We start from the raw sequence: 144,179 nt of genomic DNA, 5'->3' as shown, positions 1-144,179 counted from the left end.
CTTTCCGGGATTTATTGAACATTTATCTCAAGATTGGATGAAGTTTGAACTCCAACTAATATTCAAGAAGCCGTTGGTCATCCAGATTGGAAACAAGCACTTCAAGAGGAGATTAGTGATTTGGAAAGAAATGGCATGTGGTCTATTACAGATCTTCCACCAAGGAAGAAAATAATAAGCTGTAAATGGGTATTCACTGTGAAGCACAAGGCAAATGGAAGCATTAAGGGGTTTCAGGTGCGGTTGGTTGCCAAGGGTTTCACCCAATCCCATGGAATTGATTATTAAGAGACATTTGCTCCAGTTGCGAAACTTAATACTATATGGATACTTCTGTCATTGGCTGTAAACTTAGACTGGTCACTTTATCAATTAGATATCAATAATACATTTCTAAATTGGAATCTTAAAGAAGAGGTCTACATGGAGATTCTATCTGGGATAAAAAAGAATTATGGCAGTAAGAAAATGTGTAAATTGTTGAAATCTTTATATGGGCTGAAGTAATCTCCACAAGCATGGTTTGGTTGATTCTCAAAGTTAGTAAAAGGATATGACTTTATCCAATGCCAAGTTGATCACATATTATTTGTGAAACATTCCTTTATTGGCAATCATCCATACTTTGAAAAGTTAAAGATATTGGTATAAAAAATGTTGGCACTAGAAATTTGAGATTTAAGGCACCAAAAGTGGGATTGAGGTTTGGCATAAGATAATTGTAATTTTTGGTCCTTAATTGTATAGTGACTTTGCAAGTTGATCCCTAAACCTCAACTATAAATAGATCTAACAATTTCTTATTTCATTAACCCACATTTGCCATTCTCTACTTAAGGCATTGTTCTCTCTCTTTGTAAATCTTCAATTGTATTTTGGAGTGAAATATATATTTGGTAGTGCCCGAGGACGTAGGTAAAATTTGCTGAACTTCGTTAAAATTCTAGTGTTCTTTATTGTATTATTTTGCATATTTTGTGATTGTAATTGTGATTGTAGTGATTTATTGTGCTATTAAATTACGATAGAGGGATATTCTAGCTAGGAAAGACTTGGTACTTAAGTGATCCTTGTGATCCACCTTTCTTTCCTGGGAATTGAACTCAGTGTGATTTTTCAATACAATAATTTTACTCTTTTACATGCTTCCGCACAAAAATTGGTATCAGAGCTAGATTCGTACTTGGGGAATACGATCATTTATAATACTATTTACATATACGGTATTGTTCATCCACGATACTATTCACGTTGACTGTACTGTTCATATATACAGTAGTTGGGATTGAGGAGAAAAATAGCAAAGCCATCGTCATCAGCAAAGACTACTATGACTAATGCAAAATTTGAAGTAGAGAAATTTGATGGTACCAATAATTTTATTGTGTGGCAATGTGAGATCCTGGATGTCTTATGTCAGCAAGAGCTGGATATAGCCCTTGAAGAAAAACCTAACAAGATAGATGACAAGGAGTGGGCCAAGATCAATACAGGCATGTGGTACAATCCACCTATGTTTGGCCAAAAAGCAGAAGTACTCTGTCATGAGGGAGACATCAGCGAAGAAGTTGTGGGATATACTGGAAGAAAATTTTCTAACGAAAAGTCTTAAAAATAAGCCTTATATAAAAAAGAAACTTTATAGATTCACGTATGCACCCGGTATGTCGATAAATGATCATTTGAACTCATTTAATAAAATTTTAGCAGACTTGCTAAATTTGGATAAGAAATTTGAAGATAAAGACAAGGCATTGTTGTTGTTGAATTCTCTTCCTGATGAATATGATCATCTTACCACCACATTGCTTCATAGGAAGGACACGATCACATTTGATGCTGTCTGTAGTGCGTTGTATAGATCTGAGACTCAAAAGAAAAATAAAAGAGATCATAGAGATATAACTATTGAAGTCTTAACAGTAAAAGGCTGTTCGCACATCAACAAATCTAGTAGAAGGAGTAAGTCTAAAGGGAGACCTGCCAAAGATGAATGTGCTTTTTGTCGTGAGAAAAGGTATTAGAAAAAAATTTGTCCTAAGTTACAAAAGGGCAAGGCTATTTCTGATGTATGTGTAGTAGAGCATGATGAGGAGTCAGACTTTAGCTTGGTTAGCATGGCAATGACATGTCATACAGATGAGTGGATTTTGGATTCGGGATGTACTTATGTGTCCTAATAAGGACTGGTTTTCTAGTCTTAAAGAACTAGAAGGTGGAGTTATTTTTATGGGCAATGACAGCGCTTGTAAGACAATGGGAGTAGATACAATTCACTTGAAGAATCACGACGGCTCAATCCAAGTCTTGACAGATGTTCGCTACGTACCTAGCCTGAAGAAAAATCTCATCTCATTAGGGGTCCTAGAATCTAAAGGGCTCACAATTACTTTGAGAGATGGATTACTAAAGGTAGTAGCTGGGGTATTGACGGTAATGAAAGGCACAAGAAGAAATAACCTGTACTATTCAAATGGAAGTACAATTATTGGATCAACATCAACAGCTTCTGCGAAAGATGTAGATTCAGAGGCTACCAGGTTATGGCATATGCGATTAGGACATGCTGGTGAAAAAGCTTTGCAGAATTTGGCGAAGTAAGGCTTGTTGAAAGGTGCGAATTCTTACAAATTGGAATTCTATAAACATTATGTTCTGGACAAGCAGACGTGGGTAAAATTTGGTTTAGCAATTCACAATACAAAAGGAATTCTGGACTACGTTCACAGTGATGTGTGGGGACCTACCAAAGTGGCTTCTTTGGGAGGTATGTACTATTTTTTTTACTTTTGTTGATGATTATTCAAGAAAAGTATGGGTGTATCAAATGAAAAGAAAAAGTGAAGTTTTGGATGCATTTCTAAAATGGAAGAAGATGGTGGAGACTCAGACTGGTCAAAAGGTCAAACGACTTCGATCAGACAATGGTACTAAGTACAAGAATGATCCATCTCTACAAGTATGTCAAGATGAGGGCATTGTGCGACACTTCACTGTTCAGGATACACCACAGCAGAATGGGGTGGAAGAACATATAAATCAGACTATACTGGAAAAAGTTCGATGTATGTTGTCCAATGCTGGATTAGGCAAGGAATTTTGGGCTGAGGTAGTTACATATGCATACTGTAACACCTCTAACCTGTATCCATCGCTAGATTAAAGTTATAAGGTATTACTGATTATACTATTATTCATACAAACATTTATTATAAATTTCAATTCAAGATTCAGATCACATATAAGCTAATAACTCAATTCATTATCAAATCTTAAAAGAAATTTAAGATGCACAATACAACATAAATAATGTATAACCTAAAATGTATGTACAAATTAAATATTTTATACGTATACAAAATATGGAATACATCTATAGCTTCATTATTGATCATTAGACTTGTTATATATATGTACGTGTATGCACAAGTTTTGCACTAAATAAAACAAATGTCATTGCCTTCCTTTTATCTATTTATGTGGCATTACTATTTTAATTATTATGTTGTTCATAGGTAATATATTAAGGTTACCTAATTCACTCTTTAAATATATATAAACATGTAAGTAGGTGTAACTAAGCATAACCGAATAAAACTATAAGGCAAGTTATAATTTCAAATTAATAAATCATCATCACATAAGAAACGCAACATATATTACAAAGCTCAAACACATTTTACCATTTAGCATAAATCCTTTAAAGAATCCTAATGATAATTTAATATTAAATCATGCAAAATTCATTACATTATCAAGCTGCCAATAAATCACAAATAACAACCCTTGCACATACTATATTATAAACTAGAATAATTCATAGTACATAATTTAAATAGAAAAAAAAATCACATATGCATCATTGGTGCTATTTAACATGGTCGTACCTACTATCAATACATATTCATATACATATAACTAAGGCTCATTTATCCAAAATTTTAATGCCACACTTAACTTATGCGCAAAATTCAAATAATTAACCAAAACAATTTTAAAATGTATTTAATACTTGTTACCTTTCATCACCGAATGGTAATACTTAAGTCTAGGCTCATTAAGCATTATATCTAGGCACATACGAGCCTAAGCCAAAGCATAAAAAAACAAATTCGCATATGTATATTTCATCTTACTCAATCACATCCAATCTAATCTAACATGCTTATGATCGAATCTACCCTGTCACTTACTAAATCATAAACCAACCTTGATATACAATCACGTAGCACCACTTATAAATGTTCATAGCATACCGCATCATGACCCAAAATAGATTTAAACCATAACTAAACCGAATCCAAAACCAAGCAAGGTAGTTAAGCCATTTTCGCATGGCTAATATACAAACATCTTCAAAATAATTAATCCAAAAGCAGTCTATACATGCCATAATTTAAGTTTAGCATATAAGGTACCAAAATAGTAGATAGTGTGATGATCTTGGCTGACAATCCCTGAGCTCGTAGCTTGATTCCAAGATCTATAAAACAGAATAACATAAAACACAGAATAAGCTATCGTAGCTTAGTAAGCTATAAGCAAATAAACAGTTCAATAGTACATTCAACCTATCTTATTAACTCAAATTATGTTATCATGACCAAAGCTTATTTTTAACCTATAAATAAGGTACAATGATACACTTTAATATAACATTTCTTTTTACCATGGTGAATACTTACACAAGCAATTTACCATCATCAATCAACCTTTCGGATCCCATAATGTCACCAAATGATCAAGCATGCTTACCATTAAAACAAGTTCAAGAATCACAATTTGACATTATGCACACATAATCATCATTTGGCCAAATACTCATATAGGCATTTATCATGTTAATAAACAACTTCCAAAGGTAAATAGTCATATTAAAATTTAATACATGTTCACCTAAATGCAAAATTTCGAGTATCGAAATAATATTGAATATATTCATACATTAATATATATCCAAAATACCTCATCATTTATATATATATATATATATATATAAGTTATTCATGACATATTTGCAATTCATTTAGCAAGCCAAATACACATAGCATACACATTTTCTACTTTATTTGCACCATACAAGATTCATAACATAAAGTCATGATGTTTACATAACTTACCTCAAATAAGTAACATATTAATTATTACCTGGCACATGGCTCAATTATCTCATTCGAACTCAATTTGCCTTTGCCCGATAACCATTCAGAATTGGATAGGAAATTCAGATAATCACATAAATCGTACAATGCCAACGTCCTAGACGTGGTCTTACATGTAGCCACATATCGATGCCACTGTCCCAGACAGGATCTTACTCGTAAACACATATCGGAATCACAAATCTATGCCATGGACTTACTCGCACACATATATCAGAATCTTATGTCATAACATATGTATCTTAACTATTCCTAAGGTTTATACGGGGCTTTCAAATGTCGTAACTCAATCGAATCGAACTCGGAAGTGTCATAGCCAAATTTAAACATGTTCGGCCATAACATATATTAATTCTAACATTTCATAACAGCATGTAAATATAACATTGAATTACCAATAAACACGTCTATTTGCTTATAAACTTACCTCGGACGGTACAAAATGGAATCAGGCAGCTAGTCGACAACTTTCGTTTTTCCTTGATCCAAATCCGATTTCATTGGTTCTTGATCTAAACATATTCAAATTAAGCTCATTCAAACATATTTTCATTCAATTTAGTCCAAAAACACATAAATGGGCAAATTACCATTTTACCCTGACATTTACAATTTTTACAATCTAGTCCTTATTACACAAAACACAAAATACACAAAATTTTCCTATACTTATGTTGGGCCAAATTTTACCCACTCTCAAACAAGCCCATATGTTCAGTTTATTTCACATTTTAGTCCCTCAAGTTATTATTTTTGCAATTAAGTCCTAATTACTCAAAATCATCAAAAGTTCCAATACAAAACATGTTAATCTAAAACATATCTTCCATTTTTCAACATCAAACAAAAAAAATCACAAACTATCAAAATAGGAGGTAGAAACAATAAAGATTTCTTTTTCGATTCATCCCTGGAGTTGAATACCTCATTCAAGAATTGTTTTTGATCCAATCCATAGGAATTTTCAACATTAAACAAAAAAAATCACAAACTATCAACAATGGCACAACTCAAAATATTCATCAAAATAAAAAATTCAAGCATGGGTTTGTAGTACTCGAAGCAATGATCTAAAAAACGTAGAAATTATCAAAAACTGACAAAGAATGAACCTTGATTTTAGCTTGGAAGATGGCCGAACTAGGTTTCTTCTCTTTTCTTTGTTTTTAGTTTTTGCTATGGTGGAAAGCAAGTATGAGCACTATAGTTTTATGATATAGTTTATGATATATATTAACTTTTATTATTTGTTTGCTAATTTACCCTTAATGATCTTATGTTAAAACCATATTTTGCATGCCTATTACCGTCCATACAATAGACCTATGGGTTATTTTCCATAGCCAATAACAAATAAGCCCTTTATGAATTAAACTACCAAATTTTTAATTTACGCGATTAAGTCTTTTTTTATTAAATCGGACACCTAAACGATAAAATTAAATTACAAAAATTTCACAGATATAAATTTTCAGAAAATAAACATAGAAAATAATTTAAAAATATTTTTCTGACTTAAATTTGTGGTCCCGAAACCACCGTTCTGATTAGGGTCTAAATCGGGCTGTTACACATACCATCTAATTAACAGGTTGCCATCAGTTACAATAAATGGAAAAACTCCTATAGAGATGTGGATTGGTAAACCTGCTACTGATTATGATTCTTTACATTTTTTTGGTTCCACTACATATTATCATGTAAAAGAATCTAAGTTAGACCCAAGAGCAAAGAAAGCATTATTCGTAGGTATAACTGGTGGAGTAAAAGGATATCGTCTCTGGTGTCCTAATACAAGGAAGATTGTTTTCAGTAGAGATGTGACTTTTGATGAATCAACCATGATGAAGAACAAAGATTCACAAAAGGATGACAAAACCAATAGTACTATGCAGCAGGTAGAGCTTGAAAAGGTTAATAATGATCCAGCTAATATTGAAAGAACAAATGATGAAGAAGTTTCGACCCAAGAACTTCTACAGCAACAAGATTCAATTGCATAGAGGAGGCCAAGAAGAGAGATCCGTATGCCTGCTCGCTTTGATGATATGGTGGCTTATGCACTTCCAATTGCAGATTATGATGTTCCTTCTACTTACACAGAAGCAAGAAGTAACCCTGATGGTGTAAAGTGGAAGCAAGCTATGAATGAAGAAATGCAGTCTCTTCATAAAAATAGGACTTGAGAGTTGGTGACACTGCTCAAAGGAAAGAAGGTAATTGGATGCAAATGGGTATATGCAAAGAAAGAAGGATTTCCTGGTAAAAATGAAATTTGATACAAGGTTGGATTGGTAGTAAAGTGTTACGCTCACAAAAAAGGAATAGACTACAATGAAGTATTTTCTCCAGTTGTGAAGCATTCGTCTATTCAGATTTTGCTAGCCTTGGTTGCGCAATATGATCTTGAACTAGTTCAGCTTGATGTGAAGACCGCATTTTTACATGGTAATTTGGAAGAGAAAATTTATATGACTCAGCCAGATAGATTCAAGGTTGCTGATAAAGAAAATTGGGTTTGCAAACTGACAAATTCACTTTATGGATTGAAACAATCTCCGAGGCAGTAGTACAAGCGATTTGATCAGTTCATGAAAGGGCAAAGGTACACAAGAAGTAAATTTGATCATTGCGTGTATTTTTAGAAGCTACAAGAAGGAATTTTCATATACTTGCTCTTATATGTTGATGATATGTTGATAGCATCTAAGAGTAAAGTTGAAATTGACAGATTGAAGACTCAACTCAACCTTAAGTTTGAGATGAAAGATCTAGGTGAAGCTAAGAAGATTCTTGGCATGGAAATATGTAGAGATAGAGATCATGGTAGAGTTAGCTTGTCTCAGAAGTAATATTTGAAGAAGGTACTACTGCAGTTTGGCATGAACGAGCAGACAAAACCTATAAATACCCTGTTGGCTTCTCATTTCAAGCTTTCTGCACAACTATCTCCTTCGACGAATATGGAACAAGAATACATGTTACATGTTCCGTATTCTAATGCAGTAGGTAGCTTGATGTATGCAATGGTGTGTACAAGACTCGACATTTCACAGGCAAATAGTATAGTAAGCAGGTATATTCATAATCCTAGAAAAGGACATTGGCAAGCTGTGAAATAGATTCTACGGTAAATTCAGAAGACATGGATGTTGGGTTACTGTTCAAGTAGGATACTACACTTGGTAAATGTGTTATTGGGTACGTTGATTCTGACTATGCTGATGATTTGGACAAATGAAGATCAACCACCGGTTATGTGTTTACACTTACTGGAGGACCAATAAGTTGGAAGTCTACACTGCAGTCTATAGTTGCGTTATCAACCACAGAAGCCGAATACATGGATGTAACAGAGAATGTAAAGGAAGTTATTTGGTTACAAGGTATGGTTAAAACCTTGGGATTGTTCAAGATCATATTAATGTGTATTGTGATAGTCAAAGTGCTATTCATTTAGTAAAGAATCAAGTCTATCATGCACGTACAAAGCATATCGACGTACGATTCTATTTTGTGCGGGAAATTATTAATGAGGGGAAAATTCATCTTCAGAAGATTAAGACTGCAGATAATCCCGCAGATATGATGAGCAAGGTAGTAACAACAACTAAGTTCGAACATTGTTTGAACTTGATCAATATCCTGCAAGTTTAACAGTTGAAGAAGGCACTATCAAGTATTGTTGACAAAGGCAGAAAGAATTGTTTGAAGATAATATTATCTTAATCAAATCTTCAATGTGAAGATTATTGGCAATCATCCATACTTTGGAATGTCAAAGATATGGGTATCAAAATGTTGGCACTAGAAATCTAAGATTTAAGGCACTAAAAGTGGGATTGAGATTTGGCATGAGATAATTGCAATTTTTGGTCCCTAATTGTATAGTGACTTTGCAAATTGATCCCTGAACTTCAACTATAAATAGGCCTAACCATTTCTCATTTCATTAACCCATATTTGCCATTTTCTACTGAAGGCATTGTTCTTTCTCTTTGTAAATCTTCACTATTATTTTAAAGTGAAATATATATTTGGCAGTGCCCGAGGACGTAAGTAAAATTTGCTGAACCTCGTTAAATTATAGTGTTCTTTATTATATTATTTTGTATATTTTTTTAGTGTGATTGTAGTGATTTATTGTGCTATTAAATTACGATAGAGGGATATTCCGACTAGGAAAGACCTGGTACTTAAGCGATCCTTATGATCCACCTCTCTTTCCTGGGAATTGAACTTACTGTGATTTTTCAGTACAATAATTTTACTCTTTTACACACTTTCGCACAACATTATTTGTGAAACATTCCTTAACAGATAAGTTGGTTGTACTTATTGTCTATGTGGATGATATTATTCTAACTGAAAATTATATAGAAGAGATAACAAGGATCAAATAGGCATTAGCTAAAAAATTTGAAGTCAAATATCTTGGTCTTCTTCGGTACTTTCTAGGAATGAAAGTGGCTCAATCAAGAAAAGTTATATTAGTTTCACAATTCAAATACAATTTAGACTTACTAAAGGAAACTAGTATGCTTGGTTATAGACCAGCAAACACTTCAATGGACTCCAAGAAAAAAATTCGGGCATGAAGAAGAAGGAGTTCTTGTGGATAAAGGGAGATACCAATATCTGATAGGGAAACTTATCTATCTTTCTCATACTCAGCCATACATTGGTTTTGCAATGAGCACAGTAAGTCAGTTCATGAACAATTCGATGGAGGAACACATGGATGTAGTATACCAAATTATTAAGTATCTAAAGAGGACTCTTGGAAATGGGTTACTATTTAGAAAGACTGACTACTAAGATATAATGTTGCACCTTAATGCAAACTGGGCAGGGAATCAGATAGATAGCTAATCAACTACAAGTTATTGTTCTTTTGTATGAGGAAATCTTGTAACTTGGAGAAGTAAAAAATAGTTTTTTATTTCCAAGAGCAGTGCTAAATTAGAGCTAAGAGCACTTGTAGTTATGATTTAGGAAGGGGTATGGATTAGGCGAGTAATGGCAAAATTGGGTATGGAATTTGAAAAGACTGTGAAGCTCAAATGTGATAACCAAACAACCATCAATATTGTAAAGGGTCCAGTTCATCATGATTTAACCAAGAATGTTACGATTGATAGACACTTTATTGTAGATAAGAAAGAGAATTTTCAAGTAAAAGTAATATGCACTCCATCTCAGGAGCAATGTGCAGATATTTTAACGAAGGCTCTTCAAGGTCCTAAACTTGAGAGATTGTATAATAAGCTGGGTATGTACAACCCAACTTGAAGGGGAGTGTCGAATATTTAGTCCTCAAAGTTAGGAGTTAATTTTCTTTTTTGTAGGTATTAAGAAATCAAGAAACTAATTAGTTTTTATTCTATTTTAGTATTACTATTTATAGAAGGTAGTTTACTTATTTATTTGTACAGAAGTGTATATATAACATATACCTATTTTGATTTAATATAGAAGATTAATTCATTCAAAATCTTCACTCGTAGTGAAGAAACATGGTTTTTTTTTGGAAAGTATCTATGTTATGGAAAATACTAACTTGTGCCATAAGTTATGTATTGAGTGTCTGTATATAAAACTCAATAATATCATTTTCACTATTTTGTTTTATTGTTTCAAGACTTGTTGTATCTTAGAGGCAATATTAAAAGCTTTAAGGATTGTAAATGATGCTTCAAGTTCATTTTTTCCCTTAATTTTTTTTTTGCTCCACAAGTTTATAACATAAATAGGTCGTGTTCAGTATGGCATAGCTTAAGGCTCTAAGAATAGATGGCTTTTATGCGAAGTTCTATTAACCGTAGTAGAGGCATTGTGGGTCATAGTGTTTGTGATATGGTGCAACGTGTCTCCTTAGGTAAAGAGATGGAGCCTTGCCTTAATAAACCACAATTGGCTCTACTTGTAAAAGTGATTGGGGTTGAATTTCTATATTAGTTCTGTCTAATCAATTTATGTACTGTCCTATATAATATCATCACTAAAACTATGGTTAATCAGTTGGATTGATTATGTGGAAAATAATTCATTGGTATCAAAGCGAGTTTTGTTGCTAGTGTAATATTTTAGATAATATAGTTATTTCTTTGGAAATAACCTACACAATACGAATCATGAAAAGTAAGAATTATTGGATGGTGGTCAAAGTTGACCTTGAGAAAGCGTATGATAGGATCTGTTGAGACATTTTAGAATACTTTTTATCCAACGTTTGATTTCCAATATTCGTCTTTAAAGAAATCATGCATTGTGTGCCCTCTTCGTCTATGAAGTTCTATGGAATGAGGCTGTAATAGACACATTCTTTTCATCAAGGGGGTACGACAAGAGGACCCTCTATCCTCCGTACCTTTTTATTTTAGAGATGGTTTGTTTTGGGCATTTGATTGGTTTGATTGTCAAAAGGTAAGAGTGGGTGCCATTAATGTTATTTAGAAAGGATGTTTTGTCCCATATTGTCTTTTGTACGATGAATAAATAAATAAAGTTAATTTCATATTTTACTATTATGTCTTTTGTATTTCTATCTTTCATATTTTGCATGAATTGTGAAATTGTGACAAACAAATATTAATTAATTGATTGCCTAAGTTAAAACTGATGATAAATGACATTTTAAGAACATTTACATTGCAAGAAAGACAACTTACTTCAGTAGATAATTTAAATGAGTCTTTCTCAATATTAATTTATTGAAAGTGAGCATTTGATTCAAATATGAGAATTAATTCACTTGTGGCATTCATGGTGTGATTTACCTAAATCTTGAATTAGTCACTGACCATACGTATTTAACTCGTGTCTTTGATATAAGTGGAGGTTTATGCTCTAAAGATGATTGAGCTAATAGCCGATATGTTGGGTAAATGACTTTTGCATGGCATGACTTTACTAACAACAGTGGAATTCATAGTTTAATTAAAAAGTTAATAATATCTTCTCATCAACGTTGTGTGGATTGATAAATATAGAACGTGGCCATGGATTGCTTGTTCTCAAACGAGCAATTTACCATAGTCATTTATTAACTGTGATCATATTAATTATTAAGAAGACACAATAGTGACAATAAGATAAAATAGGATTGTATTGAGTGAATGGATTTAACTCAAAGGAATCAAGGATATCATATGAGGATAACATGGACATAACGAGGTCATTGGACAAAATAGTTGGATAAATTACTTTCGTAAATAGTATACAATAAGGAGTTTTCAATTATGGTATTTCTTGTGGACTGACATCATGATTAAGTAATTGTAAATTATCGGAACCATGTTTCTGGACATAATTGCAATTACTAAAGCCTAATTGTATATGTCCGATTGATCCCTCCGCTAGCTCAACAAAAGCTCGATCAAACTGTATTTGAATCAAAAGAAAATTCAACGACTTTGGAAATAATTTAATTGAGTCAATTTATTTGATGTGGAATTAAATTGGGCGATCATAAAAATTGTTCAACTAAAGAATTTGATTAGATAATTTTCTTAAAAAATAATTTAGAAAATCTAAGTGATTTTTGGAAAATTAATTTTGATCAAGAAAAATTAAATTAATCAAATTAATTAAAATTAATATGATATTTTTGGAAATTAATTTTCAAGTTAGATAATTGACCCAATAAGTAATTGAACTTAAAAATTGGACCTAAGATCATAAATTGGGGTCAGGAGCCCAAAATATAGACCAAGACTCAAAAATTAGTCGAACTAGGTCTGGTATGTGAAATTGAGTCGACGATCCAATTAGTGGCTGGATCAAACTGGTCGGGCCCTCACTGGTCCAGATCGAATCGACAACATTCGAACTAGCTTTGGGTGCTGACGGTAGCATTTCGATGGTTGAAAGATTGTTGGCGACGGTGGGTCTTCAGTGGTTGAGCAATGGAAGAATTACACTCATACTAGGGCTTTACTAGAGAATTTGATTTCAGATTAACTATTCCAAAAATAATATTATTTTAATAGATTTAATATTAAATTAAATTTAATGGTTATCTTGTAGATAAATATTCCATTAATTTAATAAGATTTAATATTAAATTTTATATGATTTTTATCTTGATAAATATTATATTAATTTAATATTAAAGTGATTAAGTTTAATTATAGTTGAACTCTCTAAACACTCTCTATATAAAGAGAGCCTTAAGTCATTATTTACACGCACTTGAATTCAAGAGAAAGTTGTAGAGAGAAAATTCTCTGAAGAAAATATTTAAGAAATTTTCTAAAGATATTTTTCTTATTTATAACTTGGCCCAAAAGTTTAGAGAAGTTGTGAAATTACTCCACTGGTAATTTTTGTGAAAGATTTTCTAATTCAAAGCGAGCCCACACTTGGTAGACATAAGCTTAAGGATAGTGGAGAAGGCTACTCGGTCAAAGCATTCATCTTAGATGAATTGAAATGGTACAATTTTGATTAAGTATTTATTATTTTAGATATCACAACCAAGTTCTTGTTTTGGATTTTTTTTTTAAAAACTCTGATTTTTCCCTAAATTTTTTTCCGCTGCGTTTTCCAAACCTGCTTTTCCAACATGCTGATGACTTAATTTTTTTCTGCAAGGATGAGTTGCGGTATATACATTTGACTAAAGTCTTCTTTTATTACAATACACCAAAAGGAGTAGCCTTTGAATTGAGTAGGGTGCTAGGCTTCTCTCGAGTAGACTATTTGGGAAAATATCTTTGAATGCCTATTTTTCTTGAGTGAGTGACTAGTTGAACTTTCTAGTTTGTGGTTGATAAGGTGTGCACCAAGCTAAATGGTTGGGATGCGTATTACCTTTTATTAGCAAGACATATAATGAACCGGTGCTTTTTGTCTTTTTGAATTACTTTATGTGTACGAATCAAGTGTTGGTTATGGTTTGTAAAGAGATTGAAAAGCTCGCTAGGAACTTTATATGGCGTTTTAGTCACTCCTCGAAAAAGGCAGCCTTGGTTAGCTGGCAACTGTCAAACGATAAAGCATTGTGGTTTGGCTTGCGAAACGCCAAAGATCAGAATATAAATTTCCTTCTTAAGTTGAGCTACAACATTGTTTCCAACACTACGCTTTAAAGGTTTGATTACTTTGCAATAATTATAAAGTGCATTGTGTCTTACTTGAGTTGAGTGAATGTAGTAATTGTTCCTACATATGGAAATCCTTGTAAGGGTATGACCTACTATTCTTAAAGGTCTTTATTGGGTAGGCAATGGCCGATTAGTGAATTTTTGGAATAATAGAGGATGATGAGCTTAGGATCCCTTTAAGAGTATGATGTGGGCTTGATTCCTTTGAAGGATCATGCCCGATGTGTGATGTGCTTGATGCATGAAGAAAGTGGGATTGGGAGTGTTTGAAGTGGTTGTTTCCCCAAGAAATTTTACAATGTATTGCATTTGTTTTGACGCTTAAGCTAGTGTCTGGTGATGATCGAATATCTTGGAGAAGGACAGAGTGTGGGTATTTTTTGATAACAACAAGTTTTGAAGGCATATGTAACTCCAATACACAAAGTATCAGGATGACTAGTTACAAGTCTGATGGAGTAAGGCCTCTCAACGAGTCCGTACATTCTCCTGGTTGGTGCAGCATAATCGACTCCTCACGAATGTAGACTAAGTTCGTAGGGGAATAGCCTCTAAAGGTCATTATGCTAATTATGGTGAGCCCACAAAGATTGTTTTGCATGTGCTACGAGGGTGCCACTTTGCGCAACTGGTGTGGCACAACATTGTTCCCTGCAGGTTTCTAGGTAGGTTCTTTTGTGGTTTTGTGGACGAGTGGTCTAGGTAGAACCTATGAAGTACAGTTGTCTTATAGGTGCACAATGGTAAATGGGAATTAGGTAGCCATTACTGTCTCATATCTCGACAATAGTGATTTGAGAATTTGTTGGTAGCCATCACTTATGAATTAGGTAAAGGTTAATGTTGATGGTTCATTGCCGGCTCGAATGAACATCATTACTATTGGTGGTGTGATTCAAAATATAAGTGGAGGCTAAGTTATAGGATTCTCAATGCATGTTGGTGTGTCCTCGATTTTTCATGTGGATGCAAGAGCTTTGTACGAGGGACTGAAACTAGCTTGGGATAATGGCTTCTGTAATGTTGAAGTGGAAAGTGATAATGTAACATTCCAAAATAGGGCCTAAACGGAACAGTGGTTGCGAAACCACAAATTAGGTAAAAAAAATAAAATAAAAATATTTTATTATTATTTTGAGGTTCATGGTATGATTACATGATTGTGTGAAAATTTCGTGATAAAATTCTATGCATAAAGTGCTTAAATTGAGGTTAGGGACTAAATCGAATAATTTGCAAAACTTGCATTCTAGAAGTTTTAGTATGAAATTATTTTGGAATATTAATTAGGAGATCTTAAATGGTAATTTGACCAATTTTAAGTTCATGGACAAAATTAGGACATGGAAGGAATTTTTGAAAGTTTAGTAAGGAGGGCATTTTGGTCATTTGGTTATTAACATTAATAAAAGGTAAAAAGATGATAAAATTGTATCATCTTCTTCAAGTTACCAGCAGAACCTTACCTCTCTCCATAGCTGGGGTTTCTTCAACTTTCAAGCTTCATAGTAAGTGATTCCAAGCCCGCTTTTAATGATCTTTACGTTTTTGAAGTCCGTAGCTCGATAAAGCTTATGCTAGCAATAATTTAAGTTAGGAATCAAATTTGGAAAAATACCCATAGGTGAAATTTGTGTATTTTGATGTTTTATGATGGAATATGAGGTTTTAAATTATGTTAGACAACTTGTGCTACTTGGTTTTAAGTGAAAACGAGTAAAAGGCTTAATCGGTAAAAATACCTAATAGTCATAAGTACATGTTAGTGTGTGAATTTGATGTTGCCATAGAAGGAAAAATGATCAGCATGTCATAAAACATAAGAAAATAGGATGAAGTTTAATTTACGAGCCTTGGGGCAAAAGTGCAAATATGTGAAAGTTTAGGGCAAAATGTAATTTTTCCAAAGTTTGAGTAAAGGGTTGTTTTGATAAATGTTGATATTAAATAAGCTAAATTTGCTATTATAGATCAAGAAGAGCGAAATTCGAGAGTAGATCGGGGAAAAGAAAAAGTAAAGGACTAAATTGTAAAGTTTAGTCACATTTTGTATCGAGGTAAGTTTACAGTAAATAAATGCAATATTCTTTTATTTTACATTATTATTGTCAATTTTCAGCATTTATATATTTATGTTATGAAAATATTTAAAGTCGAATTTAAGGTGAAGTGACAGAGGAAAAGTGTTAGAAAGCCCCGGTTGAACCCTAGAAATGTTAGGATATTAGGGTTGACAGGACAGAACGAAATGAGCCATGTAAGTCCATATTAGAAATATGGCTTTGGAGACAGGATTGAGCCATGTAAGTCCATATTATATATGGCATTGGAGACAGAATAATTCATGTAAGTCCATGTCAAAGACATGGCATTGGCGAGATATTGATAGACAGAACGACCCTAGTATCCTTAGTATTCCGAGTGGTTCAACGGGTCAGGATACGAGTTAAATTACAGTGAATTAACAGCAAAGGAAAAGTCGATTATACTTATGAAAAGGAAAGGTCGTAAGAAAGAAGGTAAGGAATAAAGAAGAAGATAGAAATTGAGAAGTAAAGAAATTTATGATGTTAGATGATATTATGCATAATTATCCATTATGTTGAATGTTGTGATTTATTTGCTTGTAAGCTTACTAAGCCTAGTGCTTAATCTCTTTATTTTCTTCTTCTTATAGTACTTATCTAGTCACTCGGGATCGAAGGAAATGTCGGAGGCCGATCACACTATCAAAGAAATAACTCGGTATAATTAGACGTTTTGTTTTGTGTATGGCATGTATAGAAACTTAGCCACTTTTGGTATAATATGAACAATGAATGATGTGTAAATACTTGCTAGTGATTAGCTAATAAAAATGGCCGATGATATGCATGTTTATTAATATGTATGATTGAATGGTGATTATCACATGAAGATTATGAAAAATGTGAAAGTAACCTAAAAACAGATTCAAGTAACAGCAATGACGTAACTTTGAAAAATCACTAAAAATTGTATAAACATAGTTTGAAGATGAATAATATATGAAATTAAATCTTATTATGTCTATTTTCTTATGGAATAAGAAAAATAGGTAAAGGTATTATATTTCATGATATATCTGAGTTTTAGTGAAACAAGGTCAGAGCGATTTTAGAACCCTGTTTCAACTTTGGAAATTCACCATAAATTGTACAAAACTAATTAGAAGGTATAATTTATATGGTTATAATCCTTGTTGAGTCTAGTTTTAAGAGAAACAAACGGATTAGTGATATGAATTTTGTACAGGAAGAAACATGGTTCGTAGTAACAAGAGGTTAGTGTAGTCGAGTTTTGAAACAGGGGAAACTTTAACTAATAAACTGTACTAATTGGCTAAGTCAAAAATTCTAGAAAAAAATTAGTAGATATATATATGAGTCTAGTTTCATGAAAAATTTACGGATCTTAATTTCGAGTTTTGAAACTCGAGAAATGAATTTTTAAGTAACCATGACGCAGAAAAACAGTTTATTCTGAAAATTAAAATAAGTGATTTAGAGTTGTTTAAAAGGTAAGATAAGTTTAGTAACACCTCAAGCTTGACTCCGGTGATGGTTTCGGGCGTGGGGGCGTTACAGATAATGTTGTTCTTATCGAACTAGTTTAAAGCAGTGGTGTTGCCATAAATCTCTTGTTTGTGTTGCGATTGTTTCACCAGTTGTGTTGTCGTAGTTGGCATTTTCATTTGAGGTGCATTGGGCGGGAACATAATAAGGTGGTGAATCTTTTGTTTAAGGGCAATTTGTTAGAGCTTAATAAGCTTTATACATTTAATAGACCTCCATCCTCTGTTGTGTCTTTGTTGGTTGTTGATATTAATTGTTATCTCAATTCCATTTGTACGAAGCAGGAGTGCTGAATGTAGCCCCATTTCGGGGATTCCTTTTTTATTGAAAAATATTAATATATACAATATTTTAGATATATATGATATAGATATTGGATCAGTTTAAAATTTTACATGTATGACAACTACAATTATATAGATAAATTTAATGGTTGGATCACTAAAATATTAATCGTACAAAAATATATAAAATAAAGCATAATTTTACACTGGTCTAAGTGAATCTATCAAAATTATATTCATAAATAAATTATGAATATATATTCTTAGGGTAAACTACAGAAATAGTTACTTTTGTTTGCCTTAAATTACATTTTAGTCACTTATGTTTGATATGTTACGCTTTAGTCACTTACGTTTGATATGTTACGCTTTAGTCACTTACGTTATCGTTTTGTTACGAAGTAGTCCAAATGGGTTTTAAATGCCAATTTAGATGTCCAACTAGGATGAAAATAGTTTTTTTGTCAAAATGGAAAGATAATTAAAAGAAAAGAGAGGCGAACGGTTTTTCTTTTCCAGTTCAAGGTGTAATTAATTTAAAATTTTCAATTAAATAAATTTATTTAATTAAAAAACTATTATCGTCCCAGTTGGACATCCGAGTTAGCATTTAAAACCTATTTAGACTGCCATGTAGGATTGTTATTAAAGAAGTAATGGAGCTTAACGACAGAGTGACAACTTCGTAACAAAATAATAATGTAAATGATTAAAACATAATATTTCAAACATAAGTAACTAAAATATAATCTGAGATAAACAAAATTGACTATTTTTATAGTTTACCCATATTCTTATGGTAATAAAATTGAAATTTATTAGTAAGAAAAGTAGAAAAAAGCGAGTTGGAATAGTGATAATAGAGAGATGACCAAGATGCATGCAAATGTAAGATGAATTCCTGTCCCCAACTTCCTAGCCACCAATACTATTTCAAAGGAGTTTTAAGGGAAGAGGTCAGAAAAAATTCCTAGCGTTTGCTTGGATTGCATGCACTGTGTTGCCGAATCGGTGAGTCTAAGACTTATCTTAGTTCACATGCCTTGCCTTCTTCAAACTCCGACTCCAATTTGACTTTAATAATTCTTCACGGATGGCATACAAACAACAATATGGATGTTGATTGATTGCTTCACCAAACTCCCCTAAAATTTCTTCCTTTTATTATTATTATTATAATTGATTGCTTATAATTGATAATTTCATCCAGTCTCTAACTCAACCAGTTTCGTACATCTTTGTTAGGTCGTTTTTAAGCCTTAAAAAAGGAATATGCCTTCATTTCTTTTTTGCACGAACAATACCTTCATTTCAACTATATATATATATATATATATATATATATATATATACGCCTAAACATAGGGGTAAACACGCCACAATTGGACCATAATCGACTCTTATCTTTCTGCTCAAATAATACAACTTGGATTTTGCAGCCAAAAACTCTTACGCAAACTCATTTTATGATAAAATTTTAACATTCAATTAATCTTGAATAAACTTTGTTCAACTGGGTTCAATTTTCATATTCAATTTCTTACTTAACGATCTATGCTCCAATAAGATTTGTAAGTTAGTAAAGTCAAATATTAAAATACACGACGTCTAATCACTTAATTAGGTTGAGCTCACCTCAAAAGGATCAAATCAATTTTATTTTTTATTTTTTTTAGAACTAAATGTAAATAACCGGAGAGCATAGATGCCTATTAACACACCCCCAAGGCCCAGTATATCAGTAGGCACAAGATTCCAGCAGAATATATTCTGATTCAAGGCGTGTTACAGACAAAGAGATAGATGCAACCCCACAACCCCCCGGCCCCGTCGTTAGGTCATAAGTCGTAAATAAGTCCAAATTAGTACCCAAGACCGATGGCAACACCTTAAGCACTACTCATGGCCTTTGATTCAATTCAACCACTTCATCAACCACTGATTTCCCTTGAATCATCAAACCCTTTTTCTTTCAATTTAAACCCCAATTTTTTTCTACAATTTTCTTTTGGTCCAGAACTAGGCAAACAAAACAGGAAAGAAAAATGAAAAAGAAATTGCTCCCATATGTATATCCATGCAAATTATGTAAAAGAACAAGCAAAGGGCAACTAGCCAACCAATCTTAGGCAGAGTGAGTTTTCCTATGTTGTAGACTGTGATGGTAATCTTGGGTGGTTATGCTCACCTTCATAGGTAACAATAAGCATGGATGGTTCTTCTAAGCACCTCTCCACATGCTTCCTTGCAGGGCAACCTCTTATACTGCTACATTTATAATATCCCCTACACCAGTTATAAACAAATTAGACCAGATTCCACTTACATGCACACATAAAATTAATACATAAAGTCCCAGTCTAATCATGTATACCTAGGGTGAGGAGAACCCTTGATCGGCTTCTGCCCGTATTTCCTCCATGAATAATCATCTGGAGGAATGTCAGCAAGCTTGTTACTGATAGCAGGCACCTTGATTGACCTCTTCACTCTATGTTTCCTGCCAACAAAGTGAAAAAAAAAATCAAATCAGAGGGAAAAGAAGGCATTATGAGAAGTAATATAAAAAAAGAGAGAATCTAACCTCTTTTTTGAACAGTGGCATCTACCACTAGTGCCACATTTGACACTCCCATCTTCTGCCTTACCATAACACTTCTTCTGTTGGGAACTTTGATCTGAGGAACGATGTGTACCAATTAAATGGAAGGCGGCACTCCCACCGCCGCTCAAGTTAGTTACACTTCCATCCATACTCAACGAAGAAAGGAAAGACCTGGTTGATGACATGGTTGGTGTGCAGCTAGAGCTATCGAAATTCAAGTTCATCCCACTACTATTGCTCTTCCTAAACATCATTTCAGCCTGTTGTTTCATTTGGTGTTGTTTCTGGAGGAAATGATAGTGGCCCAACGACGCCTTTTGAGAGAGTTGAAGAGGGTGTTTCCCATTAGAACTCAATTCCAAAGATGGGTTCCCTAAATATAGAGATTTCCTAGCGTGTGAAGTCAGTTCTTGAACCGAGCTTTCATGGCAACCAAGGTGCAGATTCTTGGATGGATAATCTGAGGCTGAGGGATTACAGTGTGGAGTATCCAAAAGGGTGCTCTGAGGAAAAGGGGCTTGCAGTTTCCTTAACTTCCTCACCCTTGCATGTCCCAAACCAGAGTTCAAAAGGGAAACTACTCTTTTGAACCTAAAAACAGCTTCCCCAGTTTCAGCCATTAAATGTCTACAGCTAACCTCATCTTGAGGCTGAGACAAGATACTCAAAACTCTATGAGAGCTCTCTATTGCTGCTTTGTTAGCTTCTTCAACCTCCTCCATAGTACCCCGAAAACAATAGATCTTTAAACAATAAAAAGAAACATCCACAGGATCAACCCAACAGGAATTTCTTCAAAAGAAAAAAAGAAGAACAAAACTTAGCTCAAAACACCAATTTTTTTTTTTTTGCTTTTCCAAAACAGAGAAGGCCAATAAGATCAGAGACAATAAGACCTGTAAAATCTGACCATGATAAAGAAAGAAAGAAAAGAGAAAGCAGACAAGGATCAAAGCTGAAACAGCTCCTATCACTAAGAGAAAAACAAAAAACATAGAGAAAATTACCAAAGAACACAGAAAAAAAAAAAAACAGACCTTGTTGGAGTTGATGTTGGTTGTTAAACCCTAGATTATTCTTTCATGTTTGTTTTTATGAGATTGAAAATTGAAAGGTGTGAAAGAGAATACTTTTGTTTTTGCTTAGAAGAGAATTCACAAACGGCCATGACAAAACAAAGCTGCCATCTTTTTTCCCTTTCTACATTTATATGACTACAACTACTTATAAAATAAAATAACTTCTAGTGAGAGAAACTCAACTCAACCAAGAAATTATTGAATAGAGAAAGAGAAATAAATAAAAGAATGGGGCTGATATGAAAGAGCAGCACAAGAGAACAAAAGAGGAGCTGAGGAAATGAAACTACCATCTCTGTCACAGATTTGAAGGTGGGTCCCAAGCAAAGACCTTGGGCTTATTCTTTTTTCTTTTGCCATTTCTGGCTTTTTATTTTTTATATGCTTTCTTACCCCTTTTCTTTCATTAAAATATTGAAGTACTTGAGTACTGTTCCTTTTTTTTCTTGAGACTTACCATTTTCATTTCCATTTCCAGCTCCAGTTTTTACTTCTTCCGTAACCAGATGTGATACTGCTTTAACGTTTCTCACTTTGTCTTTTCGCTGTGAATTGCACAGTTCAAGAGTTAGGGACTTTTTCACTTTGCAATTTCTTTTTTCAATCTATAGTTCATATGCTAATAGTTTTCAAAGTTTTTCTTTTAATCTGCCAAATCCAATGGGTCAAGTAGTAAAGACATAATTCTTCTTTTTTTAACTGTATTCTAAATCTCATAAATAAATAAATAAAAATAACATAAAAAAATTTGTCAATACAAGCTATCAACAAAAAAGAGAAAAATGGTGGATGAGAGAGTCCATTCACCTAGATTAAGAGGAGACGTGATGAAAGGAGAAAGAGAACAAGATGAGGGAAAGCTAGCCGATGGAGTTGATTGTGGAGAGAAAGGGAAGCCCTTGTACCCTTGTGCACCTAAGTTTATACAGTGGGTCATTGTTTGTTCCGTAGTGTCATGTAGTCAACGGTATGATAACCTGTATGGTTGTACGAGTTAACTTAGTGCCGATGTCATCCTACCATTGGCTTGGGCTCTTCTATTATTTTTATCTTTAACGTCACATGTAACGGTTATATTATTGTGACTCAAATAAAAGGTGAACTATAAATTGTGTGCAAGTAGAGTCATTGAAAATTCACAAAAAGTTACTCTTTTAAGGTTGTATAAAGTGTCGCGTGTCTGAGCCTATTAAAAATAGAACAAAGTTATTTCTCAAAATAAAATTAGATGTTTAGGTTAGTCGAAACTCTTACATTTTTTAAATAATGAGAAAAACAAAAGGAAAATGTAAGTTAAGTGCATGAGGGAAGGAATTGCATTGTTATTCCAATCATTGGAAGAGAGAAATGAGTGAAAATGATTTCCCCTTCCCATCTTCTCATACTAATTTTACTAAAACTTCAAATTTAAATGTGAATATAGTGCAAGTAAGTTGACATTAGTCTTCAACTATCACACTGGAAAATGAAAAAGGAATTAAACACATGTAATTAGTAGCAATAAAGTTGATAAAAGCATTAAAGCATGAGTAATTCACAAAGGAATAAATGCATCCATCCCTATGCTATTTCCACTTTTCTAACCAACTTTTTACTTTTTTTTTATCATACTAAATCTAAACCATAAAAGTAAAAGCATAGTTATGGATGTAGGAAACCCTTTTAAGTTTATATTTAATGATTTTTTCATATATTTTAAAGGAATAAATACGAGAATTTTAAAATGCAAATTAAAACTATTTATTTTAATCTAATAGCTAAAATTATTTTTATTTTTATTTTAAAAGTTTTACTATAATTACCACCAATAAATATAAAAATGATAAATTTGGTAATCCAACAATATTTATTATAATAGGCTCATTTGCTAAACTTTGCAACATTTAATAAAATTTTTAAACATATGATAATTTAATTCTTATATAAAATATAATTAAAATATTGAATTATTTGAGAAATTATATAAATTATGAAAAATAATCAAATAATTAAAATTTTATGTGACAAAAATATTACGTCAACAAATATATGAACACATCAAAATTACGTAAAATGAATTATTAACGTGTAAAAATTATATAAATTAAAAATAAATATACAACTCAAATACCTGTTTTTTTTTTTCATTATATTGAATCACTATGCCAAATTATATAAAACTATGTTATGACTCACAACATGATATAAACAACAAATTACTCTCTAAATAATAAAAATAAGGCTTATCCAAAAAAATTCTTCCAAAAGAACTTAAACTTCCTCAACGAAGGGAAATTAGGCTATCCCAAGATTGTTTTCGTGGACCAAAAATCAAAATTAACATATTAATAGTTAATGTCATAATTGCCCTTCACATATAGTTATGATTATAATTCTGTTAGTTGTCTCCAAATGAAAGCGTCTTAATTCCAAATTCTGGAATTCTATAACTTTAGGAACAACTTTGAATTAGGGGTATGGATAGTAAACACCTTGAGAATCAGAATTTTCATCATCATCGTAGCATCTTTTTCTTTTTGACGGCTATTGCATGGTGAAATCCTTACTTTTTCTTTAATCCACATTTGGCTATCTTTCATTGCAAAATATTCTTCATAAAAGTCTGTTTCTTGTACAACTAACCCAATCTTCATCCAATTCGTGGTCCATTTCTCATTTATTTATGCAGATAAAAGATATTGAAGCACCCAAATATATATATATATATATATATATATTAGTTTTACTAAGTGGAGGTTGAATTTGTTGAGGAAAAAGTCCGCGAACTATTTTTAGTTAAGTATCAATAGATTTATTCATAAATTTGATTTTGGGTCAAGATATTTATGTTAAATTTTATTTTTCAAGTTTTGTTTTTCAACTTTGTCGAGAGCATAAGAAGATATTGGATTCACCGAACTTCCTCTTCACCTATTGAGAAAAATGTTAACATTCTCTTAGCAAGAATTTGAACCAACATGGCATTTATAGTAAGATAGATGCCACTTGTCCTAGAAAATATTGAGGGATTTGTTAACCTTTATCACGAGACAATTTGTATGCTCCTCCCCAGATGAGTCAGGCCTCCCCCTCAATAAGTTTTATCCCAAACTTTAAAATATTAGCCTTGTTTTGGGATGACAAAAAAAAAAAAAATCCACATTTGGTGGCTTTCGATTTGGCCTGACTTAATAAGATATTTAAAATAAATCAAGTGAGACGAGTTTAGGAAAAACCCGCTCTGCTAGCTTCGAAATAATTATCAAAATACCTTTTTTGAAATGAAATTTTGAAATAAACCAAGGCAGTGTGAATTTAGAAAAAAAAAAAAAAACCCATCCTACCCCAATATAATTACCAAAATACCTTTTATATATAAACTCAACAGTATAAAAGAGCACAAGCCTCGTATTGACACCCAATGATCAGCTCAAACTCTATTGATATAATTTCACTTTCTTTTAATTTGTAATTTAACTTTGTACTAAATGTATATATAATAATAAAATTTTATCAACATTTGCTTTTAACATAATTATATCTAAAAAATATTAATATTATCATGAAAAAAATTAAAAATATCATTCTATTTTGATTAAAAATATAAAAAAATTTGTTGTTTATCAAGTCAGATATAGTTTTACTGATTGAGTCTAAATTCGATTGGTATGAATATTATTTTAATGTAGGAGGATTTGGGTTCAAGTGCGCTGATTTATGGGTTGGGAAAGGGTTATGGATAATTCCAGGTATTATATCAAAAATAGTAGATATGATTAGAACCTATAATGAGATTGTTAAAAAAATCATATATATTTTAATTTATGCTTTTGGCTTTTATAAAAGCATAGTTTGAGATGAAATTTTAAAATTGTCCCTCATTTATAAAAGCATATAATTTGATTGATTTATTTTAAATTGTAAATATTAAATATATATATATATATATATTGAGTGTATGATTATCTTATTTCTTGAAATGTATTATATATTTGAATTTATAAAGATTATGCTTGTATAAACTATAATCTATATCAATGGAGTGTTAATTATCGTTGCAATTATAGTAATGAGGAAAATACTTTGGGCATGGTTATGCACATTTTTTATTTGATTTAAGGATGGAAGAGATACTATTAATAGATATAGTATTAAAAAATATATAATTTATATATTTAAATTAAAATTTATAAGTAATTTATATTAATTAGTGAATTGCGTATAGTCGAGTCTGATTTGGCGGTATGTAATCACCATTTTAGGCGTAACATAATGGTTTATTGATTATTATAATTTAGGAGTTCCAAAACCAGAAGTTCTCCTCCCAAACATACCATCTTCCTATAAAGAAATAAAGCGGCATTTTGTCTCAGCTTATACCCACCAAAAACATCCCCTCCATCTTTCCCTCTTATTGGAGGAATATTTTCTCCAACTTTTTTTTCCCTACTCTGCTCCTTGGCTTTTTCAAATAGTTAGCGAGGAAAAGTAAAGAGAGTGTTGTTGGGATTTCACATGCCTTTTTTTAATCGTCACATGGATTTTTTTTTCTAAAGCGAAATAAAGCAAACAAGTGTATTGGGATCTGAGGAGAGCCGAGTAAGAGCTTTTAAGGTGGAGCATGATTAGAGTTTGCCTTAGGTTTTCTTTTGCTTTTCTTTTGCATGGGTTTGTCTTTTGGCCTCTTGGCATTTAAGTTGCTCTTTTTGAATGAACTTCAGCAGTGAAAAGAGACGAGAAACCTTGGGAGAAAAAAGTCTTGTCTGTCCCCCACCCCACCCATTAATTTTTTTTTTTTTAAAAAAAGGGCCGACTGTTCCTCCTTTAAAATGTAGTACTAGTAGAGACCAAGATTTGATGGGTCATCCAAATATTGTCTGCTTGTTACTAAAAACGTTTGCATGAAAGGTATGGTATGTTTAGGGATGAATTTCATTATACTGTTCTCATTCCATCAACCTCATGCATGCTTTATTCGAATTGTGATTATTAAACAACAAACAGCCCCAACGTACGAGTCTCTGAGATATGCTTGCAAAGGCCGAGAGAAGAGAGAAGAGACCCACTTCACAACTTAGTGAACGCTGAGTAACTTCATGAACGTCACTTGTGCCTCGTGGCTTATGAGTATGAACTGAGTTCGGCAGAGAAGGATAAAACACAAGTGGCATAGATATTGACTACACATTCACACTCGTGTGCAGTGAGTACACAGTTATGTGCCAAGGCTGGATAGCGAAAAAGAGAAAAAGGGATTTTGGATCTGGCCCCCTTTTGCAGTGCGTAAACATTTGGAGGAGGTTTTTGTTAGGGGTTCGCAATTACTCCATACCACGCTTCAATTAATGAGATGATATCATATGATTCAGATGGAGAATCGTGTAGTATTCAACTTCAAGTGTCTACACTCTACACCCTGGCGAGATGGTCCACCGCCCACTCTGCTTTTCCACACATGTTTAGCTATGGATTGAGAGTTTAACTCCCACCCACCATAGTTATAATTGTACACTTGTAGCTTACTCTACAAAAGGTGAATCAGAAAATAAGGAATGTTCTTTAAATTTCTTTCAGGAAAATTTTGACAATCCCAGCATTTTCAAATCGTAAGTCACAAAATTCCTCTAAAATTCATCGAGTCCAATCACGTTTGCTCAAAACCATTTATATGTCTACCAGCAAATCAAGCTATTGTTTTCTTCCCCTTCCTTTCTTCACCAGCTGTGCTTCCTGTTCTTTCCCTGTAATTTCTGACATGTCCACTGCATCAGAAGGAAGAACGGTACCAGTTAGTCCACATACAAAACTATGCACTGATAAATGATTAAAGGATATGTAGGGAAGTTTTGTTCATAACAGTAATCCATAGGACCACCACGGGATTTCCAGTATCTTATCCAAATTTCTTGATTATGGATTCTCTGTATGTCAAAGATACTCCAAGCCATTTTCTGTACACTTTAAATTTAAGATATTTAAGAGACAACTACTAGCAGGAATATGGACATCCTAGCAAAAAGCAATTGGCTACATAAATTATCATCCCCAAACCTTTCTTTTCTCTTCCCCTTTTCTTTATTGGGCTCTTAGAGAGGATTAAGTTTGAATAGCATGCTGCCACTTGATCTTCATCCAAAAATTGATGATTTGTGCGTGCTATATATTCAACATAGAAAAGCTATTCTTATTACAAAGATAAGAAAAAACAATACCATCTGGTCCCCGAGCCATCAAAGTGAAGAATATATTGTTCAGTTTCTCCATCTTCCTTGCGTCCTGTGCTTGATCTGTCTTGAACTTGAGGCACTGATAACATGTCAAATAGTTCATCATGAGCAAACCACGGGGCATATAGCATAAACAAATCAAGATGCCATGCACCTCATTCAAAAGTCTGAAGGTTACAACCTATTAATACTTTACCTAAAAAATTCCAAGACAAAAGAGACAGTAGAAGATTAAAACAAAAAACGTTAACTAAATACAGGTACACTAGTTATGAATATCATATTTACTGAGATGATAGACGACCGGGAAGGCACGAAGAGGGAGACAGAAGCAGAATCGAGATCTAATTGTCATTGTCTGATATTTGCCTACCAAGCTGATTATAGTTATGCTACTTTTACAAGTGATCCCTCAATTAACTTGAGCCTTTAAAATAATCCAAAAGCTAATAGCGGCAGCCTGCAGGTTCCAATTAGGCTCTTAAACATTCAACTTGAGTTATTTGAGCAACCTGGGGTTCTTATCTACTGCATCCTTCACCACATGTCCATATCTAACCATAGCCATCACAGCACATTGGACCTTAGGATTAAGTTCTAAACCTAAAAACTGAAGACGATTGAGCAGACTTCAATTATGCTCTTGCATCATTTAACCTGGAGATATTCAGATCAGAATGAACAATTGACCCTTTTCTGCCATCAAATCCTCAATCCTCAAAATGTAACTAACCTTTAAAACATACGAAGTTATAAGGATGTATGTTCAGATAACTGATCACCCAATGACACATAGGTCAGATACAACTGGCAGAGTTAAATTTTTATACCTTTATCACCTTTCAATTCATGATTTCAAGTATAGACTAATACATGCAGGTTAAAGAAATCAATTTAACACTCAAACTTATCTGAAGAAAACTGAGCAATTCAGATTTCATAGAAAGAAAGTATAACATTAAGGATTTTGCAAGATCTCAAAACAAGGAAAGACTCGAGTCACATGGAATAATTCACTCATATAATACAAAATTTCATCAGTAGCGCCAAACTGCATCACTTCAACAGTTAATGCTAATCTCATAGAAACAAATTCCTAAAGAGCTTTGAAAGGAATCCTAACCTTGCTCTTCCAGCCAAGAGTTTTGAGGAAAACTGACAAACATAGAATATGAGCACTCCCAAAATTCACTCATGCATCATCATTCCTTATGAAATAGTCAAATGTGCAACAATATTTCTCTAATTTGGAGCCAGAAATGGAAGAAAGAATACAGTATCAGTGTTATTTCTTCTGTATAGCCTAGATAGCTTGGCTCAAAAAAATATAGGAAAGTAGGAACCTAAGAAGCTATGTTACTCCAGCTCTTCGTTTTTTCTTAAAGTATCTGTCTCTCACACTGTGTCTAATCGCATATTCTCCAAATACATTGAAAAGATTTTAAAAAATTAAACATACCCACATAAGACACATTCCTGAATCCTGGCACATCCAAGTCCAAGTAACATAACTAAGAAGAAACTTTACCAGGGGGCCGTACGGACAATGTTCATAAGGCTATTTCAAGAAACCTAGGTCTTCCACTATCTTTGATCAACAGTTTTGCTTTGCCGATTTCTTTTTCCCTCAACAACGTGATCATGCCATCAAATTCCTTACTAAGAAACAATAAAGAAACAGAAAAAAAAAAAAAGAAGAAAGAAAAGAAAAGAAAGAAAGAATAGGAAATCATTGCTGCAATTTCAGCAAGAAAGCTAAAAGAGATATAATGTGAAGTACGTTATCCGCATAAAGCATATGAGCAAATTCATTCAAGGAAAACAGATGTTCAGATTCTGACACATTTCCTTAATTAATCCCAAATCTAACCTAATTCTGTGGGAATAAACATCGATTTAACACTTCACCATAACAATGGAATCAATCAAAGCCAACCACATAAACAATTAAGGAAACTCAATTCATACCTCTTTGTTATCAGTAACCTTCAAAACCAATTTGCCATCACAATGTCGGTACTTCATGCAATACCGCGTCTAGATTCCCCCGATCCAAATCCAGAAAAATGAACCCCAAAAAGAAAATAGGTAAAAATCATATCTGAAACTTAGAAATCAAGAAATATAAACCAGCCCGAAACTTTCCTTATTATATAACAACAATGATGATTCATAGAGTAGGGCATAGAGCAAAGGAGGGAGAGTAAAGTTAACATACAGATTCAGGATCGGCACGGAACAACTGTACAGTTCTCTCGACAAATTCGTCCCACGATGTTATATAAACCATAGCGACGTCAATCCGAGAACAAGCGAATTTCAGTGTGCAGATCGTCGTCAGACTCAGAGTTTTTCCTTTAAATGATATTTTCCCGTTTTAGCGGGGGGATCTTGAAATGCCGGATTTTGGGTACTACAAATATTGCGGTCAAAGGTCAGTGTTTAACCAATAGAGCTCGCCTCGAGTACACAGAAAACATACAACAGTGTGTGTGGGACCGACTAATATCAGCAAAACGCTGCGTTTTGAATTTATTAAAAATCCGATGCGTTGTCCGAGAAAAGATTAGCCAGAAGGAATATTTTTTGAGGTAGCGAACGAGCAGGTTTGATTTCGAAATTTCTCTGAGCTTTAGTTTTGATAAATTTTTTAAGTTGATTTATTGTATACATTAATATTGATTTTCACTGATAATTAAAGAAGAAGAAATGTGTCATTTTACTGTTTATCCGCGTGTCATATTTGTACTCAAAATAGTTAATGTGAAAACCATAATAATGGTGGGTAATATCATCTCTTTTACTATTTAGGTAATTTTTAAAGTTAATTTGATGTATACATCAATATTCACATAGTTAAAACACTTTTTATGTCAACCGAATATATAAATATTATTTTCTTTGTGGAGAGATTTAATCTCATTTTTAAAATTTATAATTATTATTCTTCTACAAATGTTTTCAATCTTTCACTCAATCTATTAAAATAAAACATAAAAATAAGAGTGTATTGTTGTTTTTTAAAAAAGCTATCTGTTAAAATTGATCTCCACATGACTAATTGGCAGTAAATATATGATCTTCACTCACAAGCGCTCCTCAAGTTTTGCTTCCAACTATCCTAATTCATTGTTTTCCATTACCATTTTTAAGATTCACAGAGTAATTGCTTTTGAGCGGCTTTCTATCTCACATATATTTAGTACTTAGAATATGGCATCTAGCCATTTTAATTTCAATCAATCTCCTTTTCACTTAATCAACATCTTACTTTTATAGAATTTACATAAAAAATTAAATATTTAAAAATCGAGTGAAAAGGGGGGATTGATGTATAAAATTATTGACTATGTGACTCAATATCATATCCTACCAACTTAATAATTTTTATATGTTGTTGGAAATGTGCCTTGAAACGATCATGATTTTTCTAACAAATACAACATTTCATTTCATTGCAAAATAGAGAAAGTTGGTGAGAGGATCATATCGGCAAATAACAAAGCACCCTAGAAAGGGATGGATCATATATGACTGATATAACAATGTATTGAATTAGCTTACATATTTACTATTTCCACCTGTCTAGGTATTGAGAGAGTAGCATGGTTGTTGGCAGATACAATGAAGTTGAAGAGGGTTAGCTATCGCACCTGTTTTCATTGAATCAACCGGGTGTTGATAACTATAAAAGTAGAACTATTGGAATCATTGTCCTTAATTTTTATGTTTTATGTTTTGGGTGCTAAAACTAAAATTAAATGAATGGGAATACAACCCTTTATTTTATTTTATTTTTTATAGAAAATGATAGATTAAAAGATATTTAATTCTATCATTTGAGTGTTTAACATATTAAAATTATGACGTTTATGACGTGCAGATAAAATAAAAAATTTAAAAATTGCTTAAATTAAAATTAAGGATTTTAATGGGTAAAGAGGTTATTTAATTATAAAACAAGTATAAAAATTTAAAGAGAAATAATGATAAATTTAACTCTTAATGTTTATATTTTTTTTATCAATATGACCCTTATTCTTTTTATTTTAGTTAAATTTAACTATCAATTTTTAAAAAGAGTTGAAATGATCTTTTAACGAGAATATATATTAGTTAAAATGTTAAATTTTTAAACATGATAGTTCACGTGTACTCCATACTAATTTTTATATTTTTAATTTTAACTTTTTATAATTTCTAAATTATTTATTAACGTGACAAATAAAATAAATAGTCTCACTTTAACTAATATGCTTAAAAGTTAAAGTTTTAACTATCATTTTCTTTTAAAGAAAAGTAATTTGGTTCTCTTCTGAAAGTTCAATGACCAACTCAGAAAAAGATAAAAGGTTAAATTGACAAATATATAAATATTGAGGATTAGTTTATCATTACGCCATTTAAAAAGAACATACTGGTTTGAGGGATTTTTCTGTGATATATTAGTCAAAAGTAAACTTCCTAAATAAAACTACCATGATCTTAAAAAAATAAAAATAAAAGCTCAAAGGTTCTCTCTATCTCTTCACGAGGCCTCTTTTACTGCAATCAGATATTTGGTTAACGTCAGCAATGACCTCGCAATCCCCACCCACAATGGCGCTCTTCGCACGCGCCACCCACTCTGCCTTCACCCGTCGCCCGTGGCGCGAGTTCCTTTCCTTCACATCATTCGCTACCCCATTATCATCCGGCGACTCTGCCGCTCGCATGAAGCGAAACCTGAACTACTTCCGCGTTAACTACTCCATGCTAATCCTGGCGGTCCTCTTCCTCGGCCTCCTATGGCACCCAATCTCCATGATTGTCTTCTTGGTCGTATTCGTGGCTTGGTTCTTCCTCTATTTTTTCCGAGGAGATCCCTTGTACATTCTCAACCGTCCGATAGACGACCGCCTCGTGCTGGCGATCCTCGGCGTAATTACGATCGTAGCTCTGGTTCTCACCGACGTTTGGTTGAACGTGTTGGTTTCGATTTTGGTGGGAGCTTTGACCGTGGGACTACACGCTGCGTTGAGGGGAACGGAGGATTTGTACTCGGGTGGAGCGGAGGGTAGCGATGAGGGGCTGGTTTCGGTTGTGGGCAGCCCTTGCTAATTAGTCATTTAAAGGTGAACTGGTTCTTTGCTATTGTATCAAGCTGCTTTCATTTGATAATTACACCTTTCATTTTCCCTTTGTTAATAAAATTAATATGGGTTTAGTTAGGATTTGGCATTTGGCCTTTTTGTCTTTTAAGTAATAAGTTTGGATTTGGTGTCTCTACTATTGCACGCAACTTTATCCATCTGGATTCCTAAACTGTAAGTATGATAAGATACTATGAATCCCTCCCATTTCTCTATATTTTAAAATTATAAATTCTTAATATTCTAAATTTTAAATTTTAAATAATAAAAATATAGTTACCTGATCACCAATGGAGTAGTAAAGCTAATTGCATCTTTAAAAAAACATAAATTAAATTTTGGAGACAATATAATTAAAAACAGTTATAAATCTCGGATGGACATTTTAAACATGATGAGAGGAATTTTTTATTTTAGTGCAGTTAGCTAATTCCCAATTATACCTTTTTTTTCCTTTTGATAAATATATATTTTCATATCTATTGAGATATTTTATTTTTTTCCTCAAGAAAAGAAATAACAAAAGTTTATTGAGTTTTAGTTGAGAAGAGTTATGTTGACTTATTTTACCGATATGTTACAGTTTCAAGTTAATAAATATACTTTATTTTTAAATTTATTATAAAAAAAACGACAGATAAAATGTTTTAAAATTGGATTAAAAAACAAATAAGTGAATATTAGAGAGAAATGAAAAGAAAAGTGAAACAATTTGTAAATACGAGCACTAATCAAATATTAATTTATACTAGTTGGTATGATAGTTGCAAACTGAAGCAAAAATAAAAACTGGAGGATATTACCATCAATCTTATTTTATTTTAATTTGGGCAATACAATGGGTAATGACATAATTCCAACTATAAAACACCTTAATAATAATAATTTATTAAAATCATTATAAAACATAAAACTTTTAATTGATCAACCCATTTTATAATTTTCTTTAAGACATTGAAAAAGAAGACCTACCAGTTGTAACCGAGTAGAAAGTGAAATGAAGCATTGGTATAAAGAACAACAACTCACTCAACATATGCCATCATAGAATACATGCCGCATCAAAATGTCCTACTCTATTTGCCCCATCAAGATTCCAATAATGACTGATACATATCATCTATGTTTGCATTTAAGATTATTGACGTGGTGGGAAAAGAATGAAACAACGCTTTATTGTTGCCCTGACACTTTTCGAGCATATGCCAACACCATTACAAAATCCTTTGCACAAGAACCTACAGATGCAGCTACACGTTGTGATGTCGATGTTGTTTGTAGCCACAAATCCACTAAATTATACAACTGCAGTGTGGGAAGCACAGGTTGTCCCATGCATTTGATTTCAACCTGCCAATATAAGTATACACATTATACATACCAAAATGTAAATAAAGATGATACAACCACTTTCTTCTCACATTTAGTTGGAAACTTGAGAAACTCGCACATCTCAACTTTAACATTATTCCTAGTTTCTGAGATAAGGAACCTTAACCACAACAAATGACTAAAGTAATTCTGGTGGCTGAATGAGGAAATTTGTTCAGGTAGTGAGAGGAATGTTGGACTAGTTTGACGCGCATATATGGGTATGCCATATGCATGCTCTCAACAAAGTGAAGATTAAGGCTTGCAATTATTCTTTTCTAACCATGTTTCGAAATACTCATGCATAAGACAAAAAAAAAGAAGCAGTTTATCATATTCTAGAAAGTGCCTCGTTGATGAAAGTAGACATTGAAAAACCAAAAGAAGAAGCTAAAATCATTTTGGCCAAATTTCTTCTTAGTGAATCATCAGAGAACATTCAAGGATAGATTGACTTACCTCAGCTTCATCGGTAAGGTCCAATTTCTTGATCAGGTATTTTTGAATAAAAGAAACAGGCATATTTCCATCCCTGACACAGTAACAAATAAACGAATATGAACCATTCTACCGTTTCAAAAAATCAGAAAGTTAAAAACTTTCAGGGTTTTGTAGCAAAACTTATATTGAAAAACAGTTTAACCAAAATGGTTACAGAAGATGCGGCCGTATCTAAAGTGACACTGACAGGTAGCTATCATTCAGTTCAAAACTCTAAGTGAAAAACGCAGGCATCATCCCACATACCACATGACCTAAATTAAATATGTATGAAAACAACATAATTCATTTCACAAAACACACAGGTCGTTCAGGGCCTAACTGTTCATCATGTCACTTTTTTCAGTTTTCAAATTTATATTGAGTAGTTTCCAAGCATGTCCACAAAAGATGTACTCAGCTTGCAGTCTTGTCGTAATTGCTTTAGGATTCCAATAAGGAATCTAATGTAAAGTTAGTCGACGATAAGTCCTCACTCCTTACAAAATAAGGAACTTATATAAGTAAATGAAAACCAGGATCAAAGTGCCCCTTTTAATCACATGATCTGCTTGACACTAATTTGACCATTACAATGTCTGGAACGCAAGCCTAAATGATTTAAGTTAAAGTAGAAAATGAGCGAAAATAACCAAGTCATAAAATGATTTCACCAAGTAAAAGAAGAACCTTTAAAGAGAGCTTAAAATAGGGGGAGAAAATTACCCATAATCCGTGGATAGAAGCCGGATTAACAATAGAACTAGAGAGACCATTTTCATATAAAACAATCTAAAACGAAAGTAATTTTTATCCAACTATTACTTGTCTTACCACACTTTTATGTGCATTTTGTGTTTTTGTCATAGGCTTACCAGATCTTTATATAACCACCCACACCCTGGCCAAATGCTTTCTAGAACAAGTTGATGAAAATTAACATTACCAAAGGTTGATAAGAAAATGCTGTCTAGAAGGTGACACTCGACTACTAATAATGGTTGTTGCTCTCACCAGTGCTTTATTTCTATCTATACTCTAATGTCTAGCCTTCTTATTCATGACTCTTGGTTATAAGCATCAGTTGTCGTAAATACTTGGAGATACTCAGCATATGAGGTCCATTAGTTAAATCCAAGTTGTAAACAAGGCAGGACAGTTATAAGTCATCCAGTAAGCATTTCCATGCATAATTGGTGGAAGTAATTCAAACCCATGATCTACTCGGTTGCCCATGAGTTCAGTACCTACCATGGCCCTAGTTCTACAAGTGAAACTTCGTCTGTATAAGTTATGCAGAAAGACTACCAAGATATGTATCGTTGCCTTCACCAGTATCTTTCTGGTCTCACAGTCCATTATAACTCATAACTCTAAATTGACTATCACTTTATAGACTTCAGCATATAATATTTATTGAATCCCATTAGCAGTCTAGATTGGTAACAACCCAAATGTCTGTTCTCTTTTCCATCACCAAGCCAAAATAACATGAGATTATGGTACAAAAAACAGGACAGTTGACTGGTAAGAATCATGGTGCTAATAAGCAACAGATCAAATTTACTATCTTCAGACAAAAGGAAGAAGAATATATGTAGCAAGCTATTGCAAGACTCATGAAGGAATTAGCTAAAGGAACTTACTTTATCCTTAGGTAAATTGCAGGAATCCGAGCGAGGGGAGCACCTCCTTCCCTGAAAGCATTGAAATTTTAATCAGTTTATGACCAAGAAAAATAATCTTAAGACAACTCCCTTTTCACTACATTACAGTTTGAAGGTCAAAATAAATTCTTACTGGTCTTCAGAGGCCACCAATGAGAACCAAACAGGACCAATTCTTCTTCCATGCTTTGGGCCATATGCATCTAGCACAGCTTGTGGAGAAAGGACAGAATCCCCAAATCCAGAAGCCCTTTTTCGCCGGATCCTGCGTAACTTTTTTGGAGTTACAGTTTCTGAAGTTGCAGGACCAGTAATATTCTTTTCATCCTCAATTTTTGTTTTGCATTTGTCTTCCTTATTTTTGCTTTTGCACATCTGAGCTTCAATGTTGGGGACATGGGTAGGTTCTAATTTAGGATCAGAACCTTGTGAACTAGACTTGAAGGACTTGGTTCTATTTGCAACCTCCACCAAACAATTCAAAGGTTTCCAAAGATCCAATTTCCCATCCCATGATTCATCACCATTCTTGGCATCTTTATTCAAGTTTTGGCTAGGTTCAGCAGAAGAAATACACTGTTTTTCAATTTTATAAAGACAACAGATATTATCAGTAAATCCAAAACATTAATTCATTTCGGGTAAATAAGTGTTTGAGAAAAAGAGAACTACTAAACAATATTGGACCTTGTGAGAGAAAAAGTCATCACATACTAAAAATATGCAGGCTTCAATTTACCTGTCTTTTATTTTGAGTGAATTTATTTAGCGTTTCAGGTGAGCTTGCACTCTCCTGGTGTTCCTCCATAGAGTCATCCTCTCTTTTAAGAGGCCTCTCCACTGAAAAACTGGAACCTCGCAAAGCATTGGCCTTTCTGGCAATAGCTTTTGTTCTCCTTCCAGTTAAAGCAGCTTGTGTTGATACTTTTGGGGCATTAACCACCAATGAAGAGAGTGACCTCTCTTTTCTTCTGGTAGGCATTGTAACTGGGGGCAGAACTTCAGGTGCCTTCACTTTTCTTCTTTTAAGAGGGAAAATTTTGGACCTCACATCTTGCAAATTATGGTCTGGTCTGATTTCCAAAAGCATAGAAGAATCTCAGTACACATTGATTTCTCCCAAATTTTGATTAAACAACATAAAGCATGTGCAGATAATCAACAAAGAAATACACAAAATAATTATTAAGGAAAGCCGGAAGGTGTGTGCAATTTTTCCCAATTGAACAGATTTCTCCATGATTTCCGCATGGAGATTCACAATCCCATTAAAGCAATGAGTTCTGACAATTGCATAACACTGATAGGTTCTGCTTAGACATTTCACTTGAAATTGGCTAAGTTACATACACTCAACTCTATTAGATAAGGGAAGACAAATAAACCTCAGGAGATGGAAGAGAGACTAAGCAATATTTGTTGCTAGTAAAGATATTCATGTTTTTCTATCTTCTTTGAAAAATTGGTAAGCATGGACTCCAATAAGATGCATTGTAATTTCCGCTCTTTCCACTTCAAAGTTTTCATTCAATGCCTTACATTTGAAATTTATGGAATCAATTAAAAGATGAACGGCATGTAGGAGAAGCCACTTTCAAACCTCTAAAGGATGGAATAAGCTCCTAATTAATACAGATTAATGATCCTAAGGAATACATAGGATATCAGTAAAAGCCACCAATAACCACTTGAAACAAGTAGAGATCTTTTGGAGCATTGACAAGACTAAAACTAGAATGACTACTTTATATGTAAAAAAAAAAGTTGTCACGAAGAAAGCAATTAAAATATAACTTATTAGTTATGACTATATGAGGCAGAGAGAAGGTGGTAGAGAAGAATATATAATGAAGGATACCTTAATTTCTCCAGAGGAACACAACCCAAATCAATGTTGCATATCGGACAACACTCTAGTTCTTCGTCTTCTATCTTACCGTATATGCACTTTCTGCAAACTACATAAATTGAAAAGAGTAATCTATCGTAAGTTTATAATTATTAATTCAACAGACTTACAAGGCACTGAAATAAAGATCACATACATCAATCGTAGGGAAGATCTTAGCGGAAACAAGTTGAGAAAGTGAAGGCAACTAAAACAATTGAAACTCTGATGTAACTCGTAAAAGAGTTTTGGTCCTATTATAATTCATAACAGAAAATTCATATTACAGTTTGAATCGTGTTATGGACTTGAAAATCAAATAAGGAAAGCTCTAAACTTTGGAGAACACTGTTAAATTTGAAGTACAGTATATGATAGTAAGAAGCCGCGGAAAATGAAAACTGGGAGCAATTAATTTTAAACAAACGGATTAACATTGGAATAAACAGAAGTCACGAATGAATACATTGAAAATCCAGTTTCCCAATGACTAAACTGTATCACCAACAAATATGTACGCATTAGTTTAATACCAAGGTATTCTCACAAAATGCCTTAGCACCAACTGGTAAGAAGCAGAGAGATAGGAAACAAAGCAGCAATGGAACTGAGCATTCAGCGAACAAGTCAAGAGAGAGAGAAAGAAACGAAATCAAGAAAAAAAAACCCAGATAAGAAAGTGGGAAAAACAAGAGCAACCAGATCAGAAGAGGAGCAAAACTGGAAATTTCCAAGAATTGAGAACAAATGACCTAACAATGAAGGAAATTTAGAAAGGGAAACAAGAAAAGGAGAGAGAAATCTTACACGTGTGAAGGCATTCAGATATGGTGGTGGCATCTCTAAGAAGCTTATTGCAAAGAGGACAAGTCATGCATGCCGCAATTGTTTCTCTCCTCACTTTGACGACCTGATTCGCCATCTGCCCTTCTCCTTCTCAGTTTGAATCTGAATAAACCCCTCGTGTCACTGCATGTCAAGGAAAAGCAAAAAGCAAAGGAAACTTTACGTGCATATCTTCATGAAAAGCGGCATCAGAACCCATGATAGAAATACTGAGGGATTATAAACAGAGAGGTGGATGGGAAAGGTAAGAGATACGGGGAATGTTTTTGATCTGAAACGATGGAAATGAAGAAGGATGATATTGAGATTGAAGAAAAAGGGAAAGATTAAGGGATGAGAGAAGGGTGATTTTTTGACGTGGAAGAATAAGGGAGGAGTCGGATTGCTGGAAGGCAAGGCCAAAGCCTGATCTGAATCTAGCAACACAACAAATAGAAATACAAAGAAAAGACCAAGGAGGGTGTCGTACGAAGGAGGACGAACCTAGAGTCTCTCGCTCTCTCTCTTTTGTTTATTTATTTATAGATTTATATTCTTCCTTTTGGTTTTTTGTTTTTTTTTTTTCAGATTTATAAATTTTATTACTGATAATAATATAGTTTGAGTTGATACCTTGTAATTTCTGGATGAATTATAATATTCTTAAATTTAAGGGTTTAAAAAATTATAACTTTAAGACGGATTTAAAAATTTGGGTGCGAAAGAAAAATAATATCAATCTCTAAAACATTAATATTTATACAAAGTAAAATAAAAATAGATGATATATTGATTTGAAAAAATCAAAACAATTATATAAATTTTTTATTGTAGTCCTAGTTGATAGTGTAATAGTATCATCGAATTTTTCTTGTATTATAATTTATTTATATCATTCAGTAATTTAAAATTTTAAAACAAGTGCTCGGCTCCAACAATTAGGATTTGGAATTTTGAGTGGGGGGGCGGTGACTGCCTAGCCCTTAAGAAATCGGGAAAAGGAGCAGGTGCCACGAAGGAAGGGGAATTGAGATAAGAGGGCTGCGCCTTCCCTAACCCTATCTTTAGGCAGGCTCTTACACTACTACGTCGTTTCAATTTGGCCGGCTATTATAACTGCTAACCCGTTTTTCTTTTTAAGAGCTGGATCCAACTTATTCCCACATAATCATAAAATATATTTCACAAATATTTTTAAAGGATGTTTTATTTTTTATTTTTAATATCATTTATGTCCATTTGAAATTTGTTATTATTCCTTTTATTCATATTATCATCAAAATTTGAATTTGGAATGCGATAATCAAATATTTATTATATCAAATGCGAGAAAGCAAACAAAGGGAAGAAAGCATCTAAACTATAATGAACAAGAAAAAAAAAAGAGATGGTCGGTAGGCATGCTACATTGGCTGGGTGTTGGGTGGTCAACTTAGCAAACAAGCACGCACATAATGGGTACGGTACGAGGCAAAGCTACCTGGGAATTGACGGAAATAAAACAGAGAGGGCTGGAAGTGTTTATTCTGTTCACACTTAAAACAACACATGGATAAGGCAAAGACTGATCTTTCTCGGTGTTGCAATGCACTCTCATATAGATGTTGTTAGAATTTCGTTGGAGTTAAAGAAAGGCGTTGCCAAGTAATTTTACTGAAATTTCGAAAATTCACCCAAATTTAATACATGCAATTTCCTATTCGAAATTTTATTCAAAGGGTGATTCAAATTTTAATAATAAAAAAACAAATAAGTATATATGTTTTCATTTAAAAAATTCAAGTTCAACAACAATCCCCTTAGAAGCAGAAGACGAAATGGTAAAACAAGATTTTGGGCAGGATAAATGAATGGTTAATTATTTAATAAGCAGGCTACCGTGTTTGATGATCAGAAATAGTAATTATAGTATATGTCATGGAAGTTGGGAAAGAAAAAGAAATGATAAATGATGATAGAGGGCGGAGCAGTAATTGATGGATGGCGTGCTCCTCACCTAATTACACAAACATTAGGCCTTGACCTTCCTAATTCCTCTACAACAGTTTTGAAGTGGCCTACCAGATGATGAGCATGAAACAAAACACATGATGAACGCAAAGGAAAACAAACAAACATATTAATAATATGCATGTGTTAATAGTTCTCACCTACTTTGCCACCTAGCCACTATATATATGACGGCATAATGATGTATATTTTGCCAGAGCAAAAATCTCATCCATTCAAATATATGGCTTAAACTTAAATTAAGAAACAAACAATGGACAGAGAAATCCTGCCAAAATCTCGACGGTATCAAATATAAGCACCCAAAAACGTTCCAATCAAAAATTAGTGGTACCATTTTCTTCCCCAGTGTTCATATCACTTGGGACCCGACGGGTGTTCTCCTTGGCCTTAACATGATAGATTATTTGAGGCAGTCACCTTTTAAGTTATGCAACATTAATTGGGATTATCATCAAATAGTTCATAAAATAAGACACAACTCACTTCCGAAGCCAAAACCTGCCTCAATCCAAATAAATAATACAATACTAATTAGCCAAATTAGGATGGAGTTATACCATCTCCAAGTTCATTAAAAAATACAAATCCTATGGATTACCTCGTCTGCAATTATTATAGCTTTACTGTGTAGCAATCAACTCATTAGAGTCTATATAATGAGATCTGCTTGAGGAAACATCTAACTCGAAACCATGGAAAATGGAAAAGATCTAAAATCAAAGTTACCTCCAGTGACTTTTTTCTCTGCCTAAAATGGTGGAAGGATAGGACAACACTGGATCGAGAATATAAAGATATCTAGCATTGCATTGACACATAATATAGCCACCCTTTTTGACTATTGTAATCCTGCTTGTTGCCACCGTCGTTTTCTTCTTCAGCCAAGGAAATTGCATTTCCACAACCGGAACCAAATACAGCTCTCGAGGCTCGAGCCATTAGGAAAAAAAAAGAGAGAGAGAATTAAAGCTCCGAGTATAGCAAAAATGGAAATTTTATTGAGTTTGGAAGAGAGAAGAGGGAGTGTTAGGGTTTGTGAAGGAGAGAGGTGGAGCAGAGGGTAGGAAAATTAGGGACATAATTTGGTGCATGGATCGGAGTTGGGGTTGGCTGATTTGATAGTGGAAACGTAAATGTTTCAGTATTGAAGAGAGAATAAATAGAAATCCATAGGGGGTAAGCAGAAAATGTAACGGAACTTATTTTTGCTCTCAACATTTGGCGCCTGCTCTAACGGTCTTTTGAGATTATTGTAAATTTAACATTTATTTGTAACTACTATAGATTGAAATCATTCTGGTGCTCAGTCGTCGAAGCTAAATTATGGGTGCTGTTTGATGGCATCTTGATAGCGTGGAATAAGTGAGCTCAAAAAATCATAGTAGAAAGTGATAATTTGAAAGTGATCTGAGAGTCAAATCGATGACTTTGGGCTCACACTGTTGAGACACCACAATGAAAAGTCCAATTTCAATACAGATACAGAAATGCAAGCCTCACGACCGATTTTATACCCAAATATGGTTTCAGCATTAACCATGAATTGAAGCAACTCAACCAACCGCAGGATGAAATTGAGAGAGGTGATCGACTTAGAAATTGTTTTATTGTAATCATCCTACCTGCCTAATTTGTTCTAAAAAATCATCCCAAGATTCTTGATACATTGAAACTTTTATAAGATTTGGTTAGAATTTCAGTATGGATCGGGATGGTCAAAATGCCATACCTTTAACATTCACTATAAATTTGTTATCTTGCTTGCCTGTCCACTAAAATGACAGAATTGATCCAACTCTGCTAAAAAAAGAAAAGAAAAGCATTTAAATATACATGTGGGCAAAAGCTGGGGTGATAGTGGATTCCATTCTATGGTATAGTTAAGGTTAACAATGGTTTTTTCTTTTCTTGATTGAATATAATTTCAATTGCAATTAGCCTTCCATTAAGTTGTTGTCTTTGGATTCGTTTTGTGTTCTTGGGATGAATCTTCAAGACGTCCTTTGTTCTAATTTTCGGCGTATCATTACCCGTTTGTTTAATATATGATTACCTTTGCTTTCCCCGTAAATGTTAGAATTGTGTGATCTGAATATTATTAAACAAATATAATAGTAAAATAAGAGGATTTGTGTAAAACTTAAGGCCAAAGGTTATGCGGCACTATAAAACTACATTTCTTCTACTTGACATTGATTAGAATAAGGTTTTTCAACCTTTAAATAGATATAGTTGAAACTTGTAACACCCTTAACCCTTATCCGTCGCTAAAACAAAGTTACAGAGCATTACTAGACTTTTTAGATCAAATACGAACATTTTATATCATTTAACATACATATCAGAAACTAATCATAAATCACTCATATTGTCCCTTGTATGAGCATTCGATGCCCAAAATATACATTAGAAACAATTCGGGACTAAACCGAAAACTCAGAGAATTTTTCACAAAACTTTAAAATTTTTCCTAGGTGCAGGGAACACACACCCATGTGGCCAGGCCATGTGGGCATTCAAAATAGGGGCACACTGCCGTGTCCCAGCCCGTGTCCAAATTAGGGTGCTTACTGACTTAGGCTACACGGCCAAGCCACACGCCTGTGTGCTAAGCCGTGTGAAAATACCTGTGCATTATGTTTCTCAATTTTAAGGATGCAGGGGACACACAGCCAGACCACATGCCCATATGTTAGGCCGTGTGTCACACACGGCTGAGACACATACCCGTATGAACGAAAATAAGCCATTTCATGGCCACTTTTCTCACCTTTTTAGGTAGCACCCTAAACACAACATTTTCACACATCAATTTACCCCCAACCAAGCATTCAAAACAAGGCAAAATCATGTTTTCAACAAAACATATCATCACATATACTCAAATACCCAACTTACCTATTTAGTCCATCTAACTAAACTACTAAAGTTCCCTACCAATTAAATACATAAAAACATACATTATTTAAACCAACATCACAAATTTACTTCATATCCAAAATAATATATATGTATATATTTAAGATGATTATATAAACAAAACATCATCCCTAACATTTACACAAGCCAAACTTTGGTCAAAACCATACCATCCCTAAACATGCCATATAAACCGTATTAAACGTACAAAAACTACCGGAATAAGCTGGATAGAGTGACTTGATGTGTTGATCCGATTTTCCGACCTCACGAAAGTCTGCAAGGACATTAAACAACAAAAGTAAGCTTAATGAAGCTTAGTAAGTTTGATGGGTTAAACATAAATCTTACCAAACCTACTATAACACATTAATTAAATATATTCATTCAATGTAAACTTCCTGCCAATCACAATTTCAATCGACGAATACACTTATTTCAGATCAATATCAATAACAAATAATATGTCTTTCAAATTTCAATTACATATTTACTTACCAAATCTTCCCAAATCAGAGAACGGCTTACGGATAAAAGTACATCGTTTTCAAAAGCCCGAAGGTTGAATAGAAGCTCATGAGAGCTAAAAAAATACCCATAAGGGTTGAACAGAAGCTTGTAAGAGCTGAACGAAAACCCATAAGGGTTATACAGAAGCTTAATAGAGCTGAACGGAAACTCATATGAGTTAAACAGAAGCTCTTGAGAGCTAAACAGAAAGTAAACATGAAAGTTCGCAACAAATATTGAACTTTAATTTACTTGGGTAATTTTCCATATTTTCCTCCAATGCTGTTAATTCGTCAAATGCCGAATATACTCAAATTTCGCGTTCCATTTGTTTCGAATATTCAATTCAATTTATAACTTTAACAATATTTCATTTTCAACCATAGAATAAATAGATAATACCATTCATCAAATGAATATAAATATTTAAATTTAGTCGTAAGAACTTACCTGCATTGAATTGTAATATTTGTAGAAGTTCAGGGACTATTCCACTAATTTTCTTTTTCACGAGTATCTAAGGGATCTTGATCTAGATTATAAAATTACTCATTCATTAGCATATATTTCAGTTCCAAATCACTTCACAATTAATACCCTCAATTTTTTAAATTTACACAATTACCCCAAATTTTACAACTTTTACAATTTAGTCCCTTAACTAATTAGTCTATCAAATGAACTAAATTTTCTCAATTGATAATTTATCTAAATATTCTAGGCTATCTTACAGCCCTTAATAAACAAAAATTTAAAATCAAACCCTAATTCTTAATCTTTTCACAATTTGATCCTAAAATCAATATTTAACATAATCACTTCATAAAATCATCATACAACAGAATTAAAACTCTAAATTCATGTTTATTCATCTAATACATCCTATATTATTCAATGGTAATTTCTAAAATTTTCAATAAAATAAAAAACTAAGGTAATAGTTAGTTGGACCTAATTGTAAAAGTCTCAAAAAACATAAAAATTACAAGAAAAGGGCAAGAATTAAACTCGCTTGAAGTAAAAATATAAAAACCAGCTTTAAGAGCTCTTCAATGGTGTTTTTGGACAGAAAATTGATGAATAAAATGTCTAGAAACTTTTAGGTTTTTCAATTTGATATTTTAATTTCATTTATTTTCAATTTTTCCCTTTAATCACCTCATTTTATCCTTTTTTTGTGTGCTTATGCTACCTCAGCCATTTCATTTAGGCTCAATTACACTTTAAGTCCTCCCTTATTTACCATTTAAGCCATTTAATCACTATTTCTTTTAATTAGCAAGTTTTGCACCTTTTTCAATTTTGTTCTTTTTAATTAATTAACTATCAAAACGTTAAAATTTTCTAACGGAACTTTAATGCTACCTTAATAAAACTCTGTAAATATTTATAAAAGTATTGACGGCTCGGTTTATGGAATCGAGGTCTCGATACCTCATTTTCTAGACCAATTGACCTAATAAATCCTTATAAAACACAAATTACTAATTCAAAAATCTTTCTAAAACCACATTTAACTCGTAAATACTAAATAATAAAATTTATGAGCTTATTTGTCGAATTTGGTGGCCCCGAACCATTGTTTCTGACACCACTGAAAATCGGGTTGTTACAAAACTCCTATTGTATCATTCAATTTTCAACATTGTGGTTTTTTTTAAAGAATTTCACCGTAAAATTTGTGTGTTTTGTTTTGTGATCATTCTATATTACCATTATTGATGTTTATTGTAACAATAAATTCATTTAAAGTTTTAAAATGAAAAAAAAATACTTTTTATTGGCCTGCTTTGTAAAAAATAAAAAATAAATAAAGTAATTTGATTCCGTTTATTTAGAATAGTTGAAAATAAATTGTATAATTTAAATTATTGATTCCTCTATTAATATGTTTTTTTTTATACCAGATTCAAATATAACCAAAAATACACACAATTACCTTATGAACTGCTATTATCAATTTGTTTGAGCAAATGAAACTTGCTTTCCTAGTTACCCAATAAAGTGCTTCACGATTCTCATTAGACCAAAACAAGTTTTGCATCATCTCCTTTAAAGTGTGTATGTGCTTGATTTAAGCTTTTAGTTAATAGGAATCTGATTCTCTTTGATTATTTTTCCTATTAATTTGTCTTTTGCCCAATTGACACACAATGAGACTCAAATATGGGTAGCCATCTCTAGAGTGAAGCGAGTTAGTAACAATTTATGAGCCATTCCGTTATCATGGTGGAAATTCCCTTTGATGATGCACCATGATTTAAACTACGATATTTTGACCAGGAGGACTCAAGAGGTGAATGTGTTTCTCATGCTCCAACCAAGAAAAATATTATATGAGTTAGTTGCAATTTCTCTTGGTGGTACAAGCACTTCATTATATTCTCGTAGCCTGGGTTACTCCCATATCAAGTGTGTCATTTTGGTATTACTTATTAGCTTTGAAGTTGCTATAATCATTGCTACAGGATTCTAATTGACACCCTTGAATAAGAGTTTGTGTAACACCATTTACCTGACCCGATCATCGAACCTGAGCTATAGGATGTTACATTCGTTGCCAGAGCAACTACAATAAATTCTAATACACTTCAATCATTGCAACATGCTTTCTTGTATAAAACACATTTCAATATGACAAAATCATTTCCGGGTCTTATATGAGCTTACCAAAGCTCTTTTACTAACTTAAGGTAAGGTTGGTTAAGGGCATAATTGAAAAGTTTTCAAATTTACGAGATGGCGTCGTGACATTACCAATCAGTGAGTTACGTCGTGACTTCAAAAATCTCTACATTGCGAAGCCACTCACTGTCGATCTATGTTGCGACAATGCCCTTGTTTTGGCAAAAATCACGTTAATACTTATTTAATGCTTCATACCGAACATGTTTTTACATCCATATCAACCTTTCAAATTCAATCAACATCAACCTAAACCAATTTATCTATGCACAACATCATGCCAAATTAAATTTATAATACTTTTACACTCATGACACAAGCACATATTCAAACTTAATCATTCCAAGTCTGACATATAAAGCTTAAATAAGCTTGAAATCATAAGTTCAAATGCATTTAGCAAGATCAAGACTAAGCATCAATTCCAATGCCTTAGCTCTATGCCCAATTTGCCTTTATCTATTGTAGTCTTAACTTATAAGATACCCTTGAACTTCCTTTTGAATTTTGGATGACAAATTCTACTCAACATAAACTCAAATTTGTTGAAATTGATGTAAAGCTAAGAGAAGAAGCATAATTGGTCAAGAATTGGAAAGATTTTCTATTAACTTTGAAGAACTAGTTGTCATTAGTCCAAGGTAAATGTGAAATCGAGATGCTTTTTTGATTCAATTTAAGTTTATGTACTTTTCCTTTCTATTTACCTTTATTATTAAGTCAACGTAGGCAACCTCCATGCTACACAGTTATAAAATTGCACGCAAGAAATTCAACTCAATTTATTATAGGCTTTGTTCATATCGGATGTAGAGCCTCTAAATTGCCTTTACCCATTGTCTTCCTTTTAATTTGCTGACCAACTATGATCCTAAGTTGATATTATGATTGCTTTGTTTCCCTTTATTTTAATTGTTTCATTTTAGTATTTCACAATAATTTAACCCTTTTATTTATTATTTATCTTTTAGTAATTTAATTAATTGGATATAATAATCAACTTAGTTTAAGATAAAGAATAAATAACAAAAAATTAAATCTTTATATAATACTCAAATAAAGTAGTTAAATTCTACTAAAATTAGTTTTAAAAAAAGAATTCTACTAAAATTAATCAAGTCGTTGGCCAATATCTGGGCAATAAATTTATACACAGCGTTCGCTGGTGGACGATAATTACTCGCCTCTTCAGAACTTTTTTCTCTTGCGGATAAGGACTAAAAAAGTCTTATCCAACATCTTACCCATATAGAGGAAATTTAGCCATGAATCTATCAGCTGTGTTCTAACTGCATCTCAATTGTGTTTAAACATAAATACAATTATAGAACAACATATCTTTATACTTTTACTTTTTATTTATTATTAGTAACTGTAAATTCCTAGTGGTCTAGTAATGGAGTAAGAAACTTACAGACTTTCCCGCAGACATGAGTCCACAAAATCGCGAGGGATAGCTGGACCTAACAAATAAAACATCATCCTACGCATAGGATTGGAATACATACTTACTTTCCACCAAAATCAACGGCCAACACCCTATTCCTTCAATCAATCACAGTCTCAGTCCCGAAAACGTGAACTAAGCTCCAAAGCTACATACACTCCTCCCTCTGAAACAGCCGCAAACCACCCAAAAAATGAACCAAAAATCCTAATTTTTATTTCTTCTTTAATTCCTGTTTCTTGCTACGAAGCACCGAATCCTTGCCGATTTGAATCTATGTATTGTGTTTTTCTCGAGAACGATTAAGAGTGGACAAGCAAATACCACTTTCTTTTTCTTTTGCGAGTTTCGTCCTTTTTTTTTTGTCGGTTGATGAAGAAGTGTCACCGATGGCAGAGGATTCTCATCCTCTCTTTGCTATCTTTCTCTGTATTCGCTCCAATCGTGTTGGTCTCTCAGAGACTTAAAACCCTCACTTCCTTTGGTAATTTTTTTTCCAACTCTCTAGATTATCATGCTCAACTGTTTGTAGTGAAAATTCGAATTATTTTACCGTCAATGGAGTAGTTGATCAGACAAGAAAGCCAAATGAGCATTACTTAGCAATTTTTTTTTTTTTTTGTATTTTAGGTTACAGAAAGATTTGTATAAATATCAAGCTATGTTGAATTGCCGAATCGAATGTACTTCATTAAAAAAAAAAGGACAACTTTTATATTTTTTAGTTTTGGCCTTTCGTGATTTGATTTCTTTTTCTTTAAAAAAATCAGATGTTGATTGATCTTGTTTTGTTTGCATTTGTGATACTGTAACGGCAGGCGGGAAGGAATTTGCGGAGGACTTGCCTAGTGTTGTATAGATCTCTCTTCCTTGGATCTGTTGTATTTTATTTTTGGGGGATAAATTTCTAATGGGCTTCTGCTTTATTTGATGCAGAATTATATGCGAGATGTTTTAAGACTTAATTCCATTGAACAGGTAGCTTTAAGGTTTATGGATTTATTTTATTTTTCTTTGACCATTTTATCTTCAAGTGTTTTTGACAGTTTATCGGATGTTTGTTTGTTTGTTAATAGGAAGCTGCTGAAGGACTAAAAGGTCCAAAACTAGTTGTTTTCAACGACAAAGATATTAGTTCTGTAGTTAGACGCAGTTCTTATGAAGATCGTGATTCAGATCAATTCAGGAATGCACAAGATGATTCTAAATTATTAGAAGCAAACGGTTAGTATTACGTGGGAGCATGTAGTGTCTTTTGTCATTGAATTTTAGTTTATTGAGTTGATTGCGACTCTGAGTTGCTACACTTTCTAATTTTAGAAACCAATGGGAATGGAAAAGACAAGCATCAAATTCAGCAGACTATCATACAGATGAACTCTAGAGAAAAGGTGTGTATGAATCTGAAATATTTTGAGATGCTACATATTTGAATGTAAGTTTAGACTATTGATGGTTACAGTGATGGGGTATGGAATCGTTGTTTTCCAGAATGGTCAGAGCAATAGCGAGTCAAGTTAGTTTGTTATTTTTGTAACATATGGTTGCCACTAACTTATTTGCTGCAGGAGCAATTCAATCAAGAAATAGGTAGAGATGATCAGCATTTGCAGTCTCCACCATTCAAGGTTGTGGACGAGAAGGTAAAGCAAATGAGAGATCAGCTCATTACAGCAAAAGCGTACCTAAGTTTTGAACCACCAGGTAGTAACTCTCGCTTGATGAAAGAGTTACGAGCACGAATCAGAGAGTTGGAACGAGTTGTTGGTGAAGTCAGCAGGGATTCAGATTTGCCCATGAGGTAAAGAACCGGACACTACATATATATATTTCTGCTTTTGATAATAATTTTACCAAAGTATTTTTTATTCAATAATGAACTTGAATTCTTGACTACTCTTAAGTAAATAAGTTAGATTTGGGTTGAATTGCTTCCACGAAATATAATTGAAGGGCAGTTAAATTTTCAGTGCTTCACAGAAAATGAGATCTATGGAGCTTTCTTTGGCCAAAGCAAGTCGTGTATTCCCTGACTGCTCTGCGATGGCTACAAAACTTCGTGCCATGGCTTATAATGCTGAAGAACAGGTTCAGCTAATGAGGAATCAAGAGTCACATCTCCTCCAACTTGCTGGAAGGACTACCCCTAAAGGCTTTCACTGCCTCTCTATGCGGTTAACAGCTGAATATTTTTTGCTTCGACCTGAGGAAAGGCAGTTCCCTAACCAACAAAATCTGAATGATCCTGACCTTTATCACTATGCAGTATTGTCAGACAATGTTCTGGCTGCTTCTGTCGTTGTTAACTCCACAATTTCCTCTGCTAAGGTAAACTGCTTTCTGTTATGCACCTTGGCGTAGGATCTAGTCACAGGTCTAGACGAGAAAGAATTCTTGCTTCGATCTATGGTTACTCAAAAGGCAGATTCGTCCTTGACTGAACCCCCTCTCAAAATAACGTTTCTTTTGATAGAATAATTACTTTTCCTCTTTATTTCATATTGACAGCCTTTTATAGACTGTTAATGACAAAGGAAAGAGTCCTAATTGACATAAAATAGAATTCCTAACTTAGAGTTTATGAAGGAAATAAAAACCTAATATAATAGATAAGTAAAACTAAAACTCTTAGTAAAACCTGATATATAATAAATAAATAAAATTAAAAACTCCTATTGCAATTAAAGTGTCCATATCACTTTCATCCATTTTACATTCTTTGTTATTAAATTTCAATCTCTGCTTATGTTATGATGTTAAACATTCTTTTGCTTATTGAAAGTGTTTGTCATTACAAAGAATCACATAACAAAATTGTGTATTAGTTCTTGTATGGGTTCTCTATGGTTTTACATTCCTGGACAATAATTGATGCATTTGTTATTCATAATGATAACAATGGCTCGAATTTTTGTGGCTTAAGCTTTCCAAAGTTGCCATGGTGTTCATTTACCTTTGCTTCTTTACCATAAGCTTATCCCTATACTGCCATCAGATAAACTCCTCTTCAATAAGATAATACTCCTGCTATTTTTCTTTATTTATTTTGATGAGTTACATGCAGTCAGTTCAGGATTGAACCTACGATTTTACCTGTTAGTGGATATAATATCCCTGATAATTAATATTGGTTATGCAGGAGCCTGAGAAAATTGTTTTTCATGTGGTGACCGATTCTCTCAATCTCCCAGCAATTTCAATGTGGTTTTTATTAAATCCTCCTGGCAAAGCTACAATTCATGTTCAGAGCATAGAAAATTTTGATTGGTTATCCACTAAGTATAATTCGACATTGAATGAACAGAAGTCCTATGATCCAAGATATTCTTCTGCCCTTAACCATCTTCGGTTCTATCTGCCTGACATCTTTCCAGCACTGAATAAGATTGTGCTTTTTGATCATGATGTGGTAGTACAAAGAGATTTAACTGAAATTTGGAGCATTGACATGAAAGGGAAAGTAAATGGTGCAGTGGAGACCTGTCTGGAAAGTGAAGCCTCATTTCGTTCAATGCGTATGTTTATGAACTTTTCAGACCCATTTTTGGCAAGGAGGTTTAATGCAAATGTTTGCACATGGGCATTTGGTATGAATTTGTTTGATCTACATGAATGGAGAAGGAAAAACTTAACCATGCTCTATCGAAATTACTTGCAACTGGTATGGGATTATAATTTCTTTGTATTTGCTTTTTGCTTTTTGCTTTTTGCCAATATTCTAAGCTTGTGAATTTGTTTTGATTCTATTGATCTTTGAAGCCTGCACATCAATTCCTTGAAAAGCTGGTTAATGCTATCAGGTGCTTTAGGTTATCTTTGTCAAGCGGAAGTGCTTTAAATTTTCCCTAAAGTCAATCCGTCTAAATTTCAATATAGATTTTCCTGCCCTTTGTCCTTTATTCCCCGCACCTTTGGGGGGGGGGGGGGAGGGGGGTTTCTCTGTCTAAAGCACTAGCTCGGTGTTAGTGTGACCTGTGAATGATATATGCAAACCAACATCTGTACCGGTATATTAGACTTTTCCAACCCTAAAAAGCCATAGCAGCGTTTAGGTATATTCATACTAGGTAGTGATTTCTATTTGAAGTGTTTTGCAGACTATATATCTCCTCCTAAAATGATCTATGGTACATTAATTTCTTCCTGTTCTTTTTTGTCAATTCAAAGCTCTGGAAATAATTTTTTATGAATGTGAAACTTGTACCCTTTAAATCATGAGTTTTATACCAATTGTTTGCTTCCAGAGATGTCCATATAAATTAATTAATTGACATCATCGCATTTTCTTTCAAATGCTGTTTTGTTCTGGTCCGAGGAATCTATCAAAATTCTGATTCAAAAAGCTTACCATCTTGTGTTCTAGACTGAGGTTTATGAACTATTGCATGCTGTTCATCTCGTGTTTTTGACAGGGACTTAAGAGGTCATTGTGGAAGGGAGGAAGCTTGCCCATAGGTTGGATTACCTTCTACAACCAGACTGTGGCTTTAGAAAAGAGATGGCATACCCTTGGGCTAGGTTATAACTCAGATGTTCCACGGGGTGATATTGAGGACGCAGCAGTTATACACTATGATGGAGTCATGAAACCCTGGTTGGAAACAGGAATCGCTAAATATAAGTGCTATTGGAGCAAACATTTGCTGTATGACCACCCTTACTTACAACAGTGCAATATCCACGAGTAATTGAAGTTGACATTATATAAGTGGAATTCTTTGATTCATACCATTACCAGTTGCATCTCTCGGAAACTGCCCCTATTGATCTGATTCTTTAACACTTACGTGTGATTTTCCAAATCGAGATTTCCCTTTAGGTCCCGGCTATAATCTCTCTTTTAAGGGATAAAGTCTATTTATGGGCAATGTAACTAAAAGGAAACAAGTTTCTGCAGAGATGGTTGCTGCATTGCATGTATTCATTTGTACATTACTGATATCACATTTCCACTAGGTTGAATTTCTTAGATTCTTGGAATGTTAGAGGAGCATATATGAACTTTTATTATGGGATGTCATTGTTGCTAGAATTTTCAATTTCAGCTACGGGATTTCTGTGGGTTGCGGCATTTGTTCTTATTTCCGAGGATGTATCTTTTATACGAATTCATTATTTTATCAACAGATCAAAAGATTATGTCTCTTTTTTTTTTTTTTTAATGTTGTTTCTCTCATGTCTATAATTGTTTTTTCATTTTCTTTTCAGATAATGATACTCTTTAGAAAACCAAGTGAATAATTTTTAGTTAGCAACACGAAAATAACAGGTCAAAAATATCTTGGTAAATAAAAAGAAGGGGAACATTGACTCTGTATGCGGGCGTATGGTTGACACGTGGATGAAAATGGTTGGGTTTATGTGGATAGGGGGATATCTCTAAATCTCTTAAAAACTTTTTACGTTGTTAATGAAATAAAAGTGATAGCCATTGGAAATCCAACTGCCCCAGAGTATTAAGATCTTATTTGTTCTCTCTTTCTCCCAATTGAAAGGAAAATGGCAACCATATCTACTACCACCTTCACATCATCAATCACCCCTGCACTCAAGCCATCAGCAACGGTTGCATCCCCAGTCGCCATTGGTAAGTATATATAAAATTAAAAGATTATTTGCATTTTCAGTTTTTCATCTTAGCTGCAAATTTTTGTTTACAGGGTTTCCTGCAATTGCAAAGAAGGGGAAAGTGAAGTGCTCCATGGAGAAGAAGGGTTCAGGAGAGGAGAATGGGTTAACCATGGGCATGAGAGCATCACTATTGGCAGCAGCAGCAGCCTGTGCAGCAACGGTGTCAAGCCCCTCAGCCATGGGTCTGGTGGACGAGAGAATGTCCACAGAAGGGACCGGGCTTCCCTTTGGTTTGAGCAACAACCTTCTTGGGTGGATACTGTTTGGTGTATTCGGCTTGATTTGGGCACTTTATTTTGTTTACACTTCCTCCCTTGACGAGGATGATGATTCTGGATTGTCGCTTTAAGCCAACCCTTTATTATTATTATTATTTTTTACTTTATCATTTTGGTGTATGTTGTTCATTGCAATTTGAAAATATCATGTTCAAAGGGAATAGGTAGAAAAATCAAAAGAGTTTGGCTTTCCTAATTTCTGACTTGCATTGCCACTGTGTATTATATACATTCTTTTTATTTCATTTGGTCAATATAGGAGAGAATAAGAGGCTCAATCAATGGCATGTTTCATCAATTGGTGCTTTTGCTTTTTGGAAAGAAGATTTGGATTCTCTTCCTATAAATTAATAGAATGGAATGGAATCTCCGTCTCTTCGAATGGTGCCTCAATTTTAGACGTGTAAATACTAAAAACCACTATTTTAGTTCCACTGTTGCACCACATTTTGGTTTTTCATTTTCCTTCCCCACCGAATATTAATCTTTAATTTATGTCTTAAAATCAGCAATTGGTTCACAATATACTCACTTTGATTTTTTTCACGTAAAAGGTTGAGTTCCCATCCCATGCATGTACAAATTGGTTCATTTTGATTAAAAGTATCGGAGGTTGCTGAAAATCAACATTATTGTTGATATGACCGAGAGCAGCTATTAATTCATCGAATCCAACAAGTGAAGCTTTTTATATAGGTTGGATATGTTTATAGTTTCCTAAAATCGCACCACAAAGTATCATCTCATTTTACTATTTAATCTCTAATATTTTTATTTTTAGAAATTTATTCTGGATTTAAAATTTTAAATCTAGTTATTAATATTATTAAATTTTTCCATTAACTTTGTTAGTGTGACATCCAAACTAAAAAATGTTACTCAATGGGTAGTTATGTAACCAAAAATTGACATTTGTATTTGACTTGGATAACTTTAATCAATATTTCAATTAATTTAGACCAACTAATGCCATTAAACAAGTTGAAATACTAAATTATGTCAACATTTAAAGTATAGAGATTAAATTTCAAATTTGAGCATAGTATAAGGACTAAAATTAAAATTGATCATTGTTGTATAATTTCAAAAAAGTAAAAAGATTATGTATCTGGCCATCTATACATCAACATTTTGATCATAATAAAGCATTTAGACTAAAAATGTCATTAGTAACAAATTATGTAAAAACATTTCAAATTTGAATTAAAATTAAAATTTGACCATATGTTCTAAAAAAGATGTGTATTTAAACACATGTATGTGAACATGAAATATGTAAATAAAACTATAAAGGATGAGTATTATATTATATAAAATAAATAAATTTAAAATTTGAGGAGTAAAACTGAAATTAGACCATATTGATAAAATGTAAAATGAACTGTGGAGCTAGAAATATGAGAGAGGTTGCAATAACGGCAGCAGAGGTGGTGGCAATGCCTGCCAATTGCTGGAAATATGAGAAAGCTTTGGTGTTTGTTTATTAATTATTTGTTATAGAAAAAAAGAGCCCACAAATTAAGAAAATAATATTATTAGTAATAGTGAGGGAATATAAAGAATGAAAAAATCAAAGGCCGCACGCCACACATGCAAATGCAAAGAGACCATCTCCACCAGTAGATATTTGATAGGCACTGACCTCACCCGCCCACCCACCATCATATCCGCCATACCAATATTTACTCTCAAACCCCTACACACCTTTCACCAAAGGAAACATAAAACATATGGCTACCACGTCTTTTACTGCTCCTAAACTCTCTTCCCCAACTTTCCAAACCCTTTGCAGAAATTTTCCTCTTTCCCTCCCTATCCCCAAGACCCTTTCTTCTTTTTCTTTCCACCTTTCTCCCTTCCTCTCTCGCTTCCACCTCCACCACCATCACTACCACCCCCCTCGGTTCCACCCCCGCCGCCTCTTTGCCGTTCGTGCCGAATCCGAGAATGGCGCTGAGCCGATTCGCCACTATGATTTCGACCTCTTTACTATAGGCGCCGGTAGTGGTGGTGTTCGTGCTTCCCGTTTCGCTGCCAATTTTGGTGCTTCTGTTGCTGTTTGTGAGCTTCCGTTTTCGACTATTTCTTCTGAGACCACCGGCGGCGTTGGCGGGACGTAAGTCTCCAGATATAAATATATATTTTTTATTGAAATATGTATATCTGTAATTTATCAATTTGTGTGTAAAGATGTTTTTTTTTCAAGTTAGAATTTTTGTAGTTTATTGCACACTGAATTGTATAAACCGGGATTGCGTTTCTTCAATTTTGTCTTTTGGGTTCTGAGGCTTTTTCTTTTCCTTGGTTTTTTACTTGAAATTCTAAGTTATGGTTAACTTGCTTGACCAAAGCTTTTGCGAACCCAAAGGCTAAAGTGAATTCAACAAAGCCTACATAAATTGATTTTCACCAGTATAGCAAGTACTGTTTTTTGTCTGTGTTTACTTCAAGTTGTAACAAAAACAATGCGAGTATGATTGCAGATGCGTTCTTAGAGGATGTGTACCAAAGAAACTAATGGTTTACGCATCAAAATATTCTCATGAATTTGATGAGAGTAATGGTTTTGGATGGAAATATGACACGGAACCAAAGCATGATTGGAGCACCCTGATGGCTAATAAAAATGCCGAGTTACAGCGTCTTACGGGTATTTACAAGAACATTCTCAACAAAGCAGGTGTCACATTAATCGAAGGCCGTGGAAAGGTAGATGATCGATCCTCTCTCCACATAGTCTCTTTATGATATGTTTAAACGCGTTTTTGTTTTTAATGGTTGTTGATTGTGAATCCAATTTGATGAAATATCATGCAGATTGTGGATCCACACACTGTTGATGTAGATGGAAAGCTTTACACTGCAAGTAATATACTGATTTCAGTTGGTGGACGTCCATTTATTCCTGATATTCCAGGAAGGGAGTATGCGATAGATTCTGATGCGGCCCTTGATTTGCCCTCAAAACCAGAGAAAGTTGCTATAGTTGGTGGGGGATATATAGCTTTGGAATTTGCTGGCATTTTCAATGGACTGACAAGTGAGGTTCATGTATTTATACGTCAGAAGAGAGTTTTACGAGGGTTTGATGAAGAGGTGAAGAATTCTGCAGCTGATGACTGCTTTACTTTTTATTGTCTTGTTATAGTAATTTGCATGATACTTGTTTCAGAAATTATGTTATTGTTGGTAAAAGAATGTGCTCTGCTTTATAGATCAGGGATTTTGTTGGAGAACAAATGGCTCTACGGGGAATTCAATTTCATACAGAGGAGTCACCTCAGGCAATTGTTAAGTCAGCTGATGGTTCACTGTCCCTGAAGACCAACAAAGGAACAATTGAAGGCTTTTCACATATAATGTTTGCAACTGGTCGAAGGCCTAATACAAAGGTTTGGAATAAATTGTGACTCAATTCTCTTTAGTAAATAGCTTTTTGGTAACAAAATGCCATCAAAAGGCTACCAAACCAAACATGATTGAATTTACTAATATTCCACCACAGAAACAGGATATAAAAAAGAAAAAGAGAAAGGAGAAACTTTGAAAGTTCTGTATTGTAACTGCCATCTTCAAATGTAATCAAACCTCCTGCTTTTTGTGATTCCCTTCTCATTGTGACTTAAGGAACTAGGACGCTTTTTTATGTAGAGGATGTTTGATTCTCTCCTTTGTAGTTGCAACTTCAGTTTTTTTATGTAAATTAAAATATGGTAGGTGACATTTGTATTGCTTTAACATTAACTCATACTACATTGCAGAACTTAGGATTGGAGTCTGTAGGAGTGAAAATTAACAAGAACGGAGCAATAGAGGTAATGCACTTCTCACCTCGGAGTTTATTGTGCTTCATTTCTCTATTTTCTTTTCTGATACTATCTCGTTTAATTTGTATATGGTCATGCCTTATTGTTTCTTTAGGTTGATGAATACTCGCGTACTACAGTACCTTCCATTTGGGCTGTAGGGGATGTCACAGATAGAATAAATTTGACACCTGTTGCTTTGATGGAAGGAGCAGCATTAGCAAAAACACTGTTTCAGAATGAACCAACGAAACCTGATTATAGGTAATCTACTTACTAGAGCTTCATTGATTGAACAAGTTTAAAGGATTAGGTGAAATTGGAAAGGGCTTATGGCTCTTTTTTTTGCCTCCAGTACATATTGGTTGAGGCAGTTTATCCACATTCCTGCTGGAAAACAATTTCTAGTTCCAAATTACCATCTAGCTATTTCCACTGTACTCTTGGATGGATGCTATGTGCCATATTATGGTTTAAAATATGTCTCAAGTTTTATTATTTTACTTTTCATTATTTTATTTTCAACGAACTTCTTCCAGGACTCTGTCTTCCTTATCTCACTTGTTGTTCATGCACACATTCTAGGCTTCTTTTTCTATTTTTTTGATGTTTCTTTTCCAAAGCTTTTAAATTCCACCCAATTATATGATAACTCTGTCTCCCCACTCCACATGTTCTATCCTCTTTTGTACTGCTGGTTTATTTGGTTACTTGTTGATGATTGGGGGGGGGGGGGGGTTAGACTGGGAATGCTTTAAAGGATTGAATATTGGGTTTGAGAAATCTTCCAAAAATGTCACGAGAAATAAGAATGGAAATAAAAAATAGTATAACCTTAACTCCGTGCCATGTGGTATTCATTTATTGGTGCCTCGGAAATGCCCAAGTAAAGATATAGTGAAGGAAGCCCATATTCCACATTTGCTTGTTGTCGAGTGACACTTATTAGTGATTAATATTTGATCCATGGATGTATAGTTGCAAGTAATATGGTGAGTCATATTCAAATAAAATAATGCATTTTGACTTACTGACCATCCTGCGGACAAGTTATACAGTGTCTTCTTCGTCATTGATTTGTTGTTTTGGTGATTTTGGGTACAAAGTGGATTTCATTTTGTATTCAATTGCTTTTTGACTTTTCTTCCCATGCATTTTGGTATAGGGCTGTACCCTCGGCCGTCTTTTCCCAGCCACCTATTGGACAAGTTGGTCTTACTGAAGAACAGGTTAGGAAACTGTTTGGCTTATATGCAACAGCCGAAAGTGATATTTGCTCAAATATTTTAGAATTTTACAGGCTATAAAAGAATATGGTGATATCGATGTCTACACAGCAAACTTCAGGCCGTTGAAGGCCACTCTTTCGGGGCTTCCTGATCGGGTATTCATGAAACTTATAGTCTGTGCAAAGACAAACAAAGTTATTGGTTTGCACATGTGTGGAGAAGATTCAGCTGAAATTGCGCAGGTTCAAGCCTTTACCTAAGTTGGTGCTTTCCATCTCCAGGCTTGTGGTTTCTTTTTCTGATGTGTGCGGTTGTTTTCCAGGGATTTGCAGTTGCTGTCAAAGCTGGCTTGACTAAAGCAGACTTTGATGCTACTGTGGGTATTCATCCAACATCAGCTGAGGAGTTTGTCACAATGCGGTCTCCTACTAGGAAAATACGACAGAGCTCTGAGTCTCAGGTTTATCATAGTTTTTCAGTGTTATGCATTGATACTTGCAGTCTAATATGTTTAATTTTCTCTAATCTTATAACTGAAAATCACTGGAGTTAATAATGATTACTGGGTACTTGGCAATGCCTTTACAAGAGATTATTTTCCAACGATGGTTGCCTAATTTCCTTGCAGATACTGACCAAGTTAAAAATATCCTGATAATTGATTGATTTCCACGCTGCTGTCTTCCCTATTTTGCTTTTGAGTTTATATTTTTGCAATTGCATTTTGATTGCTTTCTAATAATCTATTTTCATTAATGCTATGAGTAATGTTATTCCTAATTGTCATTACTCCTTTTAATGTCACACAGGGAAACATGGGTCATGAGGCAAAAACTGCAGCAGGGGTTTAGCTAGAGTAATTGAATAGGTTGCGTTTTGTTGGAGTTCCTTTTAAGGTGCAAACAATTGATCTGCTGTAATTATGAATTGTGCAAAATGATTGATTGCTTTGAATTCTAATTATTCCTCTCTAACTTGAGGCAAATATGAAAAGGACTAAGAATATTAACAACCGTAGATGATTACTGAGGTCTTTGCTGGATATGTTGACTCTTTCTTGGGGATTCATAGGAGAAATTGTTTTATAAGCTTCTTAGAGACAATGTTTGATTGTGATGCTAAATATTTTCTGCGTATGCAAAAGAGGCTTGACCATTTAAATTAGTTGGCAAACGTAAAATCAAGTTACTGTCCTGTTATTGCTTTAAGCACAGTTCTTGCCCTATTCCCTCTCTGGGTTTTTACCTCTTAAGTCAACCCTTCATGTTGTTAAATCATCTTGAGCAATTTGGCTGATTGGGCTACTGGTGGTTGTCTATTTTGTGTATATAGTCCATGGATCTTTGATTTTAGCTCATGATGAATGATATTATCACATGGATCAAAGATGTCCTTTGGGTGAAACTGATGAACTGCAAGCTTCAAAATGTGACTTTTGATAGCAGTGATTTTGCTGTGAATTTGTTGTGTGACATAGTAGTACTCTTTGGTTTTCTTTGATATTATTTAGATTCTTTATATGCAAATTGAGAACCATGTTGAACAACCCTCAATTATTTACATTTGTACATAGGTTGGATGGAGAACAATACTAATATACAAGAATGAAAGAGAGATTCTGTTTTGTTTCATGAAAGATGGCATTGGCATTTAAGCCCTCTCCCTTGTTTGAGTTTGACCCATGCTTTTTGCTAGATTTTAAAAGTACGGTAAACAGCATTTGATCTCTGATCTTGGTACTAATACAAAAGATATTTTTTGGCAATGACAGGTTGATGCTGATTGTAACCTCTATTACGATGCAAACAAGCTGGTTGGTGGAAAAAATGGTTCTGACACGAAGTTTCCCCTTTGCATCCGAGTCAAAACATGCATGCCATGCCATACATCATAATTCCAACTTCTTACACATCATGGTAGTAAGAAAGTAAAATTATTTGCATCTTCTTCGATCAGTTCACATTTTACTGTAAAAAATGCTGTTAGATCACATGTAAACTATAGCCGTTGCCTATATTTGGTCTAAAATGTTTTTGGATCATTGATGTTAAAATAAACAGTGTTAATTTGTTGCTTAACTGACAAAATCTTTAGTTTCCAATAAGAATGAATGCTCCGGAGTTAATTAACTCCCACACTTATTCTATTTACAGGGACATGATTAAACAGATGATTTAATAGCATTGCTCACTAATTTTCTATTTGTTTCCTATTCCTGACCTGTGTATGGGTGTGAACACAAAAGACAACAACACTGTCCAATTTCCAAAACCAGATCTCTGTTTGTTCCTACATAAATTATGTCGGTACAAAAGTGGTGAGCCAAATAGCAAACCTACCAATTCTATCGGCAAAATGTTGCCCTTTTATTGTTCTTTTTAATTAGAAGAAGATTTTATTTTTCTAATGATGAGATGCCAAGCCTAATTGCTTGAGATATCGGTGTGTATGTTCAGGGTGGTCGTCGAGTTTCGGCCGTTCAGGCTGCATCCAACGGCCATCCTCGTTCCTTACCATCCCCTTGTTCTCATATTGCCTCCAATATGGTGGAACCAAATAATGATCTTTCAAAAAGTCAGTTGCCTTGTTCACCAAAGCAGGGTCCCTTCCACTTGCCAGCACAAATCTATGGCCTTTTCCATGGTACCTGCAAACCAATTAAGCATTAAATTGAAGCAGCTAATATTTAATAAAAAATAATGGTCTTAATTAATTTTAGTCCTTTCTGCTTATATTTTATTACGAGTGAAGAAAACCTGTTAAAATCATTCACATTGGTAATTTATCTTTCAGGTCAGATATATTAGTCAAATCTGAAACAAATTAATTATATTGGGTCAAAGAGATGGCTTAAGAACTAAAAAGGCATCTGAATTCTTGAAGTATAAAAAAAAAAAAAAAAAGGGTTGGTTCTGTAGACTATCGTCCAAGCTTATATAATAATACTACCACCACTGATAGATATTTGTGTGATTATTGATTGCAAAATTGGTCCCAGTCAATTTAAGGTTGGGATTATAAGATAATAGTCTAGTGCTTAGAATACTGAGCATGCGATGCTTGCAGCACAATTATTCATTATGAGCTGTCCCTGATAGAAATGGCAACTCAATTCAATCATAGTTTAGGGGAAAACGGCTCCTGCAGGTCATAAAAACTTAAAACGGAATTCATTTCAATTATAGTTACTGTGAAAACGAGGGGTGCACTCAATTTCTAGATGTGTTTGTTGTTTTGTTTTCAAATCCTGGAAAATGACCAATAACTTGTTAGGTGACGACGAGGTTAAAAGAAAACCTAAAAGCGTAAAACCTGCAGTGCAGGACCACTAAGTAACACGTTCATATTCAACTATGGTTTAAGCATAAGAAACTAACCCGTCAAGTAAATGCAAAAGAGCTTCCAAATTATGTGCGCAACTAAGGTCGCCCGTCTCTTTTAGAAATGGCGAGTTTTTATGATCCAAAGACAGTTCAACTCCGACATGAGAGTAACTCCAGGGCAACCTCTCAGCCATCTTCATCAACAATAGTGGCACGTTTTCGTTGAAGAACAATCCTGGGGATTTAGGGACTATGTCATGCACATTCACCACCCTCAACACTTTAACTCCCAGCACTTCCATCCGTTCCTTGAACCTCACGTTACCTACCCTAGGACCCGAAAAGGAAAACACGCTCACTGGGACAGCTCTGCTATCTTGCAGCACATTTAGACCCGTTTCCACGATATCATATGCGCTGAGAATTGCCAAGGCACTGCCTAAACTGTGACCAGTTATTGTTAAGCTTAGCTCTTCAAGCTGGTAGATTTCGAGTAACCTTTTCACTTCGGTTAAAATTTGTTCCCTCGCTGAGAACTTGCAGAAGCGGCAATTCACATCTTTGTCGATGTAGAGATCGAGGAAGCCTGATTCTACTTTTACTGTTGAATCGGGGCATGGGATTTTGTTCGAAGAAATGGGTTTGAGGAAATCCATTAAATCCGCAATCCACTCCAGGCGGGTCACGGTTCCCCTCCAAGCGACGACGATGTCGCGACGGCCTAAGCGTTTGGATATTTCGTCGTTGGAAACAGCGACGTAGCCTATCCAATTCGCACTCTTGCTCCACACTTTGGGCCACCGAGATTTCTTGAAAAAATTGGGAAGGTTAATGTTGGATGTTGCGAAGATGTACCTGGAGACCACGTAACCATGGTCCGCCATGGCTAGGGAGTCAAAGAACTGACGGGGCGTGAACCTGCAACTTCCACAGTATTTGGAAAATGGGTCGAAATCGAAAGCATCGTAACAGGCTTGTGCCATCTCGCCATATCGAATCAGCTCCGACCGTAGAAGAGGGTCCATTGGATCTAACATCCCAACCCAGTCATCCACGCCATGGATTTCTCTCCATACATCCGCCACTCGTCTTTCTTCTCGTGTTTCCTTGTCGAGTTCGTCGATGGAAGAGAACAAGGAGCCGCTTGTTTTAGACGAAACCCTAGGCATCCTAAGCGACCTTGTGGCAAATCCCATACTTGTAGTACGTTGAAGCTGAGGTTCCCGGCCTGAAAACGACACCGGACGGCATTTTTCAGACGGAAAAACCTGATGAGCAATGGAAAGAAAGGTTTTGGATAGAGAAATGGCCATTGAAGTTAGCAAGCTTTGGATGAAACGGGGGAGGTTTTAATATGTAGGATAGAGGTGAACTTTAACTATTTTGGTCAATGGTGTTGGTGAACTTTAACTAGTTTTAGGTTTCAAGAAAGTTCTCGGCATCATCAAGTTTCATGCAAATAAATATATCATGTGATAGCTTCAACCATTTCTGTATTTGTATTTTCTTTGAGAAAGGACGGAACTCCCTTTCAGGAAAATTTTTCATTTAGTCTAGCACGGAACACCCTTCCAGGGACCGCCCTCCCAACGCGTAAATCTTTCGTCCGTGAATTGGCCTCATCCATGACAAGTAAACTTCAAATTTTGTTTCAGGTATAAAGCACTTAATGAACATCAGTTTTTTAAATAAAAAAATTAAAATATTCTCAAATAATTTAATTTAATTACAGAATAATATTTTTATAAATTTTTAATTGAATTAAAATATTAACTACAAACCTCATAGTTGTACCTAAATCTAAACATATTCATAGTTTAAGTTATTCACTCAAGTTCAAAGACTTACTCTAAAAATGAGAAAATTTGAATAAAAATATATAAGTCTAAAAAGTGAACTTGAAAAAGAAAATAAGACCCGTTTTTTAAATGGGTCGAGCCTCAAGTGAAATTTTTAGTCTTCCCCGAATCAACAATGTAATTATAATGTGTACTACCAAACATGACATAAGAAATTACAATATAATTACACTTTGTCATTAAAACACATCTAAAGAATTATAATTCTTTATAACTAAAAAAAGTATAATTATTACTCTAATAATTAAATTTTTATTCAATTACTCCCTACAGTACAAATATACTCTAAATTTTGTATACAAATTCTACCTACCATTGAGGATGGGCTAATTCAAATCGATATTGAGTAGTGCTTTTTATTTCTGGGTGCTTCTAGCCCGTACTTATAAAATAGATTATGTATAAGTTAAAGATAGATATATGTAAACAAGTATATAAAGAGTAAGAAATTGAACACATAATCTTGCAAGTTGCAGTGTAAACATATATAATTCAATACAATGCTATGTATATACATTATTAAATTTAACGCAACTATATATCACTATAAAATTTATAATCACTTTTTAAATATAGATTTGAGTTTTCACCAACACCTTTTTCTTTTCCTTGTTTAAAATTTAAAGTCAGTTTAATAAAAAAATATAATATTAAGTATTAAACCAAAAAAAAAAAGAGTAAATCTCATTGCTGGAAAGAAAATCTAAAACAGACTTTTACCCATTTTATTCAATTTTTTTTTACCAATTAACTATATTTTTTCAATTTTCAACTATTCTAACCAATCTAATTTTCTTTCGACTTGAACAATATACTAAATAACTAAGCGTACATAATGACTTGGACTTATTTATCAAAGATCGATAATGACAGGACGATTGAGGAAAAATAAGATTCAAAGTGGTTGATGCATATAATAATTGAACTGTAATTTATATTTTTATTAAAATTTTAAATTATTTTAATGACAAAAACATAATCTCAAGCCTCAAGCCCTAATAAAACAAAGAATAAATCCTAATTAAAAAATATTGACGTAAGGTTGTGGAAAAGAGGCAATTGGAGGGGTTTCACATGTTTACATGCATGCAGAGAGCTTTGGCCAAAAGAAACAAGTGTCGACATGAGTCCTGTGGTTTATTTGCAACAGCCCGATTGGAACAGTGATTTCGGGACCACTATTTCGAGGCCAGAGAAAATTATTTTAGTATTATTTTATGTGTTATAATATAATTTTATAAGTGCATGTAAATTTTGGTAAGTTAATTTTAGCAATTTCTAGTCCAATTTCGAAAAAGGACTAAATCGCGTAAAAGGTAAAAGTTGTGTTTTAATACCTAAAGGTGTTAAATTGCCTTGTATCTTAAATTGGGGGTATTTAAAGTGAAATTAGGCCATTGAAAGTGTGATGGCCGGCCATGGGAGACAAAATTATTGAAAAGTCAAAATTAGGTGAAATTTGGTCCAATTTTGACTAGTTTTATTATTAACAAATCAAAAAGAAAAAGCTATCATTTTTCTCTTCTCCTTCACCGAAATATGCAGCAAAGAAAGGGCTTTGAAGTTGGAAAATTTCAGCAACATATTTCCCTTGCTTGTAAGTGATTTTAATGTCTTTGCTTGATGATTTTTATATTTTTGGAACCCCTAAAGCATGAGCTTTCATATGAGGGGTCTATTTTGCAAAATGATGAAGAGTCTAGGGTTTTGCCATGAGAGTAAATGTGTTGTTTTCTGTGTTTTTATGGAAGATTATGAGTCCTAGTTGTCTAATAAACAACTTTTGTGAAAGAAATTGCATGAAAACACCTTAAAAAGGGCTAGATTGCTAAGTTGTAAAATGAGTTGTAAATGTGTGAAATAGTTGAAGTTATGAGTTGCTATAGTTATGAAAATGGTTCATCTAGACTCAAGGAGTAAAGAAATGTGATAAAAAATATTTTACGAGCCTAGGAGTAATTTGGTAATTTTGGCAAAATATAGGGGCAAAATTGTAAAAATTGCCCAAGTGTGTCAATGGACTAATTTGATCAGTACATTGTTTTAATAAGTTGAATGTGATATTTTAGATGATGAAAATCGAGATTTGGACCTAGAACGGAAAGAAATCGATTAAGGGATAATTACGTCTTTTTTTTTCACCTTTGTGGTATCGAGGTAAGTTCATGTGTAAATAATGTAGCATAATTGTTATTTTTAAGTTATTGATGCTAAATATATGATATGCTGATTTCTATCATGAAATATATGCTTTGTAGTTATTTTCGAATAAAATGCAAGTTATGTGTATTATCTGTTAAATATAAAGTGCTACCGAGTATTGGTTTCGGTATTTTACGGAAGATGGCAAGGAGATGTGTTTGAAGAAAATCTCGTTTGAACCTTAGGAATAGATTAGGATACAAGTGACACGTCACTAGGATGGTTGAGCATCCGAACTCGTTGAGTTGAGTCCGAGTTCACTTATGGATGCGAATGTTCGAACTCGTTGAGTTGAGTTCGAGTTCTTGAGATGTAACTAGGTATCCGAGCTTGTTGAGTTGAGTCCGAGTTCACTTATGGATGCGAACGCCCGAGCTCGTTGAGTTGAGTCCGAGTTCACTTATGGGCGGGTTACATGGTAGCTTGGCTACATATGTGGCACTTTTGTGCAAACTTTCCATGTATCCGAATTATATTCCGATTTATTCAACGAGTAAAATTCTACTCAAATGGAGGAATACTCGAGATGAAAGGGACGTATTGGTAAATGTTGTGAAATGGATACTTTGAACAAGTATGTACTTAACCCTCGGGTTGAAAACTCGACATAACAACAATATGGTAAGATGATAAATAAAAATGTGATATGAATGTCTCGGTGATGATTACACAAACGATGTTGTATTAATTTTGTGAACAATGATCATGAATGAGTAATTTAGCCTTGACAGATTTGAGTTACTGCAGTAGTGTAAATTTGAAAATACACTAAAAATAGTGGAAAATGAGTTAGAGGCAGAATAAAATATGGGATTAAAGCTTAATGAGTCTATTTTCACATGAAAGAAACAGAGGAAGAAAAAGAATTCCATATTGTGTGATATTTGAATTCTTGTGAAACAGGGTCTGAATGAATTTGAGATCCCCTGTTCTGACTTTATAAATTCACCAAAAATTTTAAAAAAATTATTAAGAGTCATATCTTACATGCATGGATTCCTTATTGAGTCTAATTTTAGGGGAAATAAACACCATGTCGTTGGAATTTTGTACAGGGAGAAATTTGGTTTGTAGTGCACAGGGGTCAGAGTGGTCATACCCTGAAACAGGGGAGACTTTAACTAATAAACTGTACTAATTGGCCCAACCAAAAATTCTAGAAAAAAAATTAGTAAGTAGACATATCAGTCTAGTTTCAAGAGAAATAGACGAGAACATTATTCGAGTCTTGTACTATGAGATAATTGAACTTTAGTACAGAAGGGTCGGAACTGTCATATAGTGAATCAGGGGTAAATTTGAGGAATAAAATGTACTATTTGGCTTAACCAAAAATTCTGAAAATTTTATGGAAGAAAGGAAAATAAGTCTAGTTTTAGGGAAAATTAACGGAACTTAATTCGGAGTTTCGTAGCTCCATATATAAACAATTTAGTGACCGTTGCTCAGAAAGACAGCTTGTAGTGAACTTGAGAATATGTTGTAAACATTGATAAAACAAGTTAATGGGTGCTTATTGTTTTCATAAGAACTTACTAAGCGAAAGCTTACCCCCCTCTTCTTTCCCATGTTTTCTTTCCCATGTTTTCTAGAGTTTCCAGGTTAGTTCGGGTTGGAGGCCGTCAGAGATATTATCACACTGTCAAGCTAACGCTATTGGTGTAGTGATTTCAAGTACTTTGAGCCTATGGCATGTATAGGAGTTTAAATATTAGAGTATGTGATATGGCTTTAACCATATGTGTTGGCCTATTTTGATTATGGGGTTGTAAATCTATTTTAATTATGCATGCATGTGCTATGGTATTATGTGATGAGTTTATAATGATTATAGTATGAATGTGGTAAAATCTATGATATTTATTGCATGTGAAATTGCCATAATCATGACATGTTAGGAATGTTTAAGTACTTAATTTTGCCATGTTGTATGTTATTGTATAAGTATGCGTGTATCTATTGTGAGTGTGACAAAATGGCTTGGAAAATAGCCTTGTATTTGTCTAGGTTTTTGGACACGGGTTTGGGACACGGGCGTGTCCCTAGCACACGGGCGTGTGCTCTATACCCACATGGGCGTATGAAGCCTTGATGCAAGAGATTTTCTAAGTTTTTCATGAGTTTTCGGTTGGGTCCCGAACCACTCCAGATGTATGTTTTGGGCCTCGTAAGCCCGTATATGGGACAGATTGTATGTGAAAATAAAAGTTTTTAATTATTTGAGATTTCATGGCCCTGTTTAGTATGGAAGTATTAGTAAAAGTCAGGTAACACCTCGAACACTGTCCCGGCGTTGGATGCGGGCGAGGAGTATTATATTATCCAACAAGGTTTTCAAATCTATTTAGTTTATATGATGATGAGTTACGATGCTTTAGTTATACGGTAATATTGTTGTCAAGCCAAGTGGAACGAGGTAAAGCCTATAACAATCCCTATCCCTCCAAAATGAGGCGTGATCTTTTCTGAAATTTCTCTTATTCGGTTTTTTTCTTTGCAGGGTTTAATACAAGACAGAGATTTGAAATGTCACGCGCATGTACTACGAAAGGAGTGTGCCACATTTAGACTTTTAATACCAACATTAATTTTATTGCAATGGACACATGTGACTACTTAATTCGCTGAATCTTTAGGAAACATTGTAAAAAAGTTTATGAAAACGATAATAGTGCCTGGAAAAATTTTTCTTGCTTTTTGAAAGCTTTTGTGGTTTTGAATTTTTGATTTATTCTGATAATATAGTTTTATTTTATGATTTTTACACAGGTATGATAATTTTTTAGCTTTTTAACTTTATAAAAGAATTTGTTTTAACTTTCCATTTAAATCTTTTCATCTTTTAATCATTGAATTTATATTAATTATTAAATTATTTTTAAATGAATGAAAAATGGGCTCATAAAGCTAACTACCTTTAGTTAAAAGAAAAAAATATCATGTCTCAATCACTTAATGAACTAATGTGTTATATTAGTAATTCATTAATAAATTAACGAAAATTTTAACTGCAATAACTAATTCTAATAATTATCTAAAACTGTGTAATTAAATTGACAAAATTAATCAAAATAAGAATGCTTTATTTTAGAGTAACTTAAATTGTAATTTATTTTAAATATTTCTAAAAGTAATATTTTATATAATATTTTATATAGAAATTTATTTTATTTTACTATTTTAAATATGAAATATTTATTTATATATATAAAATAAAGAAAAGATTTTGATTCCATTAGTTTTTTTAATTTAAGCCGTCCAAACATATTGGTTGGGATCGGTTTTTCTTGCAAGCAAACCAACTCGGTCTGACAACTGAAGTGAGCAAAAGACAACGCAGGCAACAGCAGAACTTCCTCCGAAATACCACGTGTTTTGTTCTCCTCAACTGTTTCCATTGGGGTCACCCCCATTCAAATTAAGTTTTAATTTGCATTTGATTTCAGATTCCTTTCCCATCGATCTTTTCTAGGCTTTGAATTCTAAACCCTAACGTCTCTCACTCTCCATCTTTGCTTTGGGGTCCCGTCTATGGAGATTTCTTCAATTTCCACTACTACAATACACTACTTCTGTCCCTCAACAGGTTTTCCTATCCTTTTCTCTTTGTTTTATACTTTTTACAATTTCCACGATCCTTTTACATCTTAGAATTTGCTCCGATTATTTTGCCCTTTTATTGTTTTAAATTATTCTCCATATTTATCGAGTACGTTTATTATTATGCAGAGTCTTTGCTGTTCAAGGGAGTTAAGCTTCCTTCACGGGATCAACATCTGGTGTCTATTTCTTTGAATTCAAGAACTGAACAGCGTTTATTAGCTCGGCCATGTTCTCTTGCTCACAAGGGGAACTCGGTGAAGGTTAAATTCTTACTGAAAGCTTCATTTTTTTAAAAAAAAAATTCCCATTCCTTCTTCCAATGTAATGTATTATGGTTTCAATTTGAGCTTAATGTTCTCTTTTGCAGGTTAAATGTAGTCAAAAGAGAGAAATTCCGGTTTTAGAGGCCAGGTATTGTATCTTTAGACGTTTGAAAAAATATTTGAACATGCGGGAATCATTACGTAATATTCTCATTCCATTTGTTTATGGCATCCGTCGGTGCTACACAACGAAGCTATAGCACTCTGCTGTATCGTTAATATATGTTATTGTTTGGGATTAAAATGTCTTTCTTCAATATTTGGTTATATTAAACTTGGCTAGCATAACCCGCAGTCTATTGCTCTTCCTTTGGTGCTTTTGTCAAAGTAGAAGCATGTTCAGACATAGTTGCCAAATCAAATTTTCTATAGCTGCTCTAGCCACATGTTATTCTTCATTGCTTATTTTACGTCGGTTTTGGTGGAATCTCTCTAACAAGAATTTTATTTTATTAAGTTTTGTGTGCTACACTCGGGGTATCTGAACCATTATGATGAATTTAGAAATTATTTAGTTCTTTTCATCTCATCCAAATGTGTATAGGTGTGAAAATTTTGTTACTTTAACTTGGAAGTGAGGGTATGTGCTGGGAACAAATATATATTTTTTCAATTTTTTCATATATTTTGAGGGTGAGATGTCAAGACCCATGTTTGCCGTGTATGTGTTGTACATGGTACTTTAAGGAAATGAAGAGCTGGAGAACCTCAGTGAAAGTGTTTTGCTAATATGTTACTGAATTTACATGTCCTCTTATTGTTGGTTATAGAGCAAAATATGGTCGTATGCTATCTGGTCTTTGAACAGTTTTACTTTTTTGCTTGTTCTTTTTATCCTTTATTTCTTTTCATATTTATGATAAATTTGCTTCTTTCCTTTGAAGTTCTATGGATGAGGTTTTTGATATTTTGGCTGAACGTATTCTTCCTACATCATCAGTAGCATCAAATCCTAATACAAAGTAAGTTCTACTTTCTTGAATCTAGGGATATTTATGCTTTCTTATCATAAATTACTGGTCATTGCTGTTTGTTGATTTGGCCTATATTAAAGTAGAAGGATCTTGCATTCATATTATAATATGTGTTTAAAAATCTATTACTTATCAAAATGAAGTAACAATAATACCAATTACAGTATGGACTCCTAGTCTATTCTTTTTGTGGCAAAAATTGCATATATATTTTACCATTTAGAAAAATTTAGGCAGAGAGGTAGTTTCTCAAAGTAGTTTAGATACTATAGATTACTCTTTTTCACTTGTAAAATTTCTTTCGGGGCTGTACATGCACACATTTCATGCTTTTATGACCCTCCCATATGATACTCCTACCTTGCAAGACAGAGTTTCCACAAATGGTTCGTAACCCTAATTTAAAAGTGTTTAACCGACTGTTGGGTTGGCATTCCTGTGACAAGTGCTGTTTCTTTTCGCCTTATCTCAGTTCTCTACAACCTTTTCTGTATCTCTTCTTATAAAATCTAAAACTTGGAGGTCATGCAGGCATATTGTCGGTTTAGCTGGGCCTCCTGGTTCTGGGAAAAGCACTCTAGCTTCTGAAGTTACACAGCGCATAAACAAGTTTTGGTTGCAAAGTGCTTGTTCGTCTGATCCTCAAGTTAAGCCTCCAGATGTGGCTATAGTTGTTCCGATGGATGGATTCCATCTATATCGTTCCCAACTAGATGCAATGGAGGTTAAGCTTCCGCTGTTTATAACTTTCAAGTGTAATAGTTGAAATTTTCTTGGAAGTTTGTGATTCTAACTATAGTAACTTCATTTTAGAATCCAGAAGAAGCACATGCAAGAAGGGGAGGTTAGCTTTTCTGTTTAATATTTCTCCATACTCCTGTTTGTTAGAAAGTAAGTTGATGATCCTTCCATTGATGAATCAGCTCCTTGGACTTTTGACCCTGTGCTACTGCTTAATTGCCTCAAGAGTCTAAGGAAACAGGTTGGTAGCTATTGTCCTTTTAACGAAAACAAAACATTTGATTTGGCTTGAAATGGAGGCATATATATAGTTATTTTTTAGGCTTTTTTTTTTTCTTTCAAATCCAGATGTATGAATTGTTGGAGATTTAGATAATTAGAGATACATGTAGATGGAGATTTTCTTTTAAGCTTGCAACAATTGTGAATTTATTCTAATAAGAATATATGTCTCAGGGTTCTGTTTATGCACCATCATTTGCCCATGGTATTGGAGATCCTATTGAAGATGATATCTTTGTGAGCCTTCAGTAAGTTACCCACGCCATTTATTCTATTCAAATCAGCAACTCCTTAATGTTGGATAAAGTGATACAGGGTTAAATTATGATTTTAGAGTTGAACGTAGCTGGCTGTGAACTTTTATGTAAAATTGTATGCTTTCTATCGACTTCTGCAAATGTTATATCCTACCTTGTAATTTTTTCTTCTTTGTTTGGAAATGTGTATAAGAACACATGTTTGTTTTTATGATAGTTATTTCTTTTCTTGTTTGCTTGTTTAGTGAGAATTTTTGGGATACTAAATTGTATAATTAGATGAAAAGTGAGATTAATCATCTGACTAGACCTGTTGCCTTTTTAGGATAAAAACAGTAATTGGAGATTGGAGAAAAGACGGAAATATAATGCTAAACAAAATGACTATTGCAGGCTGAGTTGACACAAAATGGCATACTCGGATAATATATGTGGAGAATGGAGTATATCCTGAGATCTCTTTTCTCAATGAAAGTTAATCTTTGTATTTGGCTGTTTTGCTCACTTCGATTATCTTTCATGTAGGAACAGGGAATGGCTTAATTTCCAAATGTAGTAACAGGCATGTAGATAGTCAATAGGTTGAGTTTAGTTGGTGGTTGGTAAATAATTAGAACATTTTTTTCCTTTTTGCAGGCATAAAGTGGTCATAGTAGAAGGAAATTATCTATTGTCTAATGAAGGGGTTTGGAAGGAGGTATCATCTATATTTGATGAGAAGTGGTAAGCATTATCCTCTACCTACTTTATAGTTTATTCTTTTTGATGGATAGGCCATGAATGACTGAGAAATCAAGAAGTGAGGATGAAGGTGACGGTTACAGATGAGAGAAAACTAGGAAAAGAGGTCTACTTGTTTTTATTTCAAAACCTCTAATATCTCTATAAATGGATGAGCCAACACTAACAATTAGAATTGAGAAAGTGTCTAGCCAACACTAGCAATTATCCTAGTCAGCAGCTCTCTCACCAACCCAATGGCAATTACATCAACATGAACAGAAAGAAGCTAATGCATTAACTAACACCTAACAGATTAAACACATGCCTATTACCTTAGTACTTTTTAATGTTGACTGTCTTCAATTTGATTTTCATATATATGTTAAATTTTCTTACATTTTTTGGTTCCCTTGTCTATATACCTCAAATACGGTTCAGGTCTCAAAGATGGCTTGGGAACTAGTTTAACAATTTTTGTTCTATTTTTTCCGTTTTCTGATAAAAACCAAAGAGAAGTAGCTTCATGCTTAACATGCATGCTTGCTATTTTCATAAAACATAATATACTACATTTCTGTGGTTGGGACAAGCATATGAAAAGAATTCTGTTGCATATGAAAATTCTGTTGATCTTCTTCTGTGCAAGGTTCATTGATGTTGACCTTGACACGGCAATGCAACGAGTTCTAAAAAGGCATATATCAACAGGTAAAAGGTCCTTTTGCTTAAAATTTAAGCAGGCATATGTGATATGTAGTTATATAAGAAGAATTAAAGATTATGAGTTTAAGGGTTCTGATTTTGTTTCCCTGTTCTATAACAGGAAAGCCCCCTGATGTTGCTCAATGGCGGGTAAGTGAGGTGAAAAAGTTGTAAATGAGATTAGAATTGTAGGTAATGTTTATTATAGTTTTGTTTCTAATCCTTTTACCCATTTTCTGTATTATGCAGATAGACTACAATGATCGACCCAATGCGGAATTTATAATGAAATCAAAGAAAAATGCTGACTTGGTGATCAAGTCTATTGACTTCTCCCAAAGATAATTAAACCTGATGAAATATTACATTTTGAGTAATGGGAGATGAAGGGAAAATGTATGATTTGAGGTTGGAAAGATGGCTTCAGTAATAAAGTGTCTTGGGACAGTGTTGGAAATTAACATTTTATGTACTTTCACTGTTGTTTCGGTTTAATGAAAACGACTTGACTGACTATATGACAATTGCCGACCAGGGATCGTGGTTAACCATTTTGCTTTATTTATTTTTTCTAATTTCTGGCATTAATGTATGACAAAACGAAGCCTCGTTATGGAGGTTTTCTCATGTTGATACTAATTTTTGTAGAAAATAAATCGTCATATGTCAGTATGTCTTATTATATCCAATTCCAGAACTATCTAAAAGGAATAATTATATATAAATTTGTTAATTAAAAGAAATATTATGCGGCTCTTTCCAAGGATTCCAGATGGAGTTGGAATTTTGTTAATAAGATTTCCCCTCACTACCAAATAGTGATAACTTTTACATCAATGGAAATGCATGGAATTCAGCAGATGTGTCAGATCCAAGATACTAAAAGAGAGAGAAAGGGTAGTTGATCCAACTTGTCAATTACATAAGCTCATATATATAATATTAGAGAGAGAGAAAAGGGCATGCAGCATCAGCCGAGACAATGGCCAAATTGAGACCTCATGCATGCATTGAACGAACATAAGGGACCACCACTTCACTTCCTCCCAAGACTTGAGCCCTAACTCATACACCGTCAAATGCTTTACAAAGTCCCTCTCCAATTTACCCATAGCTTCGTTTTCGCGTCAAACACTCCCCCCTCCCCCACCCCCCCTTCCCTGTGCTACTAACTTGACTTTCCCACTTGTGTTGTTAAATCCAGCTAAACAATAAACGTCAAAAACTACTTCTTGCATTGGATGGGACAGACAGCAATCTTTTTCATCTTCGTCATATCCATATATAATGGCACAAATATATATATTAGCTGAGCTGACCTTAAGAAATGGACATGAATAAAGTAAGTAAATGGCCATATGGTGTTGTCCCCTTCCCACTACCAAATTAGACCCTATTGGATACCCTTCCTTTTTAGTGAGTTCCTCCCAATTTTAATTTCTCAACCCTACCCTCAACCAACAGTAGGAAAGTAAATAATAAAAAAAATCACCAGATTTTTTTTCAATAACTACAAGCAGATACATTATTTATAACAACTGTTCTAATATTCATTTATTTTCTAACAAGCAAGTCATGATTAATAGTAACAACTAAACATAACAAAGTGTTTTCCGGATCCACCACATACAATAACATCCATTATTGTTTTTGTCCATAACAAATACTTCTTTTAAGTTTAACACCAAATCACTCTCATATAACAATAATAATATAATAGTAACAAAGTCAACCTGCTCAATATCCATCTGCTGCTGGCTTTGCTTTCATCATAGTAATTTTGGCGGCCTTATTACCAGCTATCACCTTCAGCTTCTATTCTTGCATTTCTCCATAGCTCTTGGTGCTGAAATCAATATACATATCCATTTGGTTATAACTCAATTAACTGGGGAAGGTTCTTTATTATATAACAAATACACCAAACTAGGAGAAGGGTGTTTATTTTAACTACAATAGTTTCTTCTATCTCTATGAAGTGCTCAAGAAAATACTAACCTAGCCCAATTGCTTCGGTTCCTTTCATGATGCGCAGCCTTTTACATGATTCAATAAACATCCTGATTCAAAGGGAAAAAAGTAATGTTAAATAGATTTTAAAAGGCAATGATGAAAGATTGTCTGTAACATCTATTTTTTGTGAATTACATACGGTCATTAAAAGAGTTTTTTTGATTGGGGAAAAGTGATTGAAAATTAAGTAAAAGCAAAGCAGTAAGAGTGGTTGAAGAGATGATTAGGTAAAAAGAAGCATACTCCCAAGGGACATCACCAACAAGCATCAAATCACCATCTTTGTCTTCATAGGTTGGAACATAATCAGAGCCATTAAGCAGATCCATTAGCTTACTCTCATTCATGAAATCCTTCAATAACCCTTGACTTCCACAATTTCCTTCATATTTACGTAAACCAACAACAATTAATTAATACAAAGCATATATACATGAAAAAAACAAGGTTAATCTTGATAGAAAATGATATAAGTACCAATAGTGAAAGAACTGAACATTTTAGCAAGAGCATCGGAGAGTTGTTGGTAAGTTTTGTACATCCTCAGGTCCACTTTCCGGAGATAGGGTGCGCCGTCCATGCTAACCTTCACAAAGGCGGCCTTCTCACCACTGTCCTCGCTGCCGCTGCTCTTTTGGGTCGCTAACATGTTCTTTCGGAATGACCGGACTGGTGGCCATCCCACAACTTGAGCCCTATATATAATAATATATATTAAATATACATGATTTTTAATTAATTAAACTGTTTATATTCACTATTCAGTTTCAAAATTGGGGCTAGGAAAATAGTGAGGGTAAATTTTATTTCTGTGATGAGTAATTAATGAAAAATTAAGATAAACCTTAATACATTGGTCACCTTCTCTACGTGTATATTTTGAATGAAATTAAACTTTGGTTTTGAGTTTATATATGTATATATCATCAATAATATTAGATGGAGGTGTAATCCTCAGTGTTTGTTATATATATATCATTTGTATATAAATTATAAGATTGGAGGTTTAATATGGATCTGCATGCTTTCAGCATTCAACTCTAAATAGTTTGCAAGAAATAGAAGCTAGCTAGAAATGAAGAGTTGTTTTGCTGAGCAAAAGTTGAATGTACTGTTAGTGTAATTCCATATTTCTATTAAATACATAATATTCCATGAGAACTCAATAGATAATAATAACTTTAATGCGGTCCTCCTTGTTTTTATCCTTTTATGTACTCCACCACACCTCATCATTTCAAAATGAAAATTTAAAATGTCTAACTTCACAATGAAACTATACACATAACTAATTAAAAAAGTTAGTGTGGGGGAAAATACTCTTTTGTTTCTCTCTATGTAATCATGTAATAACCCTAATCATCCTATAACTATATTTCCCAGCAAATACAAACTACAAAGCAAAAGCCAAACAATACTATTTCATTTGCAGAAAAAGGAAGAACATACTTGGCAGGTGGAGGCTTAGCAGGATCAAGGTGAGAAGGGACAATATTTTTGTCCTTGTCATCAGTTGGAGAGGTGGAAATTAGGTTAAGCTTCAAATCAACAGTGTGGGAGAAGTCTCTCTTCCTTACAACCTCACCATCACCAGGCAACCCTAGCCTCAGCTCTGTCTCTTCATACCCCATTTTCTCCTTCTCCTTACCTCCCACTTCATCTCCTTCTCCTTTCATCCCCATCTTCACCCCTACTTCCATACCTTCTTTCTCAATTTCTTTTTGTAGTTTGTGTGTACCTAGGCTTTGGCTTTTGTGGGTTTTGAGTTGGCTTTGTGGCTTTGAATTAAAGAAAAAAAAAGGTTGGGGGGGGGGTTATGTTGTAGAGATCGAGTATTACAAGGAGTAAAGTAAAAGAGTAAGAGGCTAAGAGCGACGATGGCGGAAGAGGAGAGTGTCGGGCCTTTCCAGTGTGTATTAATATACGGAGCGGTGGATTGTCGGTTTCTACTTTTTCCTAAACCCAACTCCCATATCACACGTGTCAATGCCTCTCACCTGGATTCTCCTCACTTGCTGTTCCGTTAGCTCATAGCATACAAAATTTCACTAAGTAAAATCAAATGGTTGTTTCATACCCTTATATATATATATATTCTCTTAAACTAACTAATTAGTTCCCTAATTTGTAGTATTTATGAGAAAAAAGGAATCATATTGAAATGGAGTCTTGCATATAGAAATAGCAACACGAATATGAGATCCTACAGATACAGAGAACACTGCCGTAGCAATCAAAACTTAAAAAAATGTGTTGAATAGAAACATGGGCATGAAAGGTTTTGTTAGGCAGACTCGTGCGTGCTTTAATTTAGACTGCCTTGGAAAAGGCAAAAACAAACACCCGCAATTAATAATTTGACAGCCTACTATCAACTGGATTCTTACTATATATGGCAATGGCATGCACGTCAACTATTTTATGCCCGTTTCATTTCCATCTCTATTCTTAATGTATCTCAATTTTTATTAAGAAATTTTAATCAGTAATTTGAACTAAAGTAGCATTCTTTTTCAAACAATAACTAGTGTTTGAATTCAATGTAAAAACACAAACATCAAAACAGATATTAATTTTTTTAAGTTTAGATTGATTTTTCCAGTGTGTTGAAAATTGAATGTCATAGGAAAATTTTCAAATAAAAATAAGTAACACACCCAAATTTTTTAAATTTCACACAAGTTTTACATATATATACACTAGGAGTAAACTTTCAAATAAATATTATCCTCAGTGATTGGTTGGAAAAGTGGGACCCGAGTGCGAGAAAAAGCATGTGATTAGATTCAGTGGAGAGGGAAATGTAAAAGGGACCCACAAAGTGGCCATGTGAAGTTGTTTGCTTATGCTTGTGTTATGTGTCGCCTATGTCTCTAACCCGATCCCATGTGCGCCGGTGCAGGGTATCCCCACTTCCCTGTTTTCCTCTATAACTTATTCTAATTATTTTTCCCACTCAACCCTTGTTGAGTTGAGAACGTACGAGAACTCTTATGAAATCCCTAAACATTTTAACCTTATTAGTTGGAGTCCAAATTAAAAAGAATGTTGAAGGACGGTAATTAAGAATTAATGTGTGAAATTTTGGCATTTCTCATTCTTTTTTAAACTATAATATAACCCAATGATAGTCTCCATTTCATCATGATTCAATCTTTTATTCCATATTGGGCGGTGGTTATATTATATGCTCACTGAGATTTATAAAAATGAAAAATTTTATAGGTCAAATGAAATGAATATAGAGGGTGGAGTTAGAAACAAACCCAAAACAGCTGAAAATGGTAACAATATCAATACATGCAAGATTCTTGTTGCATGTTATCATATTCCTTTCATTCCCTTATTTTCTACACATTCAAATCTATTTACTTTTTAACTCTTTTATTTCTTAAAGTAATAAGAGGCATGAAATAAATATTTTATTTTGTACGTACGAACGTAAGCATAAAAAATTGACTGCACGCGGTCGGGTCCTTGGAGCAAGCCCTAAACTCATGTTTAAGATTAAGTTATAAAATTGATTCACTAATATTATTCATGAATGGTCGTTTTCGTTCTTGTTTATAAATCCAAGTTATGGGGAGCAGCACAATTAAGGTCCCCATAAAGATTGAATGCTGAAATTTGTGGCAATGCTTCTGTCCAACCACTCCAATCCCTATTGGTGAAAAGATCTGCAACATTTTATCTACCTTTTTTTCTTTAAACCTTACCACAATCCTACAATTATTTAATATCCTTGATGGGTTCTATATCCATCTATAATGTTTTTTTATTAAATTAAATATTACTTTTCTTTGAAATGAATATTATTATAAGAATATTTATGTATTTTAATAATTTATATAAAATCTTAAAATAATCTACTTACAAATAAATTATTAAAGTTTAAACTATACCTCAACCATTACTCCAAGACTATTCTTTCAATTTTAAACATAAAATGGTAAATATATTTGTTTTCAAAAAAAAAAAAATTCACTCACATACTGGATATGATATGATCTACTTTTACTATAAAATTCTTGACCAAACGAATGCTACGAGTTAACTAAACACCAACACCAATAATAATTATATAAAATTTTTTGTCCATATTTTAGGTTAGACTCAAGCTTGAAAAATTGGTTTACATACCTTGCATGACATGACCTAACTTAGCCTACAAACCAGTCTAATTATAATGGTAAGTTTATCTTTTCATATGATATCATATCATATTAAATCATATATATATATATATATATATATATATATATATATATATATATAAAACAAGGAACATCAACATTTTAACAAACTTTAAATTCTAGGTTAATTCTTTGTGCTCCAAAATACTTTTTAATTATCATCTTATAAATTTTTTATCTTTAATTAATAATCAATAATTTATCCTAATTTTTATCATTAATAAGTAACTTAATATATATTTTAATCATATATACCTTAATCAATAATTTTATCCTCAATTTTTATACTTCTTTAATATACCTTAATAAATATATCTATTTTTATCTTTAATTAATGATTTTATATATTTTAATGATATATATGTGTATAGTTTAATACATCATATATATATATATAATATAACAAGGTACATAGGCTATATGTGCTATAAGTGTTTTTATTTGATTTTTATTGTTTTTAATGATAATTTTAATAGTTAGATCTAATCTTTATTTTTAAAAATTATGTTTTTAATTTAAAATTAAAAAATCTTTCTTTTCTTATTTAAAATATAAACATAAAATGCATAATTATGTTATATCAATAATTATGTTAGTAATTTGTGAGAACTGGATCAAATCAACATTTTATGTGTAACACTGTACAAAAAATTACACATTAGATCAAAGTTTATGTAACACCCCTATCTCGTCTCCATCGTCGGATTAAGGTTACGGAGTATTACTATACAATCGGGAAACATCTATCAATATAACATTAAAATAAATAAATGACATTCAAAACATATCAATCATAAGCATTTTGTCCCTAAATCAAGCCTTCGCGGCCCTAAAAATAGCTTTGAAGCAATTCGAGACTAATTTGAAACAAAACTGAAGGTCTAAGAAAAAGTTGTAAAAATTGGGTCACACAGCCGTGTGAAAACACCCTAGGCCATCTAGGGACACACGGTTATGTCCTAGCACGTGTCCTCACCTGTATAACTCACTGAGTTGCCCCACATGCCCGTGTGATAGGCCGTGTAACTCACTAACTTGAAACACTGAGAAACTCACAAATGACACACAGCCGTGTCACTAGGTTGTGTGCACCAAATTTGACCTAAAAATCATGCCATTTCAAGATCAAACCATTCCTACTCCATTACTCCAATTATGCACACATTCAATAGATCTAGGCACTACTCCAACATACCTAAATATACCAAAATAATCAATCTATATTATCCAACTAATATGTCATTCAAAGGCACCACATTTATATTCTAAACATTTAGTCTCAAAAATGCTCAAAATACCTCTTTTACATGACATTAAGCAAATAAATATTTCACTATGATTAAAAACACTTCTTTCAACAACTATACATCAAGGGGTTCATCTATGTAATATATAAGTATACTTGTTTCATCCATACAAAGCATACCCTAAGCAAAACACACATCTCATTAATAAACTACATCTATCAACATTTCAAATGTAACACCCCTCACCCGAATTCGACGCCGGGACAGGGTTCGAGGTGCTACTAGACTTAACTCAAGCATACGCATATAAATCCGGACCATAAAATTTCTTTTAACTTGAAACTTTTCGTTCACATGCTTTATGTCCCTTGAACAGACTCACGAGGCCCAAAACATACATTAGAAATGGTTTAGGACTAGACCGAGAACTTAAGAAAAACTTAGAAAATTCATGCCTTAGGGCTCCACATGCCTGTGCGGGTATAAACCGTGTGGTCACACACTCTCATGTGGTTTGGGACACGCCCGTGCCCTTAGTCCGTGTGCAACACTGAATTTTCAGCACGGCCTCGACACATGCCCGTGTGGCCTACCCGTGTTCAATACTGTCTTTTAAGCACGGCTAAGGCACACGCCAGTGTGGCCTGCTCGTGTACTACACTGACCTAAAATTTTAAGTGCAGAGGGCACACGGCCATGGCACACACCCATGGGAGTGAGCCATGTGTCACACACGGCCTACACACACGCCCGTGTGTCCAACCATGTGGACCCTAATAGGCTATTTCCCAAGCCTTTTGGTCACCTCTTTTTACTTCTTATGCTTAATGGTTACCAAATACAAAATAAAACATAATTATACCCTTGTAAATGATCTTGATAAAACTTATTGCATAGAAACCTCATTTCATTGGTGTCATACATACAAGGTTATTTCCCATCTAGTATTTATGGGTTTCCATATTATTGTAATTCATTCAAAATTTAGCTCGTTTTGGTAACTCATTGCCAATTATAACAACCCATCATATAAGCGTATAAACATGCATGGATTTGTAGGTCATAGCCTACTTCGATTGAGCCAATTCCAATGGCCATATACAAAAAGATAGATACATCTTTACATACCTTCATTTGGCAAATCAAATGACACATATAACAAAATACTCAAAACCTTACACATGCCATTGAACAAAATAGAAATGTCTTTATACCAAATCTGGTCTAGATGATAGTATGCTGACTTTCCTACAGTCTTCCAATCCTCACAAGTTCTTGAGCTCTGAAAAAATAGGGAAAAGAGAGGGGTAAGCATTTACATGCTTAGTAAGCTCGAATAACCGAAAGGTAAACTTACCAAGTAATTAGCATACATCCATAATAGATAAAGAAACCAACAAGTAAGACATGGTTCCCTATCACATGCACTCAACCAAAGAGATAGTCACACGACAATGCACCATATAAATTATCGTAGATGAGCTCATCATTTAACAATTCATTTTGTACACGTATTTCATGTTAATCCCGTTGAGTGTCTAGGAAATCTCGATAGAACATTCATTAACATTCAATTCATAAGGATGATTATATCAGATGTGCATTCCCACGAACATCACATTTTATGGCAGGATTACCAGTCCAAGTTAAATCCCCCATATCGTAAACTCATAAGGTGATGTCGGGATTACCAGTCCAGGCTAAATCCCTTATTTTAACAAATACCTTTACTGAGCTCGGATCTGAATTACCAGTCCAGGCTAAATTCAGACACCGATCGGATTATCCATCAGGGCTAAATCCAGAATGCACATGTATCCTTCGGGAGGCTCAATCATCCAAAGGAACACCCGTCCGGGCTAAACCCTTAGTGTAACACATGTAGGATCTGAATTCACATGTTAATTATGGTTATCCATCGAATTCCCTTTTTAACCTCAATCGAGACATTTTTAACAAATCATTATCAAAGATACATTTCATGTATTTCTATGCCATCAACCAATGCAAACATCATGCATTCATAAATAATATAATTAGGCATATTAGGAGTTCACCTTAAGTTATCCGAACTTACTTGGCAATCATTTTGGAGCGGTGTTTCGGTTATTCCGAAACCTTTCGTTTTCCTCGATCGACTTCTGGAATTTGTTCCTTGGGGTCTATTACAACAAAATTAAATCATTAACACTCTACATTATACATTTCAAGTCTAAATTCCACCCTCGGTCCAAATGACCATTTTGCCCCTAACCTTTCACCTTTTTACGATTTAGTCTCTAGGCTCGTATAATGGAACACATGCAATTTCTATCTTACCCAAGTCTAACCGAACACTTTTCCCTCTTATGCCAGCCCAAATTTCCCATTATTTTCTCATTTCTACCACACATTTTACAACTTTTTCAAAATAGTCCCTATAATGGTTTTTCATGAAAATCACCTAGGAAAAGATGTTTAATACACATTCATCTTTCATTTCCCTCCATAATCCATCAAAATACAAGTAACTCATGCATGGGTAAATTTTTAAACATGAACTCTAGCATGAAATATGGGTAGAAATGGAGAGAGCAAGCTACTGAGATTTAAAAAATACAAAGAGCATTAAAAACGGGGCTTGGGAGTACTTACTATTGAGTTTGAAATGTGAAAAACCCTAGCTTATAGAGCTCTAGGAATTTTGGCAGTTATGGGAAAGAAGATGGCTGATTTTGGCTTTCTTTTTCCCATTTCATTTCATTAAAATGCCAAATGACCAAAATGCCCTTAAGCCTTTTCTTTAAAATTTCATCCATGCAAGCCCATTTTTGTCCAAAAACTTAAAAATTGGGCAAATTTCTCTCCAAGACCTTATAATTTATAATCTAAAGCAATTTCATACAAACTGTTTCTAGAATTCAAGTTTTAAAATTTATTCAATTTAGTCCCTAATTTCCAATTGGACACATTACTCAAAGAATTTCTTCATGAAACTTTAACACATGCATATTCTCATATTCTAGGCCTCATAATAATCATAAAATAAATATTTTGATGTCAGATTCGTGGTCCCGAAACCACTATTCTGACTAGGCCCTATTTCGGGATGTTACATCAAAACCACATATTTATCTATATATACATGCCACTACCCTAAGAGATTCAAAAACTAGCCACTTTGATGGATAGTGTGAGCCGATTGATTGATCCTTCCAAAACGTCAGCGACGACTATTTACAAGACAATCCATAAGAACCGATAAGCTTACATAACTTAGTAAGGACATAGTATAACATTTAATTTAAATACAATTAGACATAGTTCACATACTATTTGATTCAGGGTTACCAAAGTATAAACAGGGGCATGCATGTGCATTTAGGGGTACCGGAGTACAAATAGGGGCACGTATGTGCATTCAGGGGTACCGAAGTACAAACAAGGGCACGCATGTGCATCCAAGCAATAATTATCTATAAACATATTAACTAAAGAACAATAATATAAGATTACAAGTTGAAATTTATTTACATATTGAAATACTATGGACTTGCCTACTATTTAATTCCGATCAACACGCAGGGACTAATCCGTTATTTTTCCATTTCCTCAATTATTGTATTTTTTTATCCATATTTTAATATGCAAGAACTTTTGATGGTCGAGCCTTAAACTTTATCTATGGTATTTCTACTATTCATTTTTCGGTGGTTCTTCCTTTAGGAAGATGATAGTATTTTTATTTTATTTTTATTTAAGTTTTATTTAACAAATTATAACTTTATCTTTTAAATTATCATGCATTTTAATGAATTCAAAGTCCAAAGCCGTCCATCTAACTTTACTATGGTCTAATTACCATATGAGTCCTCACTCATTTAATAATTAAACTATTTGATCATCTTAATATTATAAGTAACAAGTTTTACACCTTTTACAATTTAGTCCTTTTTCCTTAATTAGTTATCTAAACATTAAAATTTTTTAACCAAATTTTAATACGACTCTTATGACTCCGTAAATATCTATAAATAATATTTACTAGTCAATACGATAAAAATTTGTGGTCCCAAAACCACTATTCTGTCACCACTGAAAAATAGGTTGTTACAGTTTATGTATAATTTTGAGATTTATCTCTTTTCAAAATAGTGATACGGGTTATTTGGATGAGTTAGGTTGGGTTGAGCCCAAGGCGGGACCTAGAATTTTTTTAAATTCAGGTTTCGACTCGGTTCATAGACCAGTCTATTTATCAAATGTTTAATAAATAAGTTACTTTTTTAAATATAGACTTCTCATTAGAGTTTTTTTTCACTTTTCAAAACCATTTTATTTATGAAATGTTGAAAAATTTGTAAAAATAAGTTAACATATAAATATAACATATTTTAATAAATGCATACAATCAATTTGTGCGGTGCACAAATTTTTGAAGTTTTATTATTATTAGAATTAAAATGTTTTAGAATTTTTAAGTATTAATACTAACACACTTATATGGTTATTGTACAAATTTAAAAGAAATAAAATATATATTCTACGTTATTATTTTTAATGAATATAGCTTTACTAATTGTATATAATTGTGTTAAATATAGTAAAATTTCTGTTTTTAATAGATTTTGAGACCAATTTCATTTTTGAATTTGTTTCGTAATTTAATTTTTTAAAATAAAAATATTTTTGACTAATAAAGAAAAAGTTGATTTTATTATAATTCATGTAAAATGAATTTTGTACTGTAATTATGATCATTATATGAATTTTTATTATTATAATTGTGATTCATTATATGGATTTTATTATAATAGATTTCATTATATGAATTTTATATTAACATTTATGGAAGTAATATATTTAGAATATTACAATTCATATAATGAAATATATTACTTGTAATTTGAATGACTAAAATTTTAGGCACAATTGAATTGTATAAACCATAAATATACTTAACATTAGTATAGTTATGAAACAAATTATTGTACCTCTCTTTCAAAGTAAAATTTTTCTCCTCTTTATTTTTTTTTTTGAAATCCTAGCCGCCCAAGGAAACTTTCATTTTTACCTTCTTCGGCACAAATTATGGCATCGGAATGTAGATTTCTCCTTCCTCTACCTTATTGGGATAAGTATGCTAAAAGAACCCAAAAATCCCAAGATCTCCAAAAAGCTCTTGGATTTTTTTTTAATTTGAATTCTCATTCTATACATGTACAATTTATAATATATATATATATATATATATATATATACATATATACTAATTTTTCCTCTATATACACTAGTTTCTAATTTTTACTTTTAACCATTTAAATTCATTTCTGCGTCTTCTTCCATCTCTGATTCTGTATCTTCCCCCGAATAATTCTCTATATTAAATTCGAAATTCTTCCACAAATTCATCTTGTACGATTCAATTTGGAAATTCCTCAGGATCTTCTTCTTCTTCCTTTATAACGGGTATTAAATCTATAAATTCACTTAGTAATTTCCTAACAACTAGTTTTTCCATCCATGGCATAATAAAGACATTTTGCTTCCTAGTCAATTTTCGTGAGCCTACACTTTGTCTCGCTATCTTTCTTGCTCCTTCAGATATTATAAACTTCAAGTAATTTATAACTAGTTTCCAATAAGTTTGTGGTACCGATGTCTTCCAGATTTGGTCTAAAATAATTTGATGCTCCCATTCTAGTAATGTTCCTTTAAGGGTCAAATATTGCACTTTATTCTTCCTAATCAGTTCGTGACCCTTCCATATCACTTCTTGCATATTTCGATTTACAATAATAAAGTACTGAACTATATCTTCTTTTGGTTTCATTCTATAATCTTGTACTTCTCTCATCATCTTATCAACTTTTTCCATCTATGCTGAAGTTGTTATCTCATTAGGCAATATCAGATTTATTGTCATTTCTTCCAATAACGACAGAAAATGAGTTTTTATCAAATTTCATTATTTATCTATTTCCTTCTTGAGTCACTACTCACTAATTCAAATTCATTTCCTTAATAATAATTCATATTTTCAAGCTTATCAATGCTTCTAATATCAACACATCTCATCACATCGATATATCCTATATAGCATGTATTTCTAGACTCGTTCTTTTCCCAGAAATAAAAAAACCTAAGCTCTGATACCACTAAATGTAACACCCCTATACCATGTTCGACTTAAGGAACTTGATATAGGAATATTACATTTGGTGTCAAAATAATTCTTGGCTAATTACTATTATATTTGAACATAAAAACAGACAAATAATAAATTTAAATAATTTATATTTAAATTCATTACTACTACTTGGGACATACTTAATATTTTTCCTAAGTGCATGTCATTCTATTCAAAATTTTAAAACGTACCTTCTCGTTACTTGAAGATGTGATGAGATGAAGACTCGTAATCTCAAATACAACTCTTCAAAATTTCTGTACCTAATCTATGCACGGAAACAAACCGTACGCTGAGTATGTACCCAGTGGTATTACTATAATTTAAATACTTAAGGTAAAAACAATATACATACGTATTAAATCTTACCACTATTTTACCTTCAATAAATCATTCATGCATTTAAACTTTAAATTTATTCTAATAATATGTATCTTAAATAGCTTTTCTTTATTTTAATTTATATATATTGTTATTATATCAATAACCATTTCATGCATTTCATCAATAACCATATCATAAAATCATTATTTCATATATTTCATTTCTATATCCTAATTCAATAACTTATTCTATTCCATATCTAAAACCTTACAACATTAGTCTTTCAATAATTATTTAAACCAACATTTTTCAATAAAAATAATTATAATTAATTAGTAAGATTATATTCAACTAACTCATACACTATTTCATTATTTCCAATTCATTCTATTTTAACTTCTTATTTCGATATCTCAATTTCAATTCACATTTCTATTCATAATTTCACTTTCTCATACTTTCAATCGTTCAATCGATCAATTCGTTTGATTTTCTCATTTCATTTATTCAACTGATTTCAATATCAATAATTCGATATTTTAGCAAATTCATGAACCTTAAGTTCATGCTTCAAATCTCACATCTTAATTCCATTCACAATTCAACTCATAATTTCTTTCTCATATTTTTAATAGTACTATCAATCAAATTTATGTATTTTCTCATTTTAGTTATTCACCCTATTAACAAACCCGGACTTTAACGGATACACTGATTCCAACCCAAACACAACAGTACAGCACATTGTGCCTAAAATGGTACTCAGTACCTGATCAATATATCAGAAGTAGTATACGACACATAAAGTGCCTGAAACGACACATGAAGCACCTGAAATGACACATGAAGCGCCTGAAATGACACATGAAGCGCCTGAAATGACACATGAGGTACGTGAAATACGACACATAAAGTGCCTGATATACGACACATAAAGTACCTGATCGGCAAAGCCGATATTTCCCGTACTCGTCTAAATCCTATGACATGCCAATTATATCCGACTCAGCCCGACTAGTTAATAGGGTATTTTAATTCTCAATTCACTTTCATTTCCAATTCAAGATCACTTTTCAATAACAATTTCACATTCAAATCAATATACAGTTCAATTATACATACACATTCACCATTCAATTCAATTCTCATTCAATTCAAATTCACTTTTCCACTTTATAATCAATAAACAATTCAATACCAATACATATTTCAGATAATCACGTATAATCATATTTCGATTCAATTCAAACCACTTTTCAGTCAATACACAATTCACATATTCACACATATTCATAAATTAATTCACTTTTATTTAATTCATATATTTAATTCATTTTCAATCAAATTCAAATCACTAATTACTTTTCAATCAATATACATTTCAAATACTCACATATTTTCTTCATTCAATTCAATTTGATTCAATTCAAATCACTTTTAGTTTCCAATCAATATGCTTTCAAATATTCACATAATTCATAATTCAATTACTTAATTCAAATAACTTTTAATTTCTAATTTGTTCACATTCAATTTCAATAGCTATAAACATTTTTGAATCAATTTCATTCAAATCATTATCGTCGTTTCAATTGCTTACCTAATTTTACTTTCTATGCATTTTAATTAAAATATAACAATTAATAATAAATAGATTTGAATTATAGTAATACAAACCCGGATTTGTTCGATTACTCCTCGATAACTTCTCATTTCCTTTAGGTGCCGATGCCTCGGGTTCTTTGCTAACTATTAAAGCTTCAAACCTTCAAACCCTAATTTTTCCTTTTTTATTTTCTTTCCCTTTTCTTTCTTTTTGTTTTCGAATGGCTTTTGCAATTCTTTCTTATGCTTTCTTTTTTTTTCATTTCTTTTATATCTTATATATATACACATTAGTTAATAATGATAATAATTATAATAATAATTATAATAAATATCTTTTAATAACACATATTTACAATACATTTGTCACCACTTAATTTGTTTATCATACACAAAAATCTCATAATATAATTATTTAATTAATAACTATTTTTTACTTAATTTTCTAGTAAATAAATAAATATAATACAAATGTATATATTTACATTATTACAATTGTCACTATCCAATTTGTTTATTATACAAAAATCTCACAATTTAATTATTTATCTAATAAATATATTTTACTTAGTAATAATAAATAATAAATATATATTTACTAATTAAATATAAGTATTACAAATGTACATATATTTTTTGTACAATTGTACAATTTCATCACTATCCATTTGGCAAAATTTTGATTTATTCATATAATATAATATTTTAATTTATAATTAATATAAATTACCATATAATAAAATAATTATATACATTATAATTTAATAATAATTAAACAATAAAAATCTTAGATTTTTATCAACATTTGCCTCATTTATGGTGAATGGTATATTCTCCATTTTGGTCCCCTTTCTTTTTATTAATCTATAATTCTACTTTTACCCCTTATTCAAATTTAGCATTTTTTCCTAATTTCTCTTAATTAAGCTAAATTCACTTAATTAAAGTCTAATTAAACACACAACTAGCCTCACAGGCATTCTTAATAAATATTTAAAAACTCGGTTCACTAAGACAAAGGCTCTATAACTCGCTTTTCCAATGCCTATGAATTTTGGGTCATTACAATCTCTTTGAGAACAAAGTAAAAAGTGATTTTATTAATTATTTAAATTTTAAATAAATGAAGTCACTTGGATGTCAATTAATATCTATACTCAATATGCCCTAAAAATGTTTTTAAAATTTTAAATCTACTAGTCTACATGTTTAATCCACAACTAATTTAAGATTGGTATCTGATAGGATTTGGGAATCACTAGCCCAAATGACCCAATAGGATCCGGATCTCCTAACCAGAAGAAGAATGTTTGCCTACAGGCATAGTTCTCTCGGGGGAGGGGGGCATTGGAATACTAGATGTTTGCAAAGTTAGTTCGCATGGGAAGCTTGCAAGGAGAGCTCGCGTAAGCCTCGCAGGAATGAGGTCATAAGTTATGTCCGCAGAAGGGATCGCGAGCCCTGCAAAGGATCCCCACTTGTAAGTAGCACGTACAAGGCTCGCTGGAGGAGTTAGTCCCAGGATCAGAAAGAACCACATGCTCCGCAGACACACGTCTAATAAGCCAAAGGATGGCCAGAGAATGTCAGCACTAGGGACAGGTAATGTCAATACCATCAGCCCCAAGATCGAGACAAAATAGTGGGCCCTATTGTAGGTTATAATATTAGCCATAGAATCATGTATAAATACCCCTTGTGTTTCCCTTGATACGATACGAGAAAAATATTACTCAACAATATCTAAAAACATTTAGTTAAAAGAATTAATTGATGTGTTGATTTGCTAATAATATAAAAATCAATTGTCATAAATTTCAAGGTAAATTATACTATTAATCACTAAACTATGAATAAGTTTTTCTTTTTGTTACTTAACTAAAAAAGTTACAATTTAATCATTGAACTATTCAGAAGTTTTCATTTAAGTCACCGAGTCATTAAAATCGATACTATAGGATTTTCTCCAATTCAATTTTTTTTCATGAAATAACTTTGAATGTCACGAATTTGTGAACAAAAATTCAAACAACTATTTTCTCTAATCTCCAACACTGATCATTAGATTGACTTGAATCTAAGGTATGTTCTTTTATTTGTCGATGGTACTGATCCACCATACCGATTATTGAATCGTTACTTAGAGTTATCTAGCGAAATTTTATTTTATTTTTAACAATCTAGTGACTCAAATAAATTTTTTTAAATAATTCAGTGACTTAAAATAAAATTTTTTAATAATATAGTGGCCGAAAAATTTATTGACTGTTAGAACATAAATTTAATTATCATAAGCATTTTAATATTAAGAAAAAGAGAAATTGTAGTGCTGCCGGATATCCTCCTGTCTTAGCTTTAGGTTGCCAAAATGGAGGTACTGAAAGTGAAAAGTACAAGTTTGGGCCCAAGAATGGACCGACGTCTTCTGACAATGTTTTATGTGTCTGAGACATCCATAAATAAATTGGTACCCACATCCAACCACCAAATTTTAATGGATTGTATTTGATCTATTAGCTACTTCCATTCAAATTTAAAGACCGAACTCCACATAACATTGATGGTTTCTTTACGCGACTCTGATATGTTGTGAAGCATCGTTTTCTAGCAAGACGTGTGGGCCTAGAGTCAGCATCAACAATAAAGCCACCACACGTGTGTTGAGATAATATGATACTGATAGTTGGGCTCTACCTTGTTGGATTTGAAATCTTAGCAGTAACACCTCACATCTTTTTCTCTTCTCAAGACGCCAACATCAACATCATCTCATTGTTAATCTAACTATTTTATTTTTTAAAAATAATGATTATCCTTCTTTTCAGAAAACTAAGTTACAGCCCATCTCTTAACTAGTCTGTGCCAATTATTTTACTCTAATTTCAAATAATTTTCATTAAATTTCTTGATTTGAAAATATTCAAACACTTTGGTAAGAAGGAATTGATAGGATGTGGGAATTAATTTTGTTTTTGTTGAGGATTGACATGGGCAAACAAAGTGTACAAAGACACGAATGGTAGACGGTGGGGTCTATAGTCTAAACTCATGGCATAGTAGCAATCTTTCAACGGCAAATTCAATTTGAAAGTGATAGAAAATGGTCCCTCCAATTTCATATGGCCACATCAATTTGTCATCCCCTTTTCGAAATTTGAGCTGTAATGATAGAAAGATAATTTAAGTGTTGCGAGGTGTTGACATTTTTTACTTTGTTTTACCATTAGTAAGTGAACTCTAAGATACATCTTATTCTATATCAAACTATGATAATCAAAATAGATGGCTTAAGGAAAATTTGATCGACTTGCTTTGTTGGATAAAGCTTATACTTATCCTTTAGCCTCTATGCTAAGTGACTTGTGTGATGATATTATTGTGGTTATCGAGCTTTATTTTGGGATAAGCTTTGGAGGTTATTTATCCAATATTATTATGTTGTTAAAAGAGGTGGTTATCTCTACTTGTATTGACCAATTAAGCTTTCATATTGAGCTTATAAATAGACAGTTGGTTCGCATATAAAGATACATTTGTTAAAGATGTCACGAGTCGCGAATCAAAGCCTATGATGAATGCATATAGATTGTCCCATGGAGGTCAACTAATTAAATGGACTCATTTGATCTACTTGAACTGACCCGATTCATGGAACATATGGAGAAGCCCATCTATTAGAAACCTTGGTGGCCTACTGAAACACATCAATAAAACTAAAGTTACCATTGAATATTATAAATCCTAAAGGATAAGATTGTATAGAATTTAAATCCCTTATGACTCTCATTTTGTAAATAGACTTTAATCTTGACCATCGATGTAATTTAAACTGTACTGTTGGATTTGAAGGGGGCTCAACTATAAATAAAGGTTTTCCGTCTCATTTGTAATCATTTCATTCAGAGTTATTAAATAAGCTTTAAGAGCATTTATTTAAACACTTGGTGTGCGTAGCTTTCTTGTGGTCTTTCTGTTGGTCGGTTGCTTCTTTGTTTGAGTGTTAGCTTCCATTTTATTTTGGTGCCTTAGAGAATTTCATTTGTGAATTCTCATTATCAAGAGTAAGGTTGACTTAGGCAGATTTGAAGCAAAAAAATCACCTAAGGCTGCGCTGTTTGCCAAACTTAAGTTCTAGTCCCGTGATAGTTGGTATCTAAGCCAAGGTTCGAAGGCATCAGTTGAGATGAAAAAAGGAGTAGATAAGTAGATTGAGCCTAAGGAGACCCATGGGGGGTAAGAAAGCTAGTAGATCAAGGGGTATGCTGTCAAATTTAGATGGTAGGGTTATCAAACTCAAAGACTCCATGGGTGATGTGAGGGAGACATTCGAGGAAGTTGAGGGATGCACCACAGTGCTAGAATCAAGACAAGGTCAGAAGTGATTAGGGCCCTCAATGCTAATGTGGATATGGTGCAAGGGGTCTTCAATACCATTGTGGGTGAGTGATAAACCTCAATAGTAACATATTTTAATCTCGTGCTTGGCATATTTTTGGATGAATTATCATAAGATTTAGTGAATTTAATGTTCCTAATCCTTTAATTTCATGTTTCATATCCAGATGAGTATAGGAAAGAGAAAAGTGTAAGAAAAAGGCAAAAACGGACAAAATAGGTTTATTTCAGTGCTACACACGGCCCAAACACTTCCACACAGGTAATCCTCACGCCCGTGTTAGACACACGGGCAGACCACACGCCCTTGTGTCATGGCCTTGTCGATTTATGATAAATTGTAATTTATACATATTTTTATCCCATGCTTAGCACATTTATGGATGGTTTCTCCTTATAATTAGTGAATTCGATGCTCCTAATCTATTAATTTCATGTTTTATACTTAGGTAGCATAGGAGAGTAAAAAGAGTGAGAAACGGGCCGAAAATGGAGAAAATAGACCCACGTGGGAAATTAACAGGGCCTGGACTTTCTCACACGGGCGTGTCACATGACCGTGTCCCTTTAGTAGGATTGAAGCACAACTTACACAGGTATACTACACGCCCGTACCTGTTCAACAACCTTGACCACGGGCTGGAGTAATCGCACACGAGCGTGTCACACGGGCGTGTCCCTGCTGAGCCCAAGTATAACCTTATTCGGAAAATGCCAATTTTGAGGGCTCTTAGGTATTCTAAAGCCTATTTAAACACTTGAGAAGGCACTTAAGAGGGGAGCGCAGAGTAGAAAGCAAGGAGTTACTCAAGGAAAGCCGATTGATCCATTTCAGAAGCCGAATTCATCATCAAGACTGAAGATCTCCCTTCAAGTTTCTTCAGGAGTTTTGGGTTTTCTTATGTTTTGTTATCTTTATGCTTTTGAGATGTTTTCTTTCATAAGTATGAACTAAACCCCCTAAATACCTAAGGGGAATGAAACCTAAGATGGATCTTGTTATTACTATCTGAATTGTGTGATAAATATTTGACTTGTTCTTAATTATGTGTTCTTAATTCTTGTTTTGATATTCCAAGATATTGATTCAAGTTAAGCTCTTATTCAGAGGAGGAATAGACACTGTCTAAGAGTAAATTTGTCATAATTAAACGGAGTTGATTGCACGCCTAGAGATAGGGTGATAAAATTTTGCCAGATTAGGGTGAAACCTAATAAGGGAATCCATAGATTGAGTTAACGCAATTCTAGGTTGTTAACTAGAAATAGATTTCAATTATTCAACCTAGGGTTAGACGTTATTAGTCTTGAGAGAGATAATAATATAACTTAGGGATTTCTACAGATCAAGTCAAATGAATAAATCATCTGATTCAGAGTCAAATAACAAGAGAAGCCTAGGTGGATTTTTCTTTAGGTATTGTCTTAATAAATCGAATTTTCCCAAAAGCATTTTCCCAAATTTTCTTTCTCTGCATTTTTAGTTTAGTGATTAGTTTAGATAACCAAACCTCTTAATTTTTAGGCTAGATAATAAAAAGGAAGTAAATACTAGTACTCGTGGTTCCTTTGGGTTCGAGAATCCGGTCTTGCTGAACTATACTACTGTTCGATAGGTACACTTGCCTTAACTGTGATAATAAGTTAGTCTCAGGAACGATCCATTCATAAATCTTTAAAACATGTCACGAATATCACGTAACAACTTAAAACCATATCAGAATTGCACACAGCCTGAGCACCATCACATGGGCGTGGCACAAGGCAGTGTCTCTGTCGAGCCCAAGTCTAATTCTATTTAGAAAAGGCTAATTTTGGGCTATTTTGGGGCATTCCAAAGTCTATATAAACACCCTAGAAGAGGATCAAGGGAGAGAGGGGAAGACACAGAGTAGAAGGTAGAAAATACTCGAAGACAGCCATTAGAATCAGCTCAGAAGCAGGATTGAGTTTAAGACTGAAGATTTCCATTCAAGTTCTACCGAAGTTTTTGGGTTTCTTTATGTTTTGTTGTTTTCCCAATTTTGAGATGCTTTCCTCCATCATTATGAACTAAATTCCCTTAATACCTAGGGAAGATGAAACCTAAGACGAATCTTATTATCTTTTGAATTATATGATAAATACTTGTTCTTATTCTTAATTATGAGTTTTAATCCTTGCTTTAATATTTCAGGATATTAATTTAGGTTTTGATATGCTTATTCAGTTGAGCAAAAGTCTCTGTTTAAGAGTAGATCTTCCATAATTAAGCAGAGTTGATTGCAATCTTAGAGATAGGACGACATATATCTACCGAATTAGAGTCAAATCTAATAAGGGAATCCATAGATCGAGTAAATGCGAAAATAGGGGTTTTCATTAGAAAGAGATTTCAATTAATCAACCTAGAGTCAGTTGTTTTTAGTCTCGAGAGAGATATTAACATAAATTAGGGATTTCTACGGATTAAATTAAGTGAATAAATCATCTAGTTCAGAAGTAATAAGTGAATTCTAGGTGGATTCTTCCTTGGATATTGTCTTCTCCATCAATTTTCCAAAAGTATTTTTCAACTTTTATTTCTGTCGTGTTCTTAGTTAATTAAATAGTTAATTTTAGTTTAAAAACACCCCTTTAATTCTTAGGCTAGATAATAAAAAGATAGCAATTACTAGTGCTTTTAGTCCTTGTGGATACGATATTTCCAGTCTCTCCATAACTATACTATTGTTCGATAGGTATGCTTGCCTTAGTCGAATTTTTAGTCAGTTTAGCGACCATCAAGTTTTTGGCGCCGTTGCCGGGGACTAAGATATTAGGAACGTTTAATTTTTATTACTTTAACCCTTTTTATTGTTATTGCAATTTAATTTTGTTTTTATTTTAATTACTAATTTTTCTTTTATTTGCTTCTGGCAGGTTTTTATAGTTTATGACTAGAAGAAACCCGTTAGGACCTCTACTTTTTGACAGTGAAATTGAAAGCATAGTTCGTAAAAATCGTAGAGAAATAAGGCGAAGTCTATAGTATATAGAGGAAAAGCACGAGGACAACACCAATAATACCGAGGAGATGGATGAAAATCAAAATAATCTGCTGCCTCCTGTGGTTGCCGCAAATCCTGTGAATCAGAATCCTGCTCCTCGTACTATGTATGACTATGCTAAGCTTAATTTAGCGGGGGCTAAATTGAGTATTGTTAGACCTGCAATTGCTGCAAATAATTTTGAACTAAAACCTAACACTATACAAATGATTCAACAGTTTGTTCAGTTTAATGGTTTGTAGGGTGAAGACCCAAATACTCATTTGGCCAACTTCTTAGAGCTCGGTGATACTTTCAAAATAAATGGCATTTCTGACGATGCCATTTGTCTTCGGTTATTTCTTTTTTCATTAAGGAACAAAGCTAAATAGTCGTTGAACTCGTTACCGCGAGGTTCCATTACTACTTGGGAACAAATGACCAAAAACTTTTTACTAAAGTATTTTTTGCCGGCTAAAATGACAAAGTTGAGGAATGATATCTCTTCTTTTGTGCAGATGGATTTAGAAACTCTTTACGATGCATGGGAGAGGCATAAGGATTTATTGAGAAGGTGCCCACACCATGGGTTACCTTTATGGCGACAGGTTCAAACTTTTTACAGAACCCCTCAACTAGGCAGTTAATCGATGCAGCTGCCGGTGGAACCGTAAATAACAAAACACCTGAAGAGGCTTATGAATTTATAGAAGAGATGTCACTGAATAACTATCAGTGGAATGTCAAGAGAACAAAGCCAACGAAATCAGCCGGTGTTTTCAAATAAGCTTTAAGAGTATTTACTTAAACACTTGGTGTGCTTTACTTTCTTGTGGTCTTTCTGTTCATCGATTGCTTCCTTGTTTGAGAGTTAGCTTTCATTTTATTTTGGTGCCTTAGAGAATTTCATTTGTGAATTCTCATTATCAAGAGTAAGGTTGACTTAGGCAGATTTGAAGCAAAAAAATCACTTAAGGCCACGCAGCTTGCCAAACTTAAGTTCTAGCCCCGTGATAGTTGGTATCTAAGCCAAGGTTCGAAGCCATCGGTTGAGACGAATAAAGGAGCAGATGAGCAGATTGAGTCTAAGGAGACCCATGGGGGGTAAGAAAGCTAGTAGATCAAGGGATATGTTGTCAAATTTAGATAGTAGGGTTACCAAACTCAAAGGCTCTATGGGTGATGTGAGGGAGACACTCAAGGAAGTTGAGGGATGCACCACAGAGCTAAAATCAAGACATGATCAGCTCAAGGGAGAAGTGATTAGGGCCCTCAATGCTAATGTGGTTACGGTGCAAGAGATCTTCAATACTATTGTGGGTGAGTGATAAACCTCAATAGTAACATATTTTAATCTCGTGTTAGACACATGAGTAGAGCACACACTCTTGTGGCATGGCCGTGTCAATTTAAAACCATATCAGAATTGCACACGGCCTGAGCACCATCACACGGGCATGGCACACTGCCGTGTCCCTATCGAGCCTAAGTCTAATTCTATTTAGAAAAGGCTAATTTTGGGCTATTTTGGGGCATTCCAAAGTCTATATAAACACCCTAGAAGAGGATCAAGGGAGAAAGGGGAAGACACGGAATAAAAGGTTGAAAATACTCGAAGACAGCCATTGGAATCAGCTAGGAAGTAGAATTGACTTCAAGACTGAAGATCTACATTCAAGTTCTACCGAAGTTTTTGGGTTTCTTTATGTTTTGTTGTTTTCCCAATTTTGAGATGTTTTCTTCCATTATTATGAACTAAATTCCGTAAATACCTAGGGAAGATGAAACCTAAGACGAATCTTATTATCTTTTGAATTATATGATAAATACTTGTTCTTATTCTTAATTATGAGTTTTAATCTTTGCTTTAATATTTCAGGATATTAATTCAGGTTTTGATATGCTTATTCAGTGGAGCAAAAGTCCCTGTTTAAGAGTAAATCTTCCATAATTAAGCAGAGTTGATTGCAATCCTAGAGATAGGGTGAATTAAATCTGCCGGATTAGAGTCAAATCTAATAAGGGAATCCATAGATCGAGTTAATGCGACAATAGGGGTTTTAATTAGCAAGAGATTTCAATTAATCAACCTAGAGTCAGTTGTTTTTAGTCTCGAGAGAGATATTAACATAAACTAGGGACTTCTACAGATTAAGTCAAGTGAATAAATCGTCTAGTTTAGAAGTAGCAAGTGAAGTCTAGGTGGATTCTTCATTGGGTATTGTCTTCTCTATCGGTTTTCCAAAAGTATTTTCCAACTTTTATTTCTGTCGTGTTCTTAGTTAATTAAATAGTTAATTTTAGTTTAAAATCAACCTTTTAATTCTTAGACTAGATAATAAAAAGATAGTAATTACTAGTACTTTTAGTCCTTGTGGATACGATATTTCCAGTCTCACATAACTATACTACTGTTCGATAAGTGCGCTTGCCTTAGTCATATTTTTAGTCAGTTTAGCGACCATCAGTGAGCAAACTGAGAAGAATAATGCTTTTGAGGCTATGGTGATATCCTTGAAGGAACAAATTATGGAGCTTGAAGGGGAGCTTGCTATTTGCAAAGTTGCTTTGGGTAATGACGTTTTGGCTGTGACATCCAAGCCTAAGGTGAAAGAGTGTAATAGGATGATGCCTAGAAAAGATATGGACAACTTTTTATGGGGAATAAAGTAATACTTTCGTGCCAAATGCACTATAGATTATGCTGCTTAGGTAAATATTGGTACTATGCATTTTATTGATGTTGCTTTGTTATGGTGGCATTGTAGGACTACAGATGAGAAATGATGTGGAGCTACAATTGGAATTTGGGAAGAGTTCCAGAGTGAATTCAAGGGGTAGTCTTACCCAAAGTATGTTAAGGAAGAAGCTCGGGTTAAGTTGAGTCGACTTATACAACAAGACACAGTTCGTGAGTATGTTCGAGAGTTTACTAAGTTATTACTCTAAATCTTTAATTTGCATGAGAAAGAGTCATTTTATTGGTTCAAGGATGGGTTCAAACCTTGGGTGAAGCAAGGGTAGCGTCAAATAGGGGTCAAAGAGCTTACCAAAGCCATTGTAACATCTCAAAATAGGGCTTAAATGGAATAGTGGTTGCGAAACCACAAATCTGAGATAGTAAAGTTTATTTCGATTGATTTTTATGATTTACTGAGTGATTAAATGCACGTGTTAGAGTATTGATAAGAAATTTTATAGATTGCATGTTTAATTTGCCTATTAGGGCTTATTTGCAGAAGTTGCTGTATAAAAACCAATTCATAATTAATAACATAATCAAGACTATCTACATTAAATGACTTTATACAATAGAGACCTTCAAATAACATAGGTCAGTATTTTAAGCCAATTCCTAGCAACTTAATAACAATTAAACGAGTCTCCATACATGCCAAAGACTTAAAATACTTTAAAACCTTTATATATCGATCAATAGTTTGATAGTGTGATTTAACCTCTGCAACCTCCAACTCGAGCTAACATCTTGTGACACTATAGGAAAAAGGAAAGGAAGGGAGTAAGCATTATAGCTTAGTAAGTAAGTATGTAAATATTAATAAACAATACAGTATCATACTTTAAACAAAGTCACAGTATGTTCCCGGAATATTACCATCACAAACACACATACTTTCACTATTACAATCATAAATAGGTTCAAAATAAGCTGTCTAGCAGAGTACCGGAAACTAAATTATTTATTTTTGGAGCTACAAAACTCCAAATTACAAACCGTTAATTTTCCTTAAAATTAGATTCACATATATTCTTACTATAAAATTTTCAAATTTTTTGGTCTATCCAATTATTATAGTTTATTCATTGAAGTTACCCATGTTTCACTGCTCAACTGTTCTAACCACTCTTTTCTATGAATCAATTTTCTCCTCGTACAGAATTCAAAGGATGTTCTTGTTTATTTTATTTAAAACTAGACTCATTAAGGATTTCAGGCATATAAATTATATCCCATAATTATTTTTGTACAATTTTTAATGATTATTTTCAAGTCAGAACAGCGGTTCACGTAGTCATTCTGAACTAGTCCCTCAAAACCTTAAATATCTCATAATATAGAATTCCTTTGCTTGCTCTGTTTTTGTTATAAGAAAATAGACTCATTAAGCTCTAATTTGAGGTCTCATTCAGTCTTTGATTCAATTTATACTATTTTTGGTAAATTTTTAGATTCACGTCACTGCAATTATCTAGAACAATTTTATTATCAATTTTGATCTTTCACATTTCAATTGTATTTATCACTTTCCCATAACAATCTTTCCAATTTCCAATCACATATTGAGCATAGTTCTCATAAGTTACACACGTATATACTTACACTTATCATCACAAAGTCATACACAATTTCATTTAATCAATTTCCCAGTTGAACGCTTCGGAATAATAACAGATACGCGATGGTATCGCACACAACCCACCTTTAAAATCGAAGCTCTCTTGTACACATAGTGGCCTTCACTTAGCACCACTCATGCGACCTAGCTCGATTGTACACATAATCTTGCCTCTCTTGTACACATGGTGAACACTTAGTACCACCCATGTGACCTAGCCAATTTATCTCGTAGCTCTCTTGTCTACATGGTGTCCTTCACCTGGAACCACGCATGCGACCTAGCTACATATATCCTGTAGCTCTCTTGTCTACATGGTGTACACATAGTATCACCCATGCGACCTAGCTATATCATAATGTCTCGTAGCTCTCTTGTACACATGATGTGCACTCAGCACCATACATGTGACCTAGCTACATACCATCTGTATCATCCAATCTTTCCGAAGGTTCAACCGGGATTTCTCTCTCTTTCTAATACTTGATTCCATACTTCCAATAGTCAATTATGATTCAAAAATCAGCTACAATACATAAAATATGCTGAAATACAAAAACATAATAAAATTAATGTATTATTAACATACAAACTTACATACTTTCTCATTTCCATGTCGAATTAATATTGAACATTTAAATCATCATAATTATACTTACTTTCAACACCTCAATAATCATAGTAAATATATCAATTTTACATTGAAACATGCATAAATTAATGCTTATTATACGTATGAACTTACCTCGATACTAAAACGGTCATTTTACCAACTTTCTCGATTTTCGATTTTTCTCCCATTCTAGATTCAAATCTCATTTTCCAGGATCTAAAACATCATATTTTAATTATTTAATTAATGTACTATTCAAAACAGTCCTTAACTTAAACTTTGGAAAAATTACAATTTTGCCCCTAAACTTTTGCATATTTACACTTTTTCCCCTAGGCTCGGGAATTAAACTTCATCCCTTATTCTTTTGTTTTATGACATTCTGATCATTTTTCCCTTCTATGGCAACATCAAATTCTCACTCTAACACATAGTTATGAACAATAACAACTTTTACCGATTAAGCCGTTTTACTCATTTTTGCTTAAAACAGCTTAGCAAAAGTTGTTTAACATAATTTCAGCCTTCATATTCTATCATAAAACATTAAAATAAACACATTTCACCTATGGCTATTTTTCCAAATATGAACCCTAGCTTAAATTATTGCTAGAATAAGCTTAATCAAGTTACCGGGATTCCAAAATCATAAAGAACTTGAAAAATAGGGCTAGAACAGACTTACTATTGAGCTTGGAAAGCTTGAAAACCCTAGCCATGGCTTCCCCCATGCTAATTTCGGCCTCCATGAAAAAGATGAGTCAATTTTGGCCTTATTTTCCCTTTTTATTTCTTTTAATTACCAAATGACTAAAATACCCTTAAGGCCTTTCTTTAAAATTTTGTCCTATTCATGCCCATTTTTGTCCAAACGAAACATAATGGTCTAATTCCATGTAAGGACCTCATATTTAAACTCCCATTTCAATCAAGTACTTATGAATTAGAACACATATTTTGTAACTTTTTCAATTTAGTCCTAAAAGTCCAATTAAGCACTTTATCAATAAAATTACTTAACAATATTTTTACACAATATTTTAATCAATAAATAAACCTTAAAAATTAATCAGAATAAATTTTTTGACTTCGAATTTGTGGTTCTAAAACCATCATTCCGTTTAGGCCCTAAATCGGGCTATTACAACCATGGTCGAGGCGAAGTCTTTTGTCGAACTTGGTCCAATGAAAGAAAAGTTTGAGTCTTCCAAGCGTAAAGAGACAAGCAATGGTAGGGGAGACCATGAGGAAGAACATGATAAAAATGGCAATGGTGGCTATAGTAAGAATTGTGGTAATGGGAAAATACAAAATGGGAAGAAGAAACCTAACAACCATTTGAGGTGAAAAGAGAATGAAAAGAAACTAATATAGTGCTTCTTATTTTGTTCTACATAGGATGCGAGACTATCTAGAGCGATCCAAGATATTCATGATTTATGAAGAAGAGAAACTGAAGCCTGATAAGGAAAAGTATTGAAGCTTGGATTAATGATGCTCAATTTCGCTAAAGTGAAGAGGGATCGCAAGTAAAACGGGTTGGTGTTTGTGGACATCTACATCACAAGCTGAAGGAGGAGTGTTCTTGTTGATACCTTGGCATCTGATTTGTTCGTATAAGAGGAAATCGTGGGTAAACTTGGTCTCTCAATTAGCAAATCGACTAAGAAGATCAAGTCTGTTAAGTCAAAAGAGGTCCCAACTATGGGAGTAGCAGAAAGAGTTGACCTACAGATTAGCTAGTTGAAAGGCAATGAAGACTTTCAAGTAATTGACTTAGATGATTATGATTTTATTCTTTGCTTGAATTTCTTTGACAAAATTAATACTTGCTGGTTTATTTTGTTAATTGCATATGTATTTTGGATACTCGTGAACAACAATAAGAAAGGTAAAACTAATGGATTACCGGTAATCCAACTACCTAAAGATGTTTTTTATGGAAAAAACATTAACTTGGTAGATTAGAGTGCTAAAGAGACCCTTTTGAAAATGCTAGAGGTGCAGAAAATTGATATGAAGGTTGTTGAATAATTAGTAGGGCTACCACCTTTGAGAGAGGTGGGTTGTGCATCAGACTTTGTGGGAAAAGTCGTGATGCAAACTGGGTAGTTAAAACGAATAAATCTGACGAGCGAGGTATATCTGAAACAATGTCCTAGTGTTTTACATTATGTCTTACCATTGGCTTGAAAAAGACATGGGGGCCCTTTCAGAGTGTTAAAGCGGGTAAGCTGAGGGGCTTATAAACTAGAGTTGGCAGCAATACTCAAGGTTAACTTGATGTTCAATGTGGTTGTGTTGAAGCCTATTTGTGAGGATCAATTTGTGAGAATCAAGGGGATCCCAATTGTGGCGAGTCACAATAGGGGCAAGTAAGAGCGATGGCTTCTTACGATCGAGATGTATAAAAGAGAGGAACAATAAGAGTTAGACAATGGTAGAGGCATAAGTCGAGGCAAAGGTTCACTACTTAATAGAGAGACTAATTAGGAATTAGCCGAGGTATTGATGCAGTTCCGAGACTAGTGAAACCTGTGTCACTCCGAGGATGCAATGAGTGTGTCACGAGAATGGGTGGGAGAGAATGTCATAAGTTACAGATTGAAGCCAATGGCGAATGGACACAGAACATCCTATGGAGGTCAACTAATTCAGTGAAGCTCATTTGACCCACTTGAACTGACCTGATTCGTGGAACATATGAAGAAACTCATCTACTTGAAGCCTTGGTGGCCTTGTGAAACATTCCAATAAAACTAAAGTTACCATGATGAATTTTGTAAATCCTAAGGGATAAGATTGTATAGAGTTTAAATCTTTTAAACTGTATCATTAGATCTAGGGAGCTTAACTATAAAGAGAAGCCTTCCCCCTAATTTGTAAACATTTTATTCAGGGTTATTAAATATACCTTGACAACATTTACTCAAACATTTGATGTGCTTAATTTTCTTGTGGATTTTCTATTTGATTGTTGCTTTGTCATTTGAAAGTTTGCTTTCGCTTTATTTCTGTGCCTTAGAGAATTTTCTTTGTGAATTCTCATTTTTGAGAGTAAAGTTGACTTAGGCGAATTTGAAGCAAAGAAATCGCCTAAGGCCATCCGGTTTGTCAGACTCAAGTTTTAGCCCATGACATTAAGGGAGTGTTGTGATGATTTGTTGTTCTTTGTCTTCTTTACTTGTACTCTAGCACTTATTTCATAAGCATTATTTGTGAGAGTTTAAACTATTTGTAAGTGAGGTTTTGCCTAAGTGCTTGTAACAAGTGGGGGTAGCTTTAACGGCTGCAATTGCTTCTTTTGTAAGGTATATTAGGTTTTAGCCAATTGGTGGTTGGATTGACTATTGAATAAATCATTTATTGAGCAAAAACTCCGCAGAGTAGGATTGTTTTTGAACCATGTTAACAAACGCTGTGTGTTTATCTCTCTTTTTTTACATTGTTTTCATTTCTGTTTATTCTCTTGCCCAAGCTTGTATCTGAATAAACTGTTTATATAACAGTTCGAACAAGTTGCAAGCTGACTAGTTTATTTTTGGGTGTCAAATTATAATTTTGTCTCTCGTATATATTAAATATAAAATATGCATATGATTTGTATATTTAAATTAAAATTTACAAAGAATTTATATTAATTACTTAAAAAATATTTAAAAATGATATTTTATATATCATAATATTAATAATGAGTTGCCATAAATTATTTTATTAGATTTGTAATATAAATTAAATTGAATGTTTTTAGTATCAAAATAATAAAATCATGATGTCGAAACTATTTTTTTGTTTTTTGAAAAACAGGGATCGACTTTAAAAAGAAATATGAAATCGCCACCAATCCTTTTTGTTTAGGTGTGATCGGATCACCTATAAAACATTTTATTTTTTTAAAATATTGATTTTGGCTTACGAAATTCAAGAAAACAGGTTCGGGAGTCGTTTACGTGCGAGGAAGGATTAGCACCCTCACAGCGCCCAAAATTGGTACCTTATTGATTAATTAATGTCCTAATGTCGAAAATTTGAAAAGATTTTAAAATAAAATCCCTTTTTAAAAAATGTTTGGATAACTCGAAGTGGATATTGAGATTTTCTCGTTCCGAAGAAATAAAATTTCAAATCCAGTACATTAGGATACGACATTTCAAACCCTTGATACCAAGATCATCTTATGATTACCAAAACTCAGGGCATGATTTCTCGAATTTCCAAACACGAAATATTGCCTTGTTTTTTATTTGAAGAAAACACAGACAAAATTTGAAAGGGTATTTGGTCATTTGGTCAAACGAAAAATCGAAACCCAGCACGTTAGGGCACGATTTCTCGAATTTCCAAACACGAAATATTGCCTTGTTCTCGAAATGTTCCTTTCGTTACTATTTAAAAAAAGTTGATGATTTAATTAAAAGATAATTGATTAGACTAAAACATTTAAATGGCCATTCATAGTAAAAAAAAAAAATACAGCATGCATAAGAATGATAAAATATTATCTTGCCAAAACACATTACAAAAGCGTTAACGAATCATAGTGTTGGAAAGCATAAATAATCGAATATGATACAAATGAACAAAACAATGAATTCAAATTGTGATACACAAGGCGAATAATCATTCAACATACATTATTCCAATATTCACACTAACAAATTTTTAAGATGAATTAAACAATAGTTATAACCACTAATAGAAACTAAACATAAAGCAAATTAAAACTAAATAGAATATAAGCAATTTAAAAATAATAATAAATAAATTTAAAACAAATAATGTAAAAAGTAGTTTTAAGAATCAATAATATACAACAATTTAAAACAGATGATATATAAAACATTTAAATATATATATAAAAGTGTAAAAATAATATTGAAACACCTTAAAATAAATAAATAGAATCTAAAATAAGGTATATAAAATAATTTAATATAAAAATAAAAGTCTAAAGCTATATATGTAAAAGAGGAAATTAAAATACATAACAATTTTAAAAGAATAATAGATGTAAAAAAACTGAAATACACTATATAATACGTAAAAAAATCTAAAAAAATAATATATATATATATATATATATATATATATATATAAAAGTTTAGAATAAATAACGTATATAAAATTATTTTAAATAAATAGTAAAACAAATTTTAATAAACATTACATTAAAACAAGTTAAAATAAATAATATATAAAAATAATTTAAAATGAATGGTATATAAAATTTTTTTAAATATCATACAATAAAAACTAAATAAATAAACAATTAAGTAAATTAGGGACTAGATTGAAAACCAAAACAATACTTTAAGGATAATTAGTAAATAAATAAATTATTAAAGCGAATTAGGGGCAAAAATAAGGTCTTGGCATAAGCAGTAGGGGCCAAATATGCAATTATTCCAAGCCCCTAAACACAACATTTAACTATAGGCTAAATTAAAACTGCGCATAAATATCGGGAAAACATTAAAAAACAAAAGAAATAGAAATTGGACCCAATCAAATGATAGAGCAAGGTGAATGGACTAATCATGCAAATTCCCCGCAAAGACCAAAACACGTGAATTCTGGTTGTGTCTGGGTTGGGTCATCGGGTACGGCCTATACGACGTCGTTTTCATGCCACTGAATTAGGCCTTAAATGACGTCGTTTCATGTCGTTTATAAAAGAAAGAAAACTCTAAAAAAACACTTAACCATTCCAGAAAAGAAAAAAAAAACTAAAATGGAAAGCTCTAAATGCTCTCTCAACCTCCCCCCATTTGGCTGATCTAGAAACCCGCCGTCCGACCACTATTTCACCACTATAATTGGTGGATGGTGACGTGCGGAGGCCCCTTTTATCCCCGTTTAAAACCAAGACTCGAGGATTGCCAATTTTAGCCCCAAAATCCCATCTCAAACTTCGATTTCTACGAAGGAGATAAGGACTCCGATGGCACATTTGTGGAGGTAAACCCCTCACTTTCCCTTTTTATTTTCTCATGCAAAAGAACTACATGAAAGACCAAAGATGAAAAAAAAATCAAAAAGAAGAGAAATAGAATTTGAGATGACCTTCCAATGATTCTTTTTGGTTGCTTTTTTATTTCGTATTCAGTATGCGTCAGTAGTCCTTTACAGTATACAATTACCTCTTCTTATAACCGAATGAAGGATAAAATAAAAAAATAAGTAAAATCCAAAGCTCTCTTTTTTTTGGATTTTCCAGCTATTTGTTACTGCTATTTGGTGTTACCATTGTGCTGTCAATTCCCTCTTTTTTGCTGGTATAACCGTTGTACGGAAGAAGTGGCCATTTGTGGGGTGACGTGGAGACTCGATTCCATGGCTGGCATACGAGGCTGCTGCGTAAACAGTTTCAGAAACCCTTAAGGTTTTTGGAACTTTGGTTATTGGGGTTTGGGGTTGTAACAACCCAAAATCCGTGGGCACCAGAAAAGTGTGTTATCGGGCCTCCGTCTTAGTGAAATAAGTTCGAAAATAATTATTAAAAATAATTATGAGTCTAGTAGTGTGTTTAATTAGGTTTTAATTAAGTAAATTTAGCTTAATTTAGAGTAATTAGTAAAAAGGATTAAATTGAATAAGGGTAAAAGTTTAATTATAGATTAAAGAAAATTAGAAGGACTTAAGAGGAAATGGTATCCGTGGGCACCAGAAAAGTGTGTTATCGGGCCTCCGTCTTAGTGAAATAAGTTCGAAAATAATTATTAAAAATAATTATGAGTCTAGTAGTGTGTTTAATTAGGTTTTAATTAAGTAAATTTAGCTTAATTTAGAGTAATTAGTAAAAGGATTAAATTGAATAAGGGTAAAAGTTTAATTATAGATTAAAGAAAAATTAGAAGGACTTAAGAGGAAATTAAACCATTTCCTATAGTGAGGCGGTTTAACGTGGAAAATATCAAAGATTTTATTGATTAAAAAATATATATATTTATTTAATAATTAAGTATATTATATTATATTATATTATATTATATTATATTATTATTATATATAAAAGAAACAAATAAGTTAAAAGAAACAGAATGAAAGCAAACGAAAGCAGAGAAGAACCGGGAGAAAGAAAGGAAAGAAGAAAGAAAAGGGAAATAAGGTTTATGAAGCTTGGAGTTAATTGGTAAGCTCAATCAAGTCCTTTTCTCATAATTTTGATATTTTAGAAGTCTTAAAACAAGTTTTTGATGAAATTAAGTTGTTAGTTTGGAAGTTCTTAGGTTTTTAAACAAAGTTCATGTTGAATAAAATGATGAAATAGGGTTTAATTGAATGAAATTCAAGTTAGAATAGATATAAGGATTGAATTGCAAAGTAAGCTATAAGTTTTGTGTTTTAGGGATTAAATTGAGGAAAATTCGGAATTAAGAAAATATGTTGAAAATTTAATAGTTAAATTTGAGTTTAAATGAAATTTTAATAGGAATAAGGTGTGAATTGGTGTTATAAATTTGGTTATTAACATTTTACATCAAAACAGTTTTGGGAAGTAGCAATGGTCTGACTTTGAAAATTCACTAAAAATTTTATAAATTGAACTAGAGGATGAACAAAATATGGAATTAAAGCTTATTGAGTCTAGTTTCTTATAGTAGAAACAGTGTAAGCAATTAATTGATGAATCAAGAGATATTTGAAATTTTGTAATACTGGTTCGGGGTGATTTCGAGATGCCCTGTTTTAACTTTGGAAAATTATTAAAAATTGTACAAAAATTATTATGGAGTGTAATTTATATATGTGAACTCCTTAATGAATCTAGTTTCAAAATAAATAAACAAGAACCTTATTCGAGTTCTGTACAATGAGATAATTTATTATTAGTAGAGAGAGGTCAGAACTGTCAAATGAAATAACAGGGGAGTATTTAACGAATAAACTGTACTAAATGGCTAGACCAAAAATTCTTAAAATTTTATGGTTAGAATATATATGAGTCTAGTTTTAAGGAAAATTTATGGATATTAATTTGGAGTTTTGTAGCTGAAGATATAAATAATTTAGTAACAATGACTCAAGTAGACAGCTTAATGGTGAAATTATATATATACATTAAAAATGGTTAAATTTGCATGTTTAGGCTCATGAATTAAATTGAATCATGTTGTATTGATGATTATAAATTATTATTTTCGTAGCCAACAAAGAACCTGAAGCATCAGCATCGAAAGGAAAGGAGAAAGTCATCGAGGACTAAAACGGGAGAATTACGGTGTGTATTACTATAATTCGAATTTTAATTATTATTGATTGCTGAATTTTTTTTTATTGTTATGGATGGTAAGTAAGACTTGAGGTAAGTATGTGAAATTGATATGAATATTGAGTGAAAATGAAGGTGATGCAAATTGAATCAAATTGAATTGAATAAGTGAATTATGGAATATGTAATTATTTGAAAAGCGTATTGATTGAAAAATGATTGGTGATTTGAATTGTGAATTGAAAGTGATATAGGATTGAGAAAGTGAATTGAATACCCTATTAACTAGTCGGGCTGTGTCGGATATAGTTGGCATGCCATAGGATTGGAAGTGTTCAGGGATACTTCGACCTCGAGTCGATGAGACACTGGGTGTCACTATATTTCTTCGGATAGATTCGATGAGGTACTGGGTACCAACTTTACTTCGGCTAGGCCGATGAGACACTGGGTGTCAATTATTACTTCGAACTATCCGATGAGGCACTGGGTGCCATATTGGTGTGTTTGGTTGGATCCGTGTATCCGCCAAAGTCCGAGTTACGTTAATAGGGTGAAAAATTGAAATGTGAATTTGAGGCATTGAAACGAGAAAAAATAAATTGAATTACGAATTGAAATTGGAATTGTGATAATAAGAGAAAAGTATGAAATGTATATTCATAAGTGATATAAATTTAAGTTTGAGAAAATACATTGATTTATGAATTAGTACATATGATATTAATTGTTCGGTATTTTAATATTTATGTTTTTACTATTGTTGATATAATTTGAATTATGGTAATATCACTGAGTATATCCATACTCAGCGTACGGTTGTTTCCGTCATGAGTTAGTAGAAGTCAAGTGTCCCGATTCAAGATCCGAACATTCCGACTCAACACAAATTTGGTGATGTATATTTTCTTTTGGGTAATGGTGGCATGTACATAGGTGTTGTTTAGTCACTTGAATATGTATATTACTTTGGGTAGTGAAGGATGAATTATAAAATTTAGATGGTTAAATGAAATAGTAAGGAAAGTACATGATATTTTGATACATGAACATTAAGTTGTTAAATGAATGAAGTTTTTAATCAATTTTGAATGATGCTATGATAGTTATTAAGTTAAAATTTTGTTAATGCTATAAATAATAGTTATATGAATGTGAAATATTGGTGTTGGTTGTTTTGGTTTGAATTTGCAGGAGGTTTAGGTAAAAATAAGCAGAAATGCTACCGAAATTTTTATAAAAAAAAAAATTGGAATACTCGAACAAGTCCCGTTCTACTTTTAATACGTGCTTGAACTTTGAGAGTTCAAGATAGGGACTCAATTATTATATTATACTATGAAAATTTTTAATAATTGTAAATTATTAGTAAGTTGTCTGATATGTCCGGTAATGCCTCATAACCTCGTTCCGGTAACGGTTTGGGGTTAGGAGGTGTTACAGGGGTTCTTCCAATTGGGCCACTGAAATTGGGTTGAGTTAGGCTAGTTTAATAATCGGGCTTTCAGTTTACTTGTAAAATGGGTCTATAAATTGGGCTACAATCTGTATTTGAGCTAATGAGGACTGTATCTGGACTTTAAACATTGGTTTTTTTATTTATTTTATTCTATTTATTATTTTTTGGATAATTTATGGGCCCAGGCGAAATGGGCCTATTACAGCTGCCCCTCTTTGCCTATTGTCGTGTAACGAGAATTAAGGAAAGACTTTAAAAGGGTCGATTTTGCCCGGTCTTGCCGAATCTTGACTTCTTGGTGTTCACCTTCTTCAGATAACCTCATTTCTAATCCACTACATCTTCAGGGGCATAGGAATTGGTGCTTCTACCTGCTCCATTGCAATTGCAGGGAGAAGAGATTTGCACCTTCGATCTACTCTGCTGGAATTTCAAGGAGATGAGAATTGTGGCTTTGAACCACTCCAATGTAGTTTCAAGGAGAAGAGATTTGTAGTTTCAATCTACTCTAATAGAACTTTAAGGAGATAAAAGCTGATGATTTCAACCTGCTCCACTGCAACTTCAGGGAGATAAGGCTAGTGGCTTCAATTTGGTCCGCTACTACCTCGGGAAGATAAGATTCGCCATATTCGATCTACTTCAGTGTTGCTCAGGGAGATAAGATCTACAATATTCAGTCTGCTCCCTTGCTATTTCAAGAAGATAAGACTGGTGGCTTAAATCTGCTCCCCTACTACCTCGGGAAGATAAGATTCGCCATCTTTGATCTGCTCCACTACTGCTTAGGGAGATAAGATATACAATCTTCAGTCTGCTCCCTTGCTACTTCAGGAAGATAAGACTGGTGGCTTAAATCTACTCCTCTACGACCTCGGGAAGATAAGATTTGCCATATTCGATCTGCTCCACTACTGCTTAGGGAGATAAGATCTACAATCCTCAGTCTACTCCATTGCTACTTCTGGAAGATAAGACTGGTGGCTTAAATATGCTCCCCTACTACCTCGGGAAGATAAGATTCGCCATCTTCGATCTGCTCCCACTACTGCTTAGGGAGATAAGATCTACAATCTTCAGTCTGCTCCCTTGCTACTTCTGGAAGATAAGACTGGTGGCTTAAATCTGCTCCCTTACTACCTCGGAAAGATAAGATTCGCCATCTTTGATCTGCTCTACTACTACTTAGGGAGATAAGATCTACAATCTTCAGTCTGCTCCCTTGCTACTTCAGGAAGATAAGACTGGTGGCTTAAATCTGCTCTACTACTACCTCGGGAAGATAAGATTCGCCATCTTCGATCTGCTCCACTACTGCTTAGGGAGATAAGATCTACAATTTTCAGTCTGCTCCCTTGCTACTTCTGAAAGATAAGACTGGTGGTTTAAATCTGCTCCCCTACTATCTCGGGAAGATAAGATTCGCCATCTTTGATTTGCTCCACTACTGCTTAGGGAGATATGATCTACAATCCTCAGTCTGCTCCCTTGCCACTTCTGGAAGATAAGACTGGTGGCTTAAATCTGCTCCCCTACTACCTCGGAAAGATAAGATTCGCCATCTTCGATCTGCTCCACTACTGCTTAGGGAGATAAGATCTACAATCTTCAGTCTGCTCCCTTGCTACTTCAGGAAGATAAGAATGGTGGCTTAAATCTGCTCCCCTACTACCTTGATAAGATAAGATTTGTTATCTTCGATCTGCTCCACTACTGCTTAGGGAGATAAGATCTACAATCTTCAGCCTTGCTCTACTGCTGCTCAGGGAGAGAAGGCTAGTAGCTTAAATCTGCTCCCTTACTACCTCAGGGAGATAAGATTCGCTGTCTTCGATCTACTCCATTGCTACCTCATGGAGATAAGATCTGTGAATTCACTGATGTTGCTACACCATCCTCTAGGGACATGATCTGTAGAATCGGTTTCATGTACTTATGCTTGTGCTAAATGATTAGAATGCTATGATCGAAATAAATCAAATGCTTCTAACTAGATGTGTTATGAATGATATATGAATGCAGAAATGAAAATGATCCTTTTTTTAAATGCTTAAGGTGTCATCACTCGTTATTCATCAGGGCTTTATTACTGACGTATTACACTTCCACCCTGTTCGGCTGGTATTTTCTGACAGAAAACTTCGAAGAAACAATCACATTTTGCTCAACTAGTTTGCTCCACTGTAACTTCAGGGTTTCCTTCACTGTACCTCTGGGACCTAAGGTTTGTACCATCTTCAAACCCTTCCACTGCAACTTAGGGGTGTAAGATCTGAATTTTTTCAATTCATTCCCACTGCAATTCAAGGGTATAGGACTTGAACCTTCCCTCATCGATTCGGTCTATTTCACAATTCCCCGAGTGTCATGACCAGACGTGTATGCAGAATATCGTTTTTCTTTTCTCGAGAATGACCCCTTTTTATACGCTTATGTTAACATTGATAATTTTTCGTCGAAATTGTATCACCGACGCAATATCTTGTCCTTTTGTTTAATCACTATTTTGGACAAAAAAAATTCAAAGAAATGGTCTCAACTTAGACCCTTCCTACTCAGATATTTCCTTAAGCTTGGGAATTCTAAATAGTAGTCCTGTTTCAGGTTCTTGTATTATTTAGAAGCTTCTAGAGTAATACGCAAAACTTCTATTGTAAAAGTATTATTAGTCCATTAATTATTATTTCAATGCAACATGCTTGCAACAAATCATAACAGTGGATAAGAATGGAATTAAATTGGAGCATAGCTTGAAGTGAATAAATTATCAAAGATAGAAAAATAAAAATGGAAATTGATTGGGAATGCATATCTTGAAAAGGAAAAGTATTTCAAAGATAGCCAATTCAATATGAAATAAGATGAAGACTTGGTACCCTCGATATCGCAACTTGAGTTTCTCTATATAAACTTCTTGAAGACCAATTTGAGCTTGATATGTGTTTAGGAGATCAGAAGTACTTTTTCAATGCCCTTTTCGGGTTTTCAACTCAAATCCCTTTTAGTTTTAAGGCGCCCTTTGTGGGTTTTCACTTTGGCCTCTCCTTTTTTATCTTTTTATTTTTATTTTTATTTTTTTATATAGGGTCTCAAAGCGCCCTTTGCGGATTTTCACCTTAGCCCTCTCCTTTTTTTAAAGGTCTCAAAGCGCCCTTTGCGGGTTTTCACTTTGTCCTCTTTCCCTTTTTAAAGTATAGTACTTCTTGACTGAATCCCAATTCATAGGATTGGGCAAGTTTTTCCTATCCATTTCGGTCAAAATTAGTGCTCCTCCAAAGAAAGCCTTCTTTACCATATAAGGTCCTTCCTAGTTTGGCATCCATTTTCCTCTGAAATCCTTTTGCATGGGAAGGATCTTTTTCAATACAAGGTCCCCCTCATGAAACTCTCTTGGGTGAACCTTCTTGTCATAAGCTCTCATCATTTGTTTTTGGTGCATCTAACCATGATGGATAACCCTTAGTCTCTTTTCCTCAATCAAATTTAACTGATCATATCGAGATTGAATCCACTCGACTTCATTGAACTTTAGCTCTGACAAAACTCGAAGGGAAGGTATCTCTACTTCAATAGGTAAAACTGCCTCCATTCCATAGACCAATGAGAAAGGTGTTGCCCTAGTAGAAGTTCTGACAGATGTTCGATAAGTATAGAGAGCAAATGGTAACTTCTCGTGACAATCTCTATAAGTTTCAGTCATTTTCCCCACAATCTTCTTAATATTTTTATTAGCTGCTTCCACTGCTCCATTTATTTTTGGGCGATACGGTGATGAGTAATGGTGTCTTATCTGGAACTAACTACAGACCTCTGCTATCATGCTATTGTTCAAATCTAATGTATTGTCAGATATGATCATCTCAGGTATCCTATAACACCCCTAACTCGTATCCGTCACCTGAATAGGGTTATGAGGCATTACCGGACTTATACACTAGCATTTATACAAAACCAAGTCATAAATTTGCATTCCAAATCAATTCTTTTAAATTTCACCATGAAGTCCCTAATATGGGCCTACAGGGTACAATACATGCTTTGGAAGTGGTTCCGGACTAAACTGGAAACTTTGGAAATTTTTTCTTAGAGATAGGGGCACACGCCTATGTGGCCTGAGACATGACCGTGTAGCCAGCCCGTGGGGATCCCATGGTCGTGTGGCCAGCCCGTGTGACGATAGATTTTGTATCTGGGTTGCCTGTGACTCCGAAGAAGAAAGATTCAATTTGGGTGGTAGTGGACAGATTGACTAAATCAGCGCACTTTATTCCGGTTAGAGCAAATTTTCTGCTTGAAAAGTTAGCAGAATTATATGTGTCAGAAATTGTGAGATTACATAGAGTGGCAACATCAATTATTTCTGATCAAGATCCAAGGTTTACTTCGAGATTTTGGAGTAAACTACAGGAAGCTTTAGGTACTAAGTTAAAATTTAGTACAGCTTTTCATTCTCATACCGACGGGCAATCAGAGCGAGTGATTCAGATTTTGGAAGATATGTTGAGGTGCTGTATACTCGAGTTCAGTGGTAGCTGGGAAAGGTATTTACCTTTAGCTGAATTTTCTTTTAATAATATTTATCAAGCTAGTATCAAAATGGCACCGTTTGAAGCTCTGTATGGAAGGAAGTGTAAAACCCCATTGTATTGGTCAGAATTAAGTGAATCGAAATTAGTGGGAGTGGATTTAATTCAGAAAACTGAAGAGAAAGTTTGAATTATTCGAGAAAGTTTGAAAACTGTTTCCGGCCGTCAGAAGTCGTATGCAGATTTGAAAAGAAGAGATATAGAGTTCAATGTGGGTGATCGTGTGTTCTTGAAAGTTTCCCCGTGGAAGAAAGTTGTACGGTTTGGTAGAAAGGGAAAGCTTAGTCTACGATTTATCGGGCCGTATGAGGTTAGTGAGAGAATTGGTCCAGTAAAAGTATTTCATGTATCTATGTTGAGACGGTATAGATCAGACCCTTCACATGTGATTCCTCATACTGAGATAGAGCTACAATCAGATATGACTTATTCGGAGGAACCAATGAAAATATTAGCTCAGAAAATTAAAGAGCTACGAAATAAACGAGTACCATTAGTAAAAGTATAATGGCATCGACATTGATTGAAAGAAGCAACCTGGGAAACGGAGGAATTTATGAGATCACAGTATCCGCATTTGTTTTCAGGTACGAAATTTCGAAGACGAAATTTCTAAGGGGGGAGAGTTGTAATGGCCCAAATTTAAGTGGAGTCAGAATAGTGATGTGAGTTCACTAAATCCGACATGTGAGTTTAGTAATTTAGAAATCTTTTTTTTAATTAGTGAATTTTGTGTTTTAAAAGAAGATTGTTAGATAATTGGGTCAAGAACGAGGTATCGAGACCTTGAATTTATAAACCGAGCCATAAATATTTTTAAAAATATTTTATGGAGTGTTAATAAGTTAGTATTAAGGTTTCGTTAGAAAATTTTACCATTTTGATAGTTAATTGAAGAAAAAGGACTAAATTGAATAAGATGTAAAACTGTAGAAAGTGATTAAATAGTTTTAATAATAAATAAGAGGGACTCAAAGAGAAAATTTGCCCAAAATAAAATGGGCTGGACGGTTAGGAAAGTGAATGGCTGAGGAATAGTGTGAACTAAGGGCAAAATGGTAATTAAGTTAAAATTGAATAGTTAAAAGTTGGATTAAATTAGAATATCTACAGTTTTCTTCATTTTTCTTCATCCTCTCCAGTAAAGACACCATTGAAGGATTCTTTTAAGCTGGTCTTTCATATTTTTATTACATGAAAGCTCAATTCTTGATTATTTCTTGTAAATTTTGTGTTTTAGTGACTTTTACAAATAGGTCCACATGTTTAATTCATTAGTTTTGATTTCATGGATAATTTTAAAAGTTTCCATTAATAAGTGCTGAAATTTTATGATTATTTATCATGGAATTGAGCTTTAATTTTATTATATTATGATTTTATGAAGAGATTTTTATAGAAATTAATTTTTAGGATCTAATTGTGAAAGTTGTTGGAATTAGGGTTTTGTGATGAAATTTTTAGTGTTAAAGATTTTAAGTAGTTTATAATGTCTTAATAAAGTGTTATTTGAGAGGAATTAGCTTAATCGATGAATAAATTGAGCAGGGACTAAATTGTAAAAATTGAAAAGTTTAAGGTAATAGTGTAATTTTGAAAATTTAAGGGCATAAATTGTGAAGTAGAATAGGATGCTAATGAAGGAATGATTTTATAATTATAGATTAAGAAAATGAAGTGAATAGTGGAAAGGAGAAATTGCAAGAATAGTCCTTGAATTTCTACGACTTTTGCAAATTAGCCTAGGTAAGTTCATATGGAAAAGTTGAATGTTTTATTATGAAAATGTTATGATTTCTAAGGTATCTTATTGTAGATGAATACTATCAAATTGTATTAATTACCAAATAATGTTTAACTAAAAGTACAAATTAGTTGGAACAATGGTTTTAAGTACTTTCATTTTATGACCATAATGAATTGGCGGAAAAGATGTGATATGTGCTTCCGTATAAGACCATAGCTAGGCTATGGAATCGGTGCAATGTGACACGTATTCCCGTATAAGACCATAGCTGGGCTATGGCATCATTGGGAAGTGATAATGTGATTCCGTATAAGACCATATTTGGGATATGGCATCGGTATGATATCTGATCCATGTAAGACCATGGTAGGGCTATGGCTTCAGTGTGTGATATGTGACTATGTACAAGTCCATGGTTTACCATGGCAATGTGGTAATGAAGTACTCAATTCCATTAGTGTTCCCTAATTTGACTATGAAAGTAAATTAGAAATGGGCCCAAGGGAGTTAAAATTTATGAATAGCAACATGGAAATTATTCTTATGAGCTTATTAATGATTTTGTGATTTGCTGGAAGATTTAGTTAAATTATAAGACATATGATTGTGTACAATGATTGGTAAGAATTATTCTTCTATGCCTATGAGCTTACTAAGCTTTTATAAGCTTACTTGTTTATGTTATTTGTTTTGTAGATTGACTTATATACATATGGAGGATCGGATGTACATCAAGAATCACACTGCTCAGATTTACTCCAGTAGATTTTGTTAAACAACTTTTTGATTTATATGGCATGGATAGGGGTTGATTTGATAATGTCATGGTATGAATGATTAAGTATTCAAAGTAAGTTGAATGTGATGTTTTGTGTTTGAATATGAAATATACATGTTTTGGTTTGAAATAATTTATTGGTTGGACTTTATTAGTGTATAATTGTGTTTAAGTGTAGTAATGGTTGAAAGGGTAAGAAAAGTGGCCTAAAATGGCCTATTTTCATCCATACGGTAAGCCCACGGGCGTGCGATATGACTGTGTGTCCCCTACATCCTTAAATGTGAAGTTAGGATAGTACACGGGCAAAAGACACGACCGTGTGTCTTGGTCGTGTGAAAGACACGGGTTTCAAGCATGGTCGTGTGTCAAAATCGTGTGAAAATGATTTAAAAATGGTGAAAAATCAGTTTACCACATGGCCTAGCGACATGGGCGTGTGCCCTGGCCGTGTGCCCCTTTGATACTTAAGAAATTGCAAATCAGAATTCCACACGAGCTGGCTACACAGCCATGGGATCCCCACGGGCTGGCCACACGGCCATGTCCCAGGCCACACGGGCGTGTGCCCCTATCTACAAGGAAAAATTTCCAAAGTTTCTAGTTTAGTCCCAACCACTTCCAAAGCATGTATTGGGCCCCATAGGCCCATATTAGGGATTTATGGTGAAATTTGAAAAGAATTGATTTAGAATGAAAATTTATGACTCGATTTTGTATAAATGCTAGTGTATAAATTCGATAATGCATCATAACCTATTCTGGTGACGGATACGATTTAGGGGTGTTACACATTCCATATCGACATATGATTTTCTTCTTTAAAAATTTACTTACTGCCGACTTAGTCACATTGGCATATGAAGCAGCCTCTACCCACTTGGTGAAATAGTCGATGACCACAAAGATGAACCGATGCCCATTTGAAGCTTTCATCGAGATTGGCCCTATGACATCCATGCCCCCACATGGAGAAAGGCCATGGGGAAGTCATGACATGCAAAGGCGAATGAGGTACATGAATTTTGTCACCATAAATTTGACATTTGTGACACCTTTTGGCATAATTGATGCAGTCTCTTTCTATGGTAGACCAATAATATCCAAATATCATAATTTGTCTTGCCATTGTGAAACCATTAGCATGCGTTCCACAAACACCCTCGTGAACTTCTTCTAAAATTTTCTTAGCTTCAACAGCGTCCACACATCTTAATAGTACCTGATCCTTTTTTCTTTTGTATAGGATCTCCCCATCTAAGACATAATCACAGGCTAGTTGTCTCAACGTCCTTTTATCATTCTCAGTTGCCTAGTCAGGATACTCACAATTTCTCACATATCGAAATATATCTTGATACCAAGGGTGGTCATCTCTCTCTTCTTCCTCCATATTGTAACAATGAGATGGAGCATCGTAAATACTTATCTGAATGGGTTTTACATCCTCTTGTTTGCTCACTTTGATCATGGAAGCCAAAGTAGCCAAAGCGTCTGCCATCTGGTTTTCGTCTCGCGAGAGATAATTAAGGTAATATCATCAAACTCCTCAATTAACCCCAGAACTAACCTTCGATAATTGATCAATTTAGAATCTCTTGTCTCCCATTCACCTTTAAGTTGGTAAATTACTAGCACGGAATCTCCATATACTTCCAGCGCTCTGATCCTGCGTTCTATGGCAGTACGGAGTCCCACGATACATGCCTTATACTCTGCCATATTATTTGTGCAATCAAAATCCAATTAACATGTGAATGGATAATTATCTCCATTTGGGGATACCAGGACTGCCTCAATTCCATTACCCAGAGCATTTGAGGCTCCATCAAAATTCAATTTCCAAATATGATCTTTTGTAGCGTCCTCTTCAGTAGCTGCCACATATATTAGCTCTTCATTGGGGAAATAAAAATTCAAGGGCTCATAATCTTCTAGAGCTCTGCTGGCCAGAAAATCCGCTATTGTGCTCCCTTTCACGGTTTTTTGGCTCACATAGACTATGTCAAATTTTAAAAGCAGAATTTGCCATCTAGTCATCCTTCTGTTCAAAGCATTTAACTCCATCATATATTTTAGAGGGTCCAACTTCGAGATTAGCTAGATCGTATGGTACAACATGTATTGCCTCAACCTCCAAGTTGTCCAAATTAAAGCGCAACACAATTTCTCAATCGGTGAATATCTCAATTCATACTCAGTGAATTTCTTACTGAGGTAATATATCATTTTTTCTTTTCTTCCCGACTCATCATGTTGACCAAGCACATATCCCATAGAGTTATTAAACACTGTTAAATATAGTATTAACGGCCTATCTGGGCTTGGAGTGACAACACTGGGGGACTTGACAAGTACTGTTTAACCTTATCAAAAGCTTTCTGGCATTTATCATCCTATACACCTGGGTTGTGTTTTTTAAGAAAACGAAATATGGGGTCACATTTCTCAATTAATTGTGAAATGACCTGAGCAGTGTAATTTAGCCTTCCAAGGAAACCTCGAACTTCTTTTTGAGTACGTGGTGGAGGCGATTCTTGTATAGCCCAAACTTTGTCTGAGTCAATCTCAATTCCCCTCTCACTGACTACAAAGCCCAGCAGTTTTCCCGATCTAGCTCCAATAGTACACTTTTTTGGATTGAGCTTTAGTTGGAATTTTCTCAATCTCAAGAACAACTTTCTCAGAACTTAGATGTTTTCCTCTTCAATTTAGGATTTGGCGATCATATCATCGACATAAACTTTGATCTTTTATACATCATATCATAGAACAAGGTCACCATGGCCTTTTGATACGTAGCTCCTGCATTCTTCAACCCGAATGACATCACCTTATAACATAATGTACCCCACAAGGTTATGAAGGTAGTCTTTCCCATGTCTTTAGGATGCATCTTTATCTGATTATATCCCGAGAAGGCATCCATAAAGGAAAACAACGAGTAGCCTACTGTATTATCCACTACAGAATCAATGTGAGGCAAGGGGAAGTTGTCCTTGGGGCTATGCTTATTTAAGTCTCTATAATCCACACACATTCATACCTTTCCATCTTTCTTAGAAGCAGGCATAATGTTGGCTACCTATTCCAAGCATTTGATCACCTGCAGGAATCCGACATCAAATTACTTTTTGACTTCCTCTTTTATTTTTAGCATAATGTCTGGCCCCATCCTCCAAAGTTTCTGCTGAACTGGCTTGCAATCTTCTTTTGTGGGAAGGCGATGTACTACAATATCAGTGCTTAACCCAAGCATATCTTGGCATGACCATGCGAAGACATCTTTGAATTCTTTAAGTAACTCAACAAGGCCTTGCTTCGTTTCTTCGATTCTGCACGTTCCCATTTTTATTACCTTTCCTTCTTCTAAAGTCACAGTCTCCACTGTCTCCTTATGAGGTAGAATTTGTTTCTCTGCTTGTTCTACCATCCTCAACAATTCCGGGGAAAAGCCATAGTCTATATCATCTTCAAAGTCTTGGGATCCCTCTAAACACAAGTCTTGCTCAAAAGGAGATTCTGAGTTAGTATCAGCGTCGCTCATGTCATTGATATCGGGGAACCTATTGTAGATACAAAAGAATATACAAAGAATCGAATGAATTTAAGAATAATTATTTTTATGGTATGATTATTAATAAAATGAAAGAATGATTGGAAAGAATCTGAAATAATTACTCGCATGGAGGAATCTAAAATAATTACTTGTATGGAAAGAATAAAAGAATATTCGTTCAAAATGATAGCAAAGATGTACTTCATTAAAATAATGATGCTTGAACATGAGCCTATTTCACAAAGAAATCCTTATTGCTTCTAGGCTTAAAGCAACAAGTGTGTTTTGAACATTACTCTAAGTAAGCTCTAAAAACTACAGGAATTTCTTCCGCAGTCCAGTTGTTCAGAACACTCCCAAGTTCATAAGGGCAAATATCTGACAAGGTCCCTCCTTTAGTTGCATATTCGGATATAGCATTGATATATATATTTCTCAACATTCTTTCTTCTTTTCACATCCTTTGTTCAGGATGAATAATCCGTCCCAATACGAAGGTTTTGGATATATGGGGGAATATATTTGGTTTCCACTTGATTTCTTTCCCACTCAAGTGTGCCTTTCTTCTTTCTCGTCTCTTTTCCAGTTCTTTCCTTCTTTGTCTCACATCCGGCTTGTACCCTAAGCCAAATAAGTCATTCTTGTCCTTCAACACTGGAGCTTCAACTCTTCCTTGGAGGTGTCTTCTAAGTCCTTTTCACGGTAAAGCTCATTTTCTTACCATCAATTGTAAACCCATTCTTGTAGTCTTGGATATCTTTGGCATTAGGATTCTATTCCCTTCAGTAACGAATGCCGCATTCACAAATTCTAAAGACCGAAAGAAACATTCAGTTGCTTCATCATTTACCTCTAGATATGGTGCATCACTTGTCACTGCTGCGATGATGTCCTCCTTAGCATTTATCGTCACTAGCCGACCTTCCGTTACCAATTTCAAATTTTGGTGGAGCGATGAAAGCATTGCCCTTCCTGAATGTATCCAGGGCCTCCCTAATAAGCAGTTGTATGAAGGCTTAATATACATCACTAGGAAGTCCACCTCATATGTGTTCGGGCCAATCAGAAGAAGTATTTCAATTCTGCCTATTACCCTTCTTTTTGTGCCACCGATCGCCCTTACTATATTTTAGCAGTTTTTTTATGAAAACTATCCACAGACAATCTGTTCAGTGTGGATAATGGTAGGACATTCATGGCTGACCCGTTATCGATCAATACCCCTGGTAGCGTACACCCTTCGCAGCGGGTGGTAATGTGTAGAGCCTTAGTTGATCCCATGCCACCGGATGGTATTCCATCATCATTGAAGAAGATTAAGTTATCGGTGTTTATGTTGCTAACTAGGCGTTCTAGCTTGTTGACAGAAATATCATTAGCGACATAGGTTCCATTTAAGACTTTCATCAGTGAGCTGCGATGGACCTTCGATCTTAGGAGTAAAGCTAACACCGAGATACGAGCTGGTTGTTTGCGCAGCTACTCCACAACACTGTACTCGCTGTGCTTTAGAAACTTTAGAAATACTTTAGCCTCCTTTCATTGACCGGCTCATTAACCGGAGATTCAGGCCTGGTCGTTCTTTCCTTCTTTTGTTCAACTACTGTAGCTTTTCCTTCTGCGGGTTCTGCTTTCGCGTCTGCTGAATCGTAGTGCCTTCCGCTACGCGTATAAGATCCCACGTCTTGGCCTTGCCTTGAAGCATCGGTCGGGTTCTTCTTTCCCAAGATCATCACATTACAGTCGTAATTCCATGGGACCCTCTTGCTGTCTTTATAAAGGAAAACCTCAGGCTTTTGGATTATGACCTTTGGTGGCATTCATATTCCCGTTTCATTATTTTAAGGTCGTAAAATGATGACCACTAGGTAGTTGACTTTTTCGATCTGCACTGTTGATCCTCCTTTTGATGCGCATATATTTCCCTCTTCGGGGCTTTTGACTTCTTTATAAAACTTCATTTCTTTATTGTTTATCATGTGCCGCACCAAGGCCCTGAACCCCACACACTATTGAAATCCATGCCCCACTTCATTATGGAACTCACAGTAGTTCCTCTTTTCTTTAGATCATTCTTTTGAATCCAATACGATCAATCCTCTCTTGACCATCTTCTTCCACACCCGTCTCAATGGGGTTTTAACTTCTACAACTTCATGTTTGACCTTCTTGCTTCCGCCTTCATTTATCCAGTTTACCCATTGGTCAGTGTGGTCGGGTAATGGGTTTCCCGCTACATTTGGTGCAGATGGGCCATCAAACTTTATGATTCTCATTTTTATAAACCTTTCGACTAACTTTTTGAACGCGGTGCAATTTTCGATCGAACGCCCAATGATTCCCGCTTGATATTCGCATTGAGCTTTTGCGTCATACCACTTGGGAAACGGGGGTTGCAGCGGCTTTAAGTAGAAATGGGACATCACATGTGCATCGAATAATCTCTGATACAATTCCCTATACGTCATAGGTATAGATGTGAACTGTATCCTTTCGATATTCATCTTTGTGTTGGCTTCTTGTCTTGGGACGCTCTGGTGGTTGACAGTTAACGTCTTTGGTTGGTTTACAGTGAGTGACTTGAAATGACCTTTGCTATATGTGCTCATGTTGTTCACCTCATTCTCTTTTTTCCTTAAGGCTGACCTCTTGGTGCTATCCCCTGCCTCTATTTTACCGATCCTTATCACGTTCTCGATCATCTCACTAGTCATCATTATATTTGAAAAACTTTTAGTGGCGCTCCCCAACATATGAGTGATGAATGGAACCTTTAAGGTGTTGATGAATAGCATGGTAGTCTCTTTTTCTAGGAGAGGTGGCTGAACTTGTATAGCAACCTCCCTCCACCTTTGGGCATATTGTCGGAAGCTCTCATTGGATTTCTTTTCTATGTTCTACAAGGTGATCCTATCTGGGGTCATATCCATCACGTGACTATACTGTTTCATGAAAGCTTGAGCTAGGTCCTTCCATGAGTTAATCCTAGCACGGCTCAATTGGTTGTACCATTTGGATGCTGCCCCAACCAGACTGTCCTGGAAGTAGTGAATCAATAACTGGTCATTGTTGACGTATCCAGTCATTCGTCTACAAAATATGGTAATATGAGCCTCAGGGCAGCTAGTTCTGTTATACTTTTCAAACTCAGGAGTTTTGACTTTTGGGGGAAAGCACCAGGTTTGGAACCAAGTTCAAATCTTTAGCATCGATCCCACAGTGATAGTCAACATTTTCCATCACTCTAAACTTCTCATCTAATTACCTGTATCAGTCTTTTAATTGTTTCGGGAGCTCTACCCTCACTCTTTCTGCTTCCATCATTTTATCCAGATCAGGGACGACGGGATTAGTTGGGTTATCCCCTGGGTTAGTGCCTGAGCCTGCTTGATAGTTAACTGGCATTGAAGCACCGGCCTGAAATTGTTGGGGCATGATTGTAACGGATGGCCTTCGTGTGCACACCTTGTCTTGTGTCTATGCTTTTGTCGGGGTAAAACCTGGAGAGTAAAGAGGATATTTATTGTCATCTCCAGTATTGACCATAGGGCCTTTTCCTTTCACCTGTCCACCATTCAACAGTTGCTTTAGCTAATTCATTATGTTCTTTTGTGACTCCAGTATTTGGTCCCTCATATCCTACTGGATTTTAGCAAATTACTCTTGCATTTGTGCTTGCATCTGTTCTTGCATCTCTTTCTGCATTTGTTCCAACCTTTCTAGTCTTTTATCTATCACTTTAGTCTTTCTTCGTGTACCGTAAGGATGTGTACTTGGTAGCTTTTTGTCGGTTTCTAGATTACTAAAATGATTTTTTTAATTAGGGTCTTTTTTGTGAAATTAATGCATATGATGCGATGAAATGAAAATGCATGAATGCAGAAAAATGCGTTGACTCTGATTCAATTCCATTTAGAACAACTTTACTAGAAAACAAAATTCTTTACATAGAAATGGATTACAAATACGGTCTAGCCCTGATGATCAAAGTTTTAACTTTCTTAAGCAACCAAGCCAATTCCTGACCCCGGTCTGATTCTAACTCATATTTTACACTTAGTACATCTGTTTGAACTGCTAAGGTCTGTAGATGGTCGGCCACCTCTCGAACTTGGGCCACAGCTTCACCCATAATTTAGTCCCTGTCTTTAATTTGACTCTGGGATCAACGGAGTTGCTCATTACACTGTTCATTACTTGTTTTAAGGAGTTCAACCTGGAGCTCACTATTTTGCAATGCAATCTCGAGTTCTTCGACCTTCCTTTTCAGCTCTTTAATCTCATCCAAGCTCGCCTTCAACTCCTTTGCAGAGTTGCGTTTACAATGTTGATGGAGTAATTTTTCTAATTTGGCTATTCTGGCATTTAACCCAATCTTCTCATTTTGGGCTTCCGACAAACTCTTTTCTAAGGCTTTTTTTTAAGCTGGGCGTCTTGATACTTTCTCTCCCACCGATCAGCTTTGGCCTTCTCTTCTTGGATCTCGTGTCACCATTGTTCAGACATTTTTCTCAACCCTGCTGTTCTCATCGATAGGCGCAACTTCTTGTAATCTGTTTTTAGGCTATCCAAATCTTCTTCGGCTTTATTCTTTCTTTTTTTCTATTTCTCAGTCTCCAATTTTTGAACATCGACATCTAGTCTCAAATGTATCTTTTCATCTTTCAATTGCTTTATCTTCTTTTCGAGCTCCGTATTCCTTCTCTCAAAGTCTTGGTTTATGATTTCTAACTCGGATGGGACCACTTGTAGATATTCTTCCATCGACTGTGCGCCCTCTTGATTTGGCTTGGGAATATTATTGTTGATCTTTTTACTAAACCATCCGTTGTATTCAGGAGTCATCATTAAACCAACAACCAATGTCTTTATCTAGCGAGTCTACTTCCAAGCATTAGAAATCTCTCTAACCTTTTTCTTATAATTGTCCGCCATATATGAGAACTCATACTGAGCCAGTCTGTGTGTCACTGGTATAAACTGCCTTGATTTGTACTGCCTTAATACGAGCAAAGGGGTATATCCAATGGCTTCCCAAATTCCAAGCAAAGGTACCCAATCAAAACTCCCACGCCGATAAAAGATCTCGTCGGGGACTATCCAAAGGGCTCTCCATTCAACATCTTCCTCCTCTTGAGATTTTGAAGAATTGCCATCCCCCTTTCCTCTGATATATCGTCCCTCCTTTACGTAGCTGCTTCCTCCTTTAATGAGAAATAATTCTCAAAGAAGACTCGGTAAGAAACTTTGTCCACCTTTCAGAAATGACCATGAAACCATACCAATAATAACTGCGCGCATCCGATAAATCTGCCTTCACCGGCCCTCCAACACATGTTCAAATATCTGAAGGTCTCGGCTAGAATAGCAGGTACAAGTGTGACCCTTTTATCAAGTTAATCAAATAAATTGGTAACTACTTCATCTATATGCCTTAAAGCTTTAGAAAAGATTACCAAACCATAAATACCCAAGGCGAATACGTTAACTTTCTTCTTTACATCCGGATATACTAGGATCAGGTCCCTCAAACTCACCCAAGGAATGCATTTACCATCATCTTTTTGCTGAATTTGGGTCGTAACCTAATGTTCACTCATCCCGGTAATATTCATTAACTTCTTCACAAAATTTAGGACATTAGTGGCCCTAGAGTAAACTTTGCCGACTTGGATATTTGGACAGCGAAGCAAGGTGGTATATTCTTCCACAGTGGGCACCAAGTCTATCTTCTCGAAAGTGAAACAACTATAGGCAGGGTTCCAAAACTGAGCCATAGCCCGAAACAAATGCTTGTCCACCTTGATGTCGAGCAAGTAGGGTAGATCGCCATAATTATGGTTGAACAACTGCTTAATCTCATCACCCCAATGGGCCCATATATCTCTCAATTCCTGAAGCTCATTTTGTGTCACACTGATACAGGTGAAGTCCTATAACTCCAATGTATACCCCTCAGCTAGACTATCCCCTTCTCTAATTGCAATTTCTCTGACCATATACGGACAACCGTATTATCCTCCACTTTATCAAGAAATTCGTTCTCCATGGCAAGCCTTCTAACTTAGTAACCGAACACGAATCAACACCTCTTTAAATATGCAATGTCATGCGATTACAGCCAAAACAAAACACAACAAGTCAGTATCATATACAAATGATAAAATTCAAAGCAAACAAAAAATAGTCAAACACCTATATGGGTAATCGCTAAGGTTCAGCATGGCTCTACCTAAGGTGGGCTCTTAGGGTTCACTATATGCAGTTCAGTTCTAAAGAAATGGTACCTGAACTAGCAGATTCCTCAATCATCACCCGTTATAGGCTCATATGGATCGAGTTCAGTTCAGGGGAATACATTTCCCTATGGCCATGCGGAGATGAATCTCACGAAGACATAGGTACGGATGTATCCCAGAAGCAGTCCACTAACCCATGGGGAGGTGAAAACCTCACGAAGGCATAGCTTCTCACTCCCACTTAAAAGGTGTAACCACAACGGTCATGCAATGTAATGCAAGAGTATTCTATGAGACTCAAACCATAGCAATCATAAGGATCACAAACAAATGCAACAAAAGAATCATGATTTTTCAAATCAAATTTTTAATTTTTGACAAAAGGACAGAAAATACTCAATTTTACGGCCTAACTCTCTTATTTCTCCCCAATGGAGTCGCCAAGCTGTCAAAACCATTTTTTTTTTATTTTTTGAAAAATGGGGATCGACTTTAAAAAGAAATATGGAGTCGCCACTAATCCTTTTTGTTTAGGTGTGATCGGATCACATATAAAATATTTTATTTTATTAAAATATTGATTTTGGCCTACGAAATTCAAGAAAACGGGTTCGGGAGTCAGTTACGTACGAGGAAGGATTAGCACCCTCACAACGCCTAAAATTGGTACCTTATTAATTAATTAATGTTCTATTGTCGAAAATTTGAAAAGATTTTAAAATACAATCCCTTTTTAAAAAATGTTTGGATAACTCGAAGTGGATATTGAGATTCTCTCGTTTCGAAGAAATAAAATATCAAATCCAGCACGTTAAGATAAGACATTTCAAACCCTCGATACCAAGATCATCTCATGATTACCAAAACTCATGCATTGAAATTTTAAAAGGATATTCGGTTATTTGGTCAAACGCTAAATTGAAACCCAGCACGTTAGGGCACGATTTCTCGAATTTCCAAACATAAAATATTGCCTTGTTTTTTAATTGAAGAAAACACGGACAGAATTTTAAAAGGGTATTTGGTAATTTGGTCAAACGGAAAATCGAAACCCAGCACGTTAGAGCATTATTTCTCGAATTTCCAAACACGAAATATTGCCTTGTTCTCGAAATGTTTCTTTCGTCACTATTTTAAAAAAAGTTGATGATTTAATTAAAAAATAATTGATTGGACTAAAACATTTAAATGGCCATTCATAGTAAAAAAAAAAATTACAACATGCATAAGAATGATGAATATTATCTTGCCAAAACACATTACAAAAGCGTTAACGAATCATGGTGTTGGAAAGCATAAATAATCAAATCTGATACAAATGAACAAAACAATGAATTCAAATTGCGACACACAAGGCGAATAATCATTCAACATACATTGTTCCAATATTCACACTAACAAATTTTAAGATGAATTAAATAATATATATAACCACTGATAGAAACATAAAGCAAATTAAAATAAATAGAATATAAGCAATTTAAAAATAATAATAAATAAATTTAAAATAAATAATGTAAAAAGTAGTTTTAAGAATCAATAATATACAACAATTTAAAACAGATGATATATAAAACATTTAAATATATATAAGTGTAAAAATAATATTGAAACACCTTAAAATAAATAAATAGAATCTAAAATAAGGTATATAAAATAATTTAATATAAAAATAAAAGTTTAAAGCTATATATGTAAAAGAGGAAATTAAAATACATAACAATTTTAAAAGAATAATAGATATAAAAAAACTGAAATAAACTATATAATACGTAAAAAATCTAAAATAAATAATATATATATATATAATTTTAGAATAAATAACGTATATAAAATTATTTTAAATAAATAGTAAAACAAATTTTAATAAACATTACATTAAAATAAGTTAAAATAAATAATATATAAAAATAATTTAAAATGAATGGTATATAAAATATTTTTAAATATCATATAATAAAAACTAAATAAATAAATGAATTAAGTAAATTAGGGACGAGATTGAAAACTAAAACAATACTTTAAGGATAATTAGTAAATAAATAAATTATTAAAGCTGAATTAGGGGCAAAAATAAGGTGCGTGCAAACGAGTAGGGGCCAAATATGCAATTATTCCAAGCTCCTAAACACAACATTTAACTATAGACTAAATTAAAACTGTGCATAAATCTCGGGAAAACATTAAAAAACAAAAGAAATAGAAATTGGACCCAATCAAATAATAGAGCAAGGTGGAGGGACTAATCGCGCAAATTCCCTTCAAAGAACAAAACACGCGGATTCTAGTTGTGTCTGGGTCGGGTTATCGGTATGGCCTATACAACGTCGTTTTAAGGCCACTGAATTAGGCCTTAAACGACGTCGTTTCATGTCGTTTATAAAAGAAAGAAAACCCTAAAAAATAAAGCACTTAACCATTCTAGAAAAGAAAAAAAAATAAAATGGAAAGCCCTAAATACTCTCTCAACTTCCCCTCATTCGGCTAATCTAGAAATCCACCATCCGACCACCATTTCACCACTGTAATCGATGGATGGTGACGTGCGGAGGCCCCTTTTATCCCTGTTTAAAACCAAGACTCGAGGATTGCTAATTTCAGCCCCAAAATCCCATCTCAAACTCCGATTTCGACAAAGGAGATAATTACTCCGATGGCACATTTGTGGAGGTAAACCCCTCACCTTGCCTTTTTATTTTCTCATGCAAAAGAACTACATGAAAGACCAAAGAGGAAAAACAAATCGAAAAGAAGAGAAATGGAATTTGAGATAACCTTTCAACGATTCTTTTTGGTTGCTTTTTTATTTCGTATTCAGTATGCGTCAGTAGTCCTTTACAATATACAATCAGCCTCTTTTTATAGTCGAATAAAGGATAAAATAAAAAATAAGTAAAATCCAAAGCTCTTTTTTTTTTAGATTATCCAGCTATTTGTTACTGCTATTTGGTGCTATCATTGTGCTGTCAATTCCCTCTTCTTTTGCAGGTATAACCGTCGTAGGAGGAAGAGGCCATTCGTGGGGTGACGTGGAGACTCGATTCCATGGCTAGCATACGAGGCTGCGGTGCAAACAGTTTCAAAAACCCTTAAGGTTTTTAGAACTTTGGTTATTGGGCTTTTGGGGCTCTTCCAATTGGGCCACTGAAATTGGGTTGGGTTAGGCTAGTTTAATAATCAGGCTTTGGGTTTACTTGTAAAATGGGTTTATAAATTGAGCTACAATCTGTATTTGGGCTAATGAGGACTGTATCTGGACTTTGAACATTGATTTTTTATTTATTTTATTCTATTTATTATTTTTTGGATAATTTATGGGCCCGGGCGAAATGGGCCTATTACACATGACATAATAATAGCAGTAGTAATAATGATGATAATGATGAGACATAAAAATAATGATTTTCTTACATTTGAGTCCATTATAATTGTATTATAATTTAAGTTTATATATTTAACGTATCATAATATTAACAAATTTGAGGTTATATATTTAATATAATTAATTTATAAATTATATTTTAATTGTTTTATTATAATTGTAATTTATATATTTCATATATTATAATATTAACGAATTTAATCTATACCTATCATAAAGTTGTTGACTGAGTAGGTGTCATAGGTTAACTGGGTACCAATTTAATTAGGAAAAAACATATGGGTAAACTACACAAACTGTTCCTAAACTTTGTTTAAAATTACATTTTAGTCACCCAACTTTCAAAAGTTACTTAATAGTCACTAATTTTATCAAATTGTTATATTTTTGTCACTTGGTTGTTAACTTCTGTTCAAAAAGTATTGTTGCATATTAATTCAAAGGGTTAATAGCTATTTTGTTTCTTGAGCTACAATTAAAAAATTGATTAGGGCTAAAAGTAACATGTTTTAATCTCATTATTTATGCATTGTTGGGAGATTAATCGATGTTAATTGTGAATTTTATGCTCCTAATCCTTTAAATTCATGTTTTTATACTTAAGAGAGCATTTGGGAGTAAAAGAAGCAAAAAACAAGCGAAAACCGAAAAATTTGAGCAAGTTACAAGAGCCACACGGGTTGTACTATTCCACACGACTGAGTAAGCCACATGGGCTGCCACACGACCATGTGGCAAGCGGTGTCAATTTCGCAAATTTGGACTCTGAACTACAGAAAAACACGATTTTTAAGTTTTTCGGGCATTCTAAGATGTATATATGTCAAAAATAAGAAGATACAAGTGAGCCATCATAGAATACTCAAGAAAATAACTCAAAAAATACCATTGAAGCCGATTCTAAAGTAGATTTCCAGCAAGATTGAAGATTTCTTTTTGATTTCTTTGGAGATTATTATGAGTTTCTTTGTTTCTTGTGGTTATACTGTATTTTGGATATTTTAATTTGCTGACATGAACTAATTTTCTAAATATATAAAGGAGATGAACCCTATGATGAATTTTGTTTATTGATTTTTATTTTACACAATAAATACTTAGATCTTGTTCTCAATTATGTGTTCTTAATTCTTAGTTTAATATTTCTAAACTACTAATCCATGTTTGATGTACTTAAATCAAAGGAGGAATAGAGCTTGTTTAAGAGTAGATCTAGTGTAATTGAGTGGAGTTGCATGCAATCTTAGAAATAGGACGACATAAATCTACCAGATTAGAATCAAATCTAATAGAGGAGTCCATAGATCAAGTTAATGCGATAATAGAGGTCTTAATTAAAAAGAAACTTCAATTAATCAACCTAAAGTTAGTTGCTCTTATTCTTCAAGATAGATATTAGCATAATTTAGGGATTTCTACAGATCAAGATACTAAGTGAAGAAATTGCGTAATTTAGATTGATAGTGATTGAAGTCTAGGTGAATTCTTTCCTAGGTATTGTTTCGCTTCTTGGTTATTTACTCGATTATTTTCTTGATTTGTTCTTTGTTGTGTTCGTTAGTTAATTAAATTAGTTAATTTTAGTTAATTTTAGGGACATCAAAAATCATTTTGATATTTTAAAATTTTATTGACAATAATTGTAAAAAAAAAACTTTAAAATAAATTAGAAAATCATATAAAAATAAGTTGCAAAAGAGAAACTCAAGAATTTTGCAGCTAAATTTTCCATATCTTTTCAAAATTCATAGTATTTGAACTTTCACCAAAAAAAAATACCCAATCGCTTTTATCTTGCTCTTTTTTTCATTAATTGCTTTGTTTTTTTACCCTCTTTTCATTTTCATCATCTTTTTTTTTTTGTATTTTTCTTCTCTGAAACTTTTTTGTATCATTTTTTTAAACTCTAGTTACTAGTTTAATACAATTTTTGAGTAACTTTCAATTTTTGAATTTTGAGAAGGTTGGAGCCAATGCCGATCTGCAAGAAAAAAGAGCAAAAAAAAAAGGCAAAGAAAGATAAAAATGAAGAGAGGGTAAAACAACAAAGTAAATAAAAAAAAAGTAGAATCAAAGTAAATGGTATTTAATGTTTTTTTTTTTTTAAGTTTAAAGATTGTGATTTTTTATGAGATTTGATACATAAAAATTAGCTGCAAAATTCTTGGTTTTTCCTTGCTGCAAAATTCTTGGGTTTTTATATGATTTTTTTTATTTTAAGACTTTTTAAATTTTTTTTACAATTATTGTTACGAAATTTTTTAAAATATCAAAATAATTTTAAAATAATAGCTCAAAGACGAAATTAGCTTTCTTTTACCCTCAATTGAAGCATGCCCAAAAGATAATTTTCCTTTACCCTCAATGACAGATTAGTGGATGCTGCGACGGGTCATAAGTTTATGAGCTTCATGGATGCATTCTCAAGATATAACCAGATTTCTCTGGCTCCGGAGGATTAGGATAAGACTACTTTTGTTACAAAGGAGGCTTTGTTCTATTATTGGATTATGCCTTTTGGGTTGAAGAATGAAGGAGCAACATATTAGAGACTAGTTAATAAGATTTTTAAAGAGTAGATTGGTCGCAGTATTGAGGTTTATGTGGATGATATGTTAATGAAGAGTACTACTTTAAAAAGGCACATTGAAGATTTGTCTGAAGCTTTTGCTATCTTGCGAATCTATAATATGAAGTTAAATCCAGAGAAGTGTGCTTTTAGAGTAAAAGCAGGAAAGTTTGGGACTTCATGATTTCAAAAAGAGGTATAGAGGTAAACCTTGAGAAGATTAAAGCTATACTAGACATGCCTTCTCCGAAAACTATTAAAGACATTCAGCGCTTAATAGAGAGGGTGGTCATACTAAACAGGTTCGTGTCCAGAATGATAGATACATGTTTACCTTTCTTTAAGGCATTGAGGACTTCCTTCAGTTGGACAGAGGAATGCCAGGTTGCTTTTGAACAACTTAAGTTGTAAAGCTAGGAAAACAATTTAGGAGGGGCCGAAATTAAATTGTCTATATCTTTATAATTTTTAAAGGATTAAATCAATTTTTTTTATCATTTTTAGGGGGCCAACTGCAATTTTACCTTTACAAAATTTAAAGGGGCTAAATGAAAATATTTCTATTTTAGGGGGGCCCTGGCCCTTGTCAGCCCCCTAAATCCGCCTATAGTTGTATCTAACGTCTCCTTCATTGGTGATGTCGCCACGAGTGAGCAAATTGTTATAATGTTCACCGTAAATTGTTATGGTGTTCGCCATTCCTCTTACCCGACTAAGACCAGCCCAATCTTCTTTACTTTAGTAGTGATTGCCTGCATAGTTCGCTTACATAAGTTCGCACGTGGTGGATTCGCAATACCATGCAAGCGAACTCGCACTTAGGGAACACGTGTTAATCTTAGAATAGAGTACGTGTTGGCATGCATGAGGGCCTACCTAAGATGTCACATCCAATAACAATATCATATAAATAGGGAAATTAACCCCATTGAAAGGCAGACTCACAAAAACACTCAACATTCATAAATTCACTTCTCCTTTTTCCAAGCTCAAAGAACTTAAATTGCTTTTGGTTAAAAAAAAAAAGTAGGCTTTTTTTTCATATGTATGAAATAAAAAATTATTTAGTAAAATAAGGGGGTTAAAGATTAATTAACCAAATTGTTGACTTCAAAGTTGGCATCTCTAAGTACCGTCTTCTATATAATATTTTTTTTGGGCTCAAATGAAAATTAGACAAATATCATGAACAACTCCCTAAGTTTTTTAAAATTTTATGATAGTTACTTTCAATTATTAATAGGTTAAGCCAAAATTTGGTGGGAAGTACAAGTACATTAACAAATGTAAGTTATATAAAAATTAAAAGTCGAAAGATCAAATTAACCTTGAACTAAATATTTTAAGCAATAAGGTATAATATAATAGTTACTCATTTCGTCCATTAATCATGTATTTGTTAATTCTTATGACTAGGGAAAAAAAACTGATATTTTTACCAAGTTTTCCGAAAATAAGAAACATGGACAATAGTGGTTATGCTATGGCAGCTTAGTATGATTCAATGCTGTGTGCATGTCTAGGGAAGTCGGGAGAAGGCAGGAAATGCAAGAAAAGTAACTAATAATGGAACAAGACATTGACATGAGATGACAAGAGAAAAGAGGAGGTACCCTTTTGCCACATCACATATTCCACATGACTTGTAAAACCTAAAATAGTGCCCATCAAATATGAATATAAAAGAATTCAATTACCCCATTTCCATCAACCAAATTCACTTGGTTCCATTCTTTTCACATGGCCTGTTTTCAGTTTTTACACGTAATAATTAAAACTAATTTTGATCCCTTCTAAGACTTAAGGCTAAGGCTGCCCGTAAATGGATACAAGTACAACCGTAGTTTGCTTTTAATTTTATATTTGTTTCAAATTCATTTAATAAATATTTAGAATTATTTTATTTATAGTATATTTAAAAACAATAAATATGTTAATTTATATCTAGTATGTTTATTACTCAAGGTTGGTTCATTTATTCATCCGACCCAACATTGTTGGATCAATTATAAAGTCGCTCATCTCAGCAGTTAGTTACATTCCACACTTGTCGTCTTCAATACCATAGGCTGTGTTTTTCTACCCTTTTGTCCTCTACACTTGGGACATGTGAACTCAACACTGCCCTAGTCGTTTTCGTTATTGTCTCCTCCAAGTCACGAGCTTCTATTCACGTGTCTCTTTGAGGGAGATTTTGGAAATCCAAATGATTAGTTATTAAGGAATTACGTACTTGATATTTGTAAAAAATATAACTCACTCTCCTTTTTTTTTTAATAATTTTATATTAATAAGTATTTATTTTTTTTATTTTTTATTTACAAATAATTATTACTTTTTAAGAAAAAATCATTATTTAAATAAATTTATATTATTTACATGTGTACTCGACTAGTAGTAAATAGGTTCTTCTTGAACAGTAACATTACTGGTACAGGAAGCAAGCCCAGGTCAAATATTAACTTAACCAACTGTCATGTAGGCTCAACCGAATCATCCTGCGGCCCAAAAAGATGTTAGTACTTCTCATCTGTTTATTTATCAGAAACTTTTAAAACTTCTTGCACATCGGGAAAAAATTTAACTTTTGGGTCTCCTTGGTCAGGAAAAAAAAAAGTTAGAGAACAAAGAATAAGAGATGATTGTTTTTCATTTTAATGAATAAAATTAATCCTTCCAAATTAGAACGATGAGAGGAAAAAAAAGACTTTTTAGTTCTCTCTTAATTTTAAAATTGATCAAATCAGTCCCTCCAAAAGAACCATATCAATTTAATCATTGTCAATTAATTACAATGTTAATATTTTCTTCAATAATACATTTTCTTTTGGTATCAAATTTAACCCTTAAAGTTTATACATTTTAACAATTTGGTCCAAATTTAACTTAATATTTACACATTCTGCCAACATTTATACATAATATGTAAATATCAAGGGCTAAATTTGTTATTATACTAATTAAAATTATGTACAATCAGCGAAAAATATTACTGCAGTAATTAATTGTCCTTAGTTGCTTGTTTTTGAGATTGCCAGATTAAATTACTCCAATTTTTTCGAGAGGGACCAATTTACTCAATATTGAAATTGAAAAAGACCCGAAATGTGATTTTACCAATAATTTATTAGTGTGACAAGTTTGCTGATTCTCCTCTGTTTTCAGCAGAGATGTTGGTAAATGCGCCTATGGTCATGGTTGCAGATTACTGCGGTCCAGTCAAATGGATCTGCTCCCCAAAATGAATATTGTTTTTTTAGTCTCTCTTTTCAACTTAATATATGGTAAAATTAATAGGTCAAATAGTTTTACTTTTAAAAAATATTAAAATCTTGATTTAATCTTTTTAAAAATTATTAAGATATAAACCAATATAAAATTAAAATTGTATTTCAGCTTATTCTCGCCCAAAAAATTCTAGATTCGCCACTGCTAGGTAAATTCCCCTTTCAAGTTGCCCTATTCTCCAATTTAGCATGCTTAATTGATAGTAACTTACTGCCAATTTCTTCATTTCATTTTCGACAACTCGGAGATGTACGTTACTAATTCACGAGTTGTTGAGATAAGCAGAAAGCGAGTGCCAGCGGGTTAGCAACTGAGCGGAAAAATCGTGTTTGAGTTGATCGGTATTTGGTTGCAATCGCATAGCAATGCCATTAACGCATGTTTTGTAGGAGTCAAATTTTGATGTACCAACGCTGCCTAAAATAATGCAAAACCTTAGATGTTGCGACGCTTCCGTGGCCATGCATTTTTCTCGTTAAAATTTTCAAGCTGAACCGATCTTTTTTTCCCCCTTCAGCTGGCATTTCCATGCAATTTCAACTAGATGATTCAAGTTGCCTTGTACCAGAAGATGGGGAAGGAACTTGATAACATGAAAATGAACTAATGTCAGTGAAGAGTAACCGACCCGCTGTTGGAAGGAAACACAAATATCTAAAAATAGAGATCCTAATTTAGGCGGCCAAAACAACCCACCCATCAGCTCTTTTTTCCTTCCTTAGGTCCAATGATTTAACATAGAATCCAACAATGACCCACACGATTTGTTTTTCAGAAAGATAAAGCAAGTCAAATTACTTTACCCACGCTTCCTTTATCACAAAGTAACCACTACAAATTCAAGCATCAAGTGGACGGCTCCCCGCATGCAATGTAAAAGCAATGCACTAGGGTTTTCTGAAACGTGAATCAATCCATCTATTTTATTCATTAATTAATAGGAGTTAACCCAATCAACATTTTATAAAATCAGCCAACCATTATCCCTTCTTCTACTTTAGTTGCTACATTCCCCCTTTCCTGTGAAATTACACTGTTACTTACACTAACACTATCAATATTGTAATATTTTATTGTTATAATATGTAAATATACTCATCTCATCCATCTCCTTTTGCAGGTCCCACATCCCACCAAACCCAAAAATCCATGCCCCACCACTACACAAGAAAAGTGCTTCCGTCTTTGTCCACAGTCTCCCCCACCATATGATACACCTACAAAAGAAAAACAAAAGCATATAAGGTGAGCTTTAAAAATTCTTTTCCCTTCAATTCCATCAAAACCCTGTTTTATGAGCATAGCCCAAATAATAAATAATAATAAAGCAAAGAGTTATGGCATCTGACTTTGATAGCGCCCCCTGAAACTTACTTTCCCATGGGGGACCGAGGAATAAGATCAACTATGGGATGCGTACCGTTTTCTTTTCCTCTTTTCCTCATGTGAGGTGTCTATGGAGGATTTGTTTCCGGCTTAACAACAGAGGAGGTATCCGGAGATTGCGTGTGGTAAATTGCGGTGGCCAGTGAAATTGGCATGACGCAAAGAGCCTTTGATTGAAGGAATTGCATGGCAGCTCCGACATCTTCTTCCATCAGCTTAGCTACTTGTCTCTCTGTGCCATCATTTGACCATTTCTCCCAGGCTGGTTGGCTTCTTCCTCCCTCACCACTTTCATCCTGCTGATGCAAAGAGGAATGCTCAATTGCCTTAACTGAAATGTATACCAAATGCAGATAACAATATCCTAAGTGACACATGCATGAATCATTACTATATTTATTACCTCAACTGACGATAGTGGGAGGTCCGTTACAAGTGGTGCCACTGCACCAGCTGCGCCCAACCTACTCATGCTCAAGACCTGTTAAATAAATAATCACATTAGCTCATTCCTCTTTATTTCCTTCAAATGATTACAATTTACCAGCTCGTAAGAAAACATTATAGACCCTAAAACACTAAATGGGAGAACCCCTCTACCAGAAATGATTTTATGTCATCATCACCCTTTGAACTAGTAAAATTTCTGATATAATAGCATGAACCAACTTTTTACTGTAATTCATATTCCAAAGCCATAAAAAAGTTAAGTTGAACCACAGATGCAAATCAACATTTACAAGTGTATGTTATTTTAGCAGTATTTCAGTAAAAAAGAAAGAATAAACAGATGCAAATCAACGTATATTGAGAATAACTTCTAAAATTAGAATGCACATTCATGCAATAAGAACCACAGACTGATCCCATAAAAACAAGCAGCTCTATTATATGCAGTAAAGCAAAATTCAGAATAAGAAGTATGAAATCAAACAGGTAAACAGAGTTATAGATACCTTAACTTGGAGCCTCAGGAACTTCACATAATCTACAATTTCATCAAGCATGGCCGCTCTATCAGTCTACAAAAAGAAACATATGTCACTACTAATAGCAGTAAGATGCGTTGTGCATAGTTAAACTTTCTCATGGTTTACCTCCCAAGACACACAAATCTACCATAAGGTCACCCATGTCTCAAAGTGATCCCTATAACAATAATCAACTTAGCTAGGTTATACAACAGTAGTTGACGGTAAAGTTATTTAGTTACTAGCTCTGGAATTAGGACATCAATCCATTCAACATCTGTAGACACTGACTTTAACAAACAATAGAGGTAGCTTTAAATGAGTGGGCAAACCCTCAAAAAGTAATAAAGTTTAAAAAGTTTAAAAGCTTTAACGTCACAAGTTTAGTTAAAACTATTGCACAGTTATATGACAAGATGAAGCACATAAGATTGTGACAGACAGCATCAATAGATTACAGTTCTCTACTGTGCAAGCTCCTTATAATATAAATTTAAAAATAAACCAGTTAATCTTAAAAACATTTTTCTTGCCAACCTAGTTAACAGCACTACCTTCATTTGATGATAAGAATTCCAATATAAGAAAAAAGTAATCAGAGAATATTGCCTAAAAACAAACTGGAAATACACATCATTTCTCAAGGAAAAGGAACTGACCTTGTTAACACTAGGAACAAGTTCCTGCAATGCCCGGATTCTTTCGGCAATTCTCTCCCTGCGCAACTGTACCAAAGGAGAAAGTTGAAAAGTTCAATATGTTTAGTCATAGATGCAGCATTTGTTGAGCAGGTTGACTTTTGCAGTTTCACAACACGAGTGGCAATGAACTGCAACTTCACCAACTGCTAGCACAAAACCTGATTTATATAAGGGATTTTATATATCTTCCTTATTTCTCTATAGTCTATAGGACTTTTCTCCGATAGAAATTATCAGTAATCTTTTTCTTTCCATTGCCGAAATACACATACTCAAAGAAAAATGCTCTTAAAATATAATTCTTTTCGGTGAGATTACTTCTACATTGCATATCAACCAAACAACAGAAATGGTATTTAAAAATACAAATTCATTTAAACACCTTATCTGACCAAATAACTCACTATTTAAAACACACAATATAGCAATTGTTGCTTTTGAATATTTTCTCAGATAAGGAACTAACTTAGTCATGTCTTTTGTTTCAAGGACAGAAACATTCAGCTGAATTACCGCCCTGTAATATATTATGTCAGTCCCATGTTTACTGTGATTATTTATAAACACTCAAGCTTACCCGCTCAGCAATGCTATGTGGATCTGTGGCCTGTCCTCGTCTAGCCCTCACCCTCGGACGCATTGGTGGTGGATGTGGTCCAGCAGCAACAGTAGCTGGCACTGGTTGTCCATGGAAAACCTGGAAAGTTATACAAGTCGTATCACCAATTATAGAATTTATAGAAGAAGGTACAACTAACATCAACACCATCTCTCCTCTCGTCAAGGTAAGAAAAAAAAAAGGGTAAATGAAGAAATATCATTAAAGCAGATAATCGATTGAGGAGACAACAATCTTATTGTTATTTAAAAATAAATATCTGGATTCTAAGCATGCAGCTGTGGAAAAATGAACAAAAATCTTGACGGATAGCTCCCTATGATAAAATGTCTTGACCGTGACTAATACTTTCAATCTATTTTAATAAGAAAAAGGAATCTCAGATCCCTCTTTCTTCTGTAATAATTTTAACTTCTCCACATTTTCCAACATAACAAGACTGTTCCGAAATTTGACAACTTCCACAGGTAACTGAACTCTTATTAGATGTTGACATATTTTGGCAACTAGGGACATGAAACCTACCAAAGGAAAATATTCCAAATTCAATTGAAAAAGTATAATTTTAATACAAATTAAGGAAGCAACGACAGTCTACCAGTCACTTATACGGCCTTTGGTGCAACACAAAGGAGAGATATTACAAAATTTTCTGTCCCTAGCTTGAAAGTTTCAAGTTTCAACCATGTGTTCTCTACTCCTAGAAAAGTAAAACTTCCTTTTTACTCTTGTTTATTTGCTTGTGCAGGTTTGCCGCTAACCAGCAGTTGATTCAGACTCATGCTTGATTGAATAATTGAATAATGATCAACTGCCAATTAGATTATGTCTCTTAAAAAGTCCTAGAAGAACCTTCATGTATCCTTTCCTTTGTCAATTACCGAAACATGGCATCTCACAACAGTAACTCCCAACCCACCCTGCTCCAAATATTTGTCATTCTTTCTCTTGTCTTCTCTGCTATTAGACACAAACACACATGACATAACAACATGATAATAATAAAATCAAACAGACAAATTCGCTGTCACCCACAGTCGACAATAAAAAGAAAAAATAATAATGTAACAAGGACAATAAAACATGCTTTAGTTAGTGGGAAAAAGAGAAATAAAGAAATTTATCAAATATTAGCTTAGCTCCTTACTTAAGTTTCTAAAACGAATTTACTATTTAAAATCAGTATTTTTATCCTTTTAGGGAACCAAACAAACACAATGACACAAGGGCAAATTATTAAATGAAAAATACAAAGAATTCATAGATTACTATTTTTTTTTCTTACGTTTTTAACAGAAAAAGCTCTGCCATCAACAACCTCGTCGCGGAAGCGCTTGCTGCTACCGGATGCTTCCTCGGGCTTCAAAAACCCACCTTTTCCTTGCTCCAAGCTCAATCCCAATGGAAAAACCTGTCCGTGAAACGCACCGCCTCCACCGCCGCCTATTGCGCCGATGTGTCCGGTGCCACCGCCGGAGCTAAGCTGCAGATGCATTGGCGCTCCAGCCGTCGTGGCGTTTCCAGACAATCTACCGTCGGGCCCCGCTAAGCCAGTCTCAGTAGGCGCGAAGTGGGGGAGTCCGAGGATTTGTTCGAGGAAATCATCAGCGGGGGACTCGTTGGGGTTATTAGCCATGGATTGAAGTGAGTCGAAGTGGCGAGTTAAGGCTACCAAAGAGCATCTACATGCAAAAAGGAAATGGCTAAAGAGAATCGAACCAAACAAAAAAAGATAAACTTTTCTTTTAGGGAAAAAAAAGAAGAAGTCTTTTTCTTTTCCTTTCGTTTGATCTTTCTCTGTCCCTGAGGAGACTAAGAAAGGGAAAGTTCAGAGTTTTAGCTTAGCTTGAAC

At 33.8% G+C, this 144,179-nt stretch overlaps 11 protein-coding genes, 1 long non-coding RNA gene and 1 other non-coding gene across 20 annotated transcripts in view; 6 read left to right on the top strand and 7 right to left on the bottom strand.

Annotated features, from left to right (window-relative positions):
* Positions 1-20,088: 20,088 nt before the first annotated feature.
* Positions 20,089-22,114, bottom strand: LOC108471005 (probable WRKY transcription factor 21). Of its 2 annotated transcripts, none has more exons than XM_017772557.2 (4): positions 21,789-22,114; positions 20,731-21,494; positions 20,521-20,646; positions 20,089-20,432 (listed from the first exon to the last, which is right to left on the bottom strand). In XM_017772557.2, exons 2-4 carry the CDS (start codon positions 21,471-21,473, stop codon positions 20,291-20,293), a joined length of 1,011 nt encoding a protein of 336 aa, XP_017628046.1. In that variant the 5' UTR covers positions 21,474-21,494; positions 21,789-22,114; the 3' UTR covers positions 20,089-20,290. The 2 variants fall into 2 exon arrangements, with proteins under 2 accessions (XP_017628046.1, XP_017628045.1); XM_017772556.2 differs by having other exon boundaries at positions 20,731-21,543; positions 21,789-22,111.
* Positions 22,115-27,343: 5,229 nt separating this feature from the next.
* LOC108471310 (signal recognition particle 9 kDa protein-like) lies at positions 27,344-30,505 on the bottom strand. Its single transcript, XM_017772948.2, has 4 exons — positions 30,255-30,505; positions 30,005-30,073; positions 28,022-28,115; positions 27,344-27,571 (listed from the first exon to the last, which is right to left on the bottom strand). Exons 1-4 carry the CDS (start codon positions 30,324-30,326, stop codon positions 27,498-27,500), a joined length of 309 nt encoding a protein of 102 aa, XP_017628437.1. The 5' UTR covers positions 30,327-30,505; the 3' UTR covers positions 27,344-27,497.
* Positions 30,506-32,495: 1,990 nt separating this feature from the next.
* LOC108472941 (PRA1 family protein E-like) lies at positions 32,496-33,317 on the top strand. Its single transcript, XM_017774508.2, has one exon. It carries the CDS (start codon positions 32,612-32,614, stop codon positions 33,134-33,136), a length of 525 nt encoding a protein of 174 aa, XP_017629997.1. The 5' UTR covers positions 32,496-32,611; the 3' UTR covers positions 33,137-33,317.
* A 736-nt stretch (positions 33,318-34,053) lies between these two features.
* LOC108470658 (E3 ubiquitin protein ligase DRIP2-like) lies at positions 34,054-39,996 on the bottom strand. 2 transcript variants are annotated; one of them, XM_017772048.2, is made up of 7 exons: positions 39,382-39,983; positions 38,545-38,644; positions 37,426-37,759; positions 36,820-37,262; positions 36,666-36,716; positions 34,999-35,071; positions 34,054-34,518 (listed from the first exon to the last, which is right to left on the bottom strand). In XM_017772048.2, exons 1-7 carry the CDS (start codon positions 39,494-39,496, stop codon positions 34,342-34,344), a joined length of 1,293 nt encoding a protein of 430 aa, XP_017627537.1. In that variant the 5' UTR covers positions 39,497-39,983; the 3' UTR covers positions 34,054-34,341. The 2 variants fall into 2 exon arrangements, with proteins under 2 accessions (XP_017627537.1, XP_017627538.1); XM_017772049.2 differs by lacking the exon at positions 34,999-35,071 and having other exon boundaries at positions 39,382-39,996.
* An 8,679-nt stretch (positions 39,997-48,675) lies between these two features.
* Positions 48,676-54,107, top strand: LOC108473842 (probable galacturonosyltransferase 6). Of its 2 annotated transcripts, XM_017775629.2 has the most exons (10): positions 49,338-49,457; positions 49,604-49,656; positions 49,792-49,826; positions 49,910-49,951; positions 50,050-50,197; positions 50,294-50,364; positions 50,542-50,774; positions 50,944-51,301; positions 52,113-52,634; positions 53,386-54,107. In XM_017775629.2, exons 2-10 carry the CDS (start codon positions 49,635-49,637, stop codon positions 53,659-53,661), a joined length of 1,707 nt encoding a protein of 568 aa, XP_017631118.1. In that variant the 5' UTR covers positions 49,338-49,457; positions 49,604-49,634; the 3' UTR covers positions 53,662-54,107. The 2 variants fall into 2 exon arrangements, with proteins under 2 accessions (XP_017631117.1, XP_017631118.1); XM_017775628.2 differs by lacking the exon at positions 49,604-49,656 and having other exon boundaries at positions 48,676-49,457.
* Positions 54,108-54,367: 260 nt separating this feature from the next.
* Positions 54,368-55,078, top strand: LOC108473843 (photosystem II reaction center W protein, chloroplastic-like). The gene is made up of 2 exons (XM_017775630.2): positions 54,368-54,560; positions 54,634-55,078. Exons 1-2 carry the CDS (start codon positions 54,473-54,475, stop codon positions 54,951-54,953), a joined length of 408 nt encoding a protein of 135 aa, XP_017631119.1. The 5' UTR covers positions 54,368-54,472; the 3' UTR covers positions 54,954-55,078.
* Positions 55,079-56,298: 1,220 nt separating this feature from the next.
* Positions 56,299-62,024, top strand: LOC108473553 (glutathione reductase, chloroplastic). The gene is made up of 11 exons (XM_017775198.2): positions 56,299-56,998; positions 57,366-57,591; positions 57,700-57,978; positions 58,098-58,274; positions 58,644-58,697; positions 58,804-58,952; positions 59,854-59,917; positions 59,989-60,159; positions 60,240-60,377; positions 60,727-60,813; positions 61,689-62,024. The coding sequence occupies exons 1-10, from the start codon at positions 56,613-56,615 to the stop codon at positions 60,766-60,768; spliced, it is 1,686 nt and encodes a 561-aa protein (XP_017630687.2). The 5' UTR covers positions 56,299-56,612; the 3' UTR covers positions 60,769-60,813; positions 61,689-62,024.
* Positions 62,025-62,179: 155 nt separating this feature from the next.
* Positions 62,180-64,858, bottom strand: LOC108473552 (phospholipase A1-Igamma1, chloroplastic-like). Its single transcript, XM_017775197.2, has 2 exons — positions 63,295-64,858; positions 62,180-62,564 (listed from the first exon to the last, which is right to left on the bottom strand). Exons 1-2 carry the CDS (start codon positions 64,551-64,553, stop codon positions 62,321-62,323), a joined length of 1,503 nt encoding a protein of 500 aa, XP_017630686.1. The 5' UTR covers positions 64,554-64,858; the 3' UTR covers positions 62,180-62,320.
* Positions 64,859-66,546: 1,688 nt separating this feature from the next.
* LOC108473119 (uncharacterized) lies at positions 66,547-70,004 on the top strand. Its single transcript, XR_008274079.1, has 3 exons — positions 66,547-66,696; positions 67,169-67,256; positions 68,894-70,004. It is a non-coding gene; the product is annotated as an uncharacterized LOC108473119 (long non-coding RNA).
* Positions 70,005-70,563: 559 nt separating this feature from the next.
* LOC108470745 (putative uridine kinase C227.14) lies at positions 70,564-75,422 on the top strand. Of its 4 annotated transcripts, none has more exons than XM_017772190.2 (12): positions 70,564-70,887; positions 71,031-71,164; positions 71,272-71,315; positions 72,112-72,189; positions 72,733-72,925; positions 73,015-73,045; positions 73,125-73,183; positions 73,399-73,472; positions 74,118-74,204; positions 74,851-74,912; positions 75,028-75,056; positions 75,156-75,422. In XM_017772190.2, exons 1-12 carry the CDS (start codon positions 70,833-70,835, stop codon positions 75,249-75,251), a joined length of 942 nt encoding a protein of 313 aa, XP_017627679.1. In that variant the 5' UTR covers positions 70,564-70,832; the 3' UTR covers positions 75,252-75,422. The 4 variants fall into 4 exon arrangements, with proteins under 4 accessions (XP_017627679.1, XP_052876971.1, XP_052876972.1 ...); XM_053021011.1 differs by having other exon boundaries at positions 75,028-75,065; XM_053021012.1 differs by lacking the exon at positions 74,851-74,912.
* Positions 75,423-76,431: 1,009 nt separating this feature from the next.
* LOC108470619 (auxin-induced protein AUX28-like) lies at positions 76,432-79,187 on the bottom strand. The gene is made up of 5 exons (XM_017771979.2): positions 78,369-79,187; positions 77,397-77,614; positions 77,163-77,301; positions 76,905-76,966; positions 76,432-76,752 (listed from the first exon to the last, which is right to left on the bottom strand). Exons 1-5 carry the CDS (start codon positions 78,617-78,619, stop codon positions 76,715-76,717), a joined length of 708 nt encoding a protein of 235 aa, XP_017627468.1. The 5' UTR covers positions 78,620-79,187; the 3' UTR covers positions 76,432-76,714.
* A 19,158-nt stretch (positions 79,188-98,345) lies between these two features.
* Positions 98,346-98,452, bottom strand: LOC128284682 (small nucleolar RNA R71). Its single transcript, XR_008275104.1, has one exon. It is a non-coding gene; the product is annotated as a small nucleolar RNA R71 (small nucleolar RNA).
* A 41,091-nt stretch (positions 98,453-139,543) lies between these two features.
* Positions 139,544-144,179, bottom strand: part of LOC108470438 (transcription factor UNE12-like) — a 4,728-nt gene continuing 92 nt past the window's right edge. The window contains exons 1-7 of one of the 2 annotated variants that reach the window (XM_017771748.2): positions 143,613-144,179; positions 142,286-142,405; positions 141,667-141,732; positions 140,993-141,058; positions 140,440-140,517; positions 140,071-140,335; positions 139,544-139,867 (exon numbers count right to left, since the gene is read on the bottom strand). The exon at positions 143,613-144,179 is cut by the window's right edge and continues 92 nt beyond it. In XM_017771748.2, the coding sequence (XP_017627237.1) occupies positions 140,105-140,335; positions 140,440-140,517; positions 140,993-141,058; positions 141,667-141,732; positions 142,286-142,405; positions 143,613-143,963 (912 nt within the window). In that variant the 5' untranslated portion in view covers positions 143,964-144,179 and the 3' untranslated portion in view covers positions 139,544-139,867; positions 140,071-140,104. The remainder of the gene's footprint in view (positions 139,868-140,070; positions 140,336-140,439; positions 140,518-140,992; positions 141,059-141,666; positions 141,733-142,285; positions 142,406-143,612) is intronic. The other variant, XM_017771750.2, reaches the window with a different exon arrangement.

This window comes from Gossypium arboreum, chromosome 11 (genome assembly GCF_025698485.1).
Source record: "Gossypium arboreum isolate Shixiya-1 chromosome 11, ASM2569848v2, whole genome shotgun sequence".
Classification (NCBI taxonomy): Eukaryota; Viridiplantae; Streptophyta; class Magnoliopsida; order Malvales; family Malvaceae; genus Gossypium; species Gossypium arboreum.
This window is presented reverse-complemented; position numbering and strand designations above follow the sequence as displayed.

What these genes read in the sequence shown, in the direction of transcription:
- LOC108471005 (XM_017772557.2), bottom strand. Translation starts at nt 21,473, where the DNA reads ATGGAGGAGGTTGAAGAAGCTAACAAAGCAGCAATAGAGAGCTCTCAT. An exon ending in TGCCACTGTTCAAAAAAGAG is followed by an intron (nt 20,647 to 20,730) that starts GTTAGATTCTCT and finishes CTTTGTTGGCAG; the next exon opens with GAAACATAGAGTGAAGAGGT. An exon ending in AAGGGTTCTCCTCACCCTAG is followed by an intron (nt 20,433 to 20,520) that starts GTATACATGATT and finishes TAACTGGTGTAG; the next exon opens with GGGATATTATAAATGTAGCA.
- LOC108471310 (XM_017772948.2), bottom strand. Translation starts at nt 30,326, where the DNA reads ATGGTTTATATAACATCGTGGGACGAATTTGTCGAGAGAACTGTACAG. An exon ending in TCCGTGCCGATCCTGAATCT is followed by an intron (nt 30,074 to 30,254) that starts GTATGTTAACTT and finishes GGGGGAATCTAG; the next exon opens with ACGCGGTATTGCATGAAGTA. An exon ending in GATGGCTCGGGGACCAGATG is followed by an intron (nt 27,572 to 28,021) that starts GTATTGTTTTTT and finishes CTTCTGATGCAG; the next exon opens with TGGACATGTCAGAAATTACA.
- LOC108472941 (XM_017774508.2), top strand. Translation starts at nt 32,612, where the DNA reads ATGACCTCGCAATCCCCACCCACAATGGCGCTCTTCGCACGCGCCACC.
- LOC108470658 (XM_017772048.2), bottom strand. Translation starts at nt 39,496, where the DNA reads ATGGCGAATCAGGTCGTCAAAGTGAGGAGAGAAACAATTGCGGCATGC. An exon ending in ATCTGAATGCCTTCACACGT is followed by an intron (nt 38,645 to 39,381) that starts GTAAGATTTCTC and finishes CAATTTATGTAG; the next exon opens with TTTGCAGAAAGTGCATATAC. An exon ending in TTGGTGGCCTCTGAAGACCA is followed by an intron (nt 36,717 to 36,819) that starts GTAAGAATTTAT and finishes CAATGCTTTCAG; the next exon opens with GGAAGGAGGTGCTCCCCTCG.
- LOC108473842 (XM_017775628.2), top strand. Translation starts at nt 49,346, where the DNA reads ATGAAGAAGTGTCACCGATGGCAGAGGATTCTCATCCTCTCTTTGCTA. An exon ending in AGATGAACTCTAGAGAAAAG is followed by an intron (nt 50,365 to 50,541) that starts GTGTGTATGAAT and finishes TATTTGCTGCAG; the next exon opens with GAGCAATTCAATCAAGAAAT. An exon ending in CCACAATTTCCTCTGCTAAG is followed by an intron (nt 51,302 to 52,112) that starts GTAAACTGCTTT and finishes TTGGTTATGCAG; the next exon opens with GAGCCTGAGAAAATTGTTTT.
- LOC108473843 (XM_017775630.2), top strand. Translation starts at nt 54,473, where the DNA reads ATGGCAACCATATCTACTACCACCTTCACATCATCAATCACCCCTGCA. An exon ending in TGCATCCCCAGTCGCCATTG is followed by an intron (nt 54,561 to 54,633) that starts GTAAGTATATAT and finishes TTTTGTTTACAG; the next exon opens with GGTTTCCTGCAATTGCAAAG.
- LOC108473553 (XM_017775198.2), top strand. Translation starts at nt 56,613, where the DNA reads ATGGCTACCACGTCTTTTACTGCTCCTAAACTCTCTTCCCCAACTTTC. An exon ending in GTCGAAGGCCTAATACAAAG is followed by an intron (nt 58,275 to 58,643) that starts GTTTGGAATAAA and finishes ACTACATTGCAG; the next exon opens with AACTTAGGATTGGAGTCTGT. An exon ending in ATTCAGCTGAAATTGCGCAG is followed by an intron (nt 60,160 to 60,239) that starts GTTCAAGCCTTT and finishes GTTGTTTTCCAG; the next exon opens with GGATTTGCAGTTGCTGTCAA.
- LOC108473552 (XM_017775197.2), bottom strand. Translation starts at nt 64,553, where the DNA reads ATGGCCATTTCTCTATCCAAAACCTTTCTTTCCATTGCTCATCAGGTT. An exon ending in CTTTTGCATTTACTTGACGG is followed by an intron (nt 62,565 to 63,294) that starts GTTAGTTTCTTA and finishes ATTGGTTTGCAG; the next exon opens with GTACCATGGAAAAGGCCATA.
- LOC108470745 (XM_053021011.1), top strand. Translation starts at nt 70,833, where the DNA reads ATGGAGATTTCTTCAATTTCCACTACTACAATACACTACTTCTGTCCC. An exon ending in GCATCAAATCCTAATACAAA is followed by an intron (nt 72,190 to 72,732) that starts GTAAGTTCTACT and finishes GAGGTCATGCAG; the next exon opens with GCATATTGTCGGTTTAGCTG. An exon ending in CTCAATGGCGGGTAAGTGAG is followed by an intron (nt 75,066 to 75,155) that starts GTGAAAAAGTTG and finishes TGTATTATGCAG; the next exon opens with ATAGACTACAATGATCGACC.
- LOC108470619 (XM_017771979.2), bottom strand. Translation starts at nt 78,619, where the DNA reads ATGGAAGTAGGGGTGAAGATGGGGATGAAAGGAGAAGGAGATGAAGTG. An exon ending in GCTAAGCCTCCACCTGCCAA is followed by an intron (nt 77,615 to 78,368) that starts GTATGTTCTTCC and finishes TATTATATATAG; the next exon opens with GGCTCAAGTTGTGGGATGGC. An exon ending in GTTGGTGATGTCCCTTGGGA is followed by an intron (nt 76,967 to 77,162) that starts GTATGCTTCTTT and finishes CCTTTGAATCAG; the next exon opens with GATGTTTATTGAATCATGTA.